Source organism: Castor canadensis, chromosome 1, assembly GCF_047511655.1.
Source record: "Castor canadensis chromosome 1, mCasCan1.hap1v2, whole genome shotgun sequence".
Lineage (NCBI taxonomy): Eukaryota > Metazoa > Chordata > Mammalia > Rodentia > Castoridae > Castor > Castor canadensis.
Genome location: NC_133386.1, coordinates 112261637 through 112405022, shown reverse-complemented (window position 1 = coordinate 112405022; position 143386 = coordinate 112261637). Strand labels below are relative to the sequence as shown.

Below are 143386 nucleotides of genomic sequence, written 5' to 3'. Positions count from 1 at the left end.
TATATGCACTCATGGCTATAAACTTTCCTCTCAGGAATGTCTTAGCTGTGTCCCATAGGTTCCGGTAGGTTGTGTTTTCATTTTCATTGACTTCCAGGAACTTTTTAATTTCCTCTTTTATTTCATCAATGATCCATTCTTCATTAAGTAATGAGTTATTTGGTTTCCAGCTGTTTGCATGTTTTTTGTCTTTACTTTTGTTGTTGCGTTCTACTTTTACTGCATTGTGATCAGATAGTATGCACGGTATTATTTCTATTTTCTTATATTTGCTGAGGCTTGCTTTGTGCCCTAGGATATGATCTATTTTGGAGAAGGTTCCATGGGCTGCTGAAAAGAATGTGTATTGTGTAGAAGTTGGATGAAATGTTCTGTAGACATCAACTAGGTCTATTTGATCTATTGCATATTTTAGATCTTGGATTTCTTTATTGATTTTTTGTTTGGATGACCTATCTATTGATGATAATAGGGTGTTAAAGTCTCCCACAACCACTGTGTTGGCATTTATATATGCTTTTAGGTCTTTCAAGGTATGTTTGATGAAATTGGGTGCCTTGACATTGGATGCATACAGGTTGATAATTATTATTTCCCTTTGGTCTATTTCCCCTTTTATTAGTATGGAATGTCCTTCTTTATCTCGTTTGATCAATGTAGGTTTGAAGTCTACTTTGTCAGAGATAAATATTGCTACTCTTGCCTGTTTTTGGGGGCCATTGGCTTGGTAAATCTTCTTCCAGCCTTTCATCCTTAGCCTATGCTTATTTCTGTCAGTGAGATGGGTCTCCTGTAAGCAACAAATTGTTGGATCTTCCTTTTTAATCATTTTGTCAAGCGGTGCCTTTTGATGGCTGCATTAAGTCCGTTAACATTAAGCGTTAGTACTGATAGGTATGTGGTGATTCCTATCATTTAGTTGTCTTAGTTGTTTGAAGGTTTGATTGTGTGTACCTAAGTGGAGGTTACTCTCTACTGTCTTGCTGTTTCTTTTCCTGTGGTTTGGTGCTGCCTGTCTTTTCATGGTTAAGTTGGGTTTCACTTTCTGTGTGCAGAATCCCTTGAAGAATCGTTTGTAGTGGTGGCTTTGTGGTCACATATTGTTTTAGTTTCTGCTTATCATGGAAGACTTTTATTGCTCCATCTATTTTGAATGATAGTTTTGCTGGGTAGAGTATCCTGGGGTTGAAGTTATTTTCATTCAGTGCCCGGAAGATCTCACCTCACACTCTTCTTGCTTTTGATGTTTCTGTTGAGAAATCTGGTGTCATTTTGATGGGTTTACCTTTGTATGTTACTTGTTTTTTCTCTCTTACAGCCTTCAATATTCTTTCCTTAGTTTCTGAACTTGTTGTTTTGATGATGATATGTCGCGGGGTAGTTCTATTTTGATCTGGTCTGTTTGGTGTCCTGGAGGCCTCTTGCATCTGTATGGGAATATCTTTCTCTAGATTTGCGAAATTTTCCATTATTATTTTGTTAAATATATTACGCATTCCCTTTGCTTGCACCTCTTCTCCTTCTTGGATGCCCATGATTCTCAAGTTTGGTCTTTTGATGGAGTCGGGGAGTTCTTGCATTTTCTTTTCACAGGTCTTGAGTTGTTTAATTAATAGTTCTTCAGTTTTTCCTTTAATTACCATTCATCTTCAAGTTCTGAGATTCTGTCTTCTGTTTGTTCTATTCTGCTGGATTGGCCTTCCGTTTTGTTTTGCAGTTCTGTTTCGTTCTTTTTTCTGAGGTTTTCCGTATCCTGGCTGTTTTCCTCTTTAATGTTGTCTATTTTTGTCCTGAGTTCTTTTATCTGTTTATTCATCGTGTTCTCTCTTTCACTTTGGTGTTTATACAGTGCTTCTATGGTTTCCTTTATTTCTTCTTTTGTTTTATCAAATTCTCTATTTTTGTTGTCTTGGAATTTCTTGAGTGTCTCCTGTACATGTTGGTTGACCCTATCCAGTATCATCTCTATAAAATTCTCATTGAGTAACTGTAGTATGTCTTCTTTTAAATTATTCTTATGGACTTCATTGGGTCCTTTGGCATAGTTTATCTTCATTTTGTTGGAGTCTGGATCTGAGTACCTGTTTTCTTCATTTCCCTCTGGTTCCTGTGCTTATTTTTTGCTGTGGGGAAACTGGTTTCCCTGTTTTTTCTGTCTTCCCATCATTGTCTTTGGTGTTGTTACTGTTCCTGTACTGTGTGCAATTAAGTATTTTCTAGCTTGTAATGTTAACAATGGTAATATTTAGAATGGAAGGGTGAGCTGAGATGGAAAGCAAGAAGTTAGAGAAATGGGAAAAACAAGTACACAGACTGGAGGGAGAAAACAGAACAAGGTGTCAGACAAGAAGATTTCAAAGGTATAAACAGGGAGCTTTAGTGTACTAATCAACAGTAAGCTGAACAGACATTAGAGAGACAGAGAGATGATTGAAAATCAAAAATAAAAAAAAAGATAAGAATAAAAATAAAAAATAAGTAAATGAAAGAAAAATCTATTTATAAAAATGTATTAAAATAAAATGAAAAAATAGAAAATTTAAAAAAACCAAAAGATCAAAAAACTTCCAAGTTCAAATGCAGTGAAGTTTCAGTCTCCAATCCTGGAGATGGTGCCTCAGATGTTGTTCTGTAGTTGTCTCATCAAAGGGGACGCATAAAGAAGAACAAAACTACACATACACATGCACAAAAAAAACCCCACCAAGTGTCCCGAGTTCAAATGCAATACAGTTTCAGTAAGTTTTTCAGCTTGCAGGTGTAATTCCGTTGTTCTCTCATCAAAGGTAGGGAGACAAAGGAAAAAAAAAAGTCTGGAGACAGTCCTGAGATGGTATCTGCAACTGTGGCTTGCCTGCCTGCTGCTGTCAGCCTGCTGTTGCTGGAGGCATTATTTATGCAGATCTCTGGGGTGAGCTTAGCACTCACCTGGCCCTGCAGGCTTTGTTTGCTCAGATTTCTCCTGTGCATGAGCCTCTGCTACAAGCTTTCCCCTTTCCAAGCACTGGGAAAGGTGACACTGCACCTGTGTTCTTAGGCCTGCATGTTTATTTACAGTTCATGTGGAAGGTGGGTCTTCCCCCCTCTCCTGTGCAGTTCTCCTCCCACCTCTGCTTTCACAAGCTTTCCTGCTCCTGATTACTGGGCGGTGTTGCTGCTCCTGCCAGCCGCCATGTTTGTTTACAGCTCACTGGGAAGTGGGTCTTCCCTCCTCTCCTGTGGAGTTTTCCTCCCTCCGCCACTCTCACAAGCTTTCCCACTCCTGGTTGCTGGGCACGTGCCCCCGCTCCCACCAGAGGCTCTCTGGCCCGCCCAGCTTGTTTATTTACAGTCCTGGGAAGGATTCCCTTCCCCCAATCTTCAGCGCTCAGTGTGCCCCACCCTCTTTCCTGTGTGTCTTATTTGTTCTTATTGCTTATTACTCAGTTTCTCTTTTTTTCCCCGGGTGGAGGTTGGTGTGTCCAGGGGGCTATGCTGCTCTGGCCCAGGCTTGTCTGTGGGAGTACTGCAGTACTGCGAAGCTCACCTGGTCTGCGTCTTCCCAAGCTGTCTTGGCGCCAGTGACTGGCGGCCGAGGGCCCTCCTTGTTTCTCCATTTAATGTGAAGTGGAGATTCTCTGCACTGGCTGGAGGTGTGGAGGGGTCAAAGTTATGCCTTTTCTCAGTGATTATGCCTGTGCATAATCACACACTGCAAAGTGTGTCTCCGGCGTCTCTCCAAGATTTCACTATAGGAGGCTCGCTTTCTGCTTCCTCACTCTAGCCGCCATCTTGGAATCCTCTAAAAGAAATTTTTAAAAAAGGATGCAAACCAATCATGAAGCTAACTTGAGAATAAGAGTTAAATTTATGGTTTTAAAAGCACTTTCACTCACATTATCTCATTAAATCCTTACGACCATCCTTTAGGCCAAATAAAATCTCCACTTTACCTTGGAGAATTTACTTGGTATGTCCACGGTCATAGTATAAGTGGTAGAACTGGAGGGCAAACCACTTATTTATTGTTGTCTTCAAAGCAACATATGTCCTGTCCTAGAACTGTGTCTTTTCAACCCTGGACTTACATTGAAAGCTTTGTAAAAATACTGTTACCCAGCTCCTACACCAGAGCAATAAAATCTGCATCTTTCGGGTAGACCCAATATGTATCTGCATTTCAGAAAAATCTTTTAAAATTGAGGGTGATTCAAATGTGCAGGTAGAGGGGAGGAATCACTGTTCTGGAAGAAGACATTTGGGAACTGCCAGAGGAAGAGCTTTCCTTTTTTCCCCAAAATCAAAGAGTATCTGTTTACGAGGGTAAGTTATCTTTGTGTACTTGGTGTGATTTCTGACTCCTAGCCCAAATACATGGCAGACTAGGGGAAAGCAACAAAAGTTACTGAGCCCCCTCCTATGAGCTAGTGACCTTACTGGTCATTTATTTAGTAGTAAGATTGGTATTGTGACCTCATATTACAAAAAAAGGACACTAACCAAGCCAATGTTAAGTAATTCATTCAAAATCAAGTCATTTTGATTCAGAGCTAGAATTTGAACCTATATCTGCCAGTACCAAAGCCCAGTGTACTCCTTCCTGCTAGTGGCTGGGAGTCAGACTACCTAGGCTGGATTAAGGCCCCAGACACTGGTGTGCTTGAGAAGCTTCCCAGATGATCTTAAAGGGTAATCAAGGTTGACAGCACTGTCCACACCATTCTACTTTTGCAAAGTGCTTAAAATTCACTTGTTGGTCATGAAGGACACTAGTCAAGGCCTTGTACACGTACACACACACTAACCTGTACCCATCTCCCATCCCTCCACTCAAACCAGAGGAAACTTTCATTCCAGGAAAGCGTGTTTTTAAGAATAGAATATCTAGTCACTTGGATTCATGTGTCAAGCCTTTCCTGTGAAAAGAGGAATGTTAATCTGTGGGCCTGGGTTATCAAAAGGGTAGCTGGGCAGAGAGCAGTGGCACGGAAGGTTTGGGGAAAGGTGTAGAGTGGTGTGTAGAGTTACAAAGACAAACTTGGACATATTCACAGATTTTTCTGGAGTCAGTTTGCCCTAGGAAGCTGCCAAGGCTTGATGAGCAATGTGGTAATTTAGACCAAATGCTGTAGAGAATGGTTTTGTGACTTGGAGATATTAAGAGATTTAGAAAATGCCTCTGAACTCTTTGAATCCTGGCATGATCTCTGGGAGAATGGCTTAGTGTTTTTTAGGAAAATATAGCATTTCCCATCAGATTGAGTCCTGTCTCCACTAATCTTCAGAAAGTCCCATGTGCACATGGAGTGCTGTTTGAAATCCTAGACATGCAGGAGAGATGTGGACAGTCTCAGGTAGTGACCCTTAGGCAGTTACCACTTCAAAAGTTATATCCAAGTCATCATTGCTATTCAAGATTCCAGTTAAGTGCTTCAGAATTATTGCTGAGAAAGAGAAAAAGAGAGAGAGAGAGAGAGAGAGAGAGAGAGAGAGAGAGAGAAAGAGAGATGCTTGATTCCCTCTCCATGAGTATTAGTATTAGGAGAAAACTCAACATAATTTTTACATGAATGCTTGAAACTTGTCCACATGAAAAATTCTTAGTCAATTCCATTCAACAGGTTGCTCTAGATCTTAGTTGAATCTGAAACTCCAGCTTCTAAACACTAAACTAATATCTAAGTGTCACAGCTCAGTGGCATCAATCTTAAGAAAAGATGCTGCTATACAAATTGGCTGAATCCAAATTAAGGTGTTTTTGGCAAAGATTATGGTTGCCTGAACAAAAGGAGAATTATTACTTTAGTTAAAATTTTAAGTCTCCTGAGCCAATATTTCAGAATGGGACCCTAACCTCTGTTAATGACCATGAACTGAGTTCAAATATTATTAATTGAAGGAATACTTAAGATTCAAAATGGTGCTATTTATTTGTTCACCAAACATTGATGTAGCTGTTAACTAGGTGCTCGATTCTGCCCTAGCATAGGGGCATGAAGATAAGTAAGCTGATGTCTCCATCATAGAGACTTCTAATCCAGTGGGGACACCCCAACACCCAGGCAAAATAGAAACAGTCTTCAGATGTGGTGCACAGGTCAGGAAAAAGATAAATACAGCTGGCATGGACTCTCTCACTTGTTAGCTCTCTGTTGCTCCTTCTTCATGCAGGAATCAGACCTTAATAAACCCAGTATGTCAGTACCTCCTGAATATTTAGAGGATTGAGCCACAGGACTTTTTGGAGAATCTTGAAGGTAGTGAAAATACTTGTTGACTTTCTCTGTGGGCTTAATTCATTTTCTAACTAGGAAGAGGATGAGGGTCACTCTGATACGTTGACCTGATAAATTGGTTTCTTCCATCGTTCTTTCCCTCCTTCCTTTTTTTCTTCCCTTATTTTTCCTTCTTACCTTTCTTTTTTTTTCCTTTTCTTTTTTTTTTTTTTGATACCAGGTATTATTACATAACTCAAGTTGGCCTGGAACTCACTATATTGCCTAGGCTGGCCCCTAACTTGAGATTCACCTGCCTCCACCCCCTGAGTGCTGGGATTACAGGTTAGTTTGTTTCTTTGTTTTTTGGTGGTACTGGGGTTTGAACTCAGGGTCACACTTGCTAGGCAGGTGCTCTACCACCTTAACCATTCTGCCAGTCCACAGGTGGGTTTCTTAATGCTATGTAGACCTCTTCCTGGATTATAAACCTTACAGAGAATGGTTGGGTACTTTCATCTAGACAAGGATAACACAGAGTAAAAGAAAATTCTATCATTTTCCCATTCTTCAATTGTTATAATATAACTCATTCAACTGAGGCAAAAATGCTTAATATTGAACTTCCACCCCAAAAGACAGAGTAGGACTCCCTCAAGCCAGACAGATGGTAAAGTAGGAGGCATTTGAGTTCTGGATATTCACCAGATCACTGTGTAGAGGTGTCAAAGACCCGAGAGAGTGAGATATCAGTGGATAGGAACAGACAGAAGTCAGATACCCCAAAAATCTAGGCAGGAGCCAAAGAGGGAATGGGGGATTCTAGCCAGTCAAAGTGGGAATTCTGGGGAGTCACTAAGAACAACTAGTTTCCAGGGTTAGGGACAGACTAGGAGTTCTCAGAGGTGAATAATCTTTGTGAGACATAGCCTTGAGAGGCAAACCTATTGAAGTGGCATTGCCAGCAGCTCAGGTGCCTCCTAGGAAGAAAGAGTCCCAAACTAGAGGGATGGACACCGAATGAGAGTGGTAGAGAGTACTGAACAAAACTCACTTTCTACTTTTTCTCAAGACCTAAAGAAGAACTGGATCCTGTGTTCCTTTGCCGAATCCAAGTCCCTGTTTGTGCCAATTATTTGTCTTCTCCTCTTTGTAGCAGAGTTTAGCTCGATATTTCTTCAGGTAATGGAAAAACAAATAAAGCAAATCCAAGTTTCTTGACTATTGATCTTCATAAACCATCATTGAGTCCAGATAAGTAGCTATCTTTAAGGCTGTCTTAATTCTGTCATTTAAAACAAAAAATTAAGGTCCTTTAAAGTGGGTTAGAAAGCTTTTGTCCAATGTAAGTTACCTATTTTAAGAAAAAAGCATTCAAAGGTGCTAAAAATGATCTTTTAAAGCTGTAGACCAGGGACATGGTTCTAGAGAATCCTTCACAGGTGTAGCATGCTATGTCAGTTTCCCCAGGATGATCAGGGTCTGGATGGCTGAAGATAAACAATGATGGACAAAATTTATCTAAAAAACACAGAATGACGGTGGATTCTAATTAGTTCTTTTACCCAAGTCTGTATATCCATGAACCTCTAAGTCAGCCGAGCTGGCTAGCCACTGATCTGAGAACACACACAACCCAGAGAGCCCACTCAGTATCCCCCACCTTTGCCGTGAATCCCTGCGTTCTTTCAGTTCTCATGGATTCCACCCTCATGCCTTATACTCCATCCCTGAATGTAGATCCCAAATGTGATCTTCAGAACTTCTAACTCATAATAGATTAGGTTTACTCTGCACCAAATATTCTATTTCTTTGTCCTGTAGGGGGATTTTAAAAGCCTGTTCTGCTGAAGTCTAGAATAGTTATGATCTCACTTGGCCAATGAAAAGTGAATAGAGGTGACACCAAGAACTAGACCATGATTTGCTCTCTTTCTTCCTTTTCTCTCTTCTAAATGACAGGAAATGTTCCAGGAACAAGTTGATCACAACACAGAGATGTGGAACAGAGTCATAGCTGGCCCATGTTGAACACAGAAGTGAGAAATAAACATCTATCTTTAAAACATGGAGATCTGGGAGTCTCATTTATTACTGGGACATAACTGATTCACATATCCTTGAGTTTCCCTTTTTTTGATACTGAGGTTTGAACTCAAGGCTTTGTGCTTGCTAAAGCAGGCACTCTACTACTTGAACTGTGTTCCCAGTTCTTTTTGCTTTTCTACTTATTTTGTGGGTAGAGTTTCCCAGAGCTGGCCTCTGACTGCAATCCTCCTACCTATGCTTCCCAGCTGGGATTACAGGTGTATACCACCATGCCTGGCCCTGGATTCCTATCTCTTACAGAAAGTTTAAACAGAGAGACACACAGACCGCTAGATTTTTTTTTTCAGTACTGGGGTTTGAACTCAGGGCCTTTACCTTGATCCACTCCACCAACCCTTTTTTGTGGTGGGTTTTTTGAGATAGGGTCTCTCGAACTATTTGCTGGGGCTGGCTTTGAATTGTGATCCTCCTGATCTCTGCCTCCTCAGTAGCTAAGGTTACAGGCATGAGCCACCAGTGCCTGGCTTAAACTGTTAGATTGGACTGTAGCACAAACACAGCATGATCTTCAGAGAAGAAGGACCCATCAGCCAGGGAAAAGCAATGTGTGTGTGATGACTTCAGCACATGGGAGTTTTGTTTTGAGTTCCTTCATTTTATCTGTTTTTCTGGGTTAATTAGGGTTGAGAATTTAAGGGTTAAGGCCTCAGAATCTAGCATCCTACCTGAAACCACAGTCCCCTTTAGGTAAACTAAGCATCATCATATAAGACGACCACAGTAGACTCATTGTATAAATCTCTTTTAGACTTTATTAAAAGAAATCACCTATGTGGCCTACCCATGCCACTGTTCCTGTACTAAATTACCAAACTCTACCCAATGCCCAAAATTGAATTTCTAAAACCCAGCAGTAATCATTAGAGGTGTTACTGTCTATGTCAAATTTTCTTCACATAAGGATTTTCATTTCATTTCACGTTTTCAACCATGGAAATAAGGAGGCAAAGGCAAAAGAATGCTAGAGGCTGAGAAAGCTACTCTGATTATGCTGCATTCCTTCAGCTAACCTTGGGGACATTTTTGCCCTTGACAGTAGTTGTGAGGTATGTCTGACACTCAGTAGGCATTCCAAATATGGTGGCTATACGCTATTGTCACACATTCCAAGCCCCAAGGCTCCTCCTTATGGATAACAGGTAAATTCCAGAGATATGCTTTGGAAAGGTGTTTCCTTCATTAAGCTAAAGTGTTAAATTATGGATATATGTGTTTTTCTCCATTCCCTGACTCTACTGCTCCCGAGACCATGGCACCTGAAGGGCAGAGACTGTAATGAACTCTTATTTGCCTCGTAAGTAAACACCAAATAGCCTGGAGCAAAATAAATGTTCAATACACAGTTAAGCAAAATAATAAATGTACAGACCCGGAATAGTGAATCTTACAAAATAATTTTCCACTTTTTCTCCTTTAGTTTTCTTTCTGTTTTCCATCAGTCCTATGCTTACTTGTGGCAATCATCAAACGAAGAGAATGTGAATGCATGTGTGTGCAAATCCCTGAGCTCTTTGGAAGACGAGCATTATGTCAAAGCATGTTTAAAAACATCTTTTGTTGAGATAAGATTCTAGAGACATTCTGCACCTCTGTGGCTAGTTATTGTTCATTGCTCTTTAACTTGGCCATGCCCTGGGGTCCAGCAATGAACAGATCTTTTCTGCTGTGCTGGCTGATACTGTTTTCAGGGTGTACACAATTTATTAGCAGAAGTTATAGTCATCAGTGGTTTAAATTATACATGAAATCATAATAAAAAATTTAAATGGTAACCAACATCCCTGCCTGCATTTAATTTTGTAGAGTGTGAAAAATAACAAACTTTTGGGTTTGTTCTTGAACAGATATTAAAGGAAGATATCTTCCTTTACCTGGGCTCACCATCTGTATAGTGTCCAATCAAACCTTCCTTTGCCATTGTTCAGTTGTGCTGGAATGCCATATTTTCTCCCAGAGCTTGGGATTGAATGGAGACAGTTCTAGGAGCTCTTGATCAGGAATTGATGGAAATCTTTATTACTGTCAGTCAAGACCTCATTTTGAATTGCTCTGGAAATACAAAGTAGTTGTCTCCTCAGAAGCACATTAGGTAAGTACAATACTTTGCAAATTGTGTTCTGCGGCCACCTTCATCAATGTCCCTGGGATGAATGCGATAAAAGACTGATTTCTAGGCTCTGCTCTGGATGAGTTGGGTCAGAATTTCAGGAAGAAGCTCAGTAATCAATATTTTAAAAAGTAAGCCCTGTAAGTAAATTTCCCACATGTTAAATTGTGAGAATCACTAGTATGTTGGTTAAGAACATGGCTTTTAGAGTCAGGGAAAGCCAAGTTTGATTCTTACTGGGTATGTAACTCAGGCAAGTAGCTTAACTTCCCTAGACCTCAGCATCCATACATTTGAAAACCACCCTGTAGTTGAAAAGGCAAAATGGAACTGATATGGTGCATGTGAAGCAGTGCTTCTCAGACTCTATGCACAGGGATCACCCTGGGATCTTGTTAAAATGTAAATGCTGATTCAGTGGATAAGAGCTGGGTCCTGAGTAAAGCCGATGCTGCCAGTCCTCTGTCTGCACCTTAAGTAATTAATTACTAGACACATCAAAAAGCAGATGATAGTCATTATCTCTTCCATTATTCAGCTACTGAAGACAGAAAGATAATATGCAGTGAGTTGTTTTTCATTTTTGTTTTTTGCATTTTTTTTTTTAACTAACTCAGAGCTTCATGGTTGCTGTGCAAGCTCTCTATCACTTAAGGCATGCTACTAGCCCTTTTCCTTTTAGTTTGTTTTTCAGGTAGGGTCATGAGGCTGGCTTCAGACTATAATCCTCCTGTTTCTGCCTCCTGATTAGCTGGGATAACAAGCATTTATCAACATGACCGACCTACATGGTGATTTTTTAAACCCTCATCATCCATTAGAGTCATATGTAGTGTTTGAAAAATGTGATTATGGGCTCCCATCTCAGAAGAGTCCAATACCTATCTTTAGGTGGAGCCCAAGAATCTGTGTTCTTGAAGTGTTACAAGTGATTCAATATAGAGAACCATGGGACCTGAAGTAATAAGTGTCTTGAGTAAAGTTTATTTTTAGCCACTGAGGCAGTATCCAAAGGTTTCCATGGTTCAAAACGCTCATTCACCATGATGCCTGTCAAGTGGTGACAAGTGGCTTGTATGACCACCAAAAGAGGAGAGAGAAAGTTATGTCTGTAGACCCCAGGTTACTCTGGAGCCTCTAGCAATTCTATGACCAGTCTCCATGGCCCTTCTAGGAAGAAGGGCAAACACCATGGGGATCCAACTCCATCACCTGATAGCTGTGGAATCCTTGTTCCTCAGAGGCTTCACATGTAATATAGGGATGATTTCCAGCCTGCCTACCTCACAAACACGTTGTTTCCTACTACTCAAAGTATGGTCCAGGGGCCATCAGTATCAGCATCACCTCTTGCATGCTTGAAATTCAGGATTTCAGACCTACTGAATAAGAATCTACTCTTTCACAAAACACAGGGATTCCTATGCAAAGATTGTAAAACAATGATTTGTGGTACTAAAAAAAAATCATAGGAGTCATAAGATGAAATAGTTCTTGCTCTTTTGGGATCTTACAGTCTCACGAGAAAGGAGCAAACCTTATATTATAAAATAAACAATTAGAGATGGTGCACAGGCAACAAAATCAAGTGCTAAGTAGTGGTCATCAACAACATCATTTGACACTCTTTCCAGCTCTGATTATCATAATCAGTGCTCTTCAAATGTTTTCACAGATAATGATAATAAATACACATTGAAGTGGAATAAAATGATGTGGTTGTTTAAGACCAAAGTCCATTATCTTGGGTGCAGCTTCTAGAACTTCAGTAGTCAGACAGTCGTCTGAGCATTTTGTGAAAGTGTGGATTCTGAGATAAGGCCTGGAATTCTGCATTTCTGCAAGATCTCAGAAGATACCCAAGCTGCTAGACACAAACAGTGCTTTAAAGGATTGGGTATTCAGGGCCCCCCACACCCTACCTGTCTCAGTATACCTGAACCCATCTGTGCCACAATGGGCTACCCTAATTTATCTCATGAACATTGGGTCCAGAAAATGTTCCTGCACCAAAAGAATTGCACATGTAGCTGGGTAGATAAGACACTTGCCTTACTTGTGTACACTTTGTGGCATTATGTCAGCCAACACTGCTGAGGAGCAAGGGAAATACTGCAGCAGGCAGATACATAGTCTACAAACTGAGAAACTTGTCTATGTAAAACCTTTCCAGTTCTCCAGGACTGAATAGCTGTCATTTACATGTTTCTCCTTGGAGCAGAAAACTGAGTATACAGCTTCCAGGAACTGCACAATGTTCTTCTAGCACCTGCTTTATGCATAGATGTTCAAACTGTGTCAGTTCACCCTTTCTTGAACTCCCCCAAGTAACTGGTTGCATAGCAATCTGACTTGGTTTAGCATTTCTGCTTCTCAGATTCATGCTTGATGGGTCAGGTAGTGTTTTAATGCCTCTTTTTACCTGGACTCATGATATAAGATTTCATTGAGACATTTATCCACAAGAGAAGAATATACTTAATAAATATTATCTACAAAGCCTGAGTAGGCTTAGGATTTAAATATTCATTCACATAACTATATTCCCATTGGAATAATAATAAAAAAAAAAAACCTCAAGGGAAAATCAATAAATTTGATTGCTTAAAATTTTTAAACTTCTTTTTGGCAAACAAAAAGCAATGTAGAAAGACTAATGGCAAACTAGAAAAAATGCTGGCAATTTAAACAAAGATTTACACAAAGGACAAGTCAACAAGAGAAATAAGAAGTGGACAAACGACACTAGGAATTCACAAAAATGCATATAAATGGTTGGTAACTACATACATAAAAGATGCAAATAATTTCAAAATGCAAATAAAAAGACAGTATTTTGCCTCTCAGGTTGCTAATGATAAAAAATATTAACAAGACATTTTGGTGAGGTGTGAACCAATATAATTGCTTTACACACTGTTGATGGGAATATAAATTGCTCAGATATATCTAATGTATCTTTAAAATTCATATCCTTACAGTCAATAATCTCTTAGGTCAGAAAGGGACCATAAAAATATATTTTCACTAGAAGATGAACATTCATTCATTCAATAGACATTTATATGTGCAAGGCATTAAATTAGGAATTAGGTGATGATGGTGGTGGTGATGATTCCTGTAATCCCAGCACTGGGAAGGCTGAAGAAGTGATGCATGGATGACACTTGCAGGAATTTCAGGTGCTTAGGGTTCTTGAGCCTGCTCTGAGAATGAAAGCACAGACAGACTCTAACAGCAGAGGTCAGAAAGATTCTATTTGTAGAAATTTTAGTTAGAGGAAAGAGAAGAGAAAGACTGCATATTGGGGAATGCAGGGGACCCCGAAAACCGGTGATCCCCTGGGTCAGGGTGGGGAGTGGGCTTTATAGCCTATTTTTGCATTGCCTGAGGGCAGAGATGCCTTTCAGATGCAAACAGACCTTTCCTAGGGAGGAGAAGTGTCTCCTTGACCTCCTGTGGTCTGTCCTTCAAGTCCCCCCTCTCAGTGACCGCCCTAACTACTGTTAGGGACAATGAGTCTGTTCAGTAACTGCTTCCTGCTGACGGGGTGATGGAGGGGCCTGCAGCATCAGGGCTGACCATGAGAGGGGTTGTCGAGGGGACCACAGTAGTAGGTCGTTTTCATTTCCACCAGAGGCGCTTGTAGTTTGATAGATTCTAGGCTAGAAGAAACAAACTTGACAAGTAAGTTTAAAATGCAAGGCCCAAACACAAGCAAGAGAATAATGGCAACTATAGGCCCCAGAAAAGGTAGGACCCAAGTCCTGGAGGGAAGCCAGGATTTTATTTGTTCCCATACCTGCGTAAAAACCTGAGTTTTAAGAGATTGCTCCCGGAGCCATTTAGCCTGTTGGAGAATGTAATCTGCACGTTCCTCTACAATGCCTGAAGTGTTTATATATGTGCAACAGGAGGCATTGGTGATGGCATATACCCTCCCTTGTTTGGCCAAAAGAAAATCTGGGGCCAGGCAGTGGTCCATTACCATACAGGCAAGGGACGACAAAGACCTTTGAATGTCTTTAATAGCAAGGCCTACCTGGTCTGAGGCGTCCTCTACTACTTTGGTTAGGTTTTTTGCAGTTACATGATTGGCAATCACCCCATAACTGATTCCAGCTAGGGCTGCAATTAATGCTGTTATCCCTAAAACTATTAAAGTCATTTCCCTTTTATCTCTATGGGAAGCTGTTCCTGTTCATTGGGAAAATTCAGTTTGTTGTATTATAGTATTATTCCAAAAGAGATATGTTTAGGATTGGGTATTAGTTGGGCAATTGCCCAATTTCCTCTAGTATGGTTTGGGTGTAGACATGGAAGCCCCCATACCAGGTCCTTTTTCCATGACCTCCCTATAAAGAGATATCCTTCCTTGAGGCATAAAATACCTTGGGTGTTGTTAGTGTGGGCCTGGGAGGTGTCTCCTGGAAACAAGTAGTCAGAGACACTAAGGCTTCTGGTAAAAGATGGAGAGGCAGGGGGCGGAAAGGTAGAGTTATACAGCTTGCCTAATCCCGTCCTATATTTCGTTAAGATACATCTGTGATGGCCAGTCGTAAGTACGCAATAAGAGTTTTTACCAGTGAGGTTTGAGGACTCGTCTAGCTGGGAGACAAGGCTCTCATTACAAGCATTAGCTCTAAGCATATGGGGACTCATAAAAGTGGGGCTCTTAGAGTTATTCACACAGCACCAGCTGGCTGTGAGATGATAGTCACCTTTAAGGCTGGTGAAGTCAAAAATGTCTTTTTGGGATGTAGTCCCTAGGTCTTTCATTGATGAATGACAAACTGGCATATAGTTGTCTGGGACAGAAACGTTAAACATCCATATTTTCATCTGAGAAATGAACTCAAGCCAAGAGTAAGACATAGTAGGCTGATCCTTCCATGGGACTCCTGTGAGAGGAACCATGGCATAGGAGAAATTATCTGGCCTGAATATTAATGAAGGGAAGGGACCCTGAGTGAAACTTAATAGGACCCATGCCGGTAGGTGAGCGGCTGTCAGTCTCTCATAGTAAACCCAGGAGTCCTTCAGTGGAGATTTTGAAAGGGTAAATGCTTGAGAGAGATTTAAGAACCCACTGGTTTTCCATGAAGGGCTATAGCTCTTCCCATATGGGGTGCTAGTGTACCCAGAAGACCAAGCCCCATAGCAATACAATTAGCAAATAAAAGGAACATGCTGATGCTGTCTTTTTGGGGCTCTAGTCTAGCTAGGGGGAGCTAACCCTATTTCCAAAGTAATTATAAGCAGAATGAACAGACTGATTAGGTTTGGATAAAGAAGGTTCATGGAGGTGACTTAGCTGTATCTGTAGTCATTTTCTTTTTGAACAGCAGTTTTAATCCATCCAAAGGTTCACATGAGAAGGAGGCGGACTCCAATTCTGGGTCTGGAGGTGGAGATGTGACATCTGCAGAGGAATTCCAGCTCTTGACTCTTGAATGATGGATACAGGAATCCAGGCCAGCCGCTCTCACTGCCATCAGAGTAGACAGAATAACTGGATATGGCCCCTCCCAGAGCGGGGTGTTCGAGTCCCAGGTTGGATTTGGAGACTTTATTAGGACTAGGTCACCAGGACAAAAGAGAGGGGGTCCCTTTATATTCTCCCTGGAGGTGGCTTGTTTGATCTCTGTTTGTTGGAATTTAGAAAGTTGAGTGACATGGGAAATTAACTGAGCTGTCTCTTGGTCAAGAAGGAGGTCAGTCATTGGTTAGGAAGGGCCTCCATATAAAGATTCAAAAGGGGCCAGTCCCTGCTTGCCTGGAGTGTTTCTGAGCCTGATGAGAGCAATAGGGAGGAGCTTGGTCCAGGGGGAGTGGGTTTCTTGGGCTAATTTAGCCAGGTGTCTTTTTAAAAGTTCATTTGTTTTTTTTACCTTTCCAGATGATTGGGGACACCAGGCACAGTGGAGGTGGTATTCTATGCCTAGTGCTCTAGAGAGTCCCTGAGTTACTTCTGCCTTAAATGCAGGCCCATTATCATTTTGAAGGCTTTTGGGGAGGCCAAAGCGAGGGACTATTTCTGTGATTAGAACTTGGACCACCTCCCTAGCACGTTCCGTACTGCAAGGAAAAGCCTCCACCCACCCAGTGAACATATCCATAAGTACTAAGAGTAGTTTTGACTTTGGTTCCCCTGGCATATGGGTAAAGTCCAGTTGCCAGTCTTCCCCAGGATAGGATCCCTGTCTCTGTGCTCCTGGCACCTGGAGTCTTTTATTATTGGGATTATTTTTTTGGCACATTTCACATCCCTGTACAACTTGTTGGGCACTGTCCCTTAATTTAGTTCCCCCAAACATTTTCTTGACAAAAACCAAAGTATTGTCTAAGCCCAAATGGTAGAGTTGGTGGAGAGTCTTAAGAATTTTCCATTGGAGTGCCTCAGGGAGCCATAATTTTCCTCCGGGTGACACCCACCAACCTTGATGACCTAATTGTACACTTGGTCTGAGGCTTGTTTATGTTCCTCTGACCGATAATGTGGTGTCTCTGGGGGAAGAAGAGTCCTCTCCCAGAGGAGAGGGCCAGCTCTCTCCTGCATGGCTGCTTGTTTAGCTGACTCGCTGGCAGCTTTTCTTCCCTTTGCTATCTTATCTTCCCCTTTTTGGTGACCTCAACAATGAATCACCAAGACCACTGTAGGCAACAGAACAGCATCTAGGAGGGTGAGCATGTCACAAGCATGTCTAATGGGAGAGCTGTTGTAGTTAGCGTTCCCCTTTACTTCCAGATGGCTGCATGAGCATGCAGGATCAGGAAGGCATACTTAGAATCTGTATAGATGTTTACTCTCTGTTCTTTTGACAGCCTTAGGGCTTCTGTCAGGACCACTAATTCTGCCAATTGAGCACTTGTATTAGGAGGAAGAGGACCTGATTTGAGGATGCCAAATTCTGTCATGTCTGACACCATTTTTGACAAAGGAACTGCCATCAGTGTATAATTCTAGATCTAGGGTTTTTAAGGGCCAATCAGTTAAGTCAGGTCGGGCAGCATAATTTTCCATAAGTACCTTCTCACATGAGTGCTCAGGATTTCCCTCTGCCTCTGGTAGAAGGGATGCAGGATTTAGGCTCTGACAGGTCCTTAAAGTTATTTCTGTCCCTCCCAGAAGCTGGGCCTGATATTTAAGTAGACGGCTGTCAGATAGCCAAAGTTCTCCTTTTGAGTTTAAAATTCTCCCTAGGTTGTGTGGGGTATAAAATATTAGGGGGAGGTTTAGGATAAGTTTCTGAGCTTCAAGCACTAGAAGGCTTACTGTGGCCATTGCTCTAAGGCATCACGGCCATCCCTTGGCTACCTGATCTAACTCTTTGCTTAAGTAATCTACTGGCTGGGGAGTGATGCCACAGAGCTGAGTCACCACGCCCAAGGCCAGGCCTTCCTTTTCATAGACATATAATTGAAACTTGTCTTGTACTGGGAGACCCAGGGTGGGAGCTGTCATAAGAGCCTTCTTTAACCTGTGGAATGCATTTTCTGACTTGTCATCCCATTCAATAAAGGGCTGGGTATCCTTCTGCACTTCCTTAAGGATTTCATATAAGGGTCTGGATAGGTCTGCATATCCCAGGATCCAAATTCTACAATATCCTGTGACCCCCAAAAAGGCCCTCAATTGCTTTATAGTTTTAGGTAGAGGAAACATCAGGATTGGATGGATTCTATCTTCTCCTAGAGACTTCATTTCTTTCTGAAACAATTGGGCTTTTTCTTTAGAGATTTTATAACCTCTATCTGTTAAGAATTTTAGTAAGGACTCACTGGCTCATGAAATGACAGGCTCATTTGGTCCACAGAGCAGGAGGTCATCTACATATTGTAGCAGAGTAGCTTGTGGATATTGCCATTCTGCCAGGTCTTGGGTAGAGCTAGCCCAAAGAGGTGGGGGCTGTCTCTGAATCCCTGGGGGAGGACAGTCCAAGTGACCTATGCAGACTTTCTTGTGGGGTCCTCAAAGGCAAAGATAGGTTGAATTTTAGTGTGTAAGGGAATGCAAAAGAAGGCATCTTTTAAATCCAGGACAGAGTAGTAAGTAGTACCCTGAGGTATTTGGGCTAAAAGCGTATAGGGATTTGGAACTACAGAATGGAGAGGCACTAATGCTTCGTTGATCAGGCGGAGATCCTGGACTAGCCTCCATTGTTAGGTCCCTTCCTGACACCGAGAATAAGAGTATTTTAAGGGCTGGAGCATTCTATCAGCAGTCCCTGTCTCTTTAAGTCTTTGATTATGGGAATTAGCCCCTCCTTAACTTCTGGCTTTAAAGGACATTGTTTTTGATGGGGAAACCAGGAGGGGTCCTTGAGATGAATTAGGACTGGGGCAGCTGTTTGTGCCTGTCCCACACTGTGTCCATCTGTCCACACTGTGGGGTCTACTTGTTCCTCTATTAGCGGCAGTCAAAAGTATTCTCCTGGGGGTAAAGTAGCTGTACCCCCAATTTGGATAGAAGGTCTCGCCCTAGCAGAGGAGTAGGGGTTTCTGGGACAATTAAAAAGGAGTGACAGAAATGGAAATCTCCCCAGGAGCAGGCTAAAGGCTGAGTGAAATAATGTTCTAGAGGCTGGCCTGATATGCCTTAAACAGTAATTTTCTTGGAGGACCTGGGTCCAGGAGAGAAAGGAATAGCTGAGATGATGGCTCCAGTATCGATAAGGAGGCTGACCTTGTTCTTTTCAATTGTGAGTAAAACCTGGGGCTCCACTTTTTTTATGGTGATCACAGGAGCCTGTATGGGAGGCCCTAGGACCCGTCATTAGGTGGGAGGCTCTGACCTTGGTTCCCCTGGGAACCAGGGACAGTGTGCCTTCCAATGTTTTCCCCCAAAAATGGGGCAGGGTTGGAGGTAGCTTTTTCCAGGGGCACTCCCTCCTAAAATGGCCTGCCTGTCCACATTGAAAGCATGTCCTTGGGTTTGGACTCTGCCCCGGGGGAGCCTCTCTGAGTGCTGCGATCAGAGCCTCCTGCCCCTTATCTTTTCTTTTTTCCTTTTCCAGGTCCTTCCTTTCTTTTCCTAAGTCCCTCTTACAGTATACAGATGTGACTACATGGACCAATTGGTCCAGATGTCTGCTCCCATCAGTCACCAATTTCTGAAGCTTTTTACAGATACCTGGTGCTGACTGTGTTAGAAATTTATCTTTTAGGATGATTTCCTCTTCCTGTGACTCTGGTATAATGTTGGTATGCTTTTGTAAAGCATCCTTAAGTCTCTGTAGGAAAGCTACTGGAGTTTCTAAGGGTCCTTGCTGTACAGCTGTGACTTGGGAGTAATTAAGAGGTTTTACCTTGGCTCTCCTTAGACCTTCAAGAATGCAGTGGATGAAATGGGTACAACTCCATTCATCCTTGTCATTTTCAGGGTCCCACTTAGGGTCATATCTAGGCACTGCCTGATCTCCTGTTGGAATTGGGAATTCCCCTTTAGGTATCCAGTGCCTTTGTCTTTCTTCTTCCTCCCCCTCCTCCTCCTGTGAGGGCCCAGTATGAGACAGGCCTGTAGGGCCACTTTTATCTAAGTGACAATTGTCTCCAGCTGTGACTGCCTGATCTTGTACCAACTGTTTCTCCAGAGAATTGAGGGTCTGAGATAGCAATAGCATTACATCTTCCCAGCTCAGTTCAAAGTTTTAGCTGACTTCTATAAATGCCTGGATGTACTGATCTGGATTTTCTGTGTAATTTCCTAAATCCTTTTTTATTTCTTTAAGTTCACTCACTCTAAAAGGAACATGAGCTTTGTCCCCTCCAGGAATTAACTGGAGGGGGTAAAGAGTCCTGTGTGATAGTGTGTAGTGTGTGAGGTAGCTGGGGAAGGGGGAAGGGGGGAGCTGATGGAGCATTAGATGGGTTTTTTGGTTCATGGGAGTTTGGGGGCTTTTTCAAAGGGTTATCATGGTCTGGGTATCTAGCCTGCATTTGTGTAGCCATTCTGGGTGGTCTCTTAGGAAAAAGAACAATTGAATGTATGGAACTTTGGTCCACTTTCCCTCATTTTTACAGAACATATCTAAGTGAAGAATGGTATTATAATTCATGCTCCCTCCTTCTGGCCATCTTTCCTCATCTCTCAGAGGTTACTGTGGCCAAGCCTGGGTGCAGTAAAACTTGAGTCACTTTTGCTGAAGACTTTCTGGATTGAGATCTTTCCAATGTTTTAATAAGCAGGCAAGGGGGGATCCTTCCCAGATCCTTGAGGCTTGATTGCTCATCTAAAAAGGGAAACAGGGAAAATTGGTTCACCTTAACAGAGGTTTCTCCTTTTATCTAAGCTTCCCTAGATGAGGAGAAACTCTAGTGGGAGAGGGCATCCCACTCCCCCTTCCTTCTTCCACTGCCATTCATGGGTAGAGTCATGGAGGATTTACAGATAGATATCTCAGTTGCACCCACCCCCCTGAGATGATCTTTGACCAATCTGTCATCTATTTTGACTTGCCTGTTTGCCCTGTGACCCAGGTAGGCCTAGTTCTTCTCTATCAGCTGAACGCTTGTAATTAAAAATAACTCTATCAAAGTAACCAAGAGGGCTTGCATGGCCAGGAGGACCCCTTTAGAGGCATGGATGGGGACTCCTGATGAAGTAGACTTTTGTTCCCCTATATATCCTGTGAGGCATATATGCTTTCTATGAAAGGAGAAAGAGAGAGCATCTGGAGGCTTCTGCTCCAGTAAGGGGCAAAAATGGGGACCTGAGGTTTTTGCCTTTTAACTGCTTTTTTTTTTTTCTTTCCCTGAGGGCAGGCTGCGGAACCTGTTAAACCAGTTAATCTGATGCTTGACAAAGACAATTAAGCCTAAATTGGAGACTATCAGTTTCTGATGCCTGTAGGGATTCTTCCCAAACTCCCTGAAGAAAAAAGCCCACTGCTATTTATAGCAAAGGCAGGGAGGGGGACACTCATCCTGAACTGCCTGGGAAAGGGGAAGGAGAGGCTGAGGGTTGGGGAAAAGAGAGCTTCCAGGCTCAGCGCATGAGGGATTATTGATCATCCCTGCTGTCCAGGTCAATCCTGCCCAAAGACAGTACTGAGCACTGGAAGCAAAAGGTGACCTCCACTCTTGGGCCACGGAAACCATGAAGGAAGCATAAGAGATCTTATTGTCTGTTTGCCGTGGACATGGCTGGAGGGGTCCGAGACCTAGCCGCCTTTGGGGCCTCAGGGCAGGTCAGGAAGTTGTGTCTTCAGCCTTTGGGTGACACTGAGGAGTGCCCCGGCCAGAACACCTTTTGTGGCTTGAAGACAAAACTTTCCTTTCCACCGGCTGTTTTTGGACCTCCCCTTAAGCTGGTCAGATCTTGAATGAGAGTGCTAGTGTTTAAGGAGAGGAAAAAAGGAAAGTCTTGGTGCACTGAAATCGAGTTCCACCCGTGTAGCATTGGCAGTGCAGTATAAACCCCTGCCTGGCCTCTGAGTTTCCTCAGATTGCCTGCTGTACAGCTGTAGTGGGCTCGGACCTTTTCCTCAGTTTCCCAAGGAAGAAACCCTCCTTAACAAGACAGAGAGAGAGGGAGAAAAGGTCAACCTGAGAGGTCCACTGTAGCTAGGCCATGGTGGGGGGGGTCTCTCCTGGAAAACAGACTCCACCAGAGTGCCGGATACTCACGGTCACATTCCTAGGCAGTCTTTCCCAGTTTGGCACAACCTATACTGACCTCAGGTGATGGCTGGTCCCTTTGTGCATCACCAAATATGATGCACGGATGACATGCACAGGAATTTCAGGTGCTCAGCATTCTTGAGCCTGCTCTGAGAATGAAAGCACAGACAGACTCTAACAGCAGAGGTCAGAAAGATTTTATTTGTAGAAATTTTAGTTAAAGAAAAGAGAAGAGAAAGACTGCATATTGGGGAATGCAGGGTGACCTGGAAACCATTGATCCAATGGGTCAGGGTGGGGAGTGGGTTTTATAGCTTATTTTTGCATTGCCTGAGGGCAGAGAAGCCTTTCAGATGCAAATAGGCATTTCCTAGGGAGAAGAAGTGTCTCCTTGACCTACTGTGGTCTGTCCTTCAGAAGGAGGATCATGAATTCAAGGCCAGCCAGGGCTATATAGCAAGTTCCAGGCCAGCTTGAGCTACATAGTGAGACCCTGTCTCAGTAAATAAATAAATAAATAAATAAATAAATAAATAAATAAATAAAAACAAAAAAGCTAGGGCCATGCTTTGTGTGTTTGTCTAGCATGGCAAATCCCTGGGTTCAAGACCCAGTTCTGAAAGGGGGAAAAGCATATAGTTAGGAGAGAGAGAGAGGAGAGAGATATGAGGGAGAAGGACAGAGGCTGAGCTTGGTAACATGGAGGTCCCTGGTCACTGGGCCAAGAGGAGTGAGGAATGTGGATGAAAACCTGATTGCAGTGGGTGCAGAGAAACACAAGAGGTACTATTACAGCAATCTCAGGCCTCTGGGTGCCTAAGGAAACAAAGAATATAGGCTATAGCTGGAAGTAGTGTAATATGAAGGATAATTTTTTTTTAAAGATGGGGGTTATTACTACATATCAGTTTTATTCAAGTATTCAATATTTAGTATTCAAGTATTTAGCATTTCAATACTAAAGAAACCATATTGCAAAAAGGGAAAAATGACAAAGGAAAAATAAGGGGCAACTGCTTAAGGGAGGTAGAATTAACTCAATGAAAAAGGGATACTGGGACAAAAGCAGGCATGAATAATTCATTAACCAATTGTTTACAGTGCTTTGAAAACTGAAAATGAATGAAATGTTTATCAGTAGGTACTGGATACCTGATTTACAGGGGTCTAACTACAACAGAATAAAACCCAATGACTGAAATTGAAGGTGAAGATTCTACATTTATCCTGTAATATGTCCCAATAAATAGCAAACTGAAACAAAACAAAAAAGTGTTGTAGGTCCTGACTAAAAAGGATTTAAAATGCTTTATGTATATAAGATTTGAAAGCATTTTTTGCTTTCTTCTTTATAATATTCTGTATTGACTATTTTTTACAGTAAGCACAAATAATTTACTTAAAACTATTTTCTCCACTTAGAGGTACTAACATAAGTCAGACAATGCCCTTCCTTGAAATCCTTTTAGAAGCTTTAAATGATTTTTCATGGAGTTTCAAACTCTTTCAAGACTCCTCCCTTCCCCAACCTATTCCCAATTCAAAGCCCAAATGTATCACTTATTAGCAGCTGGCTTTTGAGCAATATATTTAACTTTTATAAGCCTGTTGCTTCATCTCATCAATAGCAATGATGCTGTCTTGTTTTGTTTTTGGGTTTCTTCCTATTTTTAGTGAAACTTCCTCCTCCCCCTCCTCCCCCTCCTGCACCCCCTCTTCTCATCCTGCTGTTTGATGCAGGAGAGTTTGTGAAAACAAGAAAAGGAAAAAAAAAAAATTCCCCCAGCATCTTGGTTGCCAGCAAACATCAAAGTATGGGTTGTTTTCTGCCCTCTAGGGCCAGACATCTTAATTTTCACTAAGAGTGGTGTTGAAATGAAGTTGAAGAAAATGGCCAGAGTGCTATGTGAGATACTAGTCTCACTTCCTACTATTTCCCTCACCACCACATAAAGATATAACAATATCTGTAAGGTGCAAACTTTACTTAGGAAGCATAGTCTGTGAATCCTTTAATTTGAATTGAGCTAGTCTGAGGGAAAAAACTCAGTGTAGATTACTTTCCCATTGGGACAAGGATAAGGATCAGGAAAGTCCATGGGAAGTTAGTCATACTGTAGCAGGGAAGAGGGTCAGAAAAGAAACAGACATGCTGTGTTCTGATGAAATGGGGGAAGGGATGGCAAAGCAGAGAGATAAAATGTAACTGAGACATGAAGGTCACATAGTACTGGGAAAATGAAATAGACAATGAAGTAACATACAGCCACAAGTGGGTTGAGCTTTGCTTTTTGCTACTGTAACCTGCTTGCAAGGGTATATAAGGTGAGATCTCTTTGTTCTCAGGGCTCAGCCTTTGGACATGAGTCCACTGGGTCTGTGCCCACACAATAAAACGCTGCTTCCTGCTAATTACCTCAGTGTCCTGTACCTCAGCTTGTAATTTTCTGTAACACTTCTTGGGGGCTTGTTGGGATTGGAGATGGTGAGTTATCACCTCCCTTGTCACCAGGAGGAGATCCCACTAGACACCAATAGACAGCTTGATAGGATGGGGATTCATCTTTCCTGTGAGTTGGCCTCAGATGCACAACAGAACCACAGTGAGGTGCAGGAACCAACTTGGGAGCACCACTTATCAGACTGGTGAGAACCTGGGTTTGAATTCAGGCCTGCCTCAGGAGGCAGAAGGGGAGACTGATCACCTCCCAGAGACTCCCAAATAACCCTATTTGGGGTAAAACTTGGTCTCTCAGGTTAAGGGAGAGGGGCAAAAGTGTGTATGACACCTCTGAGAGTAGAGGGGTTGAGCTTTTCCTGGGAAATAGTCACAACTGATGATAAGGGATGGATAACAAAAAATTCAATTCCAAAGGGGGGAGACTCCCAAGAGAACAGATACATCATCCACCATTCCAGCAGATAGCCCTCCTGGGTATAATTTAAACTTTTTTTCTTTTTTTTGAGAGTTCACTCTAATTGTGTGTGTGTGTGTGTGTGTGTGTGTGCGTGTGCGTGTGCGTGTGCGTGTGCGTGTGCGTGTGTGTGTGTGCATATGTATGTAAATTTGTTTAAAGCACTGGGCAAAATTAATTTGCTCCTGGAATTTCAGCTCACCTTATGTGAGCTTAAGTTGACATTTTTTCCTGGCATACTTAATTTATAAAACTTTTATGTGTGTGTGTATATGTAAGCATCTTCAAAATGCTTCTTAAACTGCTGTTATAAGGTTAATATGATATTCAAGGTAACAAGAAACCAGGGTGTTTGTTTTAAAGATCTCTGTTACAAAATACTTAAGCTTTTTACATTTAAATATGTAAACACCTTAAAGATGGTTCTTATTATAAAGTAAATGTAAAAAATTGTTACTCTGTTCTACTGCTACTTTTAAGAAAACAGGTTTTCAAACTTATTTCAGTCAGGTCTCACCAGGATGCAGGCATTCAGGGGTTAACACTGGCTTAGACCAGAAGAGAGAGGGAAAAAAAAAGCAAGGCTACAGTCTGCAACAGGAATCTTAAAATTAAAATTTGGGTAGTTAAAAATGACCTTAGCCTGTTACATTCTGTCATAAATAAAATCTGGGATTTAATTCTGTCTTATAATACATGGGTCTGTTAACAAATGGGCTTTCTATAAATTGTTTTTTTACAAAAAATAATTTTAAGGTTGCTTTCTTTCTGGTTTTTTCCATATAAATATAAGGTTCTAAGTTAACAGGTTTTATAAGTTAATTTCAACAAGTAACATAAATCATATCATACAGATATGATATTAAAGATATGGTTTTTAAAATAAAAGGATAAAAAATACTTTTTTAAATTAAAAAAAAAAGATGAAGACAAGCTCCCCCAGGGGATACAAAATAAGTTGTCATAAAGGTATAGAGTAAGTTGTCATAAAAGGATAGAGCTTATAAATGCTTACATAAGTAACCGAGTTGACTAAAATCCATTTACATTAAAGGTTTTGTAAGGTCAAGATTTAATGTACAGATGTTAAACTAAAACTTAATTCTCTAAGCTCATAACAACAAGGCTATTTTAAATATATTATTCTTAATAACATTTACAAAAACTGTCTTAAAATGGTTTTTGTTTTGTCAAGATAACTGTCAGGAATTTTTGGTGCTACAGGTTAATCCACAAATTTGTCAAGACAATAAGAGTTTATTAAAACATAGAGAAGCAAGAGGGACACAGCTGAGCACAGGGAGTACTGAGGGTTGAGACAGATTTACTTATGTAAAACAAAGTAAAAAAATAAAAGGTCAAAGTGCACCCTCCAGATAGGATAAAAAATAAAAACTCAAAAAGGAGACTACACTGAAAGTCAAGACCTCCAGTTTTGGGGGAGAGGGAGGGGGCAGAGTGTGTGGTAAGGGAGAGGGTGGGGGTAGGGGGAGAAATGACTCAAGCCTTATATGCACATATGAATAATAAAACAATTAAAAAAGAAAGACCTCCAGTTTTTATTGGAGTCAACAGAGTGGAGATGTTAGTCCTACTCCTTCCACATGTCAGGCAGAGGGAATTTTTGACCTGGGATGGCCAGATTGGGCCTGTTATCTTAGGAGGCCTCCATTGACTACAGGTTGATGGGCTCCTGCCATAAGTTCTGAGCCATTTGTTAATGTCAACAATCTGAGATATGATCACTTATCAACATCTGAGCCATGATTCTTGGCCATTAGGTTTCCTAACTCCACACTTAGACCCCATAAATATTTACCTGTGTTCTCTGGTGATTTTTGTCAGAGTTTTAACTACTAAGGTAACTGAGTCATGCTCATTTAAGAGTTGGTTTATGTTGGGGTTAACAATGAGGACAGCCATGTCCTCTCCCCGCCTTGCTTTTTTTTTTTTTCTTTTATTATTCATATGTGCATACAAGGCTTGGTTCATTTCTCCCCCCTGCCCCCACCCCCTCCCTTACCACCCACTCCACCCCCTCCTGCTCCCCCCCCTCAATACCCAGCAGAAACTATTTTCCCCTTATCTCTAATTTTGTTGTAGAGACAGTATAAGCATTAATAGGAAGGAACAAGGGGTTTTGCTGGTTGAGATAAGGATAGCTATACAGGGCATTGACTCACATTGATTTCCTGTGCGTGGGTGTTACCTTCTAGGTTAATTCTTTTTGATCTAACCTTTTCTCTAGTACCTGTTCCCCTTTTCCTATTGGCCTCAGTTGCTTTTAAGGTATCTGCTTTAGTTTCTCTGCATTAAGGGCAACAAATGCTAGCTAGTTTTTTAGGTGTCTTACCTATCCTCACCCCTCCCTTGTGTGCTCTCGCGTTTATCATGTGCTTATAGTCCAATCCACTTGTTGTGTTTGCCCTTGATCTAATGTCCACATATGAGGGAGAACATACGATTTTTGGTCTTTTGGGCCAGGCTAACCTCACTCAGAATGATGTTCTCCAGTTCCATCCATTTACCAGCGAATGATAACATTTCGTTCTTCTTCATGGCTGCATAGAATTCCATTGTGTATAGATACCACATTTTCTTAATCCATTCGTCTGTGCTGGGGCATCTTGGCTGTTTCCATAACTTGGCTATTGTGAATAGTGCCGCAATAAACATGGATGTGCAGGTGCCTCTGGAGTAACAGTCTTTTGGGTATATCCCCAAGAGTGGTATTACTGGATCAAATGGTAGATCGATGTCCAGCTTTTTAAGTAGCCTCCAAATTTTTTTCCAGAGTGGTTGTACTAGTTTACATTCCCACCAACAGTGTAAGAGGGTTCCTTTTTCCCCGCATCCTTGCCAACACCTGTTGTTGGCGGTGTTGCTGATGATGGCTATTCTAACAGGGGTGAGGTGGAATCTTAGCGTGGTTTTAATTTGCATTTCCTTTATTGCTAGAGATGGTGAGCATTTTTTCATGTGTTTTCTGGCCATTTGAATTTCTTCTTTTGAGAAAGTTCTGTTTAGTTCACTTGCCCATTTCTTTATTGGTTCATTAGTTTTGGGAGAATTTAGTTTTTTAAGTTCCCTGTATATTCTGGTTATCAGTCCTTTGTCTGATGTATAGTTGGCAAATATTTTCTCCCACTCTGTGGGTGTTCTCTTCAGTTTAGAGACCATTTCTTTTGATGAACAGAAGCTTTTTAGTTTTATGAGGTCCCATTTATCTATGCTATCTCTTAGTTGCTGTGCTGCTGGGGTTTCATTGAGAAAGTTCTTACCTATACCTACTAACTCCAGAGTATTTCCTACTCTTTCTTGTATCAACTTAAGAGTTTGGGGTCTGATATTAAGATCCTTGATCCATTTTGAGTTAATATTGGTATAGGGTGATATACATGGATCTAGTTTCAGTTTTTTGCAGACTGCTAACCAGTTTTCCCAGCAGTTTTTGTTGAAGAGGCTGCTATTTCTCCATGGTATATTTTTAGCTCCTTTGTCAAAGATAAGTTGCTCATAGTTGTGTGGCTTCATATCTGGATCCTCTATTCTGTTCCACTGGTCTTCATGTCTGTTTTTGTGCCAGTACCATGCTGTTTTTATTGTTATTGCTTTGTAATATAGTTTGAAGTCAGGTATTGTGATACCTCCTGCATTGTTCTTTTGACTGAGTATTGCCTTGGCCTCTCCCCGCCTTGCAAATGGATTACTAGAAACTCCCCACTCAACCCCAAAGACTGACAAAGAGGCAATCATTAACCTTTATCTCCCTGGATGGATGCCAAGGACAGTTGGGCAGACAGTGACCTAACTACAACAACAGTATCCCTAAGTGACCTTCCTGGTACTTTTCCACTAGCCCCCTATATCTAGCCCAAGCCTGTGTGTGGCAATGGGCTCTAGCTCTCTTGCTGGGGTCCCCCTCCACAGAGCTCCTGCCTAAATAATAAACCCTGTGCTGGTGTTTGAGCCATCTCTCTGCCTCTTCCATGCCTCTTATTTTCTAACAGTTAATATAAAATTTTCTGGATGACCTCATAGTATGTGTCTATGACTGGACTATTGCGTTTTACTAAAACTGTTCTTCCCCCCTACAACTTATAAAAGAACTAAATATATATATATATATATCTAATAGATATATTATATACATAGCTCCTCTATAGAGCTTTGATGCTATTGCTGGTTCCTTATAATAAATATATTTACATTTTTCAAGTAAAGCCTTCTAAAATACAAAATTTAAACACAGTAAAAAAAAGTTAATGGTACTAATATACTGTTCTGTCAGTTGCTAAATTGTCCATCAAAATTTTAAGCATGACTCTTAAGTTTTTGTCATTACAATTCTGATCCTTCTGGTGCATTTACAATCAAGTCCATAAAAAATGACTCTAATAAGTGCTTATGTGTCAACCAGATTAACTTTCTAAACATCTGCTTTTATTGGATTTTGTTTTATACTGTCGTCTAAAAGCCCATTGCCTAAGAGTCACTCCTTCTAAGCTTCTTTGTTGCTTAAATTTGGCCAAAAGGGTCTAGTTGGCACTGACTCCCACCTGATCTCATTATTCCAACCCTCCCACCACCCCATCCCCACCCCCTGCCACATAGGATGAAATCCAACCAACCAAACAAAATCCAGGAAAAAACTAATCCTCATGATGAAAACAAACAAACAAAAAAGACCAATCAAGAAAGATCTTCAGTCTATGGCCATACCACCCTAAATGTGCCTAGTCTTGTCTGGTCTCAGAAACTAAACAGGGTTGGGCCTGATTAGTACTTGAATGGGAGACAAATCTTCAGAAGAGACTGCTCAGAGACAAAGAATTTGGAGACAAGGGGGGAATGCCATCAAAGTTCAGATGGAGTCACTCATGCTGGACCTCTCAAAAATAACCAAGGCTGAGAGCATTGAGGAAATGGTTCTTATGCATGTGTGGCCATCTGGCATTAAAGCCAGATACAAACTCATATTTTTTAGACAGGGTCTTCTACTTAAATAGAGACAAAATAACTATTTTCACTGGCTCTAAACATGTCCTTTAATACTTAAAAATGGTAGTTTTAACTTTTTTTAAAACAATGTGTCATCTTGGACATATATACTAATAATATATTGTTGCTACGGTAATTTATTCAGTTAAAAAAAAACAACCAAAAACAGAACATATTGTCTGGATTAGAGAATAAAATGTCCAGCCATTAAAACCCCATTGGAGGGGCCCTTTTGTTGTCTTGTCTATCCCCACTATGGTTAAAGTAGCAGAGATCGCTCTTTGGATCCACCACAGTTGAGTCAAGCCAGCTTCTCTTGAATGGGAGTGCATCCCTGATCTGGCTTCACCATGTAAGATCACCTTCTAGAACCTGAGTGCCCTCCCTTGGCAGGACTCAGCTTCCTAGGAAACAACAGGGGACCAAGAATGGCAGGACAACAGCCCTGCTCTACTTACGCCAGGAAGCTGACTAATTTACACACGGCTTGAGGAGTCAACTCTCCAAGGGGACAAACGGACTGTCTTCCACACCAGTTATCTCACTGTGGTGCATTGCCACCCCTTGTCTGTACCTGTTGCTGTAGTTCTCACCCTAGTCTTTGCCATAGGTTTGGCAGAAACTGCCTCAGATAATTGGGTTTATTTGCTCTCTTCTCTCTCTTTTGTGCAGGATACATAGTTACTGTTTAGTTACTGATATGGTCTCCCTTCATGGTCCCAGAGCCCTCATCCTGTGACCTATGTATGCATACTTCTTGGGCAGAAAGTGTTGTCACTAGGACTTTGCTTTTCCATCCTTACTGTTCCTGGAGGCTCTGTCATCAGGTCATACACTCACAGCCATACCACCTATCTGGTGTGTTCCCGTGGTAATCAGCATATCTGCTTCAACTCCACTTACCATCCCCAGGACCAATGGATAGAGATCCAGAGCATCTGTAACCCTGGGAACCTCATCAGCCACACTCAGGTGTTTAGCCCTGATAAACCAGTGTCTATGTTCTTTGATACATGTGCAGCCATAGACCAAGGTGGGTGTGGAGGTATAGGCTATGGATGTGGGGGTCTAGCTTAGAAAAGAGCCTATGAATCAAATGATAAGTATATGTACAGGAGAGACAACTCTTGGCCATGTGATGATGTAGGTTCTTACTATTGCCCTTTCTGGGGTTATGTTTTATGGGCTACATAGGAAAGGACAAAACAGGCAGCCCTCCTTCAAAAGGGGTCAGCTGCCCCAAACTGCACTCCTGGGACCTGTAATCTTGAAAATTTCACTATACTTAAGCCATCTGATTAGTCACAGGGACATGTAATTGACATAAGGATAGATAAAAAGAGCCTTGACCCTGGACTCTGATGCACCTCAAATTAGTAACTGCTACCCATGAGTGTTCTCCTACCAAGTTTTTCACTCCTTTTATGAAGAAATGAGGAATGAATTTTCAATCTCTGCCAAAGCTAAAAATTTGTTCCTCTCACTGGCTGAGTCTACAGCCCAGACACTGAATGTCACTTCGTCCTATGTTTGTGGGGGGACCATCATGGGAGACCATTGGCCATGGGAAGCAAGAGAGCTGAACCCACAAGAGCCTTTTAATGAGACTGCTTTTCCAAAAAACAGAAAAGACATCTGGCTCCTAAAAACTTTCGTCATCGGAAATTATTGTATCTCCTGCCCAAAAGGCCAATTCTTCACCTCAGTGGGATATTAACTTGTTTAGGACAGAAGTGTTACAATTACACTGCCCAAGAGACCCAAATGAGGGGGAGCTCCTAACCATATAAAATCCCAGCCCCACCCACTGGCCAGCTTCTCTAATTTCAGAAAAGCTTGGGACAATCTTACCACAAACATAGATTGGCAAGCACCCAGGGGGCTATATTGGATCTGTGAAAAGCAAGCTTATACAGTGCTATCTAGTAGCTAGTTTGGGTCTTACTTGCTAGGTTCAATCAGATCATCCTTTTTCCTACATCCCCTCAGACAAGGCAAAAAAAAAAAAAAACAACAACAACAACTGGGAGTCCCCATATTTAAAGAAAAATTAAGCTGACAAAATGGGGTGCCTTACAAATTGGCAATTGGAAAGATGATGAATGGCCTGAGTGAATCATCCAACACTATGGTCCTGCCACCTGTGCAGAAGGCAAGTCCTGGGGCTATTGCAGCCCTATATATGCTCAACCACATCATCAGGCTGCAGGCTGTTGTTAAAATTATAACTAATGAAACTGCAAGAGCTCTCAACTTGCTGGCAAAACAGCCACACATGTAATGATGCTATAAAAATATAAACCTCTAAATCAAGATGATGCTCTTTGACCCTAGTTGGGTCCAAGCATCAAAGGGAGTAATGATGTAGCAGGGAGGAGGGCCACAAAAGAAACAGACATGCTGTGTTCTGATGAAACGTGGGAAGGGATGGCAAAGCAGAGAGGTAAAACTTAAAGAATTGAAACATGAAGGTCACATAGCACTGGGAAAATGAAATAGCCAGTGAAGTCACATGCAGCCACAAGTGGGTTGAGCTTTGCTTTTTGCCTCCGTAATCTGCTTGCAAGGGAGACCCCTTTCTTCTTGGGGCTCAGCCTTTGGACACAAGACTGCTGGGTCTGTGCCAGCACAATAAAATGTTGCTTCCTGCTGATCTGCCTCAGTGTCCCATATCTCAGCTCGTAATTTCCCTCAACAATTCAGGTGACATACAGTGGGGTCCTGGCTATTCCAAGGCTGAAGATCAGAAAACAAGTGCCCAAAATGCTGCTTCTGCTTCCTCAAAGGTAACAATCATTTATCTAAGAGTAACACCACAAACTGTCAGTAGGTGTAATAAAACTGGAACATAGGTCCTGAAGGAAAATATGCACCAAAATTTCCTAGCCCCAAAGGTGACTCTCATTAACATAAATACATGCTGGCATCAAGTCTTAGATTTGGGTAAAAAAAATCCAAATAAACCAGGGTTTGAATGCCACTCTTGCTACTGACAAGATGTATTGTATCAGGCGAAACATTTACCCAGAGCAGGAGTTCTCCCATGATGGGGATAATTCTGCTTTCAGTGAAATGCTTGTGGAACCATAGACTATGTAACAGTTTTGTTTTTTATTCTGGAAATCCCTAGGAGTCATGTATTCTAATGATGTTGAGGGTCCAAAAGGGACATGCACTGAAATATTTGTCCTCTGACCTGGGCTTCGCAGCTCAATGACTCTAGGGTAGGTTATGCAGTCCTTACCTCTTTAGAAAAGCCACGGAGAGAATGTGCAGGATGAATAGATCCCTACTGGAGAATGTGCAGGACATTCCAAAAGTAGAACCTCAACAGTGAAGCCTTAGAAGCAAAGATGGGAGGAAATAGGAAGAAAAGGTTTAGGGAGTGTCAATGCTAGAAGTCTGTGAATTATTTCAATTCCCAGAAATAAGATAAAAGCTTTACCTAAAGGAGAAATGTCAATAGGCGCCCTACCTTAGAACCCACAGAGATGGTTTCAGACAGGTGGGACAGGGAAAGTAGGGGCTCCAGAAGCTGGAGAAAAGGTAGATCTGTGATGCTGATACATGACTACAGTGGTGGTCAGACCATTTTCAGTGATTTAACTTGAAAATGTCATCAAGTGGTACTCATTTAAGAACAAGTCCAGTAAAAGATGATGCAACAGGGATACTCTTACAGACAAAGTTTTATCACATAAGACATATAGGGAGAAAAATATTGGCCAATCAATTAAAGTCAGGGTTTTTTGGTTTTTTTTTTAAGTTAGGCTACATCAGAGTATGAAAAACAGTCTAATGTCTAATATTTCTAGGTATGTACATTCATTTGTTCATCAGATACTTATTGAGGGCTACCTGTGCTTCAACACTATGTGCTTCCTACTGCTGTAAGAATGCAAGATTTTTTTTTTTTGGTGGTATTGGGGTTTGAACCCAGGCCCACTACCACTTGAGCCGCTCTGACAGCCCTTAGACATTAGAATTTTTAAGACTACATCAGCCTTGAAAGATGGGTGGGTTTAGAATTTGTGGAAGTGAAAGAAAGAGCATTTTTACTCCATTACTTATGAACACATACTTGACTTGATGCTCTAAGGAGTTATTCTATCCATTCAGAAGTTCACATTATACACAAGCAGCACAGAAGGCATGCTAGGCAGATGAATGCAACACTTGGAGTCTCACTGTGCTGATTCAACACTAACAAGGAGCAAGGAATCCCACATACTTTGTACATCTACAATATTATGATTTTATGTTGTGACAAATGATCTTTCATGTACGTTACAATCTTTGCACTAGCTTCAAGAGGAAGTGTTATGGGTTGAGCTGTGTCCCCAAGAATTGATAAGCAGAAATCCCAAGCCCCAGCACCTCAGAATGTAACTTGTTTGGAAACAGGATCATTGTGGATGTAATTGGTTGAGATCATACTGCAGTAGGATGAGCCCTAAATCCAATAATGACACCCATCCTTATGATAAGGGGAAATATGGACATGTACGCTCCCATGGGAAAATGCCATGTGAAGTTGAAGGCAGAGACTGCGGTGACACATCTACAAGTCAGGAATTACCAGAAGCTAGGAGACGTGGAACAGATCCTTCCCTAGTGCCTTCAGAGAAAACATGGTCCCACCAACAGACACCTTGATCTCAAGACACACCTTGAGTTGTGGAGACTTCCAGCCTCCACAACTGCAAGGTGATAAATTTCCATGGTTTAAGCCATTCCATTTTGGGAACTTTGTTATAACATCCTTAGCAAATTTATACAAGAAGGCTTTAAGGTTTTCAAGAAAGGGGAGAAAAAGATTGGGGTAGAAATAAGGGTTAAATACTCTGCAAGAGTTGGGGAAGGCAAAGAGGCCCATGGTGAAAATGAAGGGAGATGGCTGAAGAAAGCCACACTCTGAGATGCATGTCTAAGGCCTGGAGCAGATGTATGGATCCAAGAGGGTGGAAATCAAAGAGACAAAATGTCCTGAAAAGAAATGACTTAAAAAAACAACGAGGGCTAAAAGTGTGGCTCAAGTGGTAGGGCACCTGCTTTGTAAACATAAAGCCCTGAGTTCAAATCCCAGTCTCACCAAAAATAAAATAAATAATAAATAAACATCAATGGGTTTAATGATTTTTGAAGATAAGACAAGATCTGGAAATAGAAGACTGGAACTGAGAGGTCAACCCTAAAACAATCAGAAAAATAAGACTGGGATTAGGAAATACAGTATCATTTCAGCCATTGATCCCCAAATGTGTGGTATGGCACCAAGTTTATTAACTTCCTACAGGGCTTTGTATATAGCAGTGCTTCTTGACTGTTAATGTGTGTACAAACTTTGAGGAGATCTAGTGAAAATACAGATTCTGAGGGGTGAAGGTGTCACTTAATGGTAGAGTGCTTACCTAGCATGCACAGGGCTTTAGGTTTAATGCCTACCACTTCAATAATTACAAATTCTTGTCCAGCAGGCTGGGGCAGGGCCTGAGAGTCTGCATTTCTAACAAGCTTCCAGGTGAGGCTGATGCCGCTGGTCCTTGGGCCACACTCTGGATACCAAGTGTGTAGGTACTGTTATGTTCACAGGTAAGTAGAAATAATATTGGATGAAGACAACATTAAGCAAATAATATTGGTTCTTGTGCTGGACCAATTAAAGCAGGTCAATTGCCAATAATAAAGAAATGGTAGCATGGAAGTCACCTGCCCTAAGTCTATATCAATGGCTAAGTCATAGTATGGCCTTTTATAACTATATGCTTCTGAGTAGAATATTTACAATTTTTCTATTTGATCTTTACATAATCTTTATACTTGCTTTATAAGATAGGATGGATAATAATGTTTTTGGCACACACATTTCCTCACAATTCACAACAATGCCTAATAAAGTTCATGCATCCTTATTACCATTTTACAGATAGAGACTGAGTTCAGAGACATCAACTGTTTGTCAAACAGATGTTCAAACCCACATCTGCTGACTCCAACTGCAAAATTAGTCCAACCCTTTCCCAAACCCCGTCAACTGATATGTACCTTTCTGGATTGTTAATGATCTCTACCCCTCACCTCCTTTTTTCTTTTTTTTCTAGATTTCCCTGTCTTTTTAAGAATGTAGCACACAGACTACATACTTCTGTCTTAATAAGTATTAGAGTTTTTGACAAATATCATATTAATAATATGCCAAGAAAGAGTTAAAAGATGGAACACAACTAATGAATTTTATCTTCTAATTTCTTACCCCTTAAGTAAATGGCTTTTTTTTTTTTGGTTCAATCCCTGCTCCACCCTTACAAAAAGTATATTCAGTTTTTAGGATTAGAAGTGTGGCTGAAGAGGTGGAGCACCAGCTTTACAAGTGCAAAGCCCTTGAGTTGAAACCCCAGTCCCATCAAAAACAAAGAAAAGAGTCTTTCTCTGCTCCCTCTTCCTCTCTCACACTCTTATTCTCACTCCTACTGAGATACTGTCATTTGTCAACTCTTGTGGTGTTTATGCCAGGAAGGGAGAGGCCAGTTGACAGATAGTCAGATGTACATTCTTCATTTATTTTTATTCTTGTAGAAATTCCCTTTTGAATTTTATACATAAGAATTGTTGAGGGACCCCCCCAATACCACTTAAATGTTAGTTTTTCATCTTATATGTAGCTAAAAATTAAAGTAGAATAAGAATAGTGAAACCATTATGATCAGAGAAACATCTTCAATTGCCCCTGCCCCCCAACTGACTTCAGTTTCATTTTGAAGAGGGCAGCACTTCATGGAAAGCAGTCACATTAATATCATTACTGCCTACAGACAAATCTTTCTCTTGATCACTGGTCATTAATGTTCATTCCCAATGGGTTAGCAGCACTGGAAGGTAAATATGCCCACCTTTCTCTATGCTATAATGTATAAGGACTTAACTAAAAATCAAACCCAAAACACCAATGAACACATTTAAAAGTTTCTCTTTTTTGCCTCCTGTAGTCAAAAACAAGTGTATGAAAAGCCAAAAAAGATAACATTTGTTGAACACTTTGTACTAGCCATTTTCTTAAGCACTTTAAGTCTTACAACAACCTTTTGAGTACTTTTACTGCATCTCTTTCAGAGAGGAGGAAAATGACTATTAGGGAGGTTCAGTAAGGAGCTCAAGGTTAATTAGCTAGCTAGTTAGTAAGCCCAGAAATTAATTTTTGTCCTTTATTGTTGTGCTGGTGGGGATACATTGTGGCACTTACAAAGGTTCTTACAATGTATCAAATATATCATACATGAATTCACTCCCTCTGTCCTTTCTTTTATCCGCCCCCCCCCCCATTCCTGGAATAGTTCAACAGGTATTATTTTTGCATTTACATACATGTGTACACATTTTTTTGCATCATATTTACCCTCCTACCCTTTTCCCCATCACCTTCCTCCTCCAACTGGTGCCAACCCTCCTCCCTGGCAGGACGTGTTCCACCCTCCTGTTCTTGGATTTTGTAAAAGAGAAAAAGAAAAACATGTCATTTTTGCTTGTTTGAGATAAAGGGAATTTCCTTGTAATGTTTCCGTGCATGTATGTATTATAACTCCAATTAGTTTATCTCCTCTAATTTTCTTCATTCTACCTACCTTAGTCCCTCTTTTATGGTGGTTTCAGCCAGTTTAAGATTTCTATATTCATTCTTATATAGAGAATATATCACCCACATTCAAGTTCTTAGTTTTGTTCTTTTACCCTACCCCTCCTGTGTGTGTCCTGTTTTTCATAATATTGCTGTATTTGTAGTAGGTCTATATTTCACATATGAGAGGAAGAACATGCGACTTTTGGCCTTTTGAACCTGGCTAACTTCACTTAAGATGATGTTCTCCAGTCCAACTTTTTACCTGCAAACGACAAAATTTCATTCTTCTTTGTGGCTGAGTAAAATCCCATTGTATATAAATACCACATTTTCTTAATCCATAAGCCCAGAAATTTAAATCCAAGTAGTTGGCACAGTCCAAAATCTTAACTGTTATTATGTTTTACTTCCCCAAATGCCCAGATGTAATATGTCCATGAGGATTTAAGCATAAATCTGTATCTTCTTTTAATCTGAAAAACACAGAAACTCCTATTCGAAGCATCTTGAATAAAAGGAGGCATTCACGTCAGTAAGATAGAGAATGAGCAGGTATGCTGCTGACCTCAGGGATGAATAGATCCAGGAACTTGAACACTGTCAGGATTCGCTTTGTACTCCTTGCTGTATGTCAGACTCATACTTTCAGAACTTGGGAGCAACCACATAGCAGAGAACCACCTTAGGGAAGCTCCAGATTCGTATCCTAACATGAGTGCAGAGAGAAAATGTCCCATTTCTGTCGGCTCCAATAAAAACAATTACTGTGAAAGACTCTGGTTGGCCCAGTTTAGGTCACATACCCATCCTGGGGTCAGTCACAATGGCAAGGCTGATAGTGAACTGCAATTTGTCCACACTGGGTTACATGCCTACCTCTGTAGCTTGGAGAGTTGGGTCTGTACTGGAGGAAAAGAGAAAGGTGCTGGATGGTGGGGAAGAGGGACTGCTAACCTACATAATATGTGTACATCCCTCTAGAATTTGCAAAGTTCTCTTATGTGAGTCTTGCCTTTTGAGTCTCACAGAGACCCTGTGAAGAGGGCAGGTAAAGACTTACTAAGGAAACAACAGTGGCTTAAGATGTAACAAATTCTTTGCTACTTTTCGCATTGAGAGGTGGACTTCATATCCCCTTCACTTGAATCTGGGCTGTCCCTGTAATACTTAACCAATAAAATGTGGAAAAACTTGTAGTGCTCCTCAGCCTCACCTTCAAAAGCAATTGCAGCATCCACTTTCTCTGGGAATGCTCACTTTCAGGATACTCCTCTCAAAACCCAGTCATCAGGCAGATGTCTGATCCACATGGAGAGAGCATAGGTAGGTGCTCTAGTCAACAGTTCCAGGGGAACTCTCAGCTGACAGTCAACATCAACTGCCAGATACCCCCCCTTCACACCTCCCACCCCCCAGCTGCCTCCACAAAGGAACCATTCTGGATATAGCAGGGTGGTTTTGTTTTATAGTACTATAGAACCAAAGCAAAAATTAAGACTCTAGTGGTCTCCTGTGACAGAGCTAGAAAGTGTTAGTGTTGTGATGCTAAGCTGGACACTGATATTAAACCTACAAGGCATTGATTCTTCATTGCCTCTAACTAAGAAACAGAACAAGTTTCAATTCAGAATCTTCATTTGTAGAACTTCTGCCAGGATGCCAACTGGGGAAGTAGGGCATATAATTAGTTCATTCAACTGGTCAGCAAACATTTGAGAAGCTCTATGTGCCAAGCAACAGAATAAAATGTACTTTTGGTTCTCAAAGGAACTTAAAGTCTAATCAATAGGGATCCTCGTCTCAATGAAAAATCACAAACACCCTGATGGACAAACTGCAAGGTGCTTTTGAAAACCGTGATGAGGCACGAAATGCACCAAAGCATGAATTAATAGGCATATCTTTTGATGGGTGTAGAAGGGTATCTCTAAATTTGTGTTGAGGATGATGAAGAATACATTTTTAGTGAATTATTTATCAAGATAAATGTAATAGAAATGGGGAGGGAGGCTGAGAAGAAGAACCCAAGGATTTGGAAGTTTTAGTCCTCATCTTGGCCAAGTTGCTGAACCTCTAAGCTTCCTGGCCTACACAGCTAAGACAGGATCGCACTGTTTCTTCTTTCTGTACTTGAGAACTTAGTCCTCCAATTCTTTAAGTCTGGTTCTCCTTAGCTTGGTCCTTATCTGTTGCTCTTCTCACTCTGCAAATTCTCCTTAAGTGATCTCATCCCATTTTTATTACTCATACAATGAAACCCTTACATGCTTAGCCCAGTTCTTTCTGTAGTTTGTCTCCCAATGCACATTGCTTGATGTTCCTCAGGCACACACATTCAAAATAGGCAGAGCTGACCTCATCACCACATCCACTTAAGTATTACTTCAATTTCTCTCTGGAGAATCAATAATCAACATTGCTACACAAGCTAGTGGCCTGTAAGAGTGACACTCTCCCCTGCCCCTAACCAATCACTACCTGCTTTTGAAATCCAGGCTACCCTCAAATTCCCTATGTAGTGTAGGCTGCACTCCAACTTGCAGTCCTTCTGTCTACCGAGTGCTGAGATCATAGGCAGGTGCTACCATACCCAGCTTCACCCTCCTTTCCCTCAACCTCAGGAGCAGTGTCAGGAACTTCTAATTTTGCATCTTAAGTATTTCTGGAGTTTATTGCTTTGTCTAGATATCCCCTTAGCAGCTCAAATTCAAAATATTCAAAGCTTAACTCATTACTTTCTCTTGTCAAACATCTTTCTCTTTCTCTGCTCTACTGGGACGTTATCCCTCCAATCAGCTGCCAAATCTCAAGCTTGGGTGTCATCCCTGATTTCTCCCATTCCTTCATCTCTTATAACCAAGTGATCACAAATTCCTGGTATTTGGCTTCCCATTTGCCTCTTCAATCTACCCAGTTCTCGTCATTTTCATTGCTATTATCTTTAACTTTCTTTAGTATTTTAATCAGTTTCCCTGCCTTTTATCGTCACTCCCTTTGACATGTCCACAATGCAGCCAAATCTGATGTCAGCAATTTTTCATCTCCACCCCTTCCCATGTAAAAGACTGCAAAATCTGGGTAAGTTGTAATCCATTTACCCTTGTCTCCCTGTACCTGGCACAATACACTTGTCACACTGCAGATGCTCAATAAATCCCTGTGCTCACCCGCTCTGTGATTGCAGGTTATTTACTGCAGATCAATCTGTGACATGTTGTAGCGGCAACAGACCTCCGGCGGCAGCGGGCAGCTCGCTGCTGCCCTGCTCGGAAAGCTTTTCACTAAGTGCACGTAACAGAACCAATGAGTTATGGAGTCCGTACATGAAAGGGTTTACAACCCAATGATGTCCGTAACACTAAGGCTTCCGTCACGGCTACCGGCAAACACATAGCTCGCCTTCCTAGACCTGGGTTTGCGGAGCAGTGGAAGGAGCAGCGCGCGAGAGAGGCAGATGCTAGAAACCCCAGGACAGCCAGGAGAAATAATGGCCTTACCTAAGATTGGCGTGCGCGTGCGCGTGCGGGGCGGGGCGGCGACGCGCGCGGCCTTCCCGGAGGCCCTGGGGTGGCTGAAGCGGGCGGGTTCCCGCGGCTTGGTTCAGCCATTGGCGGGCGGTTTGAATGACGGAAGTGACGAGAGCGTGGCGATGGCCGCCCCGCAGGCGCCCAAACGGCTCTTGGGACGCTGAGCGTCGGGCACTGCGAGGGTCGCGGGGAGCTGCCTCCTGTGGACTTCGGACTTCGCGCTCCTGGGGCTCAGGTGAGAGAGCGCCGCTGCCCCCCAACCCCGCCGGGCGTGCACGACCCCCGGGGCCCGGGCTGCTCAGGCCTCGGCGGGCCGCGGGCGTGCGCGGCGCGCGGAGGAGGCTCGGCCGCTCCTTGGTGCGCGGCCTGCGGCCCTCCGCGCGCACGGCGTGGCGCGCCTCCCGGGGGGGGCGGGGGGCGGGTGCGCGGGCTTCCCGCGGCGCGTGGCCGGGGGTGGGGATCGGGGTCCCGGCTGCCACCCTGAAGTCCTCTCTCACAGCCGCACTATCAGCCTTTCTCACTGGGAACGCGTGTGAAAGCGCCGCGCAGTCCCGTGTATCCTGTTGTGGTGGCATTGCTCCGCTGCGCAGCTTAAGAAAACCAAAATGACTAAGTGACCCAGCTAGTGTCTCCCTGCCGATGGGCGGCAGTGTTGGGTCTTTACCCCGCATCCTCTAAGTCTGGTGTTAATGTTAAGTCCTCAGGATGAAATCTTGCCAGATCAGTGGTATCGTCTCTGATACTAAGAAAACAACTTAAAGATCCGTATTTGGGAATAATTAATTTAGTAAGTAAATGGGGCCGCAGGGAAAACTTAAGGAAGTAGGGATACCTGTAGTAGCAATTGATAGGTACAGAAGACATAACAGGAATAGAAAATAACATTGATGAACACCCCTGTAATTAAGTCGACAGTCCTCAGTGGGTACTGAGTGTAATGTGTGCAAAAATGTAATGCGAGGCATGACATTTGGATGTAGCCTGTACTCCCTGTCCGTTGAATACTTACAAAGGAGATAGTGATGAGAGTAGACAAACCTGCTAGACACTGCCTTATCACCATTCGTAAGACATACCAACATCATTTGCCTCCTGACTTGATGCACTGGGAAAGGTGCATCACCACTTCTGTGCAGTTTTGTTTTTGGTGGGCGTAACTGGGGTTTGAACTCAGATCCTCACACTTGCTAGGCAGCCCACCACTTGAGCCATACTTCCAGCCCTTGTTGTTTTACTCATTTTTCAGATAGAGTCTCACATTTTTGTCCAGGGCCGGCCTTAGATCTGTCCTCCTATGTATGCCTCTTGATCCTACACAGTGGGAGTGACCACCATACCTAGTTTATTGTTTGAAATGAGGTCTCTAACTTTTTGCCAGACTGACCTCAAACCACGGTCTTCCTGAAGTCTGCTTCCCAAGTGCCTGGGATTACTGGTGTAAGTAATCCACTGCACAGGGCTGACTAATTCATAATTCTTAACCTGAAATGTGTACTCTCAGCCTTGTCACAAGAAAAAATTAGACAAATTCAGATTGAGGAACACTGAACAAAGTAACTGGCCAGGTGTTTGTTGTTGTTGCTATTTTTTTTCGTTTTAATGTCTGGGTGTTGAAGTGAAAGACTGAGGAAATGTCTCATATTAGGGGAGACCAACAATCTTGGCAGTCATGGGACTGTAACTCACAACTTTGGTTCTTGTATTCCAAAACCTTTTTGTGTGGAGGCAGCACATCCCATGGGCTGTTCCTAGCCAGTGTCAGTGACAGGGATGCTAAGGCAGGCTTGTTTTCAAGAAACTTCCCAAGGGTCTCTCTGAACCTTTCTTAGACAGCATCACTAAGAGGTACTCCTGTCTTTCCTTTACTCAGTGTCAGATTTGCTTTGATGTCCAGGGTGCTTTCAGCTTTTCTCAACCCCCCACCCCCTCCCATTTTCTCTCACACAGGCATTTCCCTTAATCCTGTGAGTTTAATCCAATTTGATGTTTGCTTCTTATAGGACCCAGAGTTAAGCAATAATGAAATGTCCAAGATTGGATACCAGAAAATAGACAGTAGTGGGATAATTGACATTTGGATAAGGTGCAGATTGTTTAAAAGTATTATGTGAGTGTTCTTTCCTGGTTATAAGTATGTAAGCTGTTAATATTTACAGAATGGGGGAGATGATATATGGAAATACTAAGCCTAAAGTTATTTTTAAATAAGTTAAAAAATTTTAATTATACACAAAACATCTTTCATATCTTAGGTGCTAAAAATAAGAAATGTCTTAGGTTCTAAAAATAAGAAATGTGCATACATTCTGTTATAATTCTTACAAATAAGATAATGGATACTCAAAACAACCTGAAAAGCAAGGTTTCTTTTTTTTGTTTTTCCTTTAGATTGAGATATAATTTAGAATAAAATACACAGATCTCATTGTACCATTTGAGGAATTCTTACATATGCAAAGTGTTCACTTATCTCAGATAAAATCACGGAGTGTATTAACTATCTAAGTAGAACTATTCTAATGTGGATTTTTTGGAAATGGTGATAATGGGAACAAATTGATATCAGGATTACTTTGGAAAGGTTTTCAAATTATACAAATCATAGATTCACATTTTTTCCATTTCTTCCCACCGCCTTCCTCCAGAGAGAGGGGTAGTAAAATCTAGGAGAGAGAGGGCTGGCCTAAATATGCCTGTAATCCTAGCTACTAGGGAGATGGTGATCAGGAGAATCGAGGTTCACAGCTAACCTGGGCAAAAAGTTTGTGAGATTCTCATCTCAACCAATAAAAGCTGGGCATAGTAGCACATGCCTGCCAACCTAGCTATATATGGGAAGCATAGATAGGAGACTCAAAGTCTAGGTTAGACCTTATCCCAAAAGTAACTAAAGCAAAACCAGTGTTGGGTGTGGCACTGAGTTCAAACTCCAGGACCATCAAAAGAAAAATCTAAGGATGAGAGCATCTGAGAATAAAAGTAGTGATAGAATAGATAAGGAAATCTAAACACTTCATGGGTCCAAACAGAATGATTGTAACACAGGCTCTAATATCATTGATTTTTAAAAATCACACCATTGTAATTATTGAAGAATCTTTTACTATAGAGTAAGTCATGGCATTGATGTGATTACATGAGATACAATGATGCTTGTGATCAAATTACATCTATCTAGACCCAGGAGCTGAGTCTAGCAGCCAGGAGCCCCTAAAATTACCTTACTCTTGTTGGTCATCACAGGTTGTCAGTGGTAAGAGAACATTTTTCTGTGTTAACACATCTCTTTAAGTCTTTTTGCGTTTTTCCATTTTAGCTAAGTAAACTTTGGAAATGCCAGTCAGGAATAAGACAGGTCCAGATACTCTAAGTACAGTGCGCTATAGATGGGGAAGCACTTTACTGAGCAGTTCCCACCTATCTGAGAACCTGAGATCTGAAGACTGGATTGATAAATGCCATTTGTAAATAAGCTGGCTTTTTACTATTCACCCACATTTATTGTGTATTTATAGTAAAAGAATATTAATTTTAAAATAATTTAAACTTCTGTTGTCCTATTTCAATAATATATCTCTTTACTGATATTTTTCTTTTTTAAAAAATTTAGATCCGTTTTATTTAAAGTACACAGAAATGAAAAGAAAGATAGTGAATGCTGGCAAGCTAAGATTGAGTCCTAACGAGGAAGCCTGCATTTTGAAGGAAGATTATGAAAGAAGACGAAAACTAAGATTGCTACAGGTATGATTTATTTGGAATGAAGCTTTAAGCTCTTTGTCTTCCTCAAATAATTTTCTTTTTTACATTAGAGTATTCTAAACGAAATGTTGTATTTAAAAGCTGTGTAAAGCCAGGTGCGGGGGAGCCTCATGCCTGTAATCTGAGCCAATTGGGAGGAAGAGAACAGAAGGATTATGGTTTGAAGCCCAACCTGGGCAAATAGTGTTCAAGACCCTATGTTGAAAATACCCAATACAAAAAAATTAGAGCTGGCAAGGGGCTCAGATGGTAGAGTGCCTGCCTGCCTAGCAAGCAGGAGTCCCTGAGTTCAAACCCTTAAAAAAAAAAAACTGTATAGAGTCCTGGTTCTTGTGTATTAACCAGGTTTGGAACATTTCAAAAGATAGGTTGATGTGGTAGGTACACCGAAGAAGAGTTGGGGGACAGGTATCATTTGACTCAATAAATATTGGAAATAGTTTTTTACATAGTTTTAAATGATCTGAAGTCAGCAAAGATAAGAACAGAAAGCTTAAAATAACTTTAAAGAAGGTATTTAAGAAGCATTTATTGGGAAGTTACAGGTTATTATCCTGCAGTGTAGAATAGTTAAATCTTCATGAAGCATGTTTTAAGTGTTATTCTGTCTAGAATCAGAGATGGTGTACCTCAGAAATGAAGTTCTTGTCTGATTCTAGCTGTACTCTGAGCTGTGAATTTTGTCAAATCATGTTTACTATTCTAGCCTTTTATAGGTTATTGGGTTAAGCCTCCTTCATAATACATGAAATATTCATCCTTCAGGTTCGAGAACAAGAAAGAGACATTGCTTTGCAAATAAGAGAAGACATAAAACAGAGAAGAAATCAACAATTTACTCGTTTGGCAGACAAGCTAAGGGCAGAATGGGAAAACTCACACACTCAGAAAATACAAAAGTTGGAAAAACTGTACTTGGGAAGTTTAAGAAATATGGGAGAAGGACATCGACAAGCCAAAGAAAATGTGAGTGAGCCTCTTTGACTACCTGATTTTAGCAGTAATATGATTTCAAGATAAATTGCATTTGTTGAATGCTCAAGATAAGAATATTTTTGTGTATCAAATTTGTTTTGGGCAGCCTGAGACTTCTTTATTAATTTAATATAATTTGAAAATAATAATATGTTCATTTCTTAGAAAATCATGTTAAGTAAAATCCATGTCAAGTAAAATATTTCTTCCTATGATTAAATTAGCCTTATTCCCTTCCAGTTCTTATCTATCTGTATAACCTTTTGAAGTAGAAGTTGTTCATATTAAGCATTTTGGACAGATTCAGGAGAGTAAATTTGGATTACCAATTTCAAATATGTATGGGTGAATATATATACACTTGGATTTCATTCACAAATAGTAAAAATTGCTTAGTGATATTTAGAAAGGCCAAGTAAAACTCAATATTTAAGACTGTTCACTGACTTTATTTTCATTTGTTTATTTGACTTCAGTTAGAAAATATTTTGGCTGATGGAGTGGCTCAAGTGATAGAATGCCTGCCTAGCAAGCTTGAAGCCCTGAGTTCAAACTCTAGTACTGCCAGGCGCTGGTGGCCCATGCCTGTAATCCTAGAAACTTGGGAGGCAAAGATCAGATTACAGTTCGAGGCAAATAGTTAGACCCTGTCTTGAAAATCCCCAACACAAAAAGACAACCCAGTACTGCCAAACCCCATTAACACCAAAAAGAAAAGAAGAAGAAGAAGAAAGAAAATTTATGGTCTCAGAGTCAATAATGCAATAAACAGGCTGGTTCCAAGATAGACAAATTTTTTATAGCAATTAGCGAAGAAAACAAATACAAATCTTTTTTAAATGTGGCAGCCTGTGTCTTTGCCCCTGGTTTTAATCTATGCTTTCAGTAATAGCCCTAAGTTCTGACATCAAATTTTTCTGGCTTTATGCATGCCACCTCTAACTTTGTGCTTTAGTGCAGTTTTTTTCCCCCCCAGACCTCAGTCATTTTAAGTTAATACTGTGTGTAGAACACAGGGCCTGGTGCTCATGCTTGCTAGGCAGGTGCTGTACCACTTGAGCCATGCCTCCAGTCCTGAACCTCAGTCATTTAAGTGGCATCTATATGATACTTCCCTAGCTGGGGAGCCATGCGTGTTACTATGTATTTGGCATTTTAATTTAAGTGGATTCTTTTATTAGTTAACTCTTGTCCTAAGTATTTACAATTATCTTTTATTTAGGTTTTTGTAGTAAGTTAAATGACTATATTAATTTTAACTTGTTTCTGTTTGTCCCTCCTGATATGGCATGTTGTGGTACCATTGCCATACTTTGCGAAATACTGTAGTAGTGTGGAGGGAGCAGTGACAAAATCGAAAAGTCACTTCTATTCTGATGCCAAATAGATGCATTTCTATTCATCTTGTTTCAGTAGCATTTTAAGTGGTGTTTACTTTTAGGAACCTGATTTGGATGCTCTGGCACTGCGGGCAGCAGAAAGGAAAAGAAAAGCAGAAGTGAGACATAAGGAAGCCCTGAAAGTACAAAAAAATCAAAAGGAAATATTAATGAAACAGAAAACCTGGTAATAATTTTTGCCTTATTTTCTACTGACAGTAAGAGAGCTGGAATAGAGGGCACACAGGATGCTGTGAACGCAGATATTAGATAAAAGTCATGTAGTATGTCCATTGCATTTGTTAAAGCTGGGTTTAAAAATAATGCAGTGGGTGAGTGGCTTACTTAGGTGAACATGCAAAGTGAGCTTCCTCTTCCAGTTGTGGTCTGAGCTTCTGTGATCAGTTCAGAGCACGTACCTCCTAATATCTGTTCCTGATGTAAAAGAAACATAAAATCTATGTGATTAAGAACACTAAATGAGGTTGTAGACTTTGAGGAAGTCTTTAGTATTTTATGCATGTTTTAAAAATTAGGAATCTGTTAGTGGTGTGCAGTGGTCATTCTATGCAATTGTCCATCTTTGTCAACATTTCTGTGCTGTAACTGTTCTAATGAACAGTAGCTGTTTGTCGAGCGGGTCTCCTCCCTGGAGCTTTGTGTCTTTAGAGATGCCTCTTTCAGGTGGTAAACATGCTTACACATACTGACTTTATTAAACAGCATACTGAGCTGGTGGGATCAGACTGGAGGACATCTTCAGTCCAGTCAATGGCTTTTATGTTTTTAACTCTGAGAGACTAATTGATGACATCTCCTGTTTTTAAGGCATATACAAGCTCGAAAGGAAGCACTGCTTGTGGAAAAAGAGAGATCTGCAAAAATAACAAGTCTGCCGCTGCCTCTTCCAGCTCCTTTTGAGGTGAATTGCTTTGAGTTTTGAAAAGCACTAGCATATAATAATTCTTTACTATTAAAATTTATTGGAGGTAAACATAATTATCATTTGTTTAAACTTAATCTGTGGTTGTATAAGTAACACATAAGTGTATCTGGTGTATTTAAAATAATCCTAGGTATTATTTCACCTTCAGTATGTACTTCTGATGTATAGACTTTTTAAAAATAAAACAAAAACAGCTGGGTGCCTGTGGCTCACACCTGTAATCCTAGCTATTCAGGAGGCAGAGTTCAGGAGGATCGTGGTTTGAAGCCAGCCTGGGCAAATAGTTCTTGAGACCCTATCTCGAAAATACCAACACAAAAAAAGTGCTGGCAGAATGGCTCAAGTGGTAGAATGCCTGTGTAGCAAGTGTGAAGTCTCAGTTCAAATCCCAGTACCACCAAAATAAATAGATAGATAGATAAATTAAATAAAAACATAATATTCATAGTTTGCTCAGTATTATTTAATGCCCAGTGTGTGTTCAGTTTTCCCCAGTGGGCTCAGTTTTTTTGCTTGTTTGAAAAACTAGTGGTTTCGGCTTTTTTTGTTAAGTTGTTGTGTTTTTTTTTTTTTTTTGGTGCTGGGTTTGAACTTGGACCTTGTGCTTGTTTGGCGAGTGTTCTGCCACTTGAGCCATGCCCTCAGCCCTTTTAAGTATTTTTCAGGGTGGCCTCAGACCTTGAGCCTCCTACTTACGCCTTCTGCATAGCTGGGATACAGTGCGCACCACCATGTGTGACTTGTTTGTTGAGATGGGGTCTCTAAAAATCTGTGTCCCAGTGGGCCTCTAACCATGATCCTCCTGATTTAGACCTCCTGAGTAATTAGGATTATCGACATGTATCTACACCTATGATTTTCCGTTTTTTTCTTTTTTTTTTTTGGTAGGGCTGGGGTTTGAACTCAGGGCTTCATGCTTGCAAAGTAGGCACTCTACCACTTGCACCACACATCCAGTCTGTTTTTCTCTGATGATTTTAGGGATGGGCTTTCTCAAAGTATTTGCCTGGACTGGTCTCATGATCCTCCTGATCTTAGTCTCCCAAGTAGCTAGGCATGAGCCACCAGTATGTGGCTTGGGGTTGGCTTTTTGAAGGCTATTAACATTTCTGTCCTTTTATTTTCTCATGTACTGTGATTAAAAAAACTGCATTCATTTTCCTGCAGACTTTTCCACACTATGGATTTCTTGCTCTGAAAATATAAATTATGGAGTGGTGGTTCACACTTGTAATCCTAGTACACGGAGAACACAGGATAGCATTTTGAGGCCAGCAGGGCCAAAGAGTTGTGAGACACCCCTTCTCCCCATCTTGAACAATAAATACTGGGCATGGTGTGGCTTGCCTATCACCCTAGCTGGGATTGCAGTCCAGACTGCCCAGGCATAAACCTGAGACCCTGCTCAAAACATAACTAAAACAAAAAGGGCTAGGGGCGTGGCTCAAGTGGTAGAGTGCCTGGGTAGCAGGTGCAAGGCCTTGAGTTCAAACCCCAGTACCACTAATAGAAGAAAAAAAAGAAAAAAGAAATTACGGTTCAGATACTTTAAAAATCTGCTCAAGATTATGAGGTAATGAGAGGGATTTATTTATATGAGTAAAATGTGTGCTTTTGTGATTGAAACTCATTTTTAAGAGAATTGTTAATAAAAATAGCAATTAACTTTAAGAAGTATTGGAGCCCGGAGCGTTGGCATTAGCCTGTAATCCCAGCACTCAGGAGGCTGAGACAGGATTATGGCGAATTCAAGACCAGCCCCCATCTCCAAAAAAAAGTGTTGGTTTCCTTGTTCATATTTGGTTTTTGTGGTTATTGACATGGCTATTTATATGGTTGTCAAAATTGCAGTTATCTCAAAACTTAAGCAGAAGTAAAAGAATACCTTCACAAATACATGGATGTCTAATGTGGTTGTATATACAAGTATATTTTATGTGTGTCTAATTAGCATAAGTCCCAGATATTCTCTAGGTCTTCCACTTTGTCAGCCTTTCTGCTTTTGTGTTGAGCCATCTGCTGTGTTGCATTTGGTCCAACAAGGTTCAGATGGAGGAGTCCTATTTCAGCCATGCCCTCAGCGCCAGGCAGGATTATAAAAAGGCAGGCAGTGTTTTATTCATGATGCCTTTTGATTACCTTTGTCTTATTCCTAATATTCATAACAAGCCAAGATTAAAAACGTACAAAAGAAAATAAGTGTGTAAGTGATTTGTAGGTATGAATTATATGCGGGTATGTTGTTGTCCTTTTTTCTTTCAACTTCTCATGAAAATTTTCAAAGTATAGGAAAGTTAAGAATATAGTAATTGGGCTGTTGGAGTAGCTCAAATGGTAGAGTACCTGCCTTGGGTTCAAACCCCAGTACCTCAAAAAAAAAAAAAAGAATACAACCAATGCCTGTTTGTATTGTGTGTAGACTTCAGTCAGATAACTGTATATATATGTGTACACATTTAATGTGAATGCAGAGGTACTGTTTCATCCTAAATACTTCAGCATGCTTCTTACAATAGGGGATTCTCTTACACAATCATAATACATTCATCACTCTAAGAAATTAGCATTAATACCTCAATTCCATTTAATTTCCATCCATAATCTAAACTCTGATTGTCCCGCCTTACAGCTTTTCCCTGTTTTTAAATGAGGCTGTGCTCTAGACTCTCACATTGCTTCTGTTTGGTTTATCTCTTTGGTTCTAGAACATTTTCTTTGCAGTGCTAGCCAAATTCTCATTTTAGAATCTTTTTCCATTAGCATATGTTAATTATATAAAATAATGGTTTTCATTAGTGTGCCTTAAATTGTACAAATTAGCGGGTTTCCTATTTCAGACTCTTTGAAGAGACTACACGAGCTTCTCACTTCTTCCCTTGTCTTGTTTTCATGTGAAATTGTGCACTGCATTTTCATGACACTGAAAGTTAGGTTTAAAGGTTTGATTGTCTTTTGGCGATAATACTATACAGGTGAGGCTGAATAGGTTTATGCATCACATCAGAAAGTACAGAATGGCCAGTTGCTCCCGTTTGATCACTAGTTATGGCTGCAACTGTGAGAGCTCTCCATCAGAAAGTCATATGTTTCCCTTTCCAGTTACCAAGTAATTTGTGAGGTGATGCTTTGGTAACTGGCTAGGTATCTGTCATCCTTCTGCATTTATTAATTGGCCTACTTTTGTTTTAAAGAAGAAAGAGAGCTCTCTTTGGTCAGTAGAATGGAGTTCAGCTCTTTTAAGAAGACAGGCATACGCTTTTTCCCCTTAACCAACTTTTAGAGTAAAGGATCGGTGGAATAATCCAGCGATGGCAATTTTTTTTCTCTTTTGTGAATATCACTGTGGGCCTGTGGATTTTTATTTGTTCAGTATTACATAGTCATTATAATAGTCATTATAATATAATAGTCATTCTTTTTCTTTCTGATGTTTTAGTGTCTGAAATTTTGTTAGTAGGAGACTTTCCAGGCTGGCTCTGTGTCCTCCTTCCTATTTGAGCGCTTCTTTACTGTGAACTTACTGGATCCCATTTCTGGTGTTTACAAAGAGTCCTGCTTCTTCTTAGAGGAGAAATGACACTTATAAACTAAGATCTGGGTTGTGTTCATATTTGACTTAAAAAACATTAGTTTAGAAAGGGGTCCATTATCCATGCCTCTAAAGGTGTCAGGGAAAGCAGTGTCTTCTGTATAATTTGAGTTGGATGTGAATATATGGTGTGGCAGGGAAGTAAAGGATTTTGGTCTAGGAAAGACTAGATTATAAAACATTTTAGGAACCAAGGAGGTGTACCCTATAAGTAGCTTATGTCATACAGTCAGGAGATCGGTATGTCTGTACCACTGTTCCTCCAAGCTTATAAAAATATGAATGCTGAAAAACCTGGGGAAATGGATCTGAACTTTTTAGTCTTCACAAGTGAAGAAAATCTTCAAGCAATCCCAGAAAATAACACTGTTTTATAGACTAAAATCTTATGAGAGAACTGTTCCATGGTGGAGAGAATGGGCACTAACTGTGTATTTATTATTTTAGTTGTATCTCGTTAAATCACCACAATAGCTCTGCATGGTAGAAATTATCCCATGTCACAGGTGAGGAAAATTGAAAATCAAGTGTTAACCTGATCACAGTCCTTAATGTGAGAGAACCAGAGTTTATCTGGTGTTTACAAGTGTTTTCTCACACATTATTTGATAGCTACAGTAGCTGTCTCAATGGCCATAAGTTATAGGGATTGCTGTGAACCTACTTTACTTGAGAAGATGAGGAACAGAGAGGTTACAGAACTCTGCTGTAGTCTAGTGCAGAAGGGACTCAGCTGAAGTGTCAGCATTCCTTTGTGAACATTGTTCTCATTGTGTTGTGTACAAAACGTCACTGATATAACTGATTATCAGAACCATTTGAGCTCCTTGAAGGCAGGGGCCATTATTTTACTTTTCAATACCATTTACCATTTTAACACATAGTTGACACTTAAGAACCTTCTTATTAGTTCACTTGATTTAGTTAGGTACTAGTACATAATAAACTGTTGTCGATGACCAAATGCACTCTTACAGGAAAGGGGAGAAGTAGTTTACTTCACCTTTTTTGAGAGTTGTTCTGTTCTGGAATTGGTGCTCTTAAATATAGCTTAAATTGCATCATTAAACATTGAGAAGTGAGACCAATCTGAATTACAGTGGACTTTTTGTGATTAGACATGGAAAGGGTCCTGATAGTGTGGGCCTTTTTTTAAAAAATTAATGTAGCGAGGTGCTTATAATTTGATTTGACATGTCCTATAAACACTTTTTTATTGGGAAGATTTAAAATGAAGTACTTGCTGGGCTTGGGAACTCTTGCCTGTAATTCTAGCTACTGGGGAGGATCACAATTTGAGGCCAGCCTGGGCAAAAAGTTATTGAGACCCCTTCTCAATCAGTAAGCTGGTCATAGTGGTGTGCATCTGTAGTCAAAGCTTCTTGGGAGGTAATAAGTAAGAGGATTGTTGTCTGAGGCTGGCCATGGGCAATGAAAGAGAGACTCTACAAGAAATATCTTAAGGCTGGAGATGTAGTTCAGTGGAAGAGCACCTGTTTAGCAAAGGACAAGGTTCTGGACTCAGTCATTTTTGCTAGGGGAGAAAACTAGCAAAACGAATTGTTTCTTTAAATAAAGTTGAAGTGAACTTCTGAAGTAAAAGATACTGATTGTATTAAAGATACCTAGAAGATGTTTTAAAGTACTAGAGATCTGATACTTTCATTAAAATTTGAAATAACTTAACTGTGGAAAAAGAGATGTCTTTTACTGTGAGCAGACTTTTCACTTACTTGAATGAGGTTAACTTACTGTCTTAATCCATATTCTGCTGCTAATGATGCAATGCCACTGACTAGGTAAATAATAAAGAGAAGAGACATTGTGGTTCGGGTTTTGAGGGGCTGCATTTGGTGATGGCGTTCTTGCCGGCAGAGTTCCAGGTTGTTGGAGGACTAACATGGCCATAAACAAGAAGTGTGCCAAACTGCCTTGTATTGTGGACTCATTCTGGGGTAACTCACTGACCTCACTCATGAGAGGAGACCCCTGATCACCTCCCAGCGGCCATCAACTCTACTTCTTAATATATCCTAATGAGGACCTACTAAGCACTGGTTAAAATACTTTTTTTTTTCCATTGGATCCAACTTTAAGTAACAATGCTTTTAACCTAAGCATCTATTTTTTTATGTTCCATTTTTCCAGAACATTGAAGTGAAAAGAATTTCTTCAGTGAAAACCAATAACTCTACTTACCATCATATTTCCACTTTTGTGAACAGACAGATGGACACAAAGCAGGTGGTTGACTTACTGTTTTCTTCATACCTTCACTTTATTACTTGTTTGATCACTGAATTGATTTATATTGTCGTTCTGTGTCTGTTGTTGCCAAATTTTAAAATCTGAACAGTCCCACTAACCATCCTAGGTTGACAAGTATAAAAAAACCTCTTTAAATATGCTTTGACTTTTCATGTTAGGTGTGTTATGGTCTTATATAAATAGAAGAAAGCAGATGATTATTTAGATTGATATCTATTAAAATAGATTTTCTTACCATGCATTAATTGTACAAAATAATGGCTTTCATTATGGCATAAAAGAGATTTTACAACTTTATCAAAATAATACGTGGTCTTTGTGAAAGTTTTTCCACAAACACATAAACATAAGCTAGGAAAAGTACCAATGTTTCCATCACCAAAGAGCAATTATGGTTAATATCTTAATGAATTAGAGTTTGTCTTCATACACAAACATGTACACATACTTTTCAAAACATGATTTTTAACAGATGCATAATATTTCATCATTCTAATTGTCTTTTTGCTTCTTTAAATACTCTAAATGTAATAGTCTTGTACATTTATATCTGTATCTAGTTGTATGTTAAGAGTAGGTTCCTAGAAGAGAAATCTGTGGTTCTAAACTGTAGCATTTGATACAGATCAAAAGATTGCCTATTAAAAAGTATCAGCAATACATGAGAATGGCTGCATAGAATTACGGATTAAAAATTATTGCCATCTTCAAAGTGACAAATGATATATTCTTATTATAATTGCTATGTCTTTGTAAACAGTGGATCTGAATATTTTTCATGTTGTATATATTTGGCTACTAGAAAAGTAACTTATCAGCATAGCATTTGCATTTAGAAAGCAATAAATAGGGGTGAGGGTCATTGCTCAAGTGTTAGAGCACTTGCCAGAGTGCAACAATTACATATTTTGGTTGACTGATAAATAGCAGTTAATACTTAAGATGAGTACCATCATCATAGAATGAGCTTATAAGGCTCAAGACTAAATCTGAGATTTATTTAAAGTTGTACAATATTATTATGATTTCAATATCATTATAGTACAAGAAAAACCTGTTTTGGGTAGTGTATTTTTGCAATATTAGATAGATGCTGCCTTTTAGCTGAGACTAATGAAGAAAGACTTTTCCCCCATCTCCGTCAGTATAGGCTACTGCTGCTATTGCATTTGTCTTTAATCTTTTCTTTTGATAGCAGCTAGAAGACCTTTGTCCCCTTCAGTCTTTGGATCAGTAGTTGTAAAGTAGTCCCACAAATGAGAGCTTCATGCAGTCATGAAGGAAGTTGCTTTCTGAATATTCTCAAGAACACATATATGATTTTACAAAGTTTATCCTGGTATTTTACTTGTTGCTTTACACAATCACTTAGGTAAAAAAAAAATCTATCCTTAAACCTTGAATTTAAAATGTGACAATAGGCAATATGCTGACTTCCAAGATAAAATTATCTTTGAACTTTAATATGTATCTCAGCTTATGTCACAATAATTTTGCATCTTCCCGGGAGTAGAATTTTATGATCTTATAGCAAGTGTAATATAAAAATAATTTCATTCTTGGCTTGCATGTTTGGATAGATTGTAAATGAACTACTTTGGCTTGTTTAGCCTTCTCAGCATGTAAGAGTTGATATTGTGGCTTTGAGGCTTTTTGAATATACTGTGAAAGAAATTCCAAGATCTCTTGCCTGTCAATACATTTGTCTTTGCTAAAGAAGGACAGTGAAAGCGGCCTGCTGTCAATACATTTGTCTTTGCTAAAGAAGGACAGTGAAAGCGACCGTCACTTCCGTTTGTGCACTGCAGAATACAACTCATGCACTTGTCAGAGCATGTTTTCAAAAAAATTCTTTTGTTGGGGGAAGTGTTAAGTTACTAGGGCTTGAACTCAGGGCCTGTGCTTGTTAGGCGGGTGCTCTACCACTTGCGCCATGCCTCCAGCCTTTTTTGCTTTTGTTATTTTTCAGATGGGGTCTTGTATTTTGAACCTCGATCCTCCTACCTACATCTCCCACAAAGTTAGTTTTACTAACTTTTTACTGAGGCTGACCTTGAATGGTGATGCTCCTTGTCTCTGCCTCTTGAGTATCTCTGGAATTACAGGCATGAGCCACTGCACCTGGCCCCTAACATACTCTTTTTGACTGACATTCATAGGTTTTGCAAATTTCACATCTTTCACCTTCAACTATTAAAAATGAAATTTTCATTATTTCAACCAGATTTTTGTTTAAATTTTAATTATATTAGCACAAGTTCTACAAGAGTTTTTCTCCATAAAGCATTCTTGTAAAATCTTGTTTTCAAATTTGGTAACTGAGAACAAACTTTGTTTACAGATCTTGATTTCTTTTTTTTTTCCCCCCCTTGTGGTGCTGTTGATCAAACCTAGAGCCTTGTGAGTGCTAGGCAAGTCTCTATTCCTGAGCAACTCCAGCCCCTCTATTTTGTAATGCTTTATTTTCTTCATATTCTTATATACTTTATTATCTCCAAATTGGACATACTTATCCATTTTTTATGCTATTTCAAAGTTTATCCTCTTAAATTTTTGGTTTATCAAAATTGATACTCTGCTTTCAATGAATTCTTAAGAGAGGTGAAGAATTCCTTAAAAACTTTTTTCTTGAAAACTTCATGGACTGAATGGAATGAAATATTGTTCTTAAAGGTTATTTCGTTTAATGTTATGCATGTTAATACACTAATTCTATGGAGATTATAATTTTATTTACTCTAACCTTTTTCTGTTTGCCTAGTGTTACTTAGATTTGCATAAATATTTATTGGCTCAAAACAGAATATTTTTAATAAATCTATTTGTCTAGTGCACTCTTGCTTATCAGCCATCAGTCTCTTTACCTAATCTATCTCACTATTTGAGTTTTAATTTTATATACAGTGTTCATAGCTTTTGTGGTCATTTCTTATTGTTTCAGTTGACTCATAGAATTTCAGCATACAGAGTATGAAAAAACTTCCACTTGTAGTTACATTTAAAATGTTGCCTATATTTGAAAGTAAATGTTTAGGTAATGAGAAAAAATCCTGGTTATATTATTGTCATGTTAAGAGGTGAAGACTTGCATAAAGGCGTGGTCATTGGTTATGCATAAGTCTAGAAACTACCATTTCTGTTAAAGTAGGTGTTCTGGTGCTTCTCAGGTGAAGACACGCGGCTGGCGTTGGCTAGAAACCAAAATCAAATCTGCGTGCTCTAAATTACTTACACAGCCTTAGATGGTTGTGGGTGTTTACCTACAGTATTGTCATTTTACTGGTGTTTCTTTACTTTAAAAGTATGGAAGGTTGGGTGCTGGTAGCCCACACTTGTAATCCTAGCTACTCAGATGGCAGTGATCAGGAGGATCATGGTTCAAAGCCAGCCCAGGCAAATTGTTCTCCAGACTCTTATCTTAAAAATAGCCAACACACAAAAAAAGGGCTGGCTGAGTGGCTCAGTGGTAAAGAGCCTACCTAATAAGCATAAGGCCCTGAGTTCAAACCCCAGTACCACAAAAATAAAAAAAAAAACCTGGGGGAATGTATTTGGATGAACAAAGCCTAATCTAGTTTGAAGTGAATTTATAAGACTTTATACTAGCAATTTGATCCTTTGTATGTGTATAAGCTGATGATAATTGTGGGCATTTATTAATAGAATGCTTATTTTTTTAATTTTAATTTTAAATGAATAGAAAGCACGCTTTTAAAGTTTTGTTTTTCAGTTAATTTTTTTGTTTCACACTTTAAAAAAAAATTATCTAAAATGTTATTGACTGCTAGCCAGATGCTCATTTGGCTGCTGAAGAAGAAGCTAAACGATTAGAAGAACTACAAAAACAGGCAGCACGGGAGAGAATGGAGCAGTTTGAAAAGGCACATGAACGGGGTTTCCAAGCAATGAAAAAGATCCATTTGGCCCAAGTAAGAACTTCTGTGACTGTTTCTGATGGCATTACAGAAGTGGGTGGTGCTGGGCCCAAAGCAAGGGGATGTGAATTGTGTTACATACGCTCTCTGACTCATGTGACTCAGGTTTAGTTAGGTTAAGTTATTCTCACAGTGTATCACTAAATCTAAAAATTTTCCTGGTTTTTAAGTTTATTTAATCCAGAAAGAGCCTGAGAAGATTAATCCCTTTTCTAATGTAATTATTTGGGCTTCATTTGTGCTCTGTAATTTTGAGGATTAGATTCATTGCATATCTATTGAGCAAAGCAGACTATTAATTCAAAGGTAAAGTGATGATCCTTGCTATCATGGAGCTTTGAGAAAGTATTGTCAACCTAAAAATATGGATAGTTTTAGCCTTACTTTGTCCTGCTGATTGTTCAGTCAGTAAGCATTGTAACAGCATAAAACAATTCATCTTGTTGGAAGTGTACTTTTATTTTCTCAATTTGCTAATGCATTTGGGAATTTTAAACACCCACCTTAGTAAGGAGTCTTTAAGTACTTCTATGGAAATTAAACTCTTATCTCATAAAAGTTTATTTATACTATTTGAACTAAATTAAGACCTTTTCCCTTGGCTTCTATAAATTGGAAGTAAATTTGTGACAAAAATAACTGAATGTGTAAATTACTAGTCATTCTCCTCATCTAAGGCTAACACCTATAGAAAAAATACACATGAGAGAAAAAATCATAAACTAAACCCATTCATCATAAAAACAGCAGTATTGAGTGTTTAAGATGTAGGCTCCAGCTTGCATGGATTTGCCTCTCTTCATTACTTGCTGTTTGATCTCAGATAAGTGACTTAGCCTTTGTGAGCAATGTTTCATCATTGTTTGATGAGGATTAACTGAGTTTCATGAAGCCTTTATAAATGTGTGTAGAATTTCACAAGTTCACAGTGAATGTTAGTGGTACTAGTCATGGTTACCACAAGTAATACTGGCAGAGTACCACACCACAGTTCCCACGAGCCAGAGAGTATGCAGGCTCTTCTACCTTCTTGCAGAATTAATGCTCCTTACATAAGAGTTATCCAGAACTGTAATCTCAGTGCTAATAGACGGTTTCCCTTTCCTATCTGAGCCATGTTGCTGTAGACCTTGTTGTGGTCTGGCACTTGTTTCCTGCTGGGTCTGCTGTGACTAGTGGGTGGCCTCTATCTGCCTCTCCAGTTACGTATTTCTCTTTAATCCCCTTGCCCTCCATGCTCTAGCCCTTGCTCTAGTGTGTGCTTTGAGCATCACATGCCTTCATCTCCACACCTTGTGCACCATTGTTTTCTTGTTATTTCAACTACTCCTATACCCACTTTATCCAACTAAATTCTCATCCCATCACTGAGCAGTTTCCCTTGCTCTTCTTTACCCTTCACCACCAAAATTCGGTTAGATAACTCACTAAAACTCTGCTTAAACTTTCATATTAGGCATACTCTACGCTTAAAGAGATAGACAGGTCCCTTTTAATTATGAGAGTCACAATAGTGACTCTCAGTTAATCCACAGTCACTCTGATCTCAGTGCTTACCTGATACATATGTATCAGGAGCCATGGAAACTTAAATAGAAAGTAACTTCATGACTTCCCTCAGAAGTCAGACACTTTTGTAACTTTATTGCCTAACCAGTACCATTCTCTTTTGCTACTAACATAATGCTACTTCTTTGTTGGTCTCATAATTAGGTTAGGGTTGAGATTTTTTTTCCCCGAGAATTTATTGCAGTATCTGGTATTCAGCAAATGTTTGTTGAGTGGATAAATTAATTAAATGTAATGTGTTTTGGTGCAGAACAAATGGGAGGGCAGGGGAAGGAAGCCTAAGCCCTGCTCCTCATGGTCTCCCCACTTTCCCTCCCTGGTTAGTGATACTAGCCAAAGTTTGATTCCTCTGTCATTAATCTCTATTCTTGAAGAATCAAGAGAAGCTAATGAAAGAACTCAAACAGCTGCAACAAGAGGACCTGGCACGTAAAAGACAGACTGTAGCACAAATGCCACCACAGCTAGTTGAACTTCCATACAAACGAAGTGAAATAAAAGATGACTGGCAGAGAGAGCTGGAATTTGCCTTTGAAGATATGTACAATGCAGACAGAAGTAAGATATTTTCCATAGATTTTCAGCAGTGCTTTTAAATGTTTTAATGGGAAAATATATTTGTAATGATGAAGCAGTTTTTCTTTTTGAATAAGCTCTCAGTTTGAAAGAGACCCTCATATTTAAATGTTCAAATTATAATAGCCTTCAGATTTTTATGAATGATCAAACTCTTTAATCATGTTGAGATAGAAACATGTCTTTATATTTCTTTTTTAAGAGGTGAAAGGAAATCTGATTTTGCACCTTGAACCAGAGCCTTTGCCCACTGTGACTGACCAGATCCAAGATGAAGACCTGGACCTTTCAATGGAACAAGAAAATAAAGGTAAACCTGAGGACCTTCAAGTGACAGATTCTGAAGTAATCTGTCCTGATGAAACAGTAAAAAGCTCCTTCAAAGCTGAATATTACAGTATTTCACAGAAAAACAAATGTTGATCATCAGTCAGCAGGAAAATCTATTCTAGTTTAAGTACAAACAGTGACTGATACAAATGGGAACGGTGACAGGAAGAAAGGACATTTTTATACACACAGGAGGAGAGCTATTGTACTCATATGTACATGAAGTATGCAAAGTATTAGGTTAAGTTAGATACTTAATTATGAATTCATTTGAAGGGTTGGCATTTTTAGAACAGAAACCCTACTGTGTTTAATTTACTGCTGGGTTCTTTCTGTATAGTGTTGCATAACGCAAACTTTGGTCTCCTGATATTCATGTCTGACTCTGGCATCCTGAACTTTTCCTCTCAGCTGTCCTGTAAGTACTTAAAACTCAGCGTCCGGCCATACATTTATCATCATTTCTTGCTCACTGAAACTTCTTCCTATCTTCCTTATCTTAGTGAATAATGGCACCACAGTCTGGTACCCAAGCCAGACACTTGCCTTCCTCACCTTAAAGACCAAGTCCCCTTCATTGAATTGACCTCTGTATATTCCCCCACCACCACGTGTCTATGGGTACTGCCTTTACTAAAACCACTCAGACTTTGTATCATCTGCACGGGACATTGTGAATGTAGCCCTGTAGGGTTCCAACTTTAAGTCTTGTATTAGAATCCTCAAGTAGGGGCTCTAAGCTTTATCTGCCTTTTGCTATGCCCCCATTGCTGTCCAAACAAGTATAGGTTACTGTGTTTTGAGTTTTACATAGACTCACTTTAAGATGGTTTCTGTGCTCACTCGCCTTTCTTCCAGGGTTCCCACTTAAACTTAATTTATGCCTTCGGCAGAGTCTTAATTTCTTACTAGATCAGTAGTGTCTTTAAGAAGATATTTTCACCATTCATCATCTTTGTTTGTTTCTTTCATGGGAGTATCATGCAGATCTCTGTAGTTTGTCAGAATTGTAGGTCTGGCATAACCTAAGGGAGAATGGTTGTTCTTCACCTCCTGCTTGATCCCACATAGGATTGCTGACTTATTGTTTGCCAGTATCTTTCAAAGTTGGGAAACTTTTCAAAGTTGGGAAACTAGACATTGTAGCACACATCCATAGTCCTAGCTACTCAGAAGGATGAGGCAGTAGGATTGTTTGAGCCCAAGAGTTCAGGGCTAGCCTGGGGAACTTGGTGAAATACATTCTCTTTAAAAGAAAAAACAAAAAACAAAAAAACCTCTAAGAATCCTGTTGTTTACTAAATCCTTATTTTAAAATATTCACAGCTAAAGGCTGGGGATGTTATTCTGGTGGTAGAGCTCTTGTATAGTATGTGTGAGGCCCTGGGTTTAATCTCCAGTACTGAGAAAAAATATATTGGTAACTAATCTATTTCTTAAAAATGAGTGAGTCACAAACCAACGGTGATTGAAAGAAGCAGGCAGAAATTATTACCTACATATATGATTGTGAGTTTATATGAAGTTAAAACACAAAACAACAAGTAAGACTAAGGTTATCTTTAGAGTGTATTGATTGGGAAGAAGCAGAAAGAACCTTCAAGGTGCTGAAGTGTTCCACATAAGTGTCTGGATGATGGTGGGGGCAGTCTAACCAATGTTCAGTAATATGGCTACTTGGAATTGGCTTAATGAATTCCCCCCTATACGATGAATATATGCTAATGAAAATGAAAACCAAGAAAACAAAAAGATCTGGATAATGTTACATAGATGTAACTATAAAACTCTGTATTGTGCATTCTTTTTTGTTAAGTTAGAATTTTTTTTTTATTTTTATTTTTTTTTGTGATACTAGGGTTTGAACTCAGGGACTCACACTTGCTAGGCAGCCCCTCTACCACTTGAGCCACTCTGCCAGCCTTTTTTTTTGTATTGGGTATCTTTGAGATAGGGTCTCTCTCAAGAACTATGTGGCTGGGCTGGCCTTGAACCACAATCCTCCTGAGTAGCAAGGATTATAGGTGTGAGCCACTGGTACCCAGATAGAGTTTTTGTTTTGTTTTTAAATGTGGGTAAGGAACTATAGTTTGCCAGTTTTCAACCTTCAAAGAGATTCTTAAATTTTATTCCTTATTTAGCCAGAGCATATATTTACATCACAGCTTTGTTGTCATAGAGAATTATTAGTTCTCTGACTGGGGACATGGCTCATGTGGTAGAGTGCCTACCTAGCAAGCAAGTGTGAGACCCTGAGTTCAAACCCCAGTACCATAAAAAAAAGAAAAAAAAAGGGAATTATTAGTACTGTCAGCCTGTATGAAAGAATGCTTGAAGAAATACCTTGTTTCGGGTTTTTTTTGTGTATGTGTTGGATAACTGAGGGTCTCTTTTATGAGAGTAGGTGGGAGAATGACATGGGCGTAACCAGTTTGCCACAGAGCCACATTTGGGACTGTTCTCTAGCAGAGAGAAACTCACAGTGCATGTTTTAAATACTGACTTTAGCCAGAAGTTAATCGGGGATTATGCACTATGTCATTTAGTGAGCAGAACAAGTGTCCTCCTGAGAAGTGTCTAAACTTCAAGTTCATGTCACGTGCATATTGTTAGAAAACAGTCACATGTTGGCAGCTTTCCTATTTGAGTTGAGAAATTATTCTGGTTTATAAAATTAATGTGTGGCAATACTGCTAAATTATAAATGTTAAGGAAAACAAAGTTGTGCTTTTGTTTTTAACTAAGTGATTGTAACAATAACTGAGTATAAAGATGAGTAATTTGCCTGGCATATATCACAGGTATTAAGTTTTTTTTCTGTTTTCTTTTTTTTTAGACCCCTTGGCTATGAACACTCAGCATATCACTTCAAAAATTCTTTTTAAAAAATTATTAAATAAGATTCGAAGCCAAAAATCTCTCTGGACTATTAAATCCATGTCTGAAGATGAAGGTGAAATGACAACTGTTAGTGAGACTGGAAGTAAAGCAGCAGGAGCAGTTGGCAGCAAGGAAAGAACATTATCTTCTGAGCAACAAGGTGGCTCCATCTGCTTGTCTGTTTTATAGCTCACAGCTCTTTAGATTGTTCAAAAATATGCACATACCTGAGAAATCAAGAGTAGAGTCAAAAGTTTTAAAACATAATCCTGCTACTTAAAGTCAACAAACAAATGTTGAAAACCTTAGTGCTCCTAGACCACTTTCTATGTAGTAGTAATTCATATATACATTAATTCTAGCGAAATCAAACTGAAATTAACCAGTAGCCTGTTGCTGTGGCATTTAAGCTGTTTCTATTCTTGGTTTTTTGGTGTTGTTTTTGCTTTGTTTTGTTGGTTTAGTATCAGTATTTCCTGCTTTTTTGGTTTTTTTGGCAAAGCAAGCACTCTTACCACTTGATACACACCTCCAGCCCTGGTTTAGTATTTCTACGTCTTTGCCCAGATCTCTTTTTTTCTCCACACATTTTTATGTCACAGTTCAACTCCCCCTACCCCCAACACACACCGAGTCCCCAGTGGTCCGAGGTTTGAATTCAGAGCCTCACGCTTGCTAGGGAGACACTCTCACTTGAGCCAACATGCCCCAGTCTCCACTTGTCAGTTCTTGCTCTTGTTTCATAAACTATTGGAGTCCTATTCAGAAAGTCGTCAGGTGTTTTCCCTTATAAGGTTCAGATTTTCAGGTCTTACATCAAGGTCTTTAATCCATTTAAACTGATTTTTTTTTTTTTTGTATAGGTTGAGAGATAGGTAGGGGTCTAGTTTCAGTCTTCTACATGTGGTTTGTTTTTTTTTTTTCTTTTTTGGCAGCCTTGGGGTTTGAACTCAGGGCCTCGTGCTTGCTAGGCAGGCACTCTACCACTTGAGCCACTCCATGCCCAGTCTTCTACATGCGGGTATCCAGTTTGCCCAACACCATTTTTCAAAGAAACTGTCTTTTTTTCCAATGCATGTTTTGGCACCTTTGTCATATCAGGTGGTTGTAGCTATGTGGGCTTATTTCTAGGTCTTCTATTACTCTTTTTTTTCCCCATTGGTACTACTGGAGTTTGAACCCAGGGCTTTGAACTTGGCACTCTACCTCTTCAGCTGGGCCTCTAACCTCTATTATTGTTTGGGTTCTTTACTTTGCTTTTTGAGACAGTCTCACTATGTAGCCCAAACTGGCCTTGAATTCATTATCCTCCTGCCTCAGCCTCCCAACTGATGAGATTCTAAATGTGTGCCACCATACCTGGATCTTTTATTTGGGGGAGGGGAGGTGGTACTGGGGTTTGAATTCAGGGCTTTGTGCTTCCTAAGTAGGCGCTCTAGGCACTTGAGCCACAACCCCAGCCATACCACACCTGGATCTTTGCATACATCTTTATTTCTTAGGAAGGACTTTTGAAAGAAGAATTTCCAAGACCAAAAATAAAACCACGTTAATGGCTTTTTAGTGTATTTTATATTTCCCATCAGAAACTTGGTGTTTCTTTATTTGTTAATTTTAAATCTTTAAAGATTTTTTTCCCTTAAGTAGGCTATTAAAATATTTTCAGAAGTCACAAAGATCATACCAATAATATTTCCTGCGATTATGTATGAGCAAATGAGAATTGTGAAGATGTAACTCCTCTCTTATTTTGTATTGTTTCGTAGTTTTATCTTTTGGATTCCTTTAAAGATGTGATTGAGTTTGTGTAGAAATGTTTTGCAAGGTTTTTGAGAGACGTGGCTTGCAGTCTATGCTTGCATGTTGGATTTCATTCTACATAAAACAGAAAGCCTTATAATAATGTCTTTCGCATGACCTCTTGACATGGTCCTCTTGGTTTTCCTATGTTCACTGGTTCCTCCTCTTTGTTTTCCTTTGCTGTTTGTCCACATTTCCATAATCATTTCCTCTGCCCTGAGAGCTAATTCCTCAAATCTGTTTTTTCTTTCATATCAAAACTCCTTTCGTTGATCCCTAATGTTATACTTTACGTTATCATCTATTTACTGATGTCAAAGTGTGTGTTTCTAGACTTGGCCTCCCCTTTGCATTTAACTTACTTATTTACCTATGTGTTTGACATCTTCCTTTGTATATCTAAAATTTGTGCAAAACTGAACTCTTAATATCCCCTCTCACCCTATTTCTGCCTTTTGTATAATCCTTCACAGTTCAGTACCTGGCAGTATTTTAATTCCTTTGCTCAAGCCAAAAAGTTCGTAATCTTTCTGGTTCCCTCCTTTCATTTCCTAAGTCAGTAAATCATGTTGGCCTCATACTCAAAATCTATCCAAATCCTAACTATATCTCACCACTTGCCATCCTAGTTCAAGCCACATTTGTTTCCCATTATCTTGTAGTAGTCTGCTGTCTTCAGCTTTTGCATTTTTCTGCTAGAACCTACTTCACAGAGTGATCCTGTTAAACACAGGTCAGCCCATGGCATTCTTCTGGGTGAAGCCCACCAATGGCTATTTTACTCAGTAAAAAGCAAACTGTTTACAGTGGCTTCAGAGCCTTGTATGTGTGATCTGCGCACGCGCACACACACACACACACACACACACACACACACACACACACACCCCACACTCCGGCTCTTTCCATCTATCTGATTTCGTTTTTTGCTACACCTCCCTCCCCAGTCATTGTACTTTAAATGCCAGCTTCCTCCCTATTTCTAAAACAAACAAACATAGGCTTGTGTAGTCTTTGTAATTGTTCATCCTTTTTTGCTAGAGTTCTCCATGGCTTCCTCCCCTCCTTCCTTCATATGTTTATTCAACTTCACTTTCTCAATGAGGCCTTCTCTGACCACTTTATATAAGATAGCATCCTTTCCCCTCTCCAGTTGTACCCCCACACCCTTCACTTCCTATCTCCCTTACCCTGCTTTTTCTCCATAGCTTTTCCCAATATCTCATGAGCAGTAAATTTACTTTCTCATTCATTCTGCTGATTTTCTTAACACCTACCCCTCTGCATCCCACCCGTGAGGGTAGGATCTTTGTTTTGTTCATTTGTAGTATCCTCAAGAGTCTAGTGCCGTATACATAAAATGTGCCCAGAAAAATTAGTATTTGTTAAGTTAATCGAATATCTTTTAAAGTAAGAGATGTAATTTGGGAAATCAGACATATATGTAATATTTAAAGCCAGGGGCATGGAAGCAATCTTCAGGGGAGAGAATTCATAGAGAAGAGGGCTATAGAAGGGACTGGTATGTCCAGTCCATAGCCAAGTTTTTTGAAAGAGGTTCTGTATGAATAGAGTTTCTCCATTCTCATCTTGCTTCTTTCTTCCCCTTTTTCTGACTGTACTCCATATATATGGATTTCCTTTCAGTTCATTGAGTGAGCCAAGCATCTTTATTCTCACAGGGCCTTTCGTACCTGCTGATCTGCTTGGATAGATTTCCTGTTCGTTACCATATGCCTTACCTAGCTGATTCTTCCTTACCTTTTAGGTGTCTGCTTAAAGGGCATGTATTCAGAGAAATCAAATCTGAGCCACTAATCAATATAATCTTTAATATACTGTATTGCATAGTAGTTTGCTTTTCTTAATATAGTACCTATCACAATTTCTAATTCTACAAGTCTTTTGGATGATTACATGAAGTTTCAAACCTACTTGAAACCTGTTTTCATTGACCACAGTGTCCCCAGCATCTAGGTGCCAAAAGACTGAGTGAATAAGTTTGACTGAAGAGTATCTGGTTATCCTGATAACAGTGAGAGTAAATTGCTTCGAGTTTCTTCTCTGTTCTGGTTTTCACAAACAATAAAAATTCTAGTATCTAAATATATCAACGATACACTGACATTTCCTCAGCTTCTCTTTTTTAACTTTGATACCTTGCTTATTTCACGTTTTTCTGTTGTGTTTGAAAACCCTGCCAGCATGCATTTTTAATCAGATCTTTACTTTTTCTTTGTTTCTGATTTTGGTCTTCCATTAGGCATGTGTTCGATGGAATAATATATCTGGTCATCAAGAAGATGACAGAATCTTAGCTAAGTGTTCTACTTAAAGTAGACTATGTTAATCTGTAAATTTTTATTATTTTGCGCCCTTCAAGCTTGACAGTATGGTTATAATAACAATTGTATCATCTATTGCAGTTGTTGAAAGTGATACATTGACAATTGAGTCTGGACCACTTTCTAGTGAAGATAAACCACTTTCATGTCAAACAGACTTTGGAAGAGAACAAGGTATTTCTTTTTCTCACATCCTTGTATTACACTTGCTAGGCTCATCAGGTCTTTCCCCAGTAAGATTAAATGTAATAAATGAATGACAGGGCATTGTAGTGGGTTCAGAATTCTAAGCAACTGAAACTAATTTTTGTTTTGGGGATTCCCACAGAAGTAAATGAGACTCCACCTGGCATGACTGTCGCTCAGAGCTCAGTTCTACTTCATCCTCAAGAAGAAGCAGTCAGAGTTAGAACATCAGCAAGGCAGAAACAGGTCATTTGAAATTTTATTTTTAAATGTTTCTTTCTTCTAGGTACTGTGATTTTGTTTGAATCATGTAATTTGTCTTACTTTCCAGCTGTTTTTGATTTCATGTTTTTCTAGTTTGTCTTACATAAACATTTGATAAAATGTTATTTCGTTTTCACTTACACTATTGATTTAACCCTTACCGTGTCTGCTTTATATTTTATATTTTAAACCTTTTATAAGGTTTTTTTTGTTTTTTTTAAGGCAGAGACTCTCTTAAGAAAATTCAGTTGATCCTAGCTGGCCACGGGTGGCTCACACCTGTAATTCTAGCTACTTGGGAGGTTGAGATCAGGAGGATCAAGGTTTGAGGACAGCCCTAGGCAAATAGTTTGCAAGACTCCATCTCTTAAAATAACCAGAGCAAAATGGATTGGTAGTGTGTCTCAAGTGGTAGAAAACCTGCTCTGCGAGTGCCTGCTCTGCGTGTGCAAGTCCGTGAGTTCAAGCCCCGGTCCAACCAAAAGAGAAAAAAGTTCAGTTGATCCTACATTGTTTCTGACACAGTGCCTTAAGTATTTGTTGAACTACCAAGTCCTCGTCATAATGTTAGATACTAAATGGGCCTTGTAATCCCAAAAGATTATTGAAAAGTAGTGTTTTAAAGGGGAAAAAAGCTTTTTGCTTTCTTTTTGTGGTACTGGCAAGCACTCTACTACTGATTGAGATCATTCATTTTTCACCCCCTAATACATCAATATCTTTTGCCTTTTTGTTTTTTGAGGCTGGTTCTTTCTGCATAGCCCATGCTGGGCTTGAACAGTAAGTTCATGTGGCCTCTGCATGCCTGGCTTCAATATGTATTTCTTAATAACAAGGACATCCTCTCACATAATCATATGACAGATATTTAGATTCAGGACGTTTACCATTGATCCAGTACTTTAATCTATATTCATTTCTAATTCAGTAAGCTGGCAGTATTTTTATAGGATTCTTTCCCTCTGGGATGGGATCCAGTCTGAGATCATACACTGTATCTAGTTGTCATGTCTGTACTCCCCTTTAGTCTGGAGGAAGGAGTTGCTTTGTTTTGTTTTCTTGAGACGTGGTCTTGCTCTGTAGTCCAGGCTGAACTTCAATTCATGATACTCCTGCCTCCCGAGGGCAAGGATTACAGTCGTGTTCCATCACGCCAGCCTCCACAACTACAGGTTTGGTTTCATCTATACTTATTTATTGAGATGGTACTGGGATTTGAACTCAGGGCCTCATGCTTACTAAGCAGGCACTCTACCTCTTGAGTCACTTCACCAGCCCTGTTTTGTGTTGGGTATTTTCGAGATAGGGTCTTGAGAAGTCTTTGCCCGGGGGCTGGCTTTGAAACCTCATCCTCCTGATCTCTGCCTCCTGAGTAGCTAGGGTGACAGGTGTAAGCCACTGGCTTCCAGCTTCTGCTTGTAATAAATGATTTCTTTTCAATTGAGAAGTAGGATTCTCTGAGCTAGTATTTCTTAGAAGTTTTCTAATCTAGAATGGTGGTATCCAGTAGCCCTTTTCATAACGATAATGTGATGTTCCATATCATATGCCCAGTGTGGTAGCTGCTAACCAGGTGAGCTGTTGAATACTTAGTGTGACTAGTGTAGCTGAAGTACCGAACTTTAAATTTTAATTTGAATTAATGTAAATTTAAACAGTCACATGTGGTATGGGAATGTAGCTTAGTGGTAGGGTGCTTGCCTAGCATGCACGAAGCCCTGGGTTCCATCCCTAGCACCACAGAAAACATACAAACAAAAAACTTAAATAGTCCTATTTAGCTAATGATGTCTATTAATAATACAGTTCTAGAGTTGCCACAAGCCTGTAGACAGTCTAAATTCAGTGGCTCCTGTCGCAGAGGAGCTTGCTATAGCCATTATTGCCTGATTGAGAATAAGGAAGGGATCAGGCTGAGATATTTTTTATTTTGAAAACAAGATAGTCCTCATTAACTCTAATAGAAGCGCTCTTTATAAAACTGCAAATGCATTCCTTTTTCCACTTATTTAGTAAACATTTATGTGTCGGAGACTGCACTAAGTACTGCATTTGGCAGGCAACAAAAGACTAGTCCTTTGGCTTCCAGATAGAAATCAAAGTATTACATAAGACCTTAATATTTAATTTCTTTAGTCATCATTCATACAAATAAAGAAGTGAGTTTATACATGTGAACATGGAATTTGGCTGCTCAGTGTTGACAGCTTCTCTGGAGGTGGTTCTTTGTGGTGATCACGGTTTTCCCACACTCCCAAAAAACAGAAGTAGTTAATATGCTTATTTCTTCCTTTCTCTCTGCTCCTTTATACTTTTCTCCCTTTTTTCTTTTCCTCTTTTCCCATCTCTTCCTCCTGTCATCCTTTGGCAGTGCTAGCAACACTTCATAGATAATAGATCCACTTGCTGACAAGACCTATTTCTTTTTTAATGTAATGCATATGAAGTTTCTTTTGTATGAGCTTGTTGTTAACAGATCAATAGTATTTTTTATCACCTAGATAATGGAAATAGAAGAGCAAAAGCAAAAGCAGTTAGAATTACTGGAACAAATTGAACAACAGAAGTTAAGATTAGAAACCGATTGCTTCAGGGCTCAGCTGGAAGAAGAAAAAAGAAAAAATATTCAACAGACTAAGGTAGGATGCAGGAAATCTCATCCCTATATAAACCACTGGGGGGGTGGGCGTCAAGAAATATGGTCATGACAGTCAGAAAATTAAATGCCTTTCTTTTTATTTGACCATTTAATAACCTACATTTGCAACAACCTATGGGTTTTTTCTTTAGTTTCTGTTGAGCGCTAATATAGGTAAGACTGTGATTTGTGGGAAATTTGTATGTTGAGCTTTTGGACTCCACACTAGTTGTACTAGCTGGTCTCACTGAGGTGTTGTATGAAGTCGGGTATTGCTGTGTAGCCCAGCATGGTCTCCATTCTCCATGGTCCTGCGTCAGCCTCCCAAGTGCTGCATTCAGGCATGTGCTACTGTGCTGGACTTTTTCTGTTTTTTCTTTTATTTAATTAACTTATTTGTAATGTTTAGAGCTGAGCAGACATCACCACTAGATAAGTTTGTTTTTAAGAACACTTGGTGCTTTTACTTATTATTACAGTGCTGGGGATTGAAGCCAGGATCTTGTGCATGCTAGCCAAACACTCTACCACCAGTCTACATTCCTAGTCCCACGTACCTAATTATAAAGTACAAAGCTACATGAAAATGTATAATTACAGAACATTATATGAGATATTTTAGTACTTGCTTCCAAAGTGTGCCTTTTAATTAGTTTTTTCTTCTTTAGGTTGGCACTGCTCTGGCATCATGCACTGTTATTTCTGATGAAGATGGACATAGGCAGATGATTCGTAACTATCAACAACAGCTTTTACAACAAAACAGGTATTAGTTTAAGCATAATTTCTGTCTGACAGTGTGCTATGTCTTCAGGATTTATTATTTGTTTATGTGATACTCTAGCTGGGAGTCTCTGTATCCCAAGATAGGTTGGGATAGAGATTTCCCCAAGGGCAGTAGGAGTGTTGTTCCCTTTCCACCATGATCATGGACAGTCCTAGATTGCTGTTTATTAAATTGAATTTATAAACACTTGAGAATGTAAGACATTTTTCGTTCATTAAAAAAAATAATAATATACTTGTTTTTCTGCTTGTTTTTGATAGGTTACACAAGCAATCTGTTGAAACTGCCAGGAAACGATTACTAGAGTATCAAACTATATTAAAAGGAAGGTATCCATCCATGTCAGCCACATCTTTGATATCTGATTCTGTTATATCAATACTACCACAGAAATCTGAAAAACGTACTGCTATATCAGAGCATTGGAATCAAAGTCAGAGACTCAAGTTAAGTCTTAACATGCAACCCATACAGATCTGTAAATTAGAACAAGATCATATTCAGGTACCAGGACAAAATCACTTTCCACAAAGACAGATAAAAACAACAGAAATAGTAAGAACTTCAGATGTTTTAGCCAACATAGAATCACAGGAATATCTAAGGCAGTTCTCTAAGACTGAAACACAACAGAGAGACTATAAATTGGTCCCTAAAGATTCTCATAAGCTTTCAGGGGCTTTGTCATATGATCAGCCACAGGTATTACAGGGTGCTAGAGAAATACCTGAAACACTTAGGGTACCAACTTTTCAAGCTTTAGAATCTCAACAAATATTATCAGATGACAGTGAAAATATATCCTCTAAGCTCACTGAACCATCTTCATTCCTACCACTGGCATCTGAACATTCTTTTACTTTTCTCCCTGTTAAAGTTGAGTCTGGAAAAACTCAGGAACCCCTTTCAATCATAAACAAAAGTACAGTTTCCATAGGCCATTCTGCAATCAGCCAGATACATGATCATCCTTTGACATCCTCAGAGACTATCGCAGCCCAGCAAGGTCATTTGAAGGCCCTTCAAGAACAGTTAGAACTACAGAAGAGTATTCTTCAGGCAAGACAGGAGCAGCTGCTTTTGTATAAACAAAAAGAACTGGAAGAACACACTGGTCTCTCTGCACTCCACCCCGTGGTGACTGTAGATTCACATGCTTCACTGAGTTCTGCCAAAGCTGAACCTGGGAGATTCCAGGATTCTTCTCCAGCCAACAGAGCTTCTGTGCTCCCCTCAGGTAATCCTGCACTTGCACAATGGGAGGACAGGCTTTTGCATTTTTCACAGCCTATGGTATTGCAGCAAAGTAATTTAAAATTTCTCCAAGAACATTTGAATATTCAGAGGGATGTCCTTCAGGCTAGGCGCGAAGCCCAGGAGGTCTTACTTGTACATAAACAGAATGAATTAGATGGAAGGATATGTTCTGAACAAGCTGAGCCCTCTTTTCTGCCACAGCAAGTAACTCAGCACATGTTTACTTCACTACCTTTCGCTAATACAAAATCTAGAGAGAAAGGGCTTTTCTCAAGCCAGTCTGAAATCTCAGGATCTCAGGATGGATCTTCGAGTTTCCTACAGCAGTTCCCACCTCTATCAGATAACTTTAAGTTGTTCCAAGAACAGTATACCACACAGAGGGATATGCTTCAGGTTAGACCTGATGCTCAAGTGGAATTACTTTTACATAGACAAAGGAATTTGAGGGACAATATGCCTGTCTCACCAGCTCAGCATTTAGACGCTTCTCAAGCTTCTACTGAAGCTGAGCCTCAGAGATTTCAGAACATCATTCCCTCGAGCCATTTGATAATTCCAACATTTCAGGATAAGTCTCTTAGCTTTCCACAGCATGGCCTGCCAAGGCAAGAAAATTTGACAACATTCCAGGAACAGTCACATGTACAGAGGGTAATACTTGGAGCTAGACAAGGAACTCAGGAATTTGTATATAAAAATGAACTGGAAAAAGGAATTTCTTCTAAGCAGCCCGGCACCTCCTCTTCATCCCAGGCAGCTGAATTTGAAGGTTTACAGGAGTTTATGTCAATCAAGAGTAACAGTACAGGTCCTTTAAGCCATTCTAAGATTCCAAGACTTCAGGAAAGTTTTTTGAGATTTTCACAAGATACACTACCTCTACAAGGTCATTTGAAAGAACACCAAGAATGTCTAGCGACAGAGAAAGAAGCCTATCATTTTAGTCAGAAAACCCAAGATAATACATCTTCTGAACAAACTGGCTTATCTTCATTCATACCCCAATCAGGACAGCTTTCATTTATATCCTTGCCTTCTGCCTACTCTGGTACAACCCAGGAACAAACTGGCTTATCTTCATTCATACCTCAGTCAGGACAGCTTTCATTTACATCATTACCTTCTGCCTACTCTGGTACAACCCAGGAACCTGTTTCAATAGACAATAATAATAAAATAACTGCAAGCTATTTTCAGATCCCAGAATTGCAGGACAGGCTTTCAAAGATAGCACAGTGCATCCAGCCTCAACAAGAAAATTTAAAGGCACTTCAAGAACAAGTAGCTGCACAGAGGGAAGCCATCATTCAATCTAGACAGGTAGCTCAGGAAGAAATACTTTTACATAAACAGAGACATTGGAAGGGAAGACTATCTCCTGAACAGGTTGGTACCTCTTCCTCACAGCATTCATTTGCTTCATTACCTCTTAGTGAATCTGAAAGAACTCAAGAACTTTGTCCAACTAACAATAATACAACCTCCTCAAGTCATTCTGAGATGCTGATTTTGCCTGATAGGCTGCTGGGTTTATCACATACTGTTTTACCTCAACAAGATAATTTGATTGTACTTCAAGAACATTTGCATGCACAGACAAATTCTTTTCCTTCTGTTAAAAAAAGCCAGAAAGAATTAGTGTTACCCAGACAATTTAAATTTGAGGAAAAGGTATCTTCTGAGCATTTTGTCCAGTCTCACCATGGTGATTTGAAGATGCTTCAGCAGCACTTAGATGTACAAAGGAAAGCCATTCGATCTGGACAGGAACTTCAAGAAGAACTGCTCTTGCAAAGATTAAGTAAATTAGAGAAAAGGGTGTCATCGGAGCAGGTCAGTTCCTCTTCATTTTCATCCCAGGTAGCCCTGCCTGTTGCTGACTCTGAAGGAACCCAAACGTCTTTCCAAACCAAAAGCAATGATACCAAGATCCCAAGGCAATCGGATAGGCTTTTGAGCCCTTCACAGCCTATTCTGTCTCAGCAAGGGAATTTGAGAGTGCTGTTGGACTTAGAAAGGGAGGTGTGTCCTAATGAGAAGCCCCAGGCAGAGCTCCTTTTAAACAAACAAAATAAATCTGCTGAGTATGCTGTCCCCTCTTTATTGCTATCCAAGGAAACAGATCATTCATTCATTCCACTGCCTTTTGCAGAAGCTAAATCTAAAAGCATTTGTGAATTGTATTCTGAAAATGAACATGCAGCTCCCTCAAGTGATTCTGTGACACCAGGGTTTCAAGATAGGCTTTTGAGTTATTCACAGCCTTTCTCAGCTCAGCAAGATAATGTGGGTCTTCAGAAGCAGTTGGATCTACAAAGAGTCTTGCATTATAGTCAAAAAGCCCAAGAAGAATCGCTTGTACTGAGACAAACAGCATTGCAACAGCAGATACAGAAACATCAAGAGACCTTGAAGGATTTCTTTAATAATGGTCAGGTACGTTTTAAACTTACATACCTAAATATTAAACAGTAGAGGTTTAAACCTGACTCACATTTAATTCTCGGCCTACAAGTATTGAATTATTGAGAGTAAGTGATTTGATCTCACCTGTGCTTTTATTTTCTATACTAAACAATGTGGAAATTAAAATTCATCTACCTCATGTGGTGTTTATGAGATTAATAGTTAGAACCCAACTAATTTTAAATGCTAACACCATGAAAGAATATAAATTTTTGTTGTTTGTTTGCCTTTGTGTGCTGGGATGGAGCCTAGGGACTTGTGCTTGATAGGTAAGCACTGTAAACTGAGCTACATTCCCAGTAAGAATAGAGGTTTTGGTTTTGTTTTTTTTTTTTTGTGGTACTGGGTTTTGAACTGAGGATGTTGTGCTTGCTAGACAAGTACTTTACCATTTGAGCCACACCTTGTATATAGTTTCTTATTTGATACTTTGTTATAATGAACTTTAAGTTTACCATAGATTAAAATTGTAGACATAACTGGTTAGCAGAAAGTTTCTTATGTCATAGCAAACCTTGGGTTTTTTGTGTATAGCACTTTGTTGACATTATATGTGAATCAAAATCAGTACTCTCTTTTTCATTTGTTAAAAAGCTAGCATGGTTGTAGGCTGATGTAGAGCTGGACCTGCATCTGAATTGTTGAGAAGACTGGCTTAGTCACTCAGACAGTTACCATAGTTCTTGGGAGACGAGGGCTTTCTCCTGAATATGAATGTATCCATATTGTAGTCGGCCATTTCTTAAATTCATTATTTAAGTGTAAACAGAGTTCTACAACTCTTTGAAGTTCAGGAGAACTTGGGTTGAGTCCAAGAGAAGTTAATGCCTGTTTAAAGAAAAAGTAATGCAAATGAAAAGCAGAGAGGAATACCCAGGTATAATCTCTTGTGGAGAGGTATAGAGGAAGCTAGGTTTTTATGTCCAGGGCTGTGAGTGGTTGTACTTCTCAATGGGAAGATCAATTTTTTAATATTAGAATCATATCTCATGTTTTATCTATGAATAAAATTGTAGTCATGTGAGTGATGGAACTACTTATTTGCTGGAGGTTCTAATGTAAGAAGGGAGATCTAAATGTAGTGCACTTCTCACATAATCTCAACATGTGTTATCCCCACTCTCATCTGTCCACTTTTTCAGGCAAGTCAGCCTACAGTTGAAAATGGTTTAAGAATGCAGAAGATGGAGCAGCTTAGAGAGTGCCTTCCGAATATTCAAGACTTACCAAGAGATGATCAGGAAAGCAATGGTTACACAGATCGGAACACCTCTGATGATAACCATCTGCTTTCAGAAGCTGCTAGTGCCTCACAACGGAGTAAGATGATTGCATTTATTGTAATTCTGCTGATTGTTTTTGCTTTCATCCCCTGCAGTCTGCTGTTTGGAGAATAATATGGTTGTTGATCTTCATTGTGCTTAACTTGTTCTCTCGGTAGGTGAGCATCTGGACAAAGAACCAAGCAGAAATGCCTCAAAACCACCTGTAGCCAAAGTTAAATGTGGACTGGACTTAAACCAACATGAACTTAGTGCTATACAAGAAGTGGAATCACCAGCAAGTGGCAGACCTTCTACACCAGGTGAATAGATGGTTGGATGAAAGATTTTTAATGGTTTGCCAGTTTTCTGCATTTTTTCAGGATACCAAAATTTATCTAAGACACTTAGTCTTTGACTACTTGTGAGAAGAAAAGTTTGGGTTTTTTGTTTGTTTCTTTTTGGTGGTAGTAGGGTTTGAACTCAGGACCTCGTGCTTGATAGGCAGGTGCTCTACCACTTGAGCCATGCTCCCAGCCCAAGGAGAAACTTTTTTTTACTTAAAATAGTTTTTAAAACTTGGATTTAAAAAATGTACCATTAAGTAACTATTTTTTTTTTATTTTATATAGGGGGAGACCAATTTATAGCAGACAAAAATCTTCAATATCCCATATTCTAACACTCTTATTCCCTCTGCTTCCATTCCTGTTTTTCTTCTAAACATGTTTAAGATATGACTCAGTTCTTTTTTCTCTTTTTCCTTGCCACTTTTCTACTTTAATACTTTTCCTGATTTTCTTTTCACTGATGATTATGATGTTTAAAATCCTTAGGAACTGGGCGTGGTGGTTTGAGCCTGTGATCCCAGCTACTCCAGAGGTGGAGAGTGGAAGGATTAAAGTTCAAGGTCAATCTGGGTAAAAGGTTATCAAGACCTATCTCAACAAATAAGCAGAGGATGATGGAGCTTGGTGGTAATGTGCCTGTGATCACAGCTAGGCAGCAAGCCCTAAGTAGAAGGAGGCCACATTCGGAGGACAGCCCCTAATAAAAAAGCCAAGGCCCTACCAAAAAATAAGTAAAACAAAAAAGGGTTGACAGTATAGCTCAAGTGGTAGAGCACCTGCCAAGGAAAGCAAGGCCCTCAGTTCCCTACTGCCAAAAAAACCCCAAAGGAATCCTGGCTTTAAGGATAATTAGAACAAACCATAGTCCCTTACCATATTTCTTACCTATAAAAATTCCAACCTGCAGTATTTTGTAAGCAGTTCTTTGAATTTCATAATCTTTTTTAGATTTCAGACTCAACCGAATAATTTTCTTGATCAGATTTATTAAAGCAAATCTTTTTTCTTGGAGTAGTGAGGTTTGAACTCAGGGACTTAACACTTGCAGGCAGGAGCTCCACCACTTGAGCCACACACCCCAGCCCTTGCTTTAGTTATGTTTTGAATAGGATCTTCTTTATGCCAGGGCCAGCCTAGACCAAGAGCTATTTATGCTTCCCATGACTCAGGGATGACAAATGTGCATCACTATGCTCAGCTATTGGTTGAGATGGATTGGCCTCGAACCTCTGTCCTCCTCAGCTCTGCCTTCCAAGTAGACTGAAAAGCACAGAGAGATAGACAAAGACATGGCTCAACATCAGCACAAGTTCATTCAGGAGAAGAAACCTGCAGAGGGGTTCTCCAGCCAGAGAGCTAGAGTCCACTGTCACTTACAGACTGGGGGGTTTTATAGGAAAGGAAGGACCTAGTAAAGGGTCAGGGAGGATTTCCCATTGTGACTTGTCCATAGTCCGTTGCTAGGGGTAATCAAAGAACTGGGCCTTGTGTCCTGGTACAGGTGCTAGGAGCCAGGGCATTTCATTTATAGACCAATGGCAAGAATAGGAGTTTCTGGGGGCAGTCAAGGAGCTAGGGCTTTTGTTCTGGCACAGGTGCTAGGAAATAAGATGTTTCCCTTGGAGTGTCCATCTCCGCGGGAGGTCAAACAGTTTATGATGGCCTAAGTGATGTCAAGTTGAGACAGCTAGGATGTGAGGCATTGTGCCCAGTTAGCAAATCTTTTTTTTTTTTTTAAAGGGCGTGTGTGTAAATGAGCTTTTTTATATTTCTTAGCAACATACATAGAAGTATTGTGTTACAATTAACTATTTTGGTCTTCAGCCTTTTTCTGTTTGAGAGAATTAAGGAAGATGGAAATTCAGAGTAAGTCTTAAGAATCATTGCACTTTCTGCTCTTTTATTATATCTCGTGGAACTTACGGAGTAATGATTTTATTTATTCCTAGCTTTAGAAGCTTTTTTAACTGTTTTGCATTTGATAAACCACAGCTGTTCAGGAATTGAACAGTTCGCCAAATTCAGAATGGCTATGAGGGAATCCTCAAAAATGTCATCTTGTATAAAGGAAAATCAATTTATCTCCTTTATCTTTCAGCTCCTCCCTGCCACCTTTGGTGAATAGAACTCAGATGGGAAGGCTTGGCCCTTCCCTTGGCTATACCCTTCTCCAACACCCAATAAATAAGTCACCAAATTTCAATTCCACTCTGTGAACTCCTAAATTTGCCCAGTTCTTTCCATTTCCACTACTACTTATTTACTTCAGGCAGTCATTTTTTTCTTGGATGACTACCTTACTCCCAGTGTTTTCCTAGTTTCCAGTCTTGCTTTACTCTAAACCAATTTTCCCATGTTATGTTTAGAGTAATCTCCTTCCCCTTCCTCATTTAAAACTTTCCATTGGTTTTTTTGTATTTGAGCAGTAAATTTAAATAAATCAAAGACCCTAGCTTTATCTGCGAAGCCCTTCATGGTCTTGCTGGCACCATTTCTCTGGTAAGTTTGTCCTGAACTGACAAGTTTCCCTTTCATGTGCTCTTTGAGAGCTCTCATAAGATAGCTGGTATCATACATCTTTAGGTAATACATCTTCAGGTAATACTTCTAATCAAAGTATTACATACAAATAGTTTAAAAAGCCAAACATTGCCATATACCATTAAATAGCAGTTCTTCTGAATCCTACTCAACAATCACTTCTCAGGTGTCCTTCTTGGATTTACAACCATGGTTGTATTGGATTTAAGCAAAAATTCAGCTAAATTATCATTTTAGTGTAAATATTTTTTACTGCTTTGACAGTTGGTACAGTATGATTACATTTCTCTCCATAAACCTTTTGTCCTGTTGTAAGTCAACTTTTTTCCATTTGCCTAAAGTTTCTGTAGAATGGATGGCTATCCTTCTACATTCCCTTAATACCTATACCTCTAAATACAATTTTCTGTGAAGTTGACACTGTTTCCTCTGCCATGAAAACCTTTTTAATTGAAAGCTGGATGGCTTTACCAAGGTCCTTGTTTTTTTAGAGCCTCATGCTACGGGGCAGGTACTTAAATTATGTCTCTAGTCCTTTTTTGCTTGCTTTAGTTATTTTTTCAGATAGGGTCTTGCATTTTTGCCTGGGGCCTCAGACCTAGAGATGATCCTCCCTATGGCCTCCCTTGTAGCTAGGATCAATGCTCACTTGAGCCATCATGTCCAGTTTGCTGGTTGAGATGGGCATCTTGCTCTTTTTTGCCTGGTTTTCCTCCTGATCTCCACTGAATAGCTGGGATTACAGGCAGCAAGCAAGGTCATTCTTAGAGCAAAGTGTTACTTGCTTGAAGGGGGAGGGGATATAAAACTGGTTTGGGAGTGGAGGTGAGAAAACTTACCTTTTTAAAATGTGTACATTTAAAAAGCACAGCTATACATTGTATCTGTAGTTATTAAACTTTGATTTGGGTAGGCCAGATAGAGAGGGGGAAAAAAATCTAAGTAGACTCTTTGGGGGTTGACCAAGTTGAAAATGTTGATCTGTATAATCTTCCAAGTCTTCCTTTCCCCAGTAGTTCATTTATTTTGCTTTTGCTCTCTGTGCAGATTTCCTTAACTCTTTTATCCCAATATGCTGGACTTTTATTTTGGTTATCAAATTGTAGTTTCAAGAGGTTCTTTTTTTCTCTTGTTTTTCATGTATAATGTTCTGCTATTGTTTCATGAATGCAGAATATTTAAATTTTTGTTCTTTTTTGAGAGTGCTGAGATTTTAAACTCCAAACGTTGAACTTGCTGGACAGGTGCTCTATCACTTGAGCCAAGCCCCAGCCCTTTTTGATTTAGTTACTTTTCCAAGAGGGCCTCATGTTTACATTTTTAGTTGTTGATTTGGGTTCTGCTTTTCTCATTTTGAGTTGGTGGGTTTTTTTTTTCCCCTGTATGTGTGTGTGTGATTTGTGTCTTATAGTTTATAGGCTTTCTTCTATACCTTTGTATATTTGAGTGAGATGCTGAGGACTGTATGGAGGTCCTATGGATAGAACCTTATTTAGTTGCTGGACTTCATGGGGAAAGGTGTGACTTTTTCATCAAGGACCCTCAATGTAATACCTATAATTCTTTTTCTTTGTAAAGAAAGATCCTCTAATGACAGCAAAAGCCTGACTTAAGTGTTATAGAGCCAGAACTGGGGGCCTGAGTTGATGCAGACTTTCTTTACTAACCCTGATTTTCCTTATGGCATTCTGTCACTCCCTCCTACACTTTCCTTCTTTCTGTGCCTGATCATCCTGAACTCGGAGCATATTAAATTCAGTTTCTCCAGAAGATAAACTTTCAGTCTCCTCTGGGGATGATGTTGAAGGACAGGGATAGCAGGAGACCAGAAGATCTAATGTTCCAAGTACATAGTTTTAAACGTTATCCGTGTTTTTTGTCCCTGAAAATGAGTGTCTTTTGTAATACCTGGTGCCTTTAATTCCCGTTTTTTTCTGGGTTCTGCACATTAAATTAGCTTACTTCCTTCCAGTATTGCACATTCCTTTGATTACTTATTTTTGTGTCAAAGCATGACATTCAGAGGTGCTTATTTCAGTGATTTATCAGTAAAATAAGTCACTGAAATCAGATAAACAACTGAAATAACCATGTAACCAACACCCAGGACAAGAACTGGAACACTAGAGGGTCCTTTATAGGGCTTTCCTCATGCCCTCCTAATTACTATTCCCTAAGCTCCTATTTTGTTGTGGCTATTTTTGAACTTTATGTCTATCATTTATGCATATTATATCTTAAACACTACTGATAGTTACTAGATTATCCAGGTATTTTTTTTTCATGTGATTAATCACCACTGATATATAATCGAGTTAGGTAGTAGGGATATCATTAAAATCTTAGTAAAATTTAAAATAAAGGCCTGACTGAACGATAAACAGTCATTATTTTCCTACTATATAAATGGGGTCTTTAAGAGTTTAGATTTTTACCTAATTATCTAAATTGCCATTTTAGTTTTAACTCACTCAGGAAACTTAAGTGGAAATTTAGTAAGTCAATTCTTTTTACTACTCAGGTAAACCAAATTTTCTTCAAGACAGAGACCCCATGAGGGTCTCAATAAGCCGAGAACAAAGTTTCCTTGGGAGTCCACTTGCTCATGACCCATTTGGTTGTCAACAACTACCTGTTCAGAAGGGCATCAAAAGTGATGACTCTGATGAAGCAGGTGAGAGGTAAAGAAATTGAAAGTAGAATTGTGCACAAGGATACATGGACAAAAAAGAATTGCAGTAGGGTTACTTATGATAGTGATTGTATGGTACGCCCATACTCTGTTGTTCTATGCATAACAAATTACCTGGGCTGGTAGTCATCAGTGTTGATACAGGCTTACCTTTGTTGGAGATGTGGTTTCATTTTCTATTCTGTATGCTCATATATTGTAGATTTTTAAAATAAGCATGTATTTATGTTTGTACAGAAAATTGAGGGACTTGAAGTTTATTGAAAGTAAGTAGCTTTGCTTTTAAAATGTTTTATTAAATAAATACCAACAGGAAGTATATCAGGATGAGTTTATGTAGTTGGCAGCTCCATAAATTTTATGTTTAAGCCTATTTGTAAGAGTCTACATTGTAAGTCAAGTATTATGAGATATTTTAAAAATTCTCTCTGTGGGATTCTAAATGAGCTGCTTCATTTGTAAATATTTGGAAAATAATTGTAAGGAACTTTAAATCAATTAATGCTACCACCTGGTAATAACCGATGTTAATTTTCTTGCTTTTGAGTGTATACATGTATACAGAAAGCTATTTTCTGTGTAATATTGCTTACTGACCTTACAGAGTTGTAGCACTGCTCTGTTATATGTGACACACCTCTTAAATGGTTAACTTTCTACCCAGATTTCTTAACTTTAGCTGTCACATATATTCAGATAATTGGTATCATAGCTATATCTGTAGTTAAATAGAATGAGATGAGAGATTTTCTTCTTGAGGGTTTATAGAAAAAAATTGACTTTAGCATCTGCTTTTTAAACTGTAGGTTAAAGTAAATGTAACATACAGAATTTCTAGTACATTATAATTCTTATCATTTTAAAATAAAACTGTTACATCATTCCTTTAGATTACACCAGCGTATACTTGTATTTTCCTTTTATCTGTATGTCCTCTAGCCAAAGACTACCAGGAACATACTATAGTTGAACAGAACTTGGGTGTCTTGACTTGTTCAGGCATCAAGGGAAAATGCACACCAAAAGCAAACATGAGGCTTCTTAATAAAAGGGTATTAGAAAAAAATTACAATTATCTGTCTATCTTAAAGGTTCTTTATCTGCAGATCAAAAATAATTTCAAAGGCTGTGGTATAGCCCAGTGGTAGGGCACTTGCCTAACATGCATGAGGCCCAGGATTTGATTCCCAGCACTGCCAAAAGGGGGAAAAAATTATATCAACATGTACAGACTTATCCCTTGTCATTATTCCCAAAACAATATAGTATAACAGCTATTTACATAAATAACACTTACTTTATATTAGGTATTATAAGCAATCTGTAGATGATCCAAAGTATATGGAAGAATGTGTGTAGGTTTTTTTACTATGCCCTTTTATAGGAGGCACTTGAAAATCCACAGATTTGTTATCTGCAGGGGAAGAAACAAGGTTTTGCATATTTGTATTGGGTGCTGTCAGGAAGCAGAGGTAATTCTGTTATGGGGTGCCATAAGAAAGTTTTATCTGGAAGGAAGGAAGAATGCAGTAAGGTAAAGTTGTAATTAGTGAAGCAACAGCAGTCACCAGGATAAGGGATGCTTGATCATTTTTGTGTTTTGGACAATACTCATGGTTTTGTCTGCATTTAGACATGATTATGAGTGGTCTTATTTTTGCCTTCCACAATCACAGAGAGGCTTCCCCCCACCCCCGCCCCCAAGCCTGGCTACACAGTAAACCCTGTCAAAACACAAAAGCGAGCAGCCTTTTCTGGCATTGGCATTCCATGAAATTGTTGCTGTTTAACAGGGAAACACCAAGACCTAGCTAATAATTCTGGGTTGGCCCCTTACTCTGTCAGGGCTGCTTTTCTCTTTCTGAAAGTATTGCCTCAATTTAGATTATTTTTATTTTAGAAGTGTCTTAATTGTATTACTACTTCTCCATTTTCTCCCTGCCACTTAATACTGGTCAATACCTCACACTTTAATTTCTTACTAGCCTTTTAGGTGTACTCACCAACTTTTGAGTTTGTACCCTTTGCTTTTGTAGGACAGCAGGAAATGGTGCCTTGTGCATGTTTTGGGAAGATATTCAAGGTGTGGCTTTCATGTTACTTCCCCATTTTAGAACCAAATCTAAACTAATAACACTTAATTTCTCTTCCAGTTTCCAGGGTTCTATCCAGTGAATTTTTGAATGTCTGACTTTGCTTCTTTCTTTTACTTTTCACTTCTTCTTGGTACCCAAATGATACCCTCTTCACTCATCTCTCCTCTGAGGTGGTCTTTTGGTACATTATAGATAATAGTGAATACCTGTGATCGAACTGAGAAATTTCAGACTAACTTCTCACTCCTAACTCACTTTTGAAATAGACCACTTACAAAATGAACATGATACTTGCTATTTTGTTTCTGCTTTATTTATCTATGATATAATTGTGGCGGTTTTTGTTTTGTTTTGCAGTACTGGGGTTTGAACTTAGGGCCTCATGCTTGTTAGGCAGGTACTCTACCCCTTAAGCCACTCCACCAGCCCTGTAATGTTTTATGAGTGAATATATGCACGCACATACACATGTAAATGTACATGTTTATGTATTGGGTTTCCACTTAAAAATATTTTACACAAACATTTAAGAAAATAATATACCTTTAGCATATGTGATCTCTTAATTAATATGGTGGTAATAAGGCCAAAATTTTTGTATTCAGTGGAACAATTTTTGTTTCAGAGCTTTCTCACAAATTCAAACACATATTAATACTCAGAACTTTTTTTTTTTTTGTACTGGGGTTTGAACTCAGGGTCTCACACTTGCTAGGCAGGTCCTCTACCACTTGAACCACTCCACCGAGCCCTGCTTTGCATGGGTATTTTTGAGATATTGTCCTGCAAACTATTTGCCTGGGCTGACTTTAAACTGTGATCCTCCTGATTGCTGCCTCCTGTGTAACTAGGATTATAGCCTGAGCCACTGACACCCAGCAGAAAGTATACATTTGATATGTTCTAATATGTCAGATATAATTAGGAATAATTTGTTAAGCTCATTGTGAGTTTAGGAAGCACTAAAAGGTTTAAACAAAGTAAAATTTGAAGCTGGGGTTATAGCTCAGTAATAGGATGGTTGCTTAGCATACATAAAGCCCTGGGTTAGATTGCTAACAGCAATAAGTAAAAATTTAATCAAAGCCATGTTTGGTGGTATATATCTTTAGTCTCATCAGTTCAGTGGATGAGCAAGTGGATTGTTTTAGCCCAGGATTTCTGAGGCCAATCTGGGCAGCATAGCGAGATCCCATCTCAAAAAGTGGAGGGTGTATTAAAAATTACTCATTTTCCTATCACTTATTAACAATCACTGATTACACGTTGATATTTTTCTTCAGTGTCTCTTCTGTGTTAGGAAAAATGCTGCTCACAAAGAAAGCGCATGAGAAAAGTGTCATGTCCAAGAGCAAGGTTTAATAGCAGGCTCGAACTGCCAGGCTGGCCAGGGAAAGATGGTGCAGCCCAGACTCTGGGCTAGGTGTGGTTTTTATAGAAGAGGGAGCTTAAGGAAGTTAGCGCAGGTGCAGGAGTCTCTGTTAGGGGCGGAGCTGTCTTAGAGCACCAGAATTTCTGTTGGGGGTGGAGCTACCTGAAAGCTCCATTTCTCAAGAAGTGAGGCCTGAGGATAAAATGGCTGCTGATTCACAAAATGGCAACTTTATTCTATCATTCTGCATGTATTAAACTGTACTTATGATTGTTCTTGCTTCTCCACATTAAAATGACAAAAGTATTTCCCACTACTTTGAGTCTTTTCCGCCTTTTAGGCTGTAGTCAGGTGTTTTTATAGGGATTTATTTATTTATGGAGTAACAGTGACAAATAGTTTGCTTTTGTTTTTATTAAAGCAGTGACTGCTGTTTCATTAAAAAACCAAAGTGAGTTTGTTTGGTCTAAGGTAAAGCAACTTTAAGAAGCAAAATATTAAAGGAAATTATAGGAGAGCAGGGAATGTTGACTCTGGTGCTAAGAATTTAATTTGTCCTAATCTATCCCCCTCCATTTTGAACTTCAAAACCCATTTTTTAGTCAACGTTCAGAAACCTGATGTTGAGAATCATGCAGTGTTAAGTTATGCTTTGGAGGAAGAAGAGTATACATGTCTGAGTCCAACTGTGAAGCCATGTGATAAGGTTAGTAATGTCTTCATGTATGCTGAATTCTTTCTCTAGTTTACCAAAATAGTAAAATCTGTGTTCTCTGAGATCTGCTTTTATTGAAGTGGATCAATGATGAAAATAGCCAAATCTGAGTATCAGAAGACCTCACAGTCTGCCTGACACATGATCTCTAGAGTTCTGAGAAGCAAAACTACAAAGTAATTTAAAATAGACTTGTGTGTGTGTGTGTGTGTGTGTGTGTGTGTGTGTGTTTGGGGGGGGGAGGGGCACATGTGTGTGTAAGGCTAGTCCTTTCTGAGCAATGATGAAAAGGTTTTACTACTGACCTAACTATGAAGGTTTCTACACTTGACCTGAGCTCAGAATTGACAACTGCTCATGTTGGTGATTTAAACTTTTTCTAGGTATTGCTTGATAATCATGCTCTAATATTTCCCTTTAACTTTTAGACTGAAACACAAGAGATATCTCATGAGCCATCATCTTCAATAACTGTGTCTACTGGGAGCTTTTTAAGTTATGAAAACACAGAGTTGAGCCTTACAGATCCAGGTAATAGCATCAGACTGTAAACAAATGGAAAGACCAGTTAAATTGTAGTATAATGGTGGGAGAAAGCACTACTTTTTCACAATGCATGGGTGGGGAGTCTTTAAGCTTGAAAAGGAAAGTTTTGTTGTTTTGGTTTGGTTGTTCTTTTGGATTTTTGTTTGATTGCTCGTTTTGGCTTTCGCCGTGCTGTACTGGGGTTTGAATTCAGGCTCCAAGTGATTAGCTCACCTCAAAAGGAAAGTTTTTATGTTGAATAGAATTTATTGGACAGTATGGCATTCCATAAATGACTGCAAGTCATGGGTGTGGTCTGTAAATCCATAGCACGTTTGGAAGTATTTGCTAGTGTCACCTTTTCCCATATATGGAAAATCTACCTTGTTCCACTGAGCTCTTGGTTATTTACATAGCCATGCTTCTCTACTAGAATGTTTCTAAGAAATTACCCAACCATTAAAAGTACTTAAATATTAGGCTGAGTTGTTGGTTCGAGGCCATGTCAAGTAAAAAGGTAGAAAGACTCCATCTCAACCAGTAAAAGCTGGGCATGGTGGTACCTTCTGTCATCTTAGCACCTGCAGTCCAGGCTGGCCTGGGGAAAAACTAAAGACACTATTTGAATAGCTAAAGCAAATGGTTGAGGGCACAGCTCAAGGGGTATAGTGCCTGACTAGCAAGCAGGAGGCCCTGATTTCAATAGTGTTACTGTCCTTTAAATCTTTTCATTTAATTCAATTTTCAGAGTCATTTTTGGAGCACATAGACCATCAGGAACAAGAATCTATCGCCAGTAAACAAAAGGAAACAGATATTTTAAATTCTATAGTTCCTTCAACACAAGCTATTTATCAGCAGAACTCTTCAGATGTTCATAAATCTCTGTTGCCTATAGTGGAAGAATTTACATCTGGTCACATACACTTCCGGCAGATGACAGAAAAGCACATAAAGGAAGTAAATGTGATTCCTGAAAAATCAGACTTCCGGGGTAAAATTATTTTAAAGGAAAACTTTTTTCCTCTTTTATATGATTTTTATACATTTTAAGCAGTTACTGTTTGAGCTTCATGTTTTACCATAGAAATACTGAGGGCATTTTGTGAGAGGGCATGAAGAGATACTTTCATCTACTATGGCTGAGCTCTAGCTCAGACCAGATAGGCCTGGATTCAGCGAGACCATGGGCACATTAACTTATTCATCTTCCATAAGGGAAAGATGTTGGAGGTTAAAGGACATGTTTGGCCCACCACAGCACTGAACACAGTGAACCTTTTCTTATTAAGTCACTAGTCCTGAAATAAGTTTAGTAAGAACAGTAAAGTTCCTTTCCTCCTAGTTGATCTCATCAGGCTTTGGTACTTTATCCAAAGCTTTGATCACTGAAAGGATCCCTGCTTTTACTTTGCAGATAATCATATAGGATTTAATTTGAAAGCATCTGCTAAACATGAAAAAAAGAATTTTGTTGCATTCTAAAGGAGTATTTTTCTAGGTGGTAAACAAAAAAACCTAAAAATTAAAATGTCTCCTTTTCCACCCCCCACAAAATTCTAACAGTCAACCTCGACTTTCCAGAATTGGAACACATTTTTCCAAATTTGCATCATCAGCTGTTTAAACCCTTAGAAGCTCATCCAGACTTTGACTTATCGTCATCTTCCTCTGTGATTTCTCAAGACAACAGAGACTTTTACCAGGTATATTAAAGAGCTCTTCCATTGCAGTGAATCTCAAAGAATAGTTCTTTTGTAGAAAAGAAACCTTGGTGGCCTCTCAGCCTGTTAGAATCACATGGAAAAAAAACTGGCTCATACAGGTGCTCAAGAGGTGATCAGTAGGATCTTGATTCAAGGACAACCCCCATACAAAGTTAATGAGACCCCCATCTCAACAAACTGGGAGTGGTGGTTCCTAACTATGGTTAATTATGATCCAGTCACTTGGGAAGCCCCTAGGTAGGAGTGCTGTCCAAGGCTAGCCCCATGCAAAAAGTCTAAAACTGTATCTGAAAAATAAAGCAAAAAAACTGGCTAGGGGCATGGCTTAGGTTTTGAGGCTCCTAGTTGAAGTACTGATAAAAAAAATCCCACTGCTCAGGCTATACCTCCCCCACCCCAGACCAACTGCTGGGGTTGTTTTATTAAAAGCTCTCCAGTGGCTCTTACAAGAAAACCTCTACATCTGCTGGGTGTGGTGGCTTATGCACTTGGAAGACCCACCCTGGGCAAGTTACTCTGTCGGGGAGGGTGTGCTGCGAGTTGGCCTTTTACTTTGATAGGTATGATTTTATAAAATTTTTAATGTGCCTTCTTACACTTAGTAAAGCCGATTTCAAACTTGACAACCAAGGTGTGTTACAGTTCCAATTGCCAGAGAAGTATGTTTATGTTACCTGGCTAATATTCGAGTCTTTAGAATTAGGGTATGCTAGTATATTAAGGGAACACAATGATGATGGATTCAACTGATTTCAGCCTTTACATGTTTCTGACAGAGCTCAGATTCTTCAACTGAAAGATGTACTTCATCATCCAGAACAGTTTCTTTTACAGCACTGAGGAGAACCAGCTTACATTCTTTTCCTAACACAAGACAACCTGACCCTCATGCTGCAGCTCAGAGTTTTGCTATAGAAAATATTGAGGGTATGTATGGCTAAATTAGTAAAGACTTCATGGTTCCACTTCTTTGAACCTGTTGGTTTTTCTTGTCCTTGGTGTTCAGTTTGCTTGCATTTGAAATATTAACCTTCAAAATGAAAGAGTTGCCCCTTGTCCCTCAACTTACCTTCTAGAACTTTTTGTTCAAGCTAATATGTAGACTCAATTGAAGGCTGAGTATTTGCTCTTAAATTCAATTTCAGTGTCTGAAAAACAGATTTTCACTAATATTGCAGGAGGTGACCTCATTATTAGGTGGGATTTATCTATTCAAGTTTTATTGAGTAACTTTAAAATTTCTTCATGCAGGATCTGAACAATCTTTTCAACAACTTCTGCCAGAATTTTCTTCTCAGGAGGAGAGTCAGCATGCTGACCTACCAAGTATTTTTAGCATTGAAGCAAGAGATTCTTCTGAAAGCAGGGATAATCACAAGTGTCCCTCTGAACAGACTGAAACATTACAAAATAAGAAAAAAAGCGTTCGCTTCCAAAGTTCCATGTGCAGTTCATCTGATGACACTACTGTGTTTGATCAGTTACGAGTACAGCATAGTACTCCATGTGGTTCATCCTCTAGTGAGAGCTCAATAAAACTAGAAAGCAGAGAAGAAAAGTTGGGCTTTGAAGAACTTTCAAAAAGAGAGATTGATACAGTATTACAAAGTCAAGGACTCACAGAAGATAAAAATATAACCTGTAGGGTTTTAGCTGTAAATCCACATGGAGAAGAAACTGACTCTCAATTATGGGCAAGAACAGTGGAAATGGGAACTTCAATTCAGACACCATTCTCAAGTGAAAAATATTTTGAGAATTCAACTAAGGAAACTCCAAAAGCCCTAAGAAACCTATCTCAACTAGCACGACTAGAGCCCCTTACAAGTCGAGAGTCATTTTCATTCCAGAGCTCAATTCCAATCTGGGTAAGTGACATCTCTCATGTTAATAGAACTCAAGCTCCTTTTCAGGAGAAACTTAAATGCTAAGAGAAGCAACAAACATGAAAAAACTCCAAAATGAATTCATTGTTAACCTGCTTGGTTCTCCAAGTCACTTGTAGGACTTTGTGGTAGAGTACCTGCCCAGCAAGCATGAGGCCCTCAAACTGAAAATAACAAAAGCAGAGAAAACCCCACAGTCCCCTCTAGTATTTCTTTTGTACCAAATGTTCCAAGGCTTTTTTCCTCCTTTTTTCCATTGCCCAGGAAACAGAATCTGGCCGTGGTATAATGGAAGAACCAGAACTCACTTTAGTAAGCACCAGTGACATCAGTATTGCTGAAGCAGATTTTGCAAACTTAACCCTAGAAGAGAAGAGAGAGAACGAGACAAAAAACTTTGTTCAGGTAAATTTATTAGCATTTGAACATTAGAGAGCAGAAACTGACAGTTTATAGGAAAACCCCTCTATATATGTAGGATTCATATAGTTCGACCATCTACCTTTTTCATAACACACCTGGAAGAAAGTATTTGTCAAATATTGCTATCAGCAATAGCAAGAAAAGGATGAGAAAGCGGATGATCTGCAGGCACAGAACCAACAAGCCAGGTGTGGGGTAATTCACGGCCTACCTGGCCTGTAACTACGAACTACAAACTCATCTGTGACTTTTGCAACTAGGTGGGTGAATTTCTGCCTCTTCTATCAGAAACCCCAGATGATCCAGCTGTATCAGAGAACAAGCCTACAGGTATTTCATTCACCTCTACATATAACTGCTAAATGAGGTGAAAATATTCAAGATTTTAACGAAATCTTCCCAATTTTATAGCCATATCAGGGAACTTACAAGAACCATTTGTAAAGAGAGAAAAGTCATTTATGGAGAAAGCCTGTCAGAGGCAGAAGGAAATACAGAGTAAAACTATAAATTTTCAACCCTGTACAGGTACAGTATCTTTAGGTAACCTTTAATTTGGAGTCTTGCCCAATATCTGCCAGCCCTTTTATTTTGTTTACTTATTCATCTTTTTTCAGGCTCATCTGTAAGTCACCTCAGGGGTATAAATAAAGTTAGAGCACTGCTTCCTGAGGAAAGAAAGACACAAGTCCTCAGACATCAAAGGGCTCTCAGGTAGTTTTTGTTTCACTGTGATTCACTGTTCTGCAATATTAGTTTTCTTTTAATTCTACATCAGCTTCTTACAGATTATATGATCAACTAGCTGAAGTGAAACAACAAAAGGAAGAGAAAGTGAAACAAGCTTATGCTCAAAACAGAGCAAGAGCAAAAGAATTTCATAAGGTGAGCAGGGTATCCCCCAGTTTTTTATGTTTAAAGTAAAAAGTATACTGAAATGATTTGATTTTTATTCCCCCCACAGAAAACACTAGAGAAACTTCGAGCCAAAAATACATGCTGACTTTTTACAGTGTTTTTAGGCAAAATTATTTAACGTCAATAAATTATTTAATAATTTTACATGTTTTGGTTGGTTTTACTGCACATCAAGGTTACCTTTAAAGTTGATTTTTCTTCCAGGATAGCCCTAAAAGAGAGTGAAAGAGAATTACAACACTTTTCCATTTCACCATCTGTGTCTCTCCTCAGCAAAGCACAGCACTACTGCTGAGTGACTGTGGCATCCCATAGAGAACTTCAATCTCAGGTCACAGCGTTAAGAGCTCTTGGTTTTACAGCCCTAAAAGCCCTCTTTGAAATGACCTACATATATTAGATTTCTCTTATGTGTGCATACCTCTTTAAAAGATGCTTAATCCAGTTGTCCTGCATGACGAAAACATAACCAAGAAAGACAATTACAAATGTTGCAATGTTGCACAGTATTTGACTGTTACAAAATCTCATGAGCAATGAAGTTACCATTAGAAAAATCATTGTGTGGTTATTTTATTGGGCAGTAGTGTCCCCAATAGGTTGATTGCTAACAAAGTAGCATATAGAAAACCTAGTGGGAAATTTCTTTATGGTCATGTCCACAGCAAATGAGAAGCTGCATTCTAAAAGCCTTGGTAATGACCATTTTATCCCTGTAGGTATCTAAAAAATTACTTGCCACGAAATTTGGGCTTCATCTTTAATGTGGCCACTTGAATTGCAGATTGGAATTATTGATGGCAACTTCAAAATTCCCCATCTGTGGAAAAATTTGTTTCAAAAACAGAAAGAACAAAACAACTTTGAAAATGCACCTAACTTAGGTTCTCAATGGTTTTAATTCAATTATAAAATGTATTTTGGAATAATCCCACCACTGGGGCTTGCTACTTCAAGGGCAGTTAGGGTATGAGGGGAAAATAAGTGCCCAGTGAACACTAATTTTAATGCATGCATGTTTTAAGTTCCTTAGAGCCTCTGCAGTGTTTGGATGTTCAGAAAGGCTATTATCAGTCAGCTTAATTCAGAGCAGTTGAACATTTTGCCTATCATCATAACATCCTATCAGTGGCAATTTACTATACATATAATAATGGTTTACAACATTACAAAACTACCTACACTGCTTTTGAAGTAACAAGTTAAAAATACTTACCTGAGGACCTGTGGGATTTAATTTCCTGAAGCAATTTATTGTTCAGTCCTAGGAGATTAATTATAGAAAGCACTTTATAAATACCAAGTTTTTCTAGGAAACATTTTTCTCATTGCATCTTTTCATCCATGAGCTTAAGCAAAATGTTACAGATCTCACTGTCACCACTGCAATGCATTTACTGTGATGGAAGCATGACCTGTGTCTCAATTTAGCCACATTGACCAATCTAGGACACCAATCAGCAGTGCCCCCTTCTCATCTGGAATGAGGCAAATTCCTTTCAAGAGGATTCATGCAACATGCAAAAGACTTCTGAATCTCTATCAAGTTCTTCTGTTACACTGCCAGGAGGAAAACAAGCAGCTGGAAGCAATAGAAAGCCTTACATTTTTAGAGTAGATGGACCTTCCTGGATCTCAAGTGCTGACACCCTAGAAAAAGAAAAGCATTTACTATTTATAGCTGTAGCAAGAAACCATGAAAATAATGTGTCAATATTAAATACCAGGTTTAACATGCACAAAGGCAAGAAAACCAACAATGACACATACTGAATTTCTATTGCACTGTCCTTTGAACACACCAGCAGGAATAAACTGCTGAGTGCAGATACCACATCGCATTTGACTACACTTAACAACCTTCTTAGGTTTGCACTGCAGCTGAGAAATTTAATTCGACCCTTATTTCCAAATTGTCATTCTAAGGAACCACAGAACTTTTTCAATTATATAATCCTGGGCTGAAGGGATTGCTGAAATGGTAGAGCACCTGCCTCGAAGGTGTGAGGCCTTGAGTTCAAACTCCAGTTACCCACATGCTGTAACCCCTTGAAAAGAATGGTATCTAAATACAAACTATATAATCCTAGTCATCTTTATCTGGTCTCCATAATATGCACATCAAATTAAGCCAAATCACTATAGAGCTTTAGTTTGGTCTTGCCCAATATGGCAATAGGTTCTCATCCCAGTAGAGCCATAAAATAAAAGGCACACTAGTCAGAATCTTGACATTTTAAACAAGGTCTTCTTATATAGCCCAGACTGACCTCAACGCTTGATTCTCCTGTTCTACTTCCTGTTGAGAAGGTATGGGGACACAACACTGAGCCTGAGTTATCTTACTGTATGTCCTATATGGTACCAAATATTTTTGCTGAGCTCTTGTTTTATACCTAAAATAATGTACTTTTAACAGTACTGGAATGCTATGCTTGCAAATTTGTAATTCTTATAATTTCAAATCCTAGAACTTAGGGGTGTTCCCTGAGATCCTCCTACCAAAAAAAAAGTCCTTGATAAGTTAGTTAAAAATTATCTCACTTACCCATTTCATCAATGAGTTCTCCTACAGCGAAAGTGCCAAATCAAAGACTTAGAAAGGATACTCAAATACTTCACTATAAAAAAAACTAAGTTTACTCTTTGACCTTAATAGCTATCTCCAGCTCTGTCAGAATTAAGTTTTAGTTCATGTCTGTTTCATTCAGCAGTTGAACAGTCAAATTCATCATCTGAACTGTGTTTTCAAAGATTGTCCATTAATCACCAACTAAAAACTTACCTATTACACACTAAGGATATGTGGATTTCTGCCAATACCTAAGGTAAACAACATATATATGTATATATATTAGCAGTTCTTTCAAACTTTGTAACTGTCTTGTAGTTTACTTACCACAGACCTAAGAAATGGCCCTGTGAGATACCTTAAAAGCAACTGAAGCCAATAGGAAAAGGGGACCAGGAACTAGAGAAAAGGTGAGATCAAAAAGAATTAACCTAGAAGGAAACACACGCACAGGAAATTAATGTGAGTCAACTCCCTGTATAGCTATCCTATCTCAACCAGCAAAAACCCTTGTTCCTTCCTATTATGGCTTATACTCTCTCTACAACAAAATTAGAAATAAGGGCAAAGTAGTTTCTGCTGGGTATTGAGGGGGTAGTGGGGAGAGGGACGGGGTGGAGTGGGTAGTAAGGGAGGGTGTGGGGGCAGGGGGGAGAAATGACCCAAGCCTAGTATGCACATTAAAAAAAAAAAAAGGCCCTGTGAGTAAAGCAAAACCACACAATTACTGTATGAGGCATTTCCAACGATGTGTGGCTATAGTATGGAAGCCTCATCGGGATAGACCTCAATGTTTATTGACTTTTTAATAAATTTAAGTACAAAAATTAGTAATTATCAAGAACTGATAAGCTCTGGCAAAATTATGCAAGAATAGTCATGAACAGGAAAATCTATTTTAATCACAAAAATGAAATCATTTCTATATCTTGTAGAAAACTTGTCTAGCCACGTGAGGCCCTGGGTTCAATTTTTAGCATTGTCCATATCCGACAAAAAAAGCCTCAAAGTATTTTTAATCAAGCTCTTCAGGAAAGTGTAGGCTACTAAATAATACCATCAACCAGCTACTTCAGATGAACTAAAGATTTAAATATCACTTTCACTGTTTCCCATATTCCACTCCAGATCACCAGTTTTACCTGAGATGAATTTTTACCTCACAAATGGAAAAGTACTTAAATGTTAGTAACTTAGGTGGCTATAATTTAAAAATCAGGTAGGAAGGTGCCAGTTACTCATGCCCTGTAATCCTAGTTACTTGGGAGGCTGAGATCAGGCCAGCTCTGGTTTTTGAGATCCCATTGCCAAAATAACCAGATCAAAATGGACTGAAGGTGTGGCTCAGGTGGAATGCCTTCTCTGTAAGCAAAAAGGCCAAGTTCAAACACCAGTCTCACATAAGAAAATTGTAATTCTTAATTTTTACCAGATTTATCTTAATGTATTTAATTTAAATCCCCTAGCTCACTTGAAATTAATTCCAGATAAATGTATGCCTAAACCCTGGAAACTCAAAAGCTCTACTTACAAATCCTTTCAAGTAAAATGAAACTGATACTACATAACTACATATCTGATTGCTTTTTTGGAAATGTAATTGGAAATTAAAGCTCTAAGTCTTATAAAATGAAACTTTGGAGACTTGTGTACTTACTACATCTGGACAAGCATGATCCACTCACAGAAGGATGTCTTCAGCTTCAGACCTCAAGTCTCAAATTAGAAGCCTTAAGAAGTAAAGAGCTTTTTTCATGCATCACAACATGAATGGCGATTGAACGCAGCTGAAAGTTATCTTCCTATTCTACACTTTGTTCTTTAAGTCAACCTTAATGGTCATCACTTTAAACTGTTAGGTATCCTTATACCTTCTCGTGTGTTCTGGGTTGCTAAAGAGGATTTATTTTTTGCACCTGAGTCTTTGTCCAGAAGTTAAACAAAAACACACCCAAGTGCTAACCGTGCACTACTCATTCACATTTAACCTTAATCAGCTACACAATGATGATCACAGTAAGAAAAATGGTGACTGAAACAAGCTAAGATGATTTTTTATGCTGCTGGGGATTAAGTTCAGGACCTTGAAATTCAGGATCTTGTAATTCACCACACTACATCCCCAGCCAAAATTCAATTCTTACTACAGTAATGTTACTTTCATCTGAAAAAAGTTGGTATAATAGGATGCTGGTAGAGGTTGGACATCGTGGCACATACACATATAATCCCAGCATTCAGGAGACTAAGGCAAGGAAGATCATGAGGCCAGGGCCAGCCTGGGCTACATAGCAGACCTTGTCTCATTTAAGAAACAAAGTGAGCTGGAGGCCCAGCTTTAATCAATAGTGTGCCTACCTAGCAAGCTCCAAACACTGTCCCAACCCCAATACTGCCAAAAATAGAAATTGAAATATGAAAAAACAAACCAGAAGAACTTGGCTGGATGTCAGTCATGTTTAACTAGCATTTTCTTTTCTGGATTAAAATCTCTTTGTTGTTTCAATGGTTTAGTAAAACCTGTTAAGTTTCTTACACTGAAATCAATAAGCACTGACAAAACAGCCAGACTATTATTTAGGAAGCAATGTCTCAGCTTTTTCCTAGTGTTTTAAAGTTTATGATTCTTTAGTTGTTTTCACCATGTTCTTCAGGTGGTTCTCATTCTTCTTAGGATGTTCTTGGTTTAAAACGTCTTCATCCCCAGGGTGGCGTTATCCTTTGAGCATTTCTTCCTATGAAGTCACTTTCACTGCATGTTGCCTGATATTCACAGTGTCTCCTTTTCAGGCCACTCTGTCCTCTGTCCAGTATTTTTAGCCTTAGAAGTTTTCTCTTAGACACTGTAACGTCGTCATTCTCTTGCTCTAAATAGACCTTCATCTTCTTTGGGAATTCAGAACTTATTATGAAACAACTGTCCTTCTACATACACACACACACACACACACACACACACACAAACACCATTAATAACTAAGCTAGGAGGTGTGAATTCAACTATGATATATTCTATGAACTTCTGTAAATGTCACAATGTCCCCAGTACAACAATATAAAAATAAATAAATAACTATACTAATTACTTGCAACTGTAAATTATACCTAGGTTTAAAAACTCCCAAGTCAACATCTACATATTTTTTTCATTTCATGGTTTAAAAACACTACACATCTCAATATTCATTACAAGTATTTAGGGATGCCAACCACCCATGGCTCATGCATATAATCCTAGCTACGTGAGACACTGATCCAGAGGACTGAGAGTTCTGCCCATGCAGGTGAGACCCCATCTCCAAAATGACCAGAGCAAAATGGTTTGGATTTGTAGCTCGAGCAGTAGAGTACCTTCTTTGCAAGCATGAAGGCCCTGAGTTGAAACCTTCCATACCATAAATAAATAAATAAAATTGGGGGCTGGGATAGCTCAGGGTGAAGTGCTTGCTTAGTATGCTTTAAGGCCTTTGGATTGCTCCCCAGGAAAAAGCCCGTATTAGCAACTACTGAAAAAATAGCATGTGTATTCTTACATTTCCTGCATTAAATTTATTCAGTGTTTCAAATTTTAAGTGGAATAAAACTTAAAACTACTGAATGTTAATTCCTCCTGTACTAACAACTCCTCGAACAAGAGTAAGTCACTTACTACCAACTTGATATCACATTCATCATGTTCAGGATGTGCCGTTTCAGCTTCTGCTCTGTAACATGGAAATGTGTATTTTAAATGACAAATCTTCTGACCTAGTTATACACTGTCAACATACAACTGTAACACGAATACTAGTCAACAAAAAAACACAGTATTCTGTTTAACACCTAAAATGGATGTCTTATGCCCTGAGCTCAGGTTCAAGTATAGTTCTAACTTGCCTATTGTTGTGTTTCCTATCTATGTATCAGAAACACAGATGGCAATACACAGTAAAGTTTATATTAGACAGAAACCAATGACCAGTGTTCTTCCATGATTCAACTTATGCTGACTCTTCAATAGGAGAAATGGGTCCATCATCATCCAAATATTTATGTCTACGGCTATCAAGATCTTCTTTTTCTAAATCTTCACCAACATTCGTTCCAGGGATTCCTTGAGGTGGTATTCATACTTCAGTTTCTCCATGTGGTTAAAAATCCTCTTGCAACAGCTTGCTATTAAAAACACTTTTATGCCTTAGTCTTAACAAAATTCAAGTTTTGTTTCAAGAATCAGCAGATGCTTTTCAACAAAAGGTGAACATATCCTTACACCTGAATTTTGACTTAACCACTCTAGAGTTCTGGATGACAGCATATCAACGGTTTGCTATAATCGCCTTAAGCTTCAAGGGTTTTCAAGTACTAATCCTCTGAAACAAAATTATAGTTTGTCAAGAAAACTATATTAAGTATACACTAATTCAACATTTTACTGCTTGAGATATTTGGCCAAACTTAATGTAATTAGGTTACTTATAAAGGAACTGCTAAAAACATCCAAGCTTTATCAAAAAGTTATCTACTGAACATGAATGACTTGAGATACTTCAGGGCTAGGCACCAGTGGCTCACACCTGCAATCCTGGATCCCAGGAGGGTCAAATAATTCATGGAGACCCTATCTCAAAAATACCCAACACACACAAAAAGGCTGATTGAGTGGCTCAAGTGGTAGAGCACCTGCCTAGCAAGTGTGAGGCTTTGAATTCAGACCCCAGTACTGAAAAGGGGAAGGAAAAAAAAAAAAAAACCAACAGGATGAGGTTAGGGGTCTTATAGATAAACAAACTTGGAGTACTACTTTTTAAATTCCTATTTCACGCAGACACCCAAATGAAGTTTGAGCTGAAGGGCTGAGTGAGCATTACATGAAAAACAATATAGAAAAAGTAGTCTCAAAACTGCAGACTATGTTCCATGTTTATCTTAAGCCAATTCTTTAAATGTCCATGACCTCAGACATTTTACCTATGTGAAATCTAGCCATATATATATATAAATATTGACTCACCTCAAAGGTTAAAATTTTCCTCCATGATAATGGTTTTCTTCCATTTTCACACTGTAAAAATGGGAATCCAGTTCCTTTGTCTTTAATTTGTTTCAAATCTATTTGTGATGACCTTCTAGTGCTTCTACTTTCTTTTGGTCTTCCTCTTGGTCTTAATTTTCCTCTATTTTGTCTGTTGTATTTCCTCTTTTTATGTTTCTTGTTCTTGAATCTTTCAAAAATAGCTTTTAAAGTCAGTGGTCTTGGTTCTAAAGATGAGTCACTTGATGAATCTGTATGAAGACTTTCAGGTGAATGATCAAATTTTCTAAGGGAATTTCTTTGTCTCTATTTAGGGGAGGAAGGAATACATTGTGTTTTAAATAAGCTGCGACCAGATGAAGAGCTGTCACTAGAAAAACAAAAGTTTTTTATTGAATGATCACTCAATCCCACGTCTATAGTTCTAAGACCAATTCATTAACACATGCCTAGAATAATTTTAGAACAACGGGCTGAGAACCAACCAGCCACTGTGTACTGACCATAACCAAAATGAACACAGCAATTGTCCAGATGTAGTGGCTCATGTCTGTAATCCTAGCTACTCAAGAGGTGGAGACTGGAAGCATCTGCAGTTCAGTGAGACTCCATTTCAACCATTAAAACCTTGGGGGCATGCACCTGCCAGCTCCAGTGAACGCAAAACAGGAAGAAAGGGCCCGTGGTTCAATCAAGTGGTAGACTGCCTGCCTAGCAACTGCCAGGCCCTGAGATCAATTACCAGTACTGCTCCTCCTCCCTCCACAAAGACTATTTTATGGAATACAACCTCCATAAAAGTTGTCTAGTATATTCTCAACAGCACAGTAAATGGCGAAGCTTAAGTCAGGAAGAGATAACCAAGAAAATGTGTTGATTCCCTAAGCTAAAAATGTGTTCCTCTATAATATATTCAGACTTTGAATTAAACTGTTTGTCATAACTAAACGACATAATTAAACTTAGAAAGGCCAGTGTTACCCACTATTTTCTTTCCCAATTCCTTACCACCAATCATATACAATTATGTACTTTCCCTAATAATCAAATACAGTAAATGTTGACTGAGCTAGTCAGTCCTTGTAAATGTCTATTTACCTTTGGTTTTCAATTTCCACAGCTCTATCAGATGACATGTAGTCAAGAGAATCCATTTCTGATTTAACCATCACTTGCTCTTTACCCTTGAAGCTTTCTGAAATTACGAAACACAATGTACATGATGTAGCTTCAATAAGTAAATGCTGAAGCATACCAGTAGTACTGAACACATCTAATATTCAAGGTCATGGTCAGCAAAGGCAGATCAAATGACCATGTGAATCAGGGCCAAAATCATTTACTAGGCAAGATCTAGAACAGTCCACTTCAGATGAATTTCCATTCACAAGCTCTTTCCATTTTTGTTCTCTAAATGTATTCAATCCAAGTCCTGTATTTCCAAGAAATGTATCTGAGTACAAAAGATTTTATCACCAGCCATAATGTAATGTACAATTACTGATAATACGATTAATGTGGCCAAAAAGCTATTTTCCAAGGTAGGGGAACTCCAAGGAAAAACTTACAGGCACAATGTACCTGCTGTATACCAGGAAATATCCTTAGGTTGGATATCCATCCAATGCACTTTAAAATTTCTGGTATGGAATTGTATCATATTACATCTTTGCTATTACTGACAGAAACTGAGCTCATAACTTTTCCACAAACTAATCATACTGATGTTTTCTGTCTCCACCTTGTACCCAATGCAGTGCATGTAACAGCTGTGGGGGGAGCCACTGTGACATTTACAAATGTGTTTACAGTATTATCTTAATTACATTCACCCCCTCCATCATTCTCTCATCCCACTTCTCCCCCTTCTTAAAACAATTTCAGCTTTCATTGTTCTACTTTCTAACATGAATATAAAATACATCCGCCATATTCGCCCTCCCCCCTCCCATTGCAATCCAAGTTTTTTAAAGCTAACGGTCACTATTTCACTATTGCATCTCCCTAGGTCTTTGTGTTTGTAATGGTTTATTCTTTAACGTAATTGCAAATTTACATTGAAGTCCTAACAAGTTGTAAAATGACAAAATATTCCAAATACAGGAAGACGACATGGTCACTTAATTTTAACATTGGGCATTTTATTAGTTTTTTTAAAGGCAAAATTCTCAAAGTTATGAGACACCATATGAGAAGTTATAACCCTAGCTTCTCAGGAGGCAGAGATCAGGAGGCTCGCGGTTAGAGGCCAGGAAGGGAAAACAGCTGGCAAGATCTTTATCACAATAAAGGCCTAGTGAGTGGCTCAAGTGATAGAGCGCCTGCCAGCAAGCATGAGGCCCTGAGTTCAAACCCTAGTGCCGCCAAAAAACCCCTAACATTTGCTCCGTTAGCACTAATGGAATAGCTGTGGCTACATTTCTTTTTAAAGGCATATGACAAATACACCTTGAACTAGCTCAAACCACAAATACACCTTGAACTAGCTCAAACCCTCTTCTGGAATTCTGAGATGTTTACAGGCCACGTGTCCAGAAGTGACACCTTCCAGGAGCTATCAAGTACTACCTTGGGCAAAAGCCTCCCTTAAGCACCTACCCTCTTGCAAGGAATACGGCGTCGATAATGGTGCCTGAAAATCCACGTAAGACCTAAGACATTTACCACCTGGGCGGCACAATGAGTCACGCCCGCACCGCCATCGCGCCACGGGGGCTCAGCTCACCCCTAGTGCCCCGGAGCCCGCAGTCCCGGGGCCCCGCCTCGTCCTCCCCAGACGGGAACCCCCAGGCGCACCCTCGGTAGCGGCTCGCTGGCTGACCTGCTTCCTGAGCCCGCGGAGGTCGGAACCATGCCGCACCCACCTCAGCTCGCCATCGCGCACGCAGCCGCCTACCTCCTCAAACCGCGCGGGAGAAAACCACGCGCACCCCTGTCACCCAGCTAAGACGTCCGCCGAAATCTCGCGAGACTACTCAGCTTTCGGGAAGGGGGAGGAGAGAGGAGGCGGAAGGGGAGGAGCGATGAGGGGCGGAGTCTAAGCCCCGGCCGGAGGGGGCGGAGTTGACTGAGCAGAGGAGGCCGCTGTGGGGCCGCGGGCTCTTCTAGCCGATGTGGTAAGTGCAATTGGCAGTCATGTTTTGACAAGTCTTGGGTCAGGTGAGCCTGACGGAGCCGGGCCCCTGCCTGTGCCAGGCCGGCCTTCTGGAGTGTGCGCGGCGCCCGCACGCAGTCCGTGTTAGGTGGAGCTCGTACGTTCCAGGCCGGCCGGAGCCCAGCCAGCCCTCCCTGAGGCTTGTGGGTTACAGTGTAAGTTTTACACTACCTTAGTTTGGGTCGGTTCCCCCACCCCCCGAAAAAAAAGCAGTTTGTTTTTTTTTTTTAATGAAGGAAAAAACTGGTTCGTTTTGCCGTTGAAGCCTCTTGTACAATTAAACAGGAAATTCTTAGTTTATTGTCTATTCTTAGTTTAATAGCGAATGTCATTTTAGAATAGGACAGACATTGAAAGAAATATGGGCTCTTTGCTTCAAATACTGAACAATTCCAGGACAAAAAGTCTGATCCGGACAGCCCAGGGCATTCCATCCACTCTGCAATCACTGTCAGCTCTAGGACGTCATCGCGTGTCCCGCTGTCACATTCACACTAGTCACAAGCAGGAACGCTTGCCTGCAGGCCCAGCCATGTGATTTGTAAGGCCCAATGCGAAATGACAATGGAAAAGAAGGGGAGAAGTGTCATTACAGGTACGAAAATAGCCAGGTGTGATGGCGGGTACCTATAATCCCAGCACTTGGGAGGCTGAGGAGGATCAAAGCTGCCCTATAGTGAGGTCTTGTCCCCCCAGAAACGTACTAAAATATAAGCTCCTTCACCTATGGAATTGCTCTGATGTGTTCTGGTGTTTTAAAATGTGCTATTTTAGCCTGGTGCCAGTGGCTCAACACCTAATCCTAGCTACTTGGGAGGCTGAAATCAGGAGGATTGACGTTAAAAGCCAGCCTGGGCAAATAGTTTTCGAGACTCCATCTTCAAAATGGGCTGGAGGTGTAGCTCAAGTGGTAGAGCACTTGCTTTGCAAGTGCAAAGTCCTGAGTTCAAACTCCAGTCCCACCCCCCCCAAAAAAGTACTACTTTAATGCCTTTTCAAGTAAAGAAAAATTAAAATTATTATCATTACTTTACCATTTTCTTTATATTATGTAATACTAGTTTTAAATACAGGTATAAGGACATTTAGCTTGTATGCATAATCACTGAAATATCACAGTATTCATGTCCCAGTATTTCATAGCTCATACAAGCATATGTATTTTGTTCTTGCTATAACAGTGGAAATGCAGTACACAACTAACTCACCTGTTTTTATTTTACTTCTTTTTCCTGAAGTACTGGGGATTGGACCAGGGCCTCCTGTATGTTAGGCAAGCACTATACCACTTGAGCTAAGTCCCCAGCCCTTTTGTTTTTATTTTGTTTTTGAGATTGGGTTTCATTATCTTTTGCCCCAGCTGGTCTCAAACTCTAAATCCATATGTTTTTATTTTATTTCTTTTTTTAAAAGAATTTTACTTCTTGATACATGTACATTCTATCAACATTCTATAGAATCTGGCAACACTGGGTCTTTTTTGGGGTTTTTTTTTTTACAGTACTGGGGTTTGAACTCAGGACCTCACATTTGCTAGGCAAAGGCCCTACCACTTGAGCCACTCCATCACCCTTTATTGTGTTGGGTGTTTTCAAGATAGGGTCTCTCAAACTATTTGCCCAAGCTGGCCTTGAACCACAAGTCTCCTGATCTCTGCCTCTTGAGTAGGTAGATTACAGGCATGAGCCATCAGCTCCTGACAACATTGAGTCTTCATGAGCTTCCACACCTTGTAGATCCAACAGCATTCTGTGCTAGTGGGGCATTACAGTCACCTAATATGAATGGGGTGGCAACCATAGGAAGACCCATACACTGCACCTCTCTCCTCAGGTCCTGCTCATGTTTCACTGACCTAACAGACTTCACTTAGACAAAACACAAGTTCAAATGTAACATTGTTGGATAGGGGTTTAGCTCAGTGATACAGCACTTGCCTAGAATGTGCGGCCTTGAGTTTGATCCCCTGCACTACACATACACACAATCTATCTATCTATCTATCTGTCTATCTACCTACCTACCTACCTACCTACCTATCTATTTAACTGTGCACACTCATGCATAGTTAAGAATTTTAAAACGGTGACAGCATATTCATATATAAATATGGTGATCCTGTATAACTGACTGCATTACTTGCATACCCACAAAGGCAGCCCTGTCTTAGAGCCTTACAAGTCTGGTAGATCCTGAACATTTAATAAATAATTGAGGGCCAGACACAGTGGCTTATACCTATAAACCCAGCTATTCAGGAGGCAGGGATCAAGCGGATTGTGATTTGAGGCCAGTCAGGGCAAAATTAGAAGACTGTATCTGAAAAAGCACAAACTGGGGGCATGGCCTTAAGTGGTAGAGCACCTGCCTAGCAAGCACAAGGCCTTGAGATCAAACTCAAGTACTGCCTAAAAATAAAAAAGTAAAAATATAAGTAGACAAAGAGACTGAACTAGTACCCATTGCATGCTAGGTACATGGAAGACTGATAAGAGATCACAGTCTAGGGGGAACAAGCAAAGCAAACATAATCACAGTTATACTCAAGAGTGCTATACCTGTACTACCACCCTGCCCTGTTTGCCATTGGCCTACCTGAAGTTCTGCATTTCTAATCCAGTTATTCAGGCTGTAACCTCCCAGGGTTGAACTTTGATTTTATATCAGTTCTTATTTCTACAGTAAGCATAAATACATAAAGTACCTCTTTTTTTCTTTTTTTGCAGTGCTGGGGTTTGAACTCAGGGCCTTCACCTTGAGCTACTCCACCAACACGTTTTTGTGATGGGTTTTTTTTTTTTTTTTGAGATAGGGTCTCACAGTTTCCACAGGGTTGACTTCAAACTGTGATTCTTCTGATCTCTGCTTCCTGGGTAGCTAGGATTACAGGTGTGAGCCACCTGTAATCCTAGCTCTAAAGTGCTTTTTATTAACCTCATTATGGATAAATATACTGAAACCAGGCATGGTGTCATACCTATAATCCCAGCACTGGTTGGGGGAGGTATTAGTCTCTGCTAGGTAGCAAGACCCTGTCTTCAAAAAAAGGACACTAAATGAATATACTATTCATTGTATAGAGTGTAGACTTTGACATGTTCATAAATAAGTACCTGCTGGTTGCCTCATAAATAATATAATAAAATGTTAACATTTGGGAAATCTGAGTTAAAAGTATGCAGGAATTTTTTTCTGTGGTATTGGGATTTGAATTCAGGTCCTTAAGGCTTGCTAGGCAGTGCTCTACCACTTGAGTCACTCCAGCAGCTTTATAGGAATTATTTGTAATATGTCAATCTGAAAGTATTTCAAAAGAAAATGAAAATGTCTTACTCTTAAAAACAATTTTAAATTATTCAACTCAAAAATGTATTTAAGGTAATTGAAGTATGATTATATAGCACTTGGGGTCCATAATCAATAATTATTTATATTTAATTTGGAAGACAGATTATTATTTATTTGTTTGTTTTTTGGTGGTTCTGAGGTTTGAACTCAGGGTCTTGCACTTGCTAGGCAGATACTCTACCACTTGAACCACGCCCCCAGAGTTTTGTTTTAATTATTTTTCAGATAGGGTCTAGGGATTTTGCCTAGGGCTAGCCTTGGACCAGCAGTCCTCCTGCCTGTGTTTCTTTACAAGTCTGTGCCACCATGCCCATGTTGTTTATTGAGAGGCGGTCTCACTAACTTTTTCCTTGGGTTAGCCTCAAACTGCAATAGTCCTGATCTTTGCCTCCTGAGTAGATTAGATTATAGGAATGCACTATGCCCACCTCAGTTTATGTATATTAAATAACAAAAGGACAATAAAAACTAGTGGTTGATAAAGTGCTAAAGTAAAGGTCACTTGTCTCAGCTTCCCTGGAGGCTAAGGAGGTAGAAGGATGCCTTGAGTCCAGGAGTTCCTGCTACCTGGGCAACATAGGGAGACCTGTCTCTTACCAAAACAAAACAAAAAAAAGTTAAATATCAAGTCCTTAATGTATGCCATAGCAAATTTATGGATGATACATTGTTTGGAAATGTCATCAAAAGTAGAAATCCAGTTTCTAAGAACCTATGAGTCTGGAAGATTTTAAAAAAGTTTGCAAGACTATTTCAAGTGATTGTGAGGGACCACATTTGCTGAGGAAGCATGATAAAACTGAGACTGCTCAGATTAGTGAGGTGTTCTACTAACAATTTTGGCTCATGTTCCAGCAGTGCTCTTAGAAACAAATGCCCTTAAGAGTGGTCTGTGTTCCTTGTTTCCTGTTGTGATTGGTCTGGGGTGAAATTCCTCCACCCACCTCTTTTTTTTTTTTTTTTCCCTGTTTCATTTTATTTATTTTACTGTGCTTATATACCTCATCACTTGAACACTTCAGGTAAGTCTTAATCTCTACATATGTATACCTATTTGCTATAATCTTTATGTATGTATACCTATTTACTATCTTAGTGTAAGATAACAAATTGGTTATATTATCAGAAAAATTGAATATTAAATCTGCTTGCCATGAAAGTATATTTATTTGTAACTTAAAGTAAAAATTTGAATTTCAGAAGCTAATTGTGCCATAGGTTTACATTTTTATTGGTAACTTAAAATTTCTTTTGTAAAAATAATAGTTTAAGAAACTTAATTTTTAGTTTAAAAGTCAAATGTAGATAAGATACACAAATTATCTATTATAGAAATTCTTATATATCTGTTGTTTTATATATATATATATAGCTATACATTTCATATATGTTAAAACATACATACTTTTGCTACAACCATTTAAACATTTATTCATAATCCTTAGTAAGTACTTTTTGCTTCATGACCCATTTTCCTGGGACGGTGAAGTGGCTCAAGTAGCAGAGTGCCTGCCTTGCAAGCATGAGGCCCTGAGTTCAAACTCCAGTACTGCCAAAAAAAAAAAAAAAGACTGACTCATTTTCCTTAGGTCATCCATTAGAAACTTGCAGGTTCTATCAAGGTAAGTGACCAAAGAAATGAATTGTAAGTGCTTTCTTTTTTATTTCTCCTTTGGCATTTTCTCTTGTCAGTCTATTTTAAATATTAATCATTTAAAATAACAATATTAGGCTAGAAGTATAGCTCAGTGGTAGAGTGTTTGCCTAGTGTTCATGAAACCCCGGGTTCTATCCCAGCACTACAAAAAGGAAAACAGTAGTATTAAGAGAGGTCACTTGTCCGTTGCTCATTTGGAATACTGAATGCTAGCATCTATGGTTTCCCTTGTTGTGTAACTAGACTGTGAGGATAGAAGAGTCTAAATGCCCTTTGCTCTCTTTGGGTAACTGAACTCTTAAATGCTCATTTCCAGAGCAGTGACTGATCAAGCTTGGTGCACTGTGAGCTTTTGTGATCATTTTCCAGCAATAGCTTTATTTGTACAATCTCACACCTGAAGAAGAAAGAAAAATGGCTTGTACTGAATTTTCTTTTCATATGCCAAGTCTAGAGGAGCTTGCTGAAGGTAAAAACAATACTAACTGCATTTCTAAGAAGTAGTCCAAGAAAAAAATTAAAAGATTCTAACATATATATGTAGCCTACTACTTATCTTTACCTGTATTTTACTTATTGGAATGGTACTTTTGATACAGAGTTTTCCATTTCATTATCTGTTCTATACTGATTTTATTGAGAAAGTTCAATTTCTGGGGTTGTGTTTTAGGGGGATGGGAAAGTTCAAAATTCTGTCCCTCTAAAAAAGCTAAACTCACCATTTATAGATTCTTGATGATACTAACTTTTACAATGAAAATGACTATAGTACTTTGAGGTTCAAGTAAGTATAATGCCCAAAGAGTTGCAGAATTTTGCGATAACTTTTTGCCAGTTACAATATTCTGCAGATACATAATCTCCTATTGTGTTTTAATCACGTTCCCAAGCATGCTTCTTTTTCCTGGTGTCCTGGAGTTTGAATGAACTCAGGGCTTAGAGCTTGCAGAGAGACACCCTCCAGTCCCCTCCTCCTGATTTGAGAGACAGCCAGTACTCTGCTTAGATTCCTCTCTGTGTGTTTTATGTATTTTACCTTGCTAAACAATTTAAAGCAGCTTCCTGAGATCATTTAGAAGGAGGGGAGATGGATGAGAAAAGGAAAAATGGGGACATAAAATTAAGCCAGGAATACTACTAATCCAAAACTGTAAAGTCTGTTAGAATTCTGACATTTACCTGACAGCCTTTTAAGCTTCATGTAGAACTCTCCCTTATTTCTCAAGAGTGTATTTTCCCAGATAGTTAATCAGTTCTCTGTTCTCCTAATAAGAATGAAGTCAAGAAATATACTCATTTTTTTTTGCTTTGTTGTTGCTTTCCTCTTACAAGCTTCCTGTTTTGTTTCCTAATTGAGTAGTAGCTAGTAAATAATCCATCTTGCTAGTATTTTTTGACCTACCAGTCATTTGTTTTCCCTTGCAATACAGCTAGGGATCTTTTCTTTCAGTGTCTTTCTCTCTCTCTCTCTCTCTCTCTCTCTCTCTCTCTCTCTCTCTCTCTCTCTCTCTTTTGTATGTGTGTGTGTAGTATTGTGATTTGAACTCAGGGCACTCTACAGCTTGAACCACACCTCCAGTCCATTTTGCTCTGGTTGTTTTGGAGATAGAGTCTTTCAAACTGTTTGCCTTGGCTGGTCTTGAACCATGATTCTCTTGATCTCAGCCTCCCAAGTAGCTCCCAGGTGTGAGCCACCTATGCCCAACTTATGTCTGGTTACTTTAGTTCAGCATTTGTCTGTAACCTTCATTGAAGTTGTGGCATGTGATTCCTTACTTTTTAAAAAACTTAAATATTTACATTTCAATAGGTTTTTAGACTCCCTTCCCCCAAAGAAAGCCCTCACAGGTATCTTCAGTGATTGGTAATCACCGTGGATAAAATATTTATGTGCTTTAGTATATCTTCTAATTATACCAAAGTCTAATTATATTCATTAATAAAACCATTTCTGGGGCTGTAGGTCAGTGGTAGCGCATGTGCTGAAGCACATGACTAAGGCCTTAGGTTCCATCTCCAACACCATCGAAACAAAAAAAGAGCCTGGTGCCAGTGGCTCTGTAATCCTAGCTATTTAAGACCCAGAGATCAGGAGGATCTTGGTTCAAAGCCAGCTGAGGCCAACAGTTCTAGAGACTGTATCTCAAAAAAACCATCACAAAAAAACGCTGTTGGAGTGACTCAAGGTATAGGCCCTGAGTTCAAACCCCAGTACCACACACACAAAAAATTTTTCCCCTTTTTTTATTACATAAATTTAGGCTAACAGTGTGACACATAGAAAATTTAAAGGAATTCTTGGTATATGGTGGCCACATTTTTACCTAATGTTAAATAATCATTTTTATGTCTTTATTAGTTATGCAGAAGGGGTTAAAAGATAACTTTGCTGATGTGCAGGTCTCTGTAGTTGATTGCCCTGATTTGACTAAAGAACCATTTACCTTTCCTGTAAAAGGTAAGCAGGTTTTTGTTTCTTGTTTGTTGTGTTTTTACATGCTTTTGGTTTTCAATCATAATCTTTTTCTAAAGCCAGTGTTATTTTTATCTATAAAAAAACCTATATTGTTACAACTTTTAAGCTATATTTTGACTAATTTCTGTGCTTATTGCTTTTAGATGTTGGAAATTTCATTTTATACCCATGTGGGAAAAAGATTGTGTTTTATGTACTTTCAAAACCTTCACTGGCTGCATAATAGATACTTAATGGGCTACAGTCTTAATACCACATGAAAGTTTTGTTTTTAATTGTTCAAGTGACTTTTATAGAAACTAACTTTACTTTTTAGTTTTATTATTTATTCAGTACTGGCTATATTTGATTCATCTATTAAATACTTCTAACCCTTTAACAAATTTGCCACGTTACCATCCACTGTTTGAAGTGAGAAGGGAAGGAAAATAACATTGGTTGAGTAAAATAGTCAGTGTTGTAGATAACTATATTTGATAGCTTAGTTTTTACAGTGATACTGCAAGGTAAAATACTAACTCCATTTTATAGATGAGAGCTGTGAGGGCTGAGAAGACTCAATGTGAATCATAGGATTTAATGCAGGTCTATCTGTTTCAGAAGTCTAATCTTCTCCCATTACCTTACTATGATGAGTTTGGAGGTAAACGCATTTTTCTCTTATTATGAAATGGACATATTTTATTTAAAGGTTATTTGCCATAGAATTCCTGGAGCCTAGTTCTATTCTGACACATACAAATTTCATTACCCGGAATAAGCCGCTTAATGTAGCTTACCTCAGATAGATTAAAATTAGGGGATTTCAGATGACTGTCCTTCTTGGGTGTTTGCAGCTTAAACATTCTGTAATTACATGTTTGCATTCTAGAAAGTTTGTGTATCTGATAGCAATTTCTCTTAGCACCTTGAAATTATTTGGAATAGTATTTTCTTCAGCTTCTTCTTACATAATATAATCTCTCCAGGTTTTTCCAACTATCGGGTTTCAGTCATTCCTGGAGAAAATCATTTTTAAATCATATGTGTAATAGATCTCTTTTTCTTAGTTATAACTCAGTATTTCTGGCTGCCTGTAGGACATCTCACCTGTAATTTCCTCTTCTTATCTCTACAGTCACCATGGTTAGCTATTATTTCTCTGCACTGCTAAAAGAATTCCCTGTTTCTCTACACTTCAGCATCACTGTGACTTAATGAAAGTCTTGTCTATGCATTTCTGCTGATTCCATGGAAAACATTTTCTAAATCCCCAGTTACAAAAGGGACCTATAAGACTTTTATGTACCTATCTGCATAGCTGAAGAAATAGAGCAATTAAATGTACTTTGCTGTGTAATATGTTAGCATAAAACTGGCAAGACTACTTTTTCTCAAACAAATGATAATTATTTGCCACCTTACACTTTTAAAAAGTTCCTTTGCCCAACTCGTCTCTAGCTGTATTATGATAATAATTAAAAATGTAAGCAGAGTACTGGAGGTGTAATTCAGTGGTAGAACTTGTTCTCAGTAGACTCAAGGCTTGGGGTCAGGAATCCCCAGCACCAAAAAGAAAAAAAACAAGTAGAAAGCTCCTAGTCTGTAAACTTATCTGTTATTAGTTGTCATTTGCATAACAATCTTGGGAATAAACAATTTAGGAGAGAATTTCCCAATGTGGATCTAAAGAACATATATTCTACAAGAATAAAACGATTTAAATTTAAAAACAATTTTAGCCAAAATAAGAAACAAGCACACACCCCCAGACAAAATAGATTTTTAAGGGAGTAAGGCATTATAGATTAATTCTAGAAACCTTACCCAAACCAAACTTTGGCCCTATTAGTTGCCCTATAGGTCAGTTATGTCAAGCCATGCTTCCATATGATGATATTGGGAACACAGTTCAAATAGGACAGAAGAGGCTGGTAGAGTGGCTCAAGTGGTAGAGTGCCTGCCTTGAGTTCAAACCCCAGTACCACACACACAAAAAAATAATAGTAATAAATTGGCTTTGGGCTTGACTGCTTTTCTCTAGCCGCCTCCCCCCCACCCCCCCGCCCATGCAGGAGTCTCTGCTCTTTCTTCTACTTTCCTGATAACACTCTGTCACTTTGCACCTCAAAATAAATAAATAAATAAAATAGCACAGGAGTATTAGCTACTTATACATCTTCCAACCCCTGCTATGTAAAACCGTATGAGAATGGAGAAGTTAATTTTAATAAATTACCGTTTTTGGCATTTTATACTTGAATTATATGTTTGCCTGTTTGTAAGATGGCTTGTGTTTTTTAGGCATCTGTGGGAAAACTAGAATTGCAGAAGTAGGAGGTGTGCCTTACTTAATGCCTCTGGTAAACAAAAAAAAAGTAAGTGTGCGTTTACGCTTCACATTCCATGAAGATTGTAGAAGGTGGTTTATTCCTCTTTATTATGTGGCAGGCAAGTGCAACTGGACTCAGTTATAAAATGTAAATCAGGAAATTTGTATGAGTTATGATTTAAATAATTTTTTCCTCTTTATAGGTTTATGATCTGAACACGATTGCAAAAGAAATCAAGTTACCTGGAGCTTTTATTCTTGGAGCGGGGGCAGGCCCATTTCAGACTCTTGGGTTCAATTCTGAGGTGAGCATCCATATCATCATTATGTTGATTTCACATTTGTTTTATCCTTCTTTTTCTGCCCCATTTAAAATCCTTTCTGGTGAATTATAAGTGGTTGATGTCATATCTTGCTACAGATTTGCTACAATTTAGAGTACATGCTCCAATTTGTCTAACTGTAGTGGAACACTAACCTTTAGTTTCAGATTTTATCAGGGAATAGGTTCAATCTTTGATAAATCCAAGACCCTGGGGAATTCTGTGAAGACTTTAAAATGTATTTTGAAGTGCAAAAGGTTTTAGTTTTTTGAGACACTGTCTCGATATGTAGACTGGCCTTGAACTCAAGATCATCTTCTCTCTGCCTCCTGAGTGTTGGGATTACACGTATACACCACCACACCTGACAATTCTTACATATCACAGGATTCCTCACTTCTCTATAAATCTTTCCTATTCATATAAAGGCAGCTTTGGATTAGAAGATGAATAGAATATTTAGTGATCTAGTCAACTCTTTCTTGCAGACCAAAGAGTAATCTGATGGTGACTTAAAAAAGTTAATAGCTATTACTAAATACTATACCATATATGACTATACTAGCAATATGTACTTGTAAACATGCTAATAAAACATCACTGTTTCTTCATGAGTATAAGAGTAAATGACCTCTTCAGTCTGTCCTTTCTCTTATAACCTCTTCAGATATAACTGTTAGTCAATAGACATACAAGTTCTTGTCCAGAGCTTTAATTTTCATAGTGTTCAGGATAGTAAAAAGATAAATTAGAAATTTTAAAGCAAATATTTCAATGTCGTAGAACCGTTGTATGAAATATTGTAGCCAGTGGCTAGTGGAGTGGTTCAAGTGGTAGAGTGCCTGCCTAGCAAGTGTAAGGCCCTCAGAGAAAGAGATATTATAGCCAAGTGTGATGGTGCACACCTGTAATCCCAGTACTTCGGAGGCTGAGGCAGGATTGTGAGTTTGAGGCCTAGTTGGGCTACGAAGTGAGATCCTGTCTCAAAAAAAAGAAGGAAGGTAAAAGGGGTGGATGAAGGGATGAAGACAGGAAAGAAAATGAATTATTGTAAACATTTTAGATTTCCATAGCTATTACAAAATACCTGATAACCAGCCTATGAGGAAAGATTTATTTGGCTCACAATTTTAGAGGTTTTGGTATGGCAGCTAGTAAACAGAGAGAGAAAGAGAAAGAGAGGGAGGAATCCCTTTTATAACAAAGCCCCTCCCCCCAAACCCATTAAGGTATGAATCAATAAGTGGATTAATCTGTTCATGATGTCAGCGCCCTCGTGATCTAATCACCTCCGAAAGGCCCCACCTCTGGAACACTGCTACATTGGAGACCAGGCCTTCAAGCATGAGCTTTTGGGGAACATTTAAGACAAAAACTGTAGCGTTTTTTTCCAGTTTTTTGTATAGAAAATTAAATACCTAATAATTTCTGTGTTTGTATATATGGGAAATACTTGAAATAAAATGCCTTGAAGTCTGAAGTAAAACATGTCATTGTATTAAGATATCCTCTCTACACAGGAATACCAAGATTGACCAATTGTCTTCTGTTCTTTTCAGTTTATGCCAGTTGTACAAGCAGAGAGTGAGCACAACCCTCCTGTGAATGGCAGTTACTTTGCCCGTGTTAACCCTGAAGATGGAAGGTGCCTTCTAGAGAAGTACAGTGAAAAACATCATGATTTTGGATGTGCATTACTGGCTAATCTTTTTGCCAGTGAGGGCCAAGCTGGCAAGGTGATTTTTTTTTATTGTTTTATTATTCATATGTGCATACAAGGCTTGGGTCATTTCTTCCCCTTCCCCCACCCCCTCCCTTACCACCCACTCCACCCCCTCCCTCTCCCTCCTACCCCCTCAATATCCAGCAGAAACTATTTTGCCCTTATCTCTAATTTTGTTGAAAAGAGAGTATAAGCAATAATAGGAAGGAACAAGGGTTTTTGCTGGTTGAGATAAGGATAGCTATACAGGGCATTGACTCACATTGATTTCCTGTGCGTGGGTGTTACCTTCTAGGTTAATTCTTTTTGATCTCACCTTTTCTCTAGTTCCTGGTCTCCTTTTCCTATTGGCCTCAGTTGCTTTTAAGGTATCTGCTTTAGTTTCTCTGGGTTAAGGGCAACAAATGCTAGCTAGTTTTTTAGGTGTCTTACCTATCCTCACCCCTCCCTTGTGTGCTCTCGCTTTTATCATGTGCTCAAAGTCCAATCCCCTTGTTGTGTTCTGGCAAGGTGATTGTGTTTATAAAAACAGCATTCTTCGGATGTTCTCAGAAGAGAGTTTTCCTAAGAAAATCATTGATACCAAAGTGAAAGCTCTTACATAGCCCAGTGTCATGTTGCCCTGAATATGAAAGATCTGAAAGTCTAATTTAAAACTGAAGGAGTTTGAAGCCAGCCTGGCTATGCAGTGAGACCCTGTCTCAAATTAAAGAATACTTAGCAATATCTTTTTCTGAATAATGAAATGATAACAAAGTATTAATTTGGGGGGTGAATTAGTCACATTTATATGTACCCTGCAGAAAAAAAATGCTTATTTTTTGGTAACAAATAGGCAATTTAATTTGCTTATTTCTGACTAATCACATATTGTGCTAGATAGAAATGGTAGTAGCAAAAACTTGTAGCAAGAAAATAATAAGGACAATTTCATATTTTTCTCTGTTTGTATGCAGAAATGATGATTTCAGTGTTAGCATTTGTGAGATAGCTACTTCAGCTACTTTGAGAAATGAGGTAGAGAAGTAAAAATACCTAACAGTCAAAACATAGTCCAGAACTTTATAGGAAATTGTAATCATTTTTACCTCACCCCATGTTAATCTCTTTAAGCCAGGGAATTCTTAACCTTTTATCACCATAACATATATATTAAATCTCTAGAGTTCAATTTAGGAGAAATGAAGAAAGCATAAATAAAGACCAGGCATGGTGGCTCATGCCCTTAATCCCAGCTACTCAGGAGGCAATGATCAGGAGTATTGTGGTTTGAGGCCAGCCAGTGCAAAAATTAGTGAGAACCCCATCTCAACTAACAAATGATGACTGGTGGTATATGCCATATCCTAGGGAAGTAAGGAAGGAAGGGAAGAGAGACCTACTATTAAAGTGTGTGTGTGTGTGTGAGAGAGAGAGAGAGAGAGAGATGTGTAGGTGCATATGTCATTAAGACTCAGAGGACTGAGACATTTCAACTCAGATCTGGGTACACTAAGCAAATAAGAGAATGTTTACCTTGCTGCCACTAAATTATATGGTACATTTTGGTAGTTTCCGACACAAAATTTTACAGTTTACCCAGTGGTGTGTATATTTATGTCTTCTGTAGGTCATTGAGGTAAAAGCCAAAAGAAGAACTGGACAGCTCAACTTTGTGACTTGTATGAGACAGACTCTGGAAGAACATTACGGAAACAAGCCCATAGGGATGGGAGGCACTTTCATAGTGCAGAAGGGAAACGTGAAGGCTCACATTATGGTAAGGGCCTTGTGTGTATGCCTGCATGTATTGGGATGTGTGTGCACGTGCTATGCTCTCAGGATTTTTAGATATTTATACCTTTAAAGATGCGCTCAACAAATTCTTTTACTGTGAGTGTATTACTTTAAAATTTAAATGACAAACCATACTGTCAGTCAAATTGTGAGGTTAGAGTTCTTTTTCATGTTAACATATTAGAAGTTTTCTTTCTGATGTACTTTTTTGTCTTGTTTTTGGAGTTTTGTTGTTTTTGATGGTACTGGGGTTTGAACTCAGGGCCTCACACTTGCTAGGCAGGCACTCTCTTTCTTGAGCAACTCAACCAGCCTATTTTGTGCTTGGTTTTTTCAAGATAGGGTCTCTCAGACTGTTTGCCCAGGCTGCCTTCAAACCGTGATCCTCCTGATCTCTACCTCCTGAGTAGCTAAGATTATAAGCATGAGCCAGTGGTGCACAGCTTGTTTTTGTTTTGTTTTTGCAGTGCTTCAGATTGAACCAAGGGCCTCATGCCTATTATTGAGCTATACCCTTCTATTTTTAGTTTTTTGAGGGAGGAGGTGGTACTGGGGTTTGAACTCAGGGCTTTATGCTTGCTAGGCAAGTGCTATACTGCTTGAGCTTTGCCTCCAGCTCTTTATGGTGTGATTGTTTTGGAGACAGGGTTTCACTTTTTGCCCAGGCATGCCTGGGATGACAGGCATACACCACCACACCCAGCTTTTCCCACTGAGATGGGTTCTTGCAAACTTGTTTGCGCAAGCTGGCCTGGCACGTACTACCAGGCCCATCTTTTTTCTGTTGAGATGGAGCCTTGCAGACTTTTTTTTGCTCAGACTGGCCTGGAACCACAATTCTCCCAATTTCAGCCTCCTGAAGATGATAGTGCACACCGCTGTGGCCAGCTATTGGTTTGGATGGGGGTCTTGTGAACTATTTGTTGTGACTGGCCTCGAAACTTGCACCTCCTGATCTCAGCCTTCCAAGTATTTAGGATTGTACAGGCATGAGGCACTAGCACTCAGCTCTGTTTTTAATTTTTTGAGGGCACACCATATCATCTTCCATAGTGGCTGTACATTTTACATTCCTGTCAGCAGTGCACAAAGATTTCTGTTCTATCCATCCTAGCCGGTACTTATTTTTTGTTTGTTTGCTTTGTTTTTATAATTACAGTCTTACTGGATTCTCATTGTGATTTTAATTTGCATTTCCCTAATGATTAGTAAAGGTGCTGAACATCTTTTCACATGCTTTTTTTTACTAAATTTTTTAACATAACATAAAAATTGTACATATTTCTAGAATGCATATTTCTGAATTTCCATACATGTATGCATTGTGTATTGTCCAAATCAGGTTAAAAGTATCTGCTCAGACATTATTCATTTACACTGAAAACATTTAAATTCCTTTTTTCTAGCTATATACAGCACATTATCATTATTTGCACTTATCCTACTGTGTAATATTACACCAGAACTTACTCCTATCTAACTATAACTTGGTAACCATTGATCACATTTCCCCATCTGTCCTTCACCCACAATTCTCATCCTTTGCTATTTACTTTCACCTTCTGAGATCAACTTCCTTATATCCCACATGAGTGGAATCACGTGATACATATCTTTTTGTTCCTGGCTCATTTCACTTAAAATATTATCTCCAAATCCACCTATGTTGTCACAGATGACAGGACCTCATTCATTTTTTGGATGAATAATATTCCATGGTATGTATGTATATCTGTATGTTGGTATAACATACACACACATATATATATGTATATGTATATACATATATATACACACACATTTTGGTGTAATGTACATATATACATTTTGTTTTGGTTTTTGTTTTTTGGGGTTTTTTTTGCAGTACTGCAGTTTGAACTCAGGGCCTACACCTTGATCCACTCCACCAGCCCTTTTTTGTGATGGGTTTTTTTCAAGATAGAGTCTTACGACTATCCTGGTTTCAAACCGCAGTACTCCTGATCTCTGCCTCCTGAGTAGGTAGGATTGCAGGTGTGAGCCACTGCACCTGGCTTTTTTTTTTTTTTTTTTAAAGACAACATCTCATTGTATAGCCTAGGCTGGCCTTGACTTATGATCTTCCTGCCTTAGCTTCCCAAGTGCTAGGATTATAGTCAGCCACTTCTATTTCAGTTTCATTATTTCATGGACACTTAAGTGATAGTGTCCTTTGATGAAAAGTTTGTGATTTTTTTTTTTTTTGCAGTAGTGGAGTTTGAATTCAGGACCTCAGTTTTTGGGATTAAACCAATTCTTGGGATTAAACCCAAGGTCTCACATGTGCTAGGCAAACACTCAACCCCTGATCTATATCTGCAGCCCCAGAACCTCACACTTGCTAGGCAGATGCTCTATCACTTAAGCCATGTTCCTAGCCTAAAAATTTATAATTTTTCCATGTTCCTATATATCTGTTTTGTTGTTGCTCCCTGTGCTTTTGTTGTCATAGCCAAGAAATCATGACCAAACCAAGTGCCCTGAAACTTTTCCCATGTGTTTTGTTTGTTTTTTGTTTTTTCGGTACTGAGATTGAACTCAGGGTCTATGTCTTGAGCCACTCCACCAGCTCAAGTATTTGAGTATTTTTGAGATAGGGTCTCATGAACTATTTGCTCCAGCTGGCTTTGAACATTGATGCTCCTGATCTCTGCCTCCTGAGTAGCTAGGATTACAGGTGTGACCCACCGGTGCCCAGCTATTTTTTGATGTTGTTGTTTGTTTTGTTTTGTTTCTATAAATTTTAGCTAGCATATTTAGGCCTTTGATCCATTTTAAACTAATTTTTATGTATTGTATAAAGTAAGAATTCACCTTTATCCTTTTTAAAGAATACCCAATTTTCCCAACACCATTTGTTGAAAAGACTGTCCTTTTCCCATTGAGTGGTGTTAATACTCTTATTGAAAATTACTTGATCCTATATGCAAGGGTTTATTTCTGACCTCTCTATTCTCTTCTGTTGGTCTGAATGTCTGTCTTTATGCTAGTAGTACACTGTTTTGATTACTATAGCTTTTTAGTTGGTTTTGAAGTCAGGAAGTATGAGACTCTGTGTGTGTGTGTGTGTGTGTGTGTGTGTGCGTGTGTGTGTGTGTGTTAGTTACTGGGGATTTAACCCAGGGCTTTACACATGTCAGGCAAACACTTCTTCCTCTTGAGTCCCACACTAAGACCTCTAGCTTTTTTACAAGGTTGTTTTGAAAATTTCAAGGTCTCCTGATATTCTATGTGAATTTTATGATGGATTTTCCTATTTCTGCAACAAAGTCATTAAGATTTCAGTAGAGCTGGGGGCTGGTGGCTCATACCTATAATCCTAGCTACTTGGGAGGCAGAGAATCAATAGGATCACTGTTTGAGGCCAGCCCAGCCAAATAGTTCACAAGACCCTATCTCAAAAATACCCAACACAAAAAAGGGCTGGTGGGGTGGCTCAGGTGGTACAGCACCTGCTTAACAAGAATGACCCCTGAGTTCAAATCCCATTATTGCCAAAAAAAAAAAAATTTTTTTTTCCAATATAGATTACATTGAGTGTTTTCTGTCAGTTATTCAACCCAGGGCCTTAGAATGCTAGGCAAGCACTTTACCACTAATACCACTGAGCTATAGCCCCCTATTCCATGATGAGATGATTTTTTTTTTTGTGGTACTAATGATAGAACTCAAGGCCTTCCACATGTAGGCAAGCACTCTACCCTTGAGATACTCAGCCCAGCATTGAGTTTTTATTCCTTCCTTCCTTCATTCCTTCCTTCTTCCTGTTTATTTATTTGGCAGTACTGGGACTTGAACTCGACCTCTTGCTTGCAAGGCAGGAGCTCCACCACCTGAATCACACCCTTAGCCCTTTTTCCTTTGGTTATTTTTAAATAGAATCTTAACATTTGTTCCTAGATGGACCTGGACAGTAATCCTCCCATGTACACTTCCCAGGTAGCTGGAAGGACAGACATGTATCACCACACCTAGCTTTTTAATTGGTTGAGTTGGGACTTTCACTAACTTTTGCCCAGGCTGGCCTCCAACTGTGTTGCTCCTGATCTCTACCTCCCTAATAGCTGAGATTGTAGACATGAGCCACTGTGCCTAATCCAGCACTGAATCTTTATAGATTGCTGTGGGTATTATTGATGTGTTAATATTAAGACATTCAGTCCCTAAAATCAGAATGTCTTTCCCCATAAGAATCTTCTTTAATTTCTTTCAGCAGTGTTTTATAGTTTTCTGTGTGTAAGTCTTTTACCTCCTTGGTCAAGTTTATTCCAAAGTCTTTTATTACAGTTCTTGATGTTTCTACTTAATTTTAGTGCCTTGCTTTTCCCATTCCACCCCATCATTCCTGGTATCAGTAATGAAGTTTAAGATGGAAGAGCTGGAAATGTAGCTTAGTGGTAGATAGTGCCTAGTATGTGTAAGTTCTTGGATTCAATCTCCAGCTCCCCAGATTAAAAAAAAAAAAACTTTTTTAAAGATTAGGATGGGCACATACACGTAGGAAAACTGAGAGGCTATGAAAAAAAAATAGGGGCTAGGAAGAAAGGGAGGGAGGGAGGGAGGAAGGGAAAGGAAAATAGTAATTGACTCATTTCTTCATTTATTTATTTCTAACTTTTAGTTTGTACTAATTGATTGGTTATCCTTTTGAAAACTAGGATATATAATTGATGCCAAAAACAGTCAGTAGAGTATACAACAGAGCTTAAAATTTATAACACTCAAATCATACCTTTAAAAACTCTCAATTTTCAATAACATTCAGTGTGTTTACCTGTTTAATGATCTTGCATTGTAGCCTGCAGAATTTTCTTCCTGCCCATTGACCTCTGATGAACAGGTGAATAAATGGTTGAAATTTTATGAGATGAAGGCTCCTTTGGTTTGTCTACCAGTTTTTGTCTCCAGAGACCCGGTATGTCTTTGCTATCTTTTATATTACAATGTACTACAATGATAATGCTTCATTGTTCGAATATTCTTTTAGAATTAGGTACTTTTTTGTTTCTATTGTTTAAGACCTAAGTCTTTAGAATTTTCTTCAAAGCGAAAGGACTATGTGGCTTTCTACCCTATGAGTTTGGAAGATCAGATTTTAGCTTTGAGGAGGTAAAATAGGCATTTTAAAGTAATACCTAAATTCATGCTATTAAATAGTAGAAACACAAGTTGGATTCATATCTCTTATTTGGTGTTCACTTTCTAATTCTACACACTAAAAAATATTAATATAGACCAATTCAAAGTAAATATCTACCAAAATACTGATTGGTCAGACCCTTTGATCCCAGTGATGCCATAGCTAGGATTTTATCTTTAGATGTATGTGTAACTATATAAAATCAGTAGTTAAAGGATTATTAATGACAACATTGTTGTAATGCCAGAAGAGTTGGAAATAATGTAAATATCAGTTGAGAACTTATGTACATATAATGAAATACTATGTATATAAAAGAATGTGGAAGCTCTCTTATTATCTGATAAACAAAGGTCTTATTAGGTGAAAAGGAGCGGCATGTAGAACCATGTGTAGAGAGTGTACAGTTGGAGTTAAAAAAAAGTGGAAGTAAATATTTCTGGAAGGATATACAAGAAGGAGAGGGGAACATTTTACTGAATATAACCTTTTACATCCTTTAATTTTAGAGTCATGTGACTATAATTGCCTATATTTAAAAAGTGGGGGCTGGAGATGAATCTCAGTGGTAGAGTGTTTGTCTAGCATGTTTGAAGTCCTAGGTTTTAGCACTCCAAAAAAAAAAATTTTCAGGAGGGGATGGTACATGACTGTAATCCTAGCACTCAGGAAAAAGAGACAGGAGGATAGGAAGTTTGAGGCCATGCTGGGCTACATTGAGACCGTTTTAAAAAACAACAAAAAAAATCATAATTAAAAAAAACCTTTGTAACAAAAATAAAAAATTTCTCCTTCCCCCTTCAACAGATTCTAATAAAGGTAACTTGAGTGTTTGCTAACAAACTACTTGTATGTTGTCCTAGGGGTTTGATTTGCGGCTGGAACACACCCACTTTTTTAGTCGTCATGGAGAAGGTGGACACTACCACTATGACACTACTCCAGATACAGTGGAATATCTCGGATACTTCACTCCCGCCCAGTTTCTCTATCGCATTGATCAACCAAAAGAGACCCATTCATTTGGGAGAGATTAAATCAGCCAATGCGTGTTTAAAAAAGAAATGATTAACTAAAGTTAATTAACTAACTCAATACTTGGTATTAATACAAAATCCAATAGAAGTTATCTCAGTACTGAAATCCTATTTTATTGTGATTTAAAATGAAGGATTATGGTAATATTGTAGATTATTTCACAGTCTCTCTGAAAGAGATTATTGGGAACAAAATTTATAATTGAGATGTTCATTTTCTTTTTTTATATACTCACATTTATTAAACCAACTTCATTTTTTTCTTCTGTAATATCAGTCTATTTTATAAACATAATGTTTATACATTAAATATAAACATGAACAGGAATAATGTAATTATTCCTACTACCTAATAATAACTTACATTTGAGTAGCATTATTAAAATTTTCAAATTAGTTCCACAACAGCTAAGTGGATTATTTCCAGGTTTTAGAAAAGTCTTTGTTTTTAAATCTTTATGTTCATTGAATCTTTGTACTGAATTTTAAAAATCCGTTCTAGAAATGAGCATAGTTTTTTCATTGAACAGGGTAGGCAGGAAGAGGCCTTCACCCTTTCTGTGAAGTTAAACCATACTCAGAGTTTGTAATTTGCCTTTCACAAGCATTAGCAATGAGTTGGTTAGCCATGATTCTTCCCTTGTTTGGTTGCCAGTCAGAAGCAGTTTGTACCTTATTGGTTATTTGCAGGAAGAGAAAGAAAAAAAAACAGTATCAAAATACAATGTTGGTAGGAGCATATTTTATTTTCAGGCTCTTGCTGAAGTTGACCACTGTCCATATGAAATAAAAAATGACCCTCTTGGCTGGAGGTGTGGCTCAAATGATAGACTGCCTGCTGCACAACTGCAAAGCTCTGAGTTCAAACCCCATCCTGCCCCCAGAAAAAAAAAATGAAAATGACACTCTTCTACTCATTATAATGGTTGAAATTTACCTTGATGTTCTATAATAATCATTAGCCAGAAGTCAATTCTCCAATCTTGCTATAGCATCAACAAGGTGCAAATTTAGGATTTTTTAATACTAAGCAAATAAATCTTCAAATAATGAACTTTGATTATTTACTTTGGGTGTTAGCTATAACATGTCTTGATAGTATAAATTGCCAAGTACTATTTTATTTATTTTTTTTTTAATTTTTTTTTTCCTCTACTCAGCACCATTTAATGTATTAAAGAACAGCTTTTTAAAAAAACTCAGAATAGGAAACATCACAGTCTCTTAAGAACAATACATATTAATACAATCACAAGATTCCAAATGAAAAACAAATATTACTCATGTTACAGATTTCCAATCTTCCTGACCAACAAAAAAGCACAGTATGCAAACTGCATATCTTAACAAGGTAACTATGAAATCTTATTTTGACAAAGACAGGTTTTTTTGGTTGTTTTTTTGTTTTGGGGAGGGAGTTTAGTCAGACTATGTAGCCCAGGCTACATAATCTTGCCTCAGCTTCCAGAGTACTAGGAGTGCTACAAAGACAAGTTTTAAAAACATACAACCAGGCTGGTGGAATGACTCAAAATGGCAGAGCACCTAGCAAGTGTGAGGCCCTGAATTCAATCCCCAGTACTGCCAAAATGACAGTAACAATAATAATAAAAACAATACTGAACTGCAGCACCATGTGACTTCCTTAAATATCCTCAATCCCACTCTAGATGATTTATGGAACTCATGGCCTCCACATTTCTGTATTCCCACCCAACATTTGAACCAAAAATTAAGTGTTTATACATGTGTCATTGAATGAGAACTACCATGACATGCTTAAAACAAAAAGCCAATGTATTCAACAATGTATTCAATGTTGAATATTGAAAGAGGAGACTAAGCTTAGGTGACACTTAAGAGGTAGTAGGGAAACTGGACAGCATTTGTTACTTCACTCTGATTTTAGCACATAGGATTATGCCCAAAGGAACTAGGAATAACCTACCATTAACTATAAAAAGAAGACAATACTAATGTTTATGAAAAGCTTATAACATACGAAAATATTTAAGTTATAAAATTAAATGAAAAAGTAGTATTAAAAAACTGTATATAATAGTATAATCTCAACTATGTCAAATCAACCAATCAAAATATGCCCTTGGAAGGACGAAAGAATAATTCAAAAGGTTAATGGTGGCTGTATTTAAGTGTGAATCTACAGTGATCTCTTTTTTTTTTCTTTCTTTCTTTTTGGTGATAGGATCTCACTATGTCACCCAGACTGATCTTGAATTCCAGATCCTCCACACTCAGGCTCCCAAGTACTGGGATTACAGTTGTGAACCACTATCCCTGACTCAACAATGATCTGTCTTCTTTTCTGTCTTTTCTAAATTTTTCTTTACTTGGGGTAACTGGGGTTTGAACTCAGGGCCTCATGCTTGCTAGAAAACTGCTCTACCACTTGAGTCTCGATCCCAGTCCTTTTTGCTTTTATTTTTCAGAGAGGGCCTTTTGTTCAGAACTGGCCTCAGACACAATCCTCATATCTCTGTCTGCTGGGTAGCTGGGATTATAGAGGTGCACAACCACACCAACTGTTTTTTTTAAACAAATTAGTTACAAAAAAGAATGATGTAAGTATTAAATTTAATACTTTTAAATCCAGCCTAGAAGAAAGCACATGTACAACTGTAAAACTAAAACATTCTAGGCTATTCTGTGAACCAGAAATTTAAAGTAACTGGCCTGAGTGTAGAATGCTTCATCATCTTCTCTACCTGGGTAAAAACGTGACCATCCTGCTGATGGAAAATGCTGAAACAGAGAGATTGAGGCAGAAAAATCATTAGTCTGAGGCCACCCTGCGGTTACATTATGAAACCCTGTGTCAAAGAAAAAAAAAGCCAACCAAATGGAAATGCCATGGAGTTACAGAAAGGAACAGAACTACCCACATCTATCTAGCAACAACTTATCTACAGTACAGGAGCTGTTTAACGCTAGAATCAAACATGAGTATGGCTCTTTCCTGCTATTTTCTATGTAGATGTCAAGTTGTAAAAATGCTATGATGACAGCAACTAATTTAATAACAGATTTAGAAACAGAAACAAAAGTGTTGCTACAAGAGTGCACCAAGAAAAGTGAAGACTTGGAAAATTAGAAAAAGTGCTTTCTATAAAAATGAAATCTCTTTCAGATGTCTGTTTACTTATATACACTTTAAGGCCTCCCTTCTCTCCTCCAACAAAAAAAGAGGCCAACTCTCCAAACATGTCTGTTTATCCAACAAACATGGAATGAAGGCTTATGTGTTAGGCATTGGGCCCTCTAAGAGGAGAAAGGCCTGACCCTGCCTCAAGGACATCTCGCTCTTCCCAAAGCAAGAGGTGGACACATCACCAACCACAATACCCTCATTAAAAGTGCACAACACTGCTTCTTGTGACTAGAGGACATGCTGCAAATCTCCTCATATTACTTACACAAACATCCTTATGCTGAAACTTTCCTGACTTACCAAGAGGCAAAACCACAACTACTTTCTCCTGATGAGTATTTAGAAAGAGCAGGGATCAGTGACACTTTGCCCTAAACATCACAAAGCCCACTGAAATCAGTTAACTTTCTTTTAAGCAATACAGCATACATTACTCCATGAATGAGGTCCTTTGAACCCAAGAGTAAGTGACCCAGTCCTATACCTAATTAAGACTCATTAATACCATCAAAAAGTCAGACACAGGAATGCTAATTTCAATTAAATTAGTTTCCTCTTCCAGCCGCTGATTTTCAATGTGCTCCTGCGTCAGTCGCTCCAGGTCTTTCCGTACATTGGGGTGGTCTTCTAACTCTTCATAAAGTGACCTGACGATGTCCAGCCTCCTGTAGTTCTCAGGTTTGACCAGGCTTCGCACAACCTGGAGGCACCGCTCTTTCAGAGTACACACTGGCAGTGTGATGTTGGCGAAAATAGGCTGTCCGTCCACATTGAGGGACGGCACAAACAGTTCAGTCTGGTTAGCCAGGAGTCATCATGCGTCCCCGCATCTCGGAAGAGCCAGAGGTGACCTCGGTAGCTGTGGATGCGGCTCGCCATCGAAGTTGAGCCACACCGGCAGCACGATGCGCGGGCTGCGGTTGCAAAAGAGGACCTGGGAGGGCTCGCGTGAGATCACCGAGCGCAGCACGGGTCGGGATGCTGGGCCGCCATCTCCTCCTCCGCGCCCTCCTCCGCTACTTCCTATTTATTTATTTTTATTGTTTAATTGTTCATAGTGCATGCAAGGCTTGGGTCATTTCTCCCCCCGCCAAGTATTATTTTAAAATAAGCACTATTTTGAAAGGAAAAGAAAGAAAGAAAAAGTTGATGTATCTCACCTCCAGGCAAAAACAGCACTAGTATTATTTTATTTAGCAAATAGGTCGGTACACTAACTCTGTCCTCTCGAGTGTGAACTTCACGGTAGCAAGGTGTTTATTTACCACTTTAGCAGTAGTGCCACTAACAGTGCCTGGCCAAAATAGGCACTCACTACATTTATTGAATGAGTGAATGAGTAGATGATTATGCCAGACACTTCACTAGAAACTGAGGATCTGGGTAGTGGGAGAAAACAGTAAACAAATACACATGAGGTGGTATCAAGGGGTACAGATGGATATAAAGGAGGGTTCTGGTTGGTGGTGGTCATCTCACACTCCCTGCTGTGACTTGGTTTGCATGTCAAAGTTGATGAAGTCACAGACCAACAGCTTGAGTCCTCATGTAAGGAAGTTTTCTGGGGACAGCAGGGCAAATCCTAAGTTGGTCCAAAATTGACTTGAGAGAACAAGGAAAGAGACTGGCTTAGGATTTTTTGGAGGTTTATGGTAAAGCCAACGTGATGGTTCCTACATGAGGTTTGAATTTCCCACAGGTATCAGAGAAGGGAGCATCAGGCTCTTTGCTTGCCAATGTGTGAGGCAGAAGGGAAAGGAGAAAGAGTAAGGTTTAAAAGCTGTCAGCAAACGTCAAAATGAAATCAGACTATTGCACATTTTACATAGGACAACAGAGAAGACTTCTCTGATAAAGAGACACATAAGCAATAACCTGAAAAAATTAGGGACTGAACCATGAAGTTATTTGATGTCCATCCTGGCAAGTTGAAAGGCTCAGTGGCAAGAGAGTACTTCGTACGTTCAAGAAACAGCAGAGGCCTATTGCATGTGGCTCACGCCTGTAACACTTGCAACTTGGGAGGCTGAGATCAAGAAGATTGGAGTTCCAGGCCAGCCCAGGCAAATAGTCCGCAAGATTCCATCTCCAAAATAAAGAGACTGGAGGCATGGCTCAAGTGGTAGACCGCCTCCTTTGTAAGTGTAAGGCCCTGAGTTCAAACCCCAGTCTCACCAGCAAGGAGACCATTTTAAACAAAATAGGATCACTTTATATCCTAGTGCATATTTGTATATATAAAACCTTTATGAAAAATAAAGTTATTGAAAATGTAAAAAGTGAAATAATTATATTCATATCTAAGAAGATAACACTTAGATTCTTCTCAAGTCTAAATCTAATTCAATGCCAGTGCAATCCCAGTAGGGATTTTCATAGACTCACCAGTTGATCTCAAAATATGTGAGCTAGCAAAAGACTAACCTAAGCAAAAATAATTTTGAAGACAAGGTCAGGGAGATTTGGTATATAGATAACAAAAATAACTAAACTTATAAGTAAAACGGTATAGATTTGGTAGTGGTAACATTCAGCCAATAGAACAGAAAACCAAGGCCAGAAAAGATCCTTGCATGCAAAGGACTGGATTTTTTTCCATAGGATCAATGAGAAAGGAAACTGTGTTCAAGTATGGCTGACACAACTACTTACACTGAAAAATCATTTGGATTGGACTGAATACCAGATAAACACCTAGATGTGAATGAATGCTGACACTTTAATAAAAATATTTACAATGAAATACATAAGTATATCTTTATGACATTGGATATGTTTCCTAAGGAACAAAGTAAGAACTATAAAAGACAGATATTATGACATTAATACATAAACCTTTTGTTGTCAAACTATAGCTCAAAAAGAAAGGCAGACTGATACTGAAATCCCAAGTGTGTGTCCTAGCATAGTCGATGATCGAAGACACTGGACCAAAATTAAGCATAAAGCAAGCATAATTTTTTCTAATAGGATAGAAAAGAACCCTGAAGGTGGGACTTAGTGAAAGAGCTAAATCAAAAAAAAAAAAAAAAAAAGGCTGAAGTCTAGGAGATGATAAAGAGCACTAACTGGCTTAGGTACAACTATTCTACCTTGAATTATACTTTGTGATTGGCGCCTAGTCAACTTCTCATTAAATCCGGCCACCTGCCCCTCTCCTTATCAAACTGGACATTCCAGAGGGCCTGGTCAGCTCATCCTTGGAAGTTTGTTCAACTTGTCCTGGCTTTGGGGCCCACCACCCACATTGAGCAGCTGCATCTTGCTATTTTAGTGAGAAGCTTGTTATTTCTCTGAGAAGTCCATTGTTTCCCATGCCTCTTTAGATGTCTGCTTTTAAAGTTCCTCTCTCATCCAAAATTGAGTCACTCTGTCATTGCTCCCCTTACAAGACCGCAGTCGGAAAATATGTTTTCAAAACATAGCTGATGAAATTCAGCTTGCATTCAGAATGCATTAAGTCATCTACAAATCAATAAGGAAAGAGGAACACAATAGAAAATAGGCAAAAAGTATGAACTGGCATTTGGCAGAAGAGGAAAAACCAATGACTAATGTTAAAAATTAAAAGATTTTTATTTCCAGTAATAGCGAGTTAGATGACTCAGGTGAACCATCTCATTACAGACAATTTAAAAACTGGAGAAGTACAAAAAGTACCTTCCTGAGGGGCTGGCACACTGGCTCAAGTGGTAGAGCATCTGCCTAGCAAGCATGAAGCCCTGAGCTCAAACCCCAGTACCATATAAAATAAAATAAAACATTTAAAATGTGAAAAACAAAAAAATACCTTCCTGAAGATACCAAAGAGTTACAGTGAAGTTTTGCTAGATGAGTATCTGGGACAGAATGGAAGCCTACCTACCCCACCAGGGCCGGCAGATGGTTCAACAAACAGAATTATCATTGTTTTAAGCCTGTGACTTTTTGGGTGCTTTGTTACATAGCAATTGATGACTGATTTAAGAATACATAGGGACAAGGTTGTGTGTTAGGACTTGAATATGAAAAGTACCCCACAGTTTCATGTGTTGAAGCCATGATCCCTAGCTGATGGCACTATTTTAGGAGGTAAGAGGGCCTTTAAGAAGTGGGGCCAACCCGGGCACTAGTGGCTCAGGTGTGTAATCCTAGGTACTCAGGAGGCAGAGATCAGGAGGATCGTGGTTTGAGGCCAGCCTAGGCAAATAGTTCTCAAGACTCCATGTCAAAAATACCCAACACAAGAAAGGTCTGGTGGAGTGGCTCAAGTGGTAAGAGTGCCTGCCAGCAAGTGTGAGGCTGTGAGTCCAACCCCCAGTACCACCAAAAAAATAAAATAAAGTGGGGCCAAGTTGGAGCAAGTAGGTCACTGGCTTGCCCTTAGGGGACATACCCCTGACCCTTTCCTTCCTCCCTCTATCTGTCTCTCTCTGTCACTATGAATTGCCACATGCTCCTGAAATCAGAGTTTTGGACCAAAGGCCCAAACTCCTGGGATTCCACATGCCAGGTCCAGCCACTTGCCCCTGAGACACTGTGAGTGACAGAGAAAGATTTATGACATGGCTCTCTTGGTACAGTGGAGTCTGTGATCAGAAGACTTCCAAACTCTTTGTGTGCCACAGGGAAGAATCCATGGCAGGACACATGGGTGTAAGTGGAGTTTATTACAAGTTAAGGGAGAGAAATACAAAAGGGAGCATGGTGGAGCCAGGTGGAATCTGGAGAGAGAGCGAGCATGTTTCTGCTATCCAGGTGCTTTTAAAACCTACACTAACCTAAGGGAAGGGAAGAACCAGGTGATTTCCATCCAGTAATCAATGAGTGGGGCTGGGCATGGGCGGTTCCCAGGCCAGGTGAGGGCAGTCCCTGAGCCAGAGCATGGTTAATCTGAAATACAATTTTTTTATGAGTTCTGAACTTTCCCTAATTCTGGCTTGCCTCAATCCCCCCAAGAGACAAGAGCCCCCAAAAATATTCCTGAGGTTGCTGACAGGAATTCTCTTTTCTTCTGAATCTGCTTTGAGCTGACAAGGGGCAGCAGACCCTACCTACAAGGGGATATTGTCTCTCATATTTCTTTCCCTTGGGGCTAATGTGGACACAAGGTGTCTGAATTACTGTCCAGCACAGTCAAGGTTTCTCATGGAGACCTAGGTTGTTTGTGGAGATGTTCATCAGTAGAGATTGATAGCCCTGTTGTCTCATGATTTGGGTCCTACGGGCCTTCATTCTGGAAAAGACAAATCTGATTAGCAAGTTTAAGAGGCATGACCCAAATGCAAACACTGATAGGAGAATCAGAAAGGGCCCTGCCAGGTGTAGCAGGAATGATAAAACAATCTAATTTTTCATTTTGAAAAGTGACAGTCTTATGGTTACTTTTCCTATAGGTGTTTATCCTGTAGCTATTTTGAACCCTTGGATGGCCCTCTGTTTGGACTGCCACTGTAGTGGGCAGTTAAGGACTGATTATTTGGGGTAAGAACTACATTAGGGGACAGCTGTACCAGGGGCAGGTCCTAGTCCAGTAAGAGGTACAGAAAGGAGACTCACAGCGTCCCTAAGCAGAAGTTAGATAACATTAAATGATCTATTGCCATTGCTTAAACAGAAGGCCTTGGCCAAAGACATGAGTTTGCTTTTTGCCAGAAGCCTAGAGGGCTTAAATATTAGAGCACATGCATAAGAGCCCCTTTTTAAAAATCTCTCTGCTTTGGTTACTTTTAGAGGTCTGGCATAATTGATTTCATCTAGATTTGGAGAAGTGCCCTCATTTGTGCAGTCTTTTTGAACTGTCTCAGGTGGCTGAACACCACTGTCCCTCTAAGATGCCAAGCTAACTGCTCAGGGGCCTCATCCTCTTCAACTGTTTCTCTGAACGGTCATCTCTAAAGATTCTGCCAATTTGGCAGTTTTGTCCCTCAAACCCAGGAGTAGCCTCTCGTGCAAAGTCATAGCTTCTTTTAGAAAGTCAGATTTTGTTCCACGGAGGAGGAAAAATAACAAATCAAACAAATCAGAAGTCAGCACCAATGCGACCTTTCTGGTCAAATTAAGCAACAAAGAGATTTATTAAAAATGACTCTTAGGGTGGGCTTAATTAAATCTAATTGTCCCATGGAGGATGTACTGACACCTTTAAGTTGCTGTAAAGTGTCAGCAGGCAACGGTTATGAAGTTTGTACAAGGAAAATGCAAAATGATTCCAATATTTAAGAATGTCTGTCCTGGTTGACAGATAAGAACTTGTCAGAGTCATTTTTCATGGGCTTATTTTTAAATGTCCCAGTAAGATTAGAACTATAATGACAAAACTTAAACTGGTTACCAGTTTACTAATTAATATAACAGTCTAGTTACTTTTAATTGTATATAGTATTACTAAATTTCTCTTACTATAATTGGGATGTGTCATAAGAAGAGGGAGAGTAAGCACTCAGTCCACCTTCAGCCATCTTCTGGGTACAGACATGAGCAGGGGACAAAGTCCAGTATTTCTGTTTTTTACCTTCTGGAGGTTGTTTCCTATATGCAGTTCCTGGAAATAGGAGACCTCTAACATCTAGTTATAATCAGAACAATGGTGTTCATTCTTTTCTGTTTCTTCTCATGTCAGATGGCCAGTAAACAATCTGTTCCTAGATCCTAAAATGTCTCAAAGGCTGAGGGAAATAAATGTTATCATTTGTGTGAAATGGCTTCCCAATAACACCTAAGTTTTGATTCCAAATAGAGTGAACTTGTCTTATTGTAATTTTATGTTTTTGTAAACTAAAAGGTAATGGCAATTTATTACAGCCCCACTTAAGAGTTTTTACATACTTTGTTTCATTTAATTCTCTCAAATTTTCTATTAAATTGGTCACCATGTTACAATGTAGACAGAGAGATAAGTAGTTTATTGAAGTTCACACAATTTCTAATTCAAATGCAGTTCTGTTGATACAAAGCCAGTGCTCTTTCCACAGAATTACAATAAACCTAGATCTTACATGAGTCTCAGGCAATCATCTCAGCTCCCTTAGAATGATACAGTACACCCTTGGTATCTAAGGGGTACCTGGTTCCAAGGATGTATAGAGTTCAGTGATGTACTTAAGATACTTGATTCGTTTTTTTCCCATAATGCCATCCAACTTCTGCTAAAGACATGTCCCCTATCAACAAATCTCAAATTGTCACTTTATCACTTAAATTAAGCACATTAACTTTTACCTTTCTTTTTGGGCACCATTTGCTTTTGAGGAGGGAGATTTTCACAAAACAAAGGGCAGGGAAATAGCAGATCACACAATGATTTAAACACAACTGATAGTAACACAGGGCTGACTGAGAGCTTCTCTGCACTGAGCTACATGATGTGCATGCAGGAACTTAAATTTTTTGTTTTTGTAATTTCTTTTGATTTTCTTCTTCTTCATATTTTCTGGATCATGCTTGGTCAAAACCACATGTAATAAATCCATGTATGAGGCAGGTTAGCTGCCTTACCTCATTGAGACAGAATGAGGTAAGGCAGCTTATTTTGCCTACTTCACTCAAGACCATTTTTTAATTTATACCAGTGTGGAAGTCTAAAAAAGCTGGTTTCTGGAGGCTAATGACTCTATAAAAGGATGGGTAATGCTATGGACTGAATTGTAATCCCCCCTTCCCACCACCAATTTATGTGGTGAAGCACTAACTCCCAATGTGACTATATTTTAAATAGGGTTTTTGAGAGGTAATCAAGGTCACAGTACCATAAGAATGGGGCACAATCTGATTTGAGGATATGATTGGTGGCCTTATAAGAAGAGACAGCTCTCTCTCTCTCTCTCTCTCTCTCTCTCTCTCTCTCTCTCTCTCTCTCTCTCTCTCTCTCTCTCTCTTCTCTTTCTCTCTTCCTCCTCCTCCTTCCCATGTGGACATGATGAGAAGGTGTCTGTTTCTCAGACAGGAAGAGAGACCTCACCAGTACTTGAATCAGTTGGCATCTTGATTTGGACTTCCTAGCCTCCCACACTGTGAGAAAATAAATTTTTCAATCCACTGAGTTTCTGGTACTCATCATGGCAACCTGAGTTCACTAATACTGGTTAGAAGAGGAAAAGCAGACAACATTGGCAGAGAAAACCACATAGATCAAAATGCCTTTAAACTACTGGAATAGAGGAAAATAGTTAAGTAACCAGAGCAGGCAGATGGGGGACAGCAGGGAATTTCTTAGGTATATGGTAGAACCAGACTGCATGTGATCAAGGAACTAGAATGGTACCAGGAAACCAGAGCTGCACATCAGACACCAATGGATCTTGATGTACATTAAGTGTCCTCATTATTTCCAGAAAATTATCCTTTCCCCCTTCATAAAAGCCTCCATGTTTGAACCTTAAGTCATCAAACTAATGTACCCACATCCCCATGGCTTATATATTTTCTCCTATCATGTGATGAAGTGTTCATTAATCAAAGCAAATGCCTCCACTTTATGCAGTCGATTCTTCACCTACTATGCTCCAGGTCACTCCCTCCCATTCATTAGGGGATTTTAGCACTGCATACTTCAGGCTTCTTGCCTGAAGCTAGAAGTGAGGGGGCAGGAACCTCTTCCCCCTAGAGGGAGGTGTTCAGTTCATGGGTCTTGTTTTTGCCAAATCCCAGCTGCTTTCCTTTCCTTTCTGTGTAAACTCACTCAAATTTGGGTTCCTGCCACTAGGACTCTCAAAACACTATCTCTTTATAGCTTACTAAAATTACTAAAATGTTTTATTTGAAAATATAAAATATGATATAAAGTTAGGAACTTATGCATGACTATAAACTTACTTACATATAAAATGTAAAATAATGACCTTTTGAGGGGAACAGATGGAAGAGTAGAAGCTTTCTCCACCAGGGCCCAAGAATAAGAGTTTGGATATTGAAGATGAGACCACCTACAGAAGAGCCAATGAGAGGAGAGCACAGAGAAACACAAAAGAGTGAGGCTCTAATGTACTGTGTTTTCATTTTTATTTGCTTGTGGCAATTTTTAAATTTCCCCCTTCATTTTTTGAAAACCCACTGATCATTCAATAGTGTATTTCTTTTTTGGTCTCCATGTATTTTTATATTTCCTGTAGTGTTCTTTCTTTCTTTCTTTCTCTTTCTTTTCTTCCTTCCTTCCTTCCTTTCTTCCTTCCTTCCTTCCTCCCTTCCTTCCTTTTTTCTTTCTGTAGTACTGGGACTTAAACTCAGGGCCTACACCTTGAGCCACTCCACTAGCTCTTTTTTGTGAAGGGTTTTTTCAAGATAGGGTCTCATGGAACTATTTGCTTGGAGTAGCTTTGAACTGCAATCCTCCTGATCTCTGTCTCCTGAGTAGCTAGGGTTACAGGTGTGAGCCACTGGCATCCAGCTCTTGATGTTGATTTCTAATATAAGATTCAAGGAGTTATTTCAGTTTTCTTCTAATCGCAAAAGTTGGCTGATGTCCTAAAACATGAGCTGTTGTGTAGAAATTTCTATGAGCTGCTGAGAAGAATGTATTCTGTGACTGTTTGGTGGAATATTCTGTAGATGTCTGTTAAGAGCATTTGATCTGTAGTATGTCATTTAATTCTGAAGAGACTTGTTTTGATTTTCTTTTTGTTTTGTCTAGAAGAGCCATCTATCAGTGAGATTGGGGTATTGAACTCACTTACTATTTTATTGAAAGTCTATCTGTGCCTTAATATCCAGTAGTACTTGTGTTATGAAACTGGGTGTGCTGATTTTATATATATATATATAAAATCTCAAGCATCAGCAATGTATATAATTATATACAATATATATAATTATAAATATATATATATATATATATTTACAATTGCTATAACCTCTTGATGGATTGTTCCCCTTATCAGGATGAAATGACTTTTTTGTGTTTTCTGAGTAATTTTAGATTGAAATCTGCTTTGTCACATATGAGTATAGCTCCTCCTTCTTGTTTTCTGGTCCCATTTGTTTTGAAAAATCCTTTTCCATCTTTTTTACTTTAAAGTTGTTTGTCTTTGCCAGTGAGGTACAATTCTTGCAGGCAACAAATGGCTCAGCTTTTTAGTCTACTTTGCCTGTCTTATCCTTTTGTGTGTGTGTGTGTGTGTGTGTGGTACTAGGTTTGAAATCAGGGCCTCATGCTTGCTAGGCAGGTGCTCTGCCACTTAAGCCATGTCCAGCCCTTTTTGTTTTGCTCTTAGAGTCAAATGCGTTTTGCTGGTGGCTGGCCTCAGATCGTGATCCTCTTACTTATACTTTCCCTATAGCCAGGGCCACAGGTGGGTACCACCACACTGGCTTTCTGATCTCTACTTTCCAAGTGGCTGGAATTATAGCTATATATAGTCATGCTTTGCTACTCTGTGTCTTTTAATTGGAGAATTGAGATTGTTAACATTCAGAATTATTACTGAATGTATATCCTAGTTCTTGTCATTTTATTATTTTTGTAATGTTTGATTCTTTCCTATTCCTCATTTGTTGATCTACTTTTGTAGTGAGATTTATTCTTTCCCATAATCTCATAGCTGTGTTTATCTTCTTCTTCAGAGTATTAAAGTGCTTTAAATATCTTCTGAAGTGCAGACTTAGTGGTCCTGAATTAATTAAGGGGGCACTGGTGTTGGAAACTCAGGGCCTCACACTTGTTACGAATGTGCTCTTATTGCTTGAGCCACTCTACAAGCCCCATTTATTTTTCATTTTTCATGGAAGTTTGTGTTTCTCCTTGAATTATAAAGGATAGCTTTGCTTGATACAGTTAACTAGATTGACAGTTTTTCTCTCTTAGGGCTTGAAGTATATCATTTGACATCCATCTTGCTTTTAGAGTTTCTGTTGAGAAATGTGTTATTTTGATGGCTTTGAATTTATATTTGAGTTATCAATTCCTTCTTGTGACTTTCAATATTCTTGTTCTGTATAGTTAATGTTTTAACTATAATATGACATGAAGACATTCTTTTCTAGCATAATCTGTTTGGTGTTCTAAAAGCCTGTTATATCTGGATGACCATTTTCCCCCTTAGATTTGGGATATTTTCAGTCATTGTTGTACTCAATATGTTTTTTTCATCTCTCATCCTGCATCAATGCCCATGATGTGTAGGTTTCTTCTTTTACTGGTGTCCCAGATGTCTTGCATGTTCTGTTCAAATTGTCTTTCTTTTTTCATTATTGTTTGAGTGTTCTAATTCATCTGTCTGTGGTCAAGCACTAATAATCTGTTTTCTACTTGATCCAGTTTATTGGTGCTTTCCATTGAGGTTTTTGACTTATTGAGCTTTTCATTTCTACAATTTCATTTTGATTTTTTTCACAATTCCTACCTCTATTGAATTCTTCTTTTATATCACACATTGTTTTCCTTATTTCATTAAGCTGCTTTTTTGTATTCCCTTTGAATTCATTCATGTGTTTATTTCTTAGTTTCATTGATCATTCTTATAATCATTGTTTTGAATTCTTTGGGATTTTTTAAACACTTTTCTATCATTAGATTCCATTATTGTTGAATTATTGATGTTTGGAAGAGTTGTGTGTCTTGCTTTTTCATATTACTTGTGTTTCTACATTGACATTTATGTGTCTGTGGCCACATCACTGATTGGATGTTTTATATTCTTTGTTCTTTCAGTTGAAGTATTTGCAATGTTCATGCAGGACAGGGTAGTGACAGGCAAGCCATTGTTTCTCACCACTAGACTGAGAGTTCATCTAAGTAGCCAAACACTTACCCGACATACTCATGGCACTCCAGCACCACTCTGAGAGAAGAAAACTGGCTGCAGAAGTGACTGGATATGTTATCACATATGGAAGAACAGTAATAACTAATTAAGAACAATTACCACCAGAACTCCAGTAACTTTGACAGAATAAGAAGCAAAGGTAACACTATATAAGTTAAGATGATAGTAATTAATTTAGGGTAGGAATGGAAATAAAACAGGAAGAATTATACTAGTGAATAGTTAGAGAATATAAACAGGTATAAAAATGGAAGAAGAAGCTGAAGTAAATAGAAGGGAGGAATGAGAAAGAAGAGAATAGAGATCTGGTTAAAGATGTAATTTGGGGGTGGGGAGAGGAGAAACTAAAAAAAAAAAAAAAGACACAGCAAACAAACACCCAGCTGAAAACAATGGGGAGGGAGAAAGGAGGAAGAAAGGAAGATTAAAATATTGAAAATTACAAGACAAGTTGGCTACAATCCCTACACTTGTGAGGCAGAGGCAGGGAGATCACAAACCTAGGCCAGCTTATACCCTATGGGGAGAGACTATCTCAAAGACAGAAAAAAGATGAACCAACAAAGGCCAGCCATGGTGGGACACACCTGTAATTCCATCTACTTGAGATGCAGAGATTGGAAGGATTGCTGTTTGAGACCAGCCTAGGCAAAGTTTGCAAGACTCACTTCAACAAACAAAGTAAGTATTGTGGCTCATTTCTGTAATCCCAATTGGAGGCACAGGTAAGAGGATGGTGGTCCAAGGCCAGCCCTTGGCAAAAACCATGAGACCCTATCTGAAAATAAAGCAAAAAGAGCTAGGGGCATGCATCAAGTGATAAAGCACTTGTCTAGCAAGTGCAAGGTCTTGAATTCAAGGCCCCAGTACCACAAAAAAAATAAAGAAAGAAAGAACTGGATGAACAAATCAAAGAAATCATTAAATGTAGAAGTAACATAACTATAAAAGCAAGGAAAGGAGAAAAAGAAAGTGTATAAAAACAAAGACAACAAGAAAGGGTTACCAGTCCTTGCTGTGTGTTCACATAGACCAGATGATGCAGACTTCTAATCTCTAATATCAATTGTTGGATCAGGCTCCTTACACAATGGCTTCTCACCAGTGATCTGTGATTGAATTCAGAGAACAGAGAATTTTCCTGGTGCCTAAATGCTTTGCAGATTCCAGTATCCTTCTTGATGTTCATTGTTATGTTTTCTAAGTCTCTTATTTTTTCTTTGTTTACTCTCTACTCCTCTGTGCCATGACACTTCTGCTCAAACCACTTGTGGATGCTGTCCTTTCCATCTGTTTACAGCTGAAACCACAGTGCATGCTTTTTGAAGTTTTGGTTTATTTGTTCTTTTGGCTCAATTCCTATTCTTTGCAGCTGCTCACACTCCATGTTTCACACAGGGCTCTCTACCTGCAGTGGAGTGGTCTGTCTCTCCTGTTCTGCTTACCAAAGCTGTCTTCCTTCCTTTTTTAAATCTGGTTCTGTTTGCTCCTGAAACCTCAATGTCTTCCCGCTGTCACCCACCTTCCAAGGTAACTGTTCTCCAGCTACTTCCCTGGAGATGCTAGGGTTGGGTTCCTTTCATCCACCATCTTGTTTATCAGCTATTTGTATATCTTCTTTGAAATGTTTATTCAGATCCTTTGCTCAAAGTTAAAACAGCAAGCATTTATTACCTCACAGTTTATGTATGTCTGTAATAGAAATACACCTGTGGCTCAGTGTCTCACAAGTCTGCAGTCAAGGTGTCGGAGTATGGTGTGTGGTCTCAGCCAAGGAAAATCCTGTTCCCAGCACATTCATGTGTAGCGGGTCAACATGACTCAGTTCTTTGTGGGTCTTTGGACTGAGGTCCTCAGTTTCTCCAAACCCGTTACCTTTAATAACTTACCACTTAAGGCATCTCTGTAGGGCAGTGCTCAACAAGTCAATTGATATCTCATCTATCCATGAAACAAGTGAATGAAAGACAAAAAAAGCAAGATGTATGCAGAGGTCTTCAAATCAGAATATAACTTAGTATTGGAAATGACATCCAAATTCTGCATTCATTAGAAACAAATCCCCACACACTTGCACAGAAATGATCAAGATGGGAGGAGGGAACTTTTGGGCATGGGCAGATAAGCTTATGGCATAGGATTCTGGTGATGGCTTCATGGGTGTATGCTTATCTCCAAACTTATCAAGTTGTACACATTAGCTGTGGATAGCTTTCTTTTACATTTTTCTCTTCTTTATTAGTGTATATTAATTGTACAAAGAGGTTTCATTGTGATAACCATGCATACATGCAACATACTTTGATCAAATTCACTCCCTCAATTACTCTGTCTTACCACCCCCACATTTTAAACAACTTTTAATAGATTTCATTGTGTATAGCTTTTTGTATGTAAAAGATTTAAAAAGGAAATATTTTTATTTATTTACTTTTTGGTGGCACTGGGGTTTGAACTCAAGGCTTCATACTTGCTAGGCAGGCACTCTACTCCTGAAGTCACCCCACTGGCCCTAGGAAATATTTTTTAAAAGAAACAAATCATAAGTCTGCCCATACTAAAAGGACAGGACAACACCGGGCTTGAATGTAAGACTTAGGGATCTTTGGGAGCCATCTTAGAAGCTGCTAACCATATCTGCTCTTGCCCACATTATAATTGGGTTCTTGACCTTTTATTATTTTGTTCTGAGAGCAGGTACTCTTACTTCTTATTTTCTCAATGGTATGGTTTGCACTATAGAAGTTTCATGGTTTGTTTGGAGGTGGGGTTGCCCTCTATTGCCCAGGCTGGTAGTGAACTTCCAGATTCAAATGATTCTCCCACCTTAGGCTCCTCAATAGCTGGGACTATAGTCATGTGTCACCCATGGCTGGCCAAAATTTTTAATTAAAAAAATACATTTTTATCTTAAATGGCTATTGCCAATTTGCCTGCTGTGGGCATTTCACACTCCCACCAGCTAGCTATGGTGTGCTGGTTTCCCACACAGCCTTGCTAATAGAGCACATTGTCACACTTTTGGATTTCTGCCCATGTCAGGGCTTTAGACATGCCAGGCAAGTGCTACCACTGCGTTACGTCCCTAGCTCCAGATTTTCAAACCCCTACAGTATATGGTGTGATACCCATGTTCTTACATTAACAATGGACAGGGTGCATGTGTGTGCACACACACAAATGGTCACAAATGAATTGTATGATTCAGAAGAGAACCCTAGGTATGTAGCTCTAATGCTAAGCGGGAAATTGGACATGGAGTGGAACAGTGGAATGGAACTGGGGAAATGTCCAGCCTCCCAAGGTAGAAAGGGGAGACCTGATCCAGGCTTTGGACTTCTGTTTTGGGTAGGGAAGACAGGGCTCCTCTCCTGTCTTGTACTATAATGGGAGAGCAGTGTTCTTAATTGCCAGAGAGCTTGTGAAGGAGGGAGGGAGTGTGTTAGAGGAGATTCAGCATTGGATAACAAAGCTTCTAGGAGGAAGGGCACCACAGGTTGGGATAGAACTGGTACCTCTTAGTATAGGTTTTCTTGTTTCTGGCAAAACACTAGGCAGCATTTTTATCACATTCACACAGCTGTTGTCCTGGTTTGCAGCACAGAAGGTTGCCATAGCAACTAAAATAGTGGCGGCATAGCACCAAAGGCCATGATTACTGAGTGCAGCAGGAGGGTCTTCATGCTGATGACTCTCTTAGATGTGCCCCTGTTGATACCTCTAGTGATTCTTTCAAAAGCTTTTAATTTTGATGTAGCCAATTTACCTACTCTTTGTAGGTGCTTTGGGTGTCATGTCTAAGAAACCATTGTCACAAAGATTGGCTTATTTCCTTCTCACACTTTTATTTATTTATTTATTTTTATTATTCATATGTGCATACAAGGCTTGGGTCATTTCTCCCCCCGCACCCCCCCTCCTCCTTCTCACACTTCTAAAGTTGTAGCTATTAGTTCAGATCTCTGATCCATTTTGAGTTAATTTTTTGTGAATGTTATGAGTTATGGGTCCAGTTTTATTACTTTGAATGTGGATGTCCATATTTCTCAGGACTGTTTGTTGAAGATTATTTTTTCCATTGAGTTATCTTGCCTCCACTTACTGAAACACCACAAATATGACACCTTACTTCTAACCTCTCAGTTGTCTTCTATTTATTTGTATGTCTATCCTTATGAAAATACCATGGAAGATTTGTGGTAAAGTGTATGTGTGTGTAGCTGGGGTTTGAACTCAGGTACTCATGCTTGAAAGGCAGGCGCCCTACCACTTGAGCCACTCCACCAGTCCTTTTTTGTGATGGGTTTTCTCAAGATAGGATCTCTGCTTCCTACAAGCTAGGATTCCAGACAAGAGCCATCCACCTGGCACTTGACTGTAGTAAATTTTGAAATCAGAACTTTTTCATCTTGCTTTGCCTCCTCTAGGTTTCTTGCATTCCCACATGAATTTTTGGATCAGTGTGTTCCTTACTGCAAGAAAGATAGATAGTTGAGGGTTTTTTGTTTTTGTTGTTGTTGTTTTTTTTTCTTTTGAGACAGGGTCATTTTTATGCAGCCCAGGCTGGCCTCAAACTTGTGATCCTCCTGCCTCACCCTCCTCAGTGTTGGGATTACAGGTGTGTATGAGCATGTCAATCTTCTTGAAATTTTGGTAGGAATTGAATTTCATCTGTGGACCAACTTGAAGAATATTCTCATTTTAAAATGTTAAGTCTTCTGATCCATGTACACTTAGATCTTTAATTTCTATCAATAATATTTTATAGTTTTTAGTACATAGGTCTGATACTTTTTGGTTCTATTACAAATGGCATTGTTTTCTTAATTTTTATTTTTAGATTCTTATTTATTAGTTCTAGTGCTTTCTTTAGTGGATTCCTTAGAATTATCTATATACATGATATCATCTGCAAAACTTCTTTCTTTCCAATCTGGTGGCCTTTTATTTCATTCCCCTGCCTAATTGCTCTGGCTAGAACTTCTGGTACAGTGTTGAATAGATGTGCTGAGTATAGGCACTCCAGACATCCTTGTCTTTGCTCTCAGTCTTGGGAGGAAAGCATTTGTTTTTTACCATTAAGGATGATGTTGACTGTACGTGTTTTGCAGACTACTTAAATGAGGCCAAGGCAGTTCCCTTCTGTTCCTAGTTTGGTGAGTGTTTTTATTAAAAAGGCTGTTGAATTTTGGTAAATGCTTTTTTGCATCTATTGAGATAGTTTTTTAACTTTTTTTTTTTTTTGATGATACTTGGGTTTGAACTCAGGGTCTTGAACTTTCTAGGTAGGTGCTCTACTGCTTGAGCCTTGCCTCCAGCCCTGTTTGCTTTAGTTGTTTTTCAGGTAGGGTCTCATATTTTTTCCCAGGCTGTCCTGGAACACAATACTTCTATTACATAGCTTTGTATAGCTGGGATGACAGGTGTGAACCACCATGTCCTGCTTCTTTGCTGAGATGGGGTTTCACTGACTTTTTACTTGGACTGGTCTCAAACTGCTATTCTCCTGTGAGCCACCATGCTTTGCTATGAGCATGGTTTATACTTATTGTGTGATCTATGGTAGAGCTTTTCAATGCCAATAGGAGCTATCTCATTTCCCAGCTTTGTTGCTTAAGTATTTTGGTCACTTTCCTATTTGTTGCATCTGTTTTTGACAAATGCCTAGGGTGAAAGTAGAAGGAGGATAGGCAGGTCCCAGTGGGTAAGCTCTGATATTAGATTTTAAAAGGCTGTGTGACTTGGGTGCTGGTAGCTTACACCTGTAATCCTAGCTCCTAAGAGACTGAGAGTCTAGGATCATGATTCGGGGCCAGCCCTGGCAAATAATTCAGTAGGCCCCATCTCCAAAATAACCAGAGCAAAATGAACTTGGAGGTATGGCTCAAGTACTAGAGTGCCTGCTTTGCAAGCATGCAGCCTGAGTTCAAACCTTGGTCTCTCCCTCTTCAGTCCCCCCAAAAGGGCTGTGTAAGTGGTTCACAATTTCCAGGCAGGCACTTTACCACTTGAGTCATGCCTTCAGACCCAGAATGGGTCTTTTTTAGGAGAAACCAAAGATTTATTAAGACACCATTTAAAAGAGAAAAAAATGGTGGGAGCAGCTAGGCAAAGGACCATAGCACTACTGCTAGGTCTATTGCTGCTGGAGTGGGTTTTTAAGAGTGCCAGCCCTATTCTGTCAGTCTTTTATACTGGAAGATTAATTTAGCACAGAACATAGAATACACTGAAAAGAAAAATCTGAAAGCAGGTTAGAAGTTCTTACATAAATTTCAGTTTGAGATAATCGCCTAGATTTTGGTCAATGGCATTGAAAATAGGAACTTTCTGACTTTATATCATTAAGAAGGAATTCATAAGACGTTTACAAAGTAG

The 143386-nt window shown here is 39.2% G+C and overlaps 3 protein-coding genes, 8 non-coding genes and 3 pseudogenes across 62 annotated transcripts; 4 read left to right on the top strand and 10 right to left on the bottom strand.

Moving 5' to 3' along the window:
- The first annotated feature begins 41164 nt into the window (after positions 1-41164).
- LOC109676305 (centrosomal protein of 295 kDa-like) lies at positions 41165-91696 on the top strand. The gene is made up of 30 exons (XM_074080780.1): positions 41165-41325; positions 44701-44834; positions 45618-45818; positions 47269-47393; positions 48035-48128; positions 53890-53985; positions 57798-57938; positions 59888-60071; positions 60292-60399; positions 63256-63459; positions 67526-67618; positions 67773-67876; positions 70396-70533; positions 71201-71298; positions 71580-75015; positions 76188-76365; positions 76487-76630; positions 81720-81872; positions 85961-86064; positions 86502-86604; positions 87347-87592; positions 88165-88304; positions 89102-89252; positions 89577-90193; positions 90476-90616; positions 90895-90964; positions 91046-91162; positions 91252-91348; positions 91423-91519; positions 91599-91696. The coding sequence occupies exons 1-30, from the start codon at positions 41187-41189 to the stop codon at positions 91635-91637; spliced, it is 7692 nt and encodes a 2563-aa protein (XP_073936881.1). The 5' UTR covers positions 41165-41186; the 3' UTR covers positions 91638-91696.
- On the bottom strand, positions 69991-102148 carry LOC141410456 (TATA box-binding protein-associated factor RNA polymerase I subunit D-like). 37 transcript variants are annotated; one of them, XR_012450027.1, is made up of 14 exons: positions 101960-102126; positions 100237-100333; positions 99118-99508; positions 97774-97828; positions 95782-95854; positions 94338-94555; positions 93158-93202; positions 92769-92816; positions 92292-92372; positions 91974-92002; positions 91733-91763; positions 83188-90574; positions 76273-76494; positions 69991-75873 (listed from the first exon to the last, which is right to left on the bottom strand). XR_012450027.1 is itself a non-coding variant. In XM_074080918.1 (12 exons), exons 1-5 carry the CDS (start codon positions 101989-101991, stop codon positions 92804-92806), a joined length of 480 nt encoding a protein of 159 aa, XP_073937019.1. In that variant the 5' UTR covers positions 101992-102103; the 3' UTR covers positions 69991-75873; positions 76273-76494; positions 83188-89863; positions 90433-90574; positions 91733-91763; positions 91974-92002; positions 92292-92372; positions 92769-92803. The 37 variants fall into 37 exon arrangements, 6 of the variants coding, with proteins under 6 accessions (XP_073937019.1, XP_073937011.1, XP_073936997.1 ...); XR_012450031.1 differs by having other exon boundaries at positions 94338-94375; positions 101960-102125; XR_012450032.1 differs by lacking the exon at positions 93158-93202.
- Positions 86156-86235, top strand: LOC141416719 (small nucleolar RNA U2-19). Its single transcript, XR_012441323.1, has one exon. It is a non-coding gene; the product is annotated as a small nucleolar RNA U2-19 (small nucleolar RNA).
- On the top strand, positions 86349-86414 carry LOC141416717 (small nucleolar RNA U2-30). The gene has a single exon (XR_012441317.1). It is a non-coding gene; the product is annotated as a small nucleolar RNA U2-30 (small nucleolar RNA).
- Positions 91810-91941, bottom strand: LOC141416579 (small nucleolar RNA SNORA25). Its single transcript, XR_012441226.1, has one exon. It is a non-coding gene; the product is annotated as a small nucleolar RNA SNORA25 (small nucleolar RNA).
- Positions 92137-92257, bottom strand: LOC141416620 (small nucleolar RNA SNORA32). The gene has a single exon (XR_012441251.1). It is a non-coding gene; the product is annotated as a small nucleolar RNA SNORA32 (small nucleolar RNA).
- LOC141416549 (small nucleolar RNA Z40) lies at positions 92602-92675 on the bottom strand. The gene has a single exon (XR_012441216.1). It is a non-coding gene; the product is annotated as a small nucleolar RNA Z40 (small nucleolar RNA).
- On the bottom strand, positions 92910-93043 carry LOC141416600 (small nucleolar RNA SNORA1). Its single transcript, XR_012441238.1, has one exon. It is a non-coding gene; the product is annotated as a small nucleolar RNA SNORA1 (small nucleolar RNA).
- Positions 93256-93393, bottom strand: LOC141416559 (small nucleolar RNA SNORA8). Its single transcript, XR_012441218.1, has one exon. It is a non-coding gene; the product is annotated as a small nucleolar RNA SNORA8 (small nucleolar RNA).
- LOC141416756 (small nucleolar RNA SNORD5) lies at positions 94222-94293 on the bottom strand. Its single transcript, XR_012441349.1, has one exon. It is a non-coding gene; the product is annotated as a small nucleolar RNA SNORD5 (small nucleolar RNA).
- Positions 94817-94916, bottom strand: LOC141416627 (small nucleolar RNA SNORA18; annotated as a pseudogene).
- LOC141416729 (small nucleolar RNA SNORA40) lies at positions 95989-96084 on the bottom strand (annotated as a pseudogene).
- Positions 102149-102169: 21 nt separating the features above from the next.
- LOC141424995 (ester hydrolase C11orf54) lies at positions 102170-123155 on the top strand. Of its 16 annotated transcripts, none has more exons than XM_074080806.1 (10): positions 102237-102254; positions 107230-107262; positions 107614-107766; positions 109657-109755; positions 112057-112130; positions 112288-112389; positions 113967-114143; positions 115740-115889; positions 120723-120839; positions 121928-123155. In XM_074080806.1, exons 3-10 carry the CDS (start codon positions 107712-107714, stop codon positions 122099-122101), a joined length of 948 nt encoding a protein of 315 aa, XP_073936907.1. In that variant the 5' UTR covers positions 102237-102254; positions 107230-107262; positions 107614-107711; the 3' UTR covers positions 122102-123155. The 16 variants fall into 16 exon arrangements, with proteins under 16 accessions (XP_073936901.1, XP_073936941.1, XP_073936907.1 ...); XM_074080821.1 differs by lacking the exon at positions 102237-102254 and adding an exon at positions 102904-106662; XM_074080800.1 differs by lacking the exon at positions 107230-107262 and having other exon boundaries at positions 102170-102254.
- A 1598-nt stretch (positions 123156-124753) lies between these two features.
- Positions 124754-128531, bottom strand: LOC141422506 (von Hippel-Lindau disease tumor suppressor pseudogene; annotated as a pseudogene).
- Between the last annotated feature and the right edge of the window lie 14855 nt (positions 128532-143386).

Bases quoted from the DNA above. Each gene is read 5' to 3' on its own strand.
- LOC109676305 (XM_074080780.1), top strand. From the start codon at position 41,187: ATGACGGAAGTGACGAGAGCGTGGCGATGGCCGCCCCGCAGGCGCCCA. The intron at 90,194-90,475 runs GTAAGTGACATC...TCCATTGCCCAG, and splicing joins AGAGCTCAATTCCAATCTGG to GAAACAGAATCTGGCCGTGG. The intron at 91,520-91,598 runs GTGAGCAGGGTA...TTCCCCCCACAG, and splicing joins GAGCAAAAGAATTTCATAAG to AAAACACTAGAGAAACTTCG.
- LOC141410456 (XM_074080896.1), bottom strand. From the start codon at position 101,991: ATGGTTCCGACCTCCGCGGGCTCAGGAAGCAGGTCAGCCAGCGAGCCG. The intron at 99,445-101,934 runs GTGCGCCTGGGG...TCCCCTAAATAG, and splicing joins CCAGCGAGCCGCTACCGAGG to AGACAAAGAAATTCCCTTAG. The intron at 94,376-99,117 runs GTGAGTCAATAT...TGTTTACCTTAG, and splicing joins GGAAAATTTTAACCTTTGAG to GTATTGGCAGAAATCCACAT.
- LOC141424995 (XM_074080800.1), top strand. From the start codon at position 107,712: ATGGCTTGTACTGAATTTTCTTTTCATATGCCAAGTCTAGAGGAGCTT. The intron at 107,767-109,656 runs GTAAAAACAATA...TGTCTTTATTAG, and splicing joins TCTAGAGGAGCTTGCTGAAG to TTATGCAGAAGGGGTTAAAA. The intron at 112,390-113,966 runs GTGAGCATCCAT...TGTTCTTTTCAG, and splicing joins CTCTTGGGTTCAATTCTGAG to TTTATGCCAGTTGTACAAGC.